At 34.1% G+C, this 143,283-nt stretch overlaps 11 protein-coding genes, 1 non-coding gene and 2 pseudogenes across 24 annotated transcripts; 6 read left to right on the forward strand and 8 right to left on the reverse strand.

Moving 5' to 3' along the window:
• Nucleotides 1–1,313: 1,313 nt before the first annotated feature.
• On the reverse strand, nt 1,314–7,968 carry UPF3 (Smg-4/UPF3 family protein). Of its 3 annotated transcripts, XM_088500655.1 has the most exons (14): nt 7,631–7,968; nt 6,917–7,023; nt 6,346–6,441; nt 6,119–6,217; nt 5,899–5,978; nt 4,720–4,818; nt 4,182–4,314; nt 3,869–3,969; nt 3,178–3,625; nt 2,953–3,039; nt 2,711–2,829; nt 2,581–2,632; nt 1,905–2,020; nt 1,314–1,804 (listed from the first exon to the last, which is right to left on the reverse strand). In XM_088500655.1, the coding sequence occupies exons 1-12, from the start codon at nt 7,774–7,776 to the stop codon at nt 2,594–2,596; spliced, it is 1,554 nt and encodes a 517-aa protein (XP_088356781.1). In that variant the 5' UTR covers nt 7,777–7,968; the 3' UTR covers nt 1,314–1,804; nt 1,905–2,020; nt 2,581–2,593. The 3 variants fall into 3 exon arrangements, with proteins under 3 accessions (XP_088356781.1, XP_088356780.1, XP_020959105.1); XM_088500654.1 differs by having other exon boundaries at nt 2,581–2,829; nt 7,631–7,940; XM_021103446.2 differs by lacking the exons at nt 1,314–1,804; nt 1,905–2,020 and adding an exon at nt 2,202–2,365 and having other exon boundaries at nt 2,468–2,632; nt 7,631–7,940.
• Nucleotides 7,969–11,925: 3,957 nt separating this feature from the next.
• LOC148543483 (uncharacterized) lies at nt 11,926–12,384 on the reverse strand. Its single transcript, XM_088497964.1, has one exon. It carries the CDS (start codon nt 12,382–12,384, stop codon nt 11,926–11,928), a length of 459 nt encoding a protein of 152 aa, XP_088354090.1.
• A 6,099-nt stretch (nt 12,385–18,483) lies between these two features.
• On the reverse strand, nt 18,484–23,402 carry LOC107645085 (putative methylesterase 12, chloroplastic). 2 transcript variants are annotated; one of them, XM_016349116.3, is made up of 5 exons: nt 22,812–23,402; nt 21,674–21,913; nt 21,437–21,580; nt 20,636–20,770; nt 18,484–19,024 (listed from the first exon to the last, which is right to left on the reverse strand). In XM_016349116.3, exons 1-5 carry the CDS (start codon nt 23,052–23,054, stop codon nt 18,752–18,754), a joined length of 1,035 nt encoding a protein of 344 aa, XP_016204602.1. In that variant the 5' UTR covers nt 23,055–23,402; the 3' UTR covers nt 18,484–18,751. The 2 variants fall into 2 exon arrangements, with proteins under 2 accessions (XP_016204602.1, XP_016204601.1); XM_016349115.3 differs by having other exon boundaries at nt 22,806–23,240.
• An 11,467-nt stretch (nt 23,403–34,869) lies between these two features.
• LOC107645083 (immune-associated nucleotide-binding protein 9) lies at nt 34,870–37,702 on the forward strand. Of its 3 annotated transcripts, none has more exons than XM_016349111.3 (6): nt 34,870–35,021; nt 35,311–35,543; nt 35,728–36,005; nt 36,444–36,608; nt 36,714–36,848; nt 37,238–37,702. In XM_016349111.3, exons 2-6 carry the CDS (start codon nt 35,312–35,314, stop codon nt 37,424–37,426), a joined length of 999 nt encoding a protein of 332 aa, XP_016204597.1. In that variant the 5' UTR covers nt 34,870–35,021; nt 35,311; the 3' UTR covers nt 37,427–37,702. The 3 variants fall into 3 exon arrangements, with proteins under 3 accessions (XP_016204597.1, XP_016204598.1, XP_020959104.1); XM_016349112.3 differs by having other exon boundaries at nt 34,888–35,036; XM_021103445.2 differs by having other exon boundaries at nt 34,888–35,026.
• Nucleotides 37,703–43,891: 6,189 nt separating this feature from the next.
• On the reverse strand, nt 43,892–71,608 carry STK (K-box region and MADS-box transcription factor family protein). 3 transcript variants are annotated; one of them, XM_021103441.2, is made up of 9 exons: nt 71,421–71,597; nt 70,188–70,377; nt 51,139–51,220; nt 47,074–47,135; nt 46,844–46,943; nt 46,397–46,438; nt 46,251–46,292; nt 44,306–44,469; nt 43,892–44,204 (listed from the first exon to the last, which is right to left on the reverse strand). In XM_021103441.2, the coding sequence occupies exons 2-9, from the start codon at nt 70,367–70,369 to the stop codon at nt 44,174–44,176; spliced, it is 705 nt and encodes a 234-aa protein (XP_020959100.1). In that variant the 5' UTR covers nt 70,370–70,377; nt 71,421–71,597; the 3' UTR covers nt 43,892–44,173. The 3 variants fall into 3 exon arrangements, with proteins under 3 accessions (XP_020959100.1, XP_016204599.1, XP_020959102.1); XM_016349113.3 differs by having other exon boundaries at nt 43,892–44,208; nt 71,421–71,586; XM_021103443.2 differs by lacking the exon at nt 46,397–46,438 and having other exon boundaries at nt 71,421–71,608.
• TRNAN-GUU (transfer RNA asparagine (anticodon GUU)) lies at nt 66,054–66,125 on the forward strand. Its single transcript has one exon. It is a non-coding gene; the product is annotated as a tRNA-Asn (tRNA).
• A 2,497-nt stretch (nt 71,609–74,105) lies between the features above and the next one.
• On the forward strand, nt 74,106–76,069 carry LOC148543484 (uncharacterized; annotated as a pseudogene).
• A 16,247-nt stretch (nt 76,070–92,316) lies between these two features.
• Nucleotides 92,317–97,424, forward strand: LOC107641595 (quillaic acid 3-O-glycosyltransferase CSL1). Its single transcript, XM_088498336.1, has 7 exons — nt 92,317–92,982; nt 93,347–93,439; nt 94,333–94,434; nt 95,020–95,232; nt 95,904–96,006; nt 96,095–96,621; nt 96,847–97,424. Exons 1-7 carry the CDS (start codon nt 92,395–92,397, stop codon nt 97,315–97,317), a joined length of 2,097 nt encoding a protein of 698 aa, XP_088354462.1. The 5' UTR covers nt 92,317–92,394; the 3' UTR covers nt 97,318–97,424.
• Nucleotides 97,425–98,676: 1,252 nt separating this feature from the next.
• On the forward strand, nt 98,677–100,297 carry LOC107641594 (GDSL esterase/lipase At1g71691-like; annotated as a pseudogene).
• Nucleotides 100,298–100,311: 14 nt separating this feature from the next.
• On the reverse strand, nt 100,312–102,730 carry LOC107645081 (GDSL-like Lipase/Acylhydrolase superfamily protein). Its single transcript, XM_016349109.3, has 5 exons — nt 102,409–102,730; nt 101,537–101,661; nt 101,159–101,407; nt 100,742–101,000; nt 100,312–100,663 (listed from the first exon to the last, which is right to left on the reverse strand). The coding sequence occupies exons 1-5, from the start codon at nt 102,671–102,673 to the stop codon at nt 100,446–100,448; spliced, it is 1,116 nt and encodes a 371-aa protein (XP_016204595.1). The 5' UTR covers nt 102,674–102,730; the 3' UTR covers nt 100,312–100,445.
• A 3,204-nt stretch (nt 102,731–105,934) lies between these two features.
• On the forward strand, nt 105,935–106,527 carry LOC107645082 (SAUR-like auxin-responsive protein family). Its single transcript, XM_016349110.3, has one exon. The coding sequence runs from the start codon at nt 106,012–106,014 to the stop codon at nt 106,405–106,407; it is 396 nt and encodes a 131-aa protein (XP_016204596.1). The 5' UTR covers nt 105,935–106,011; the 3' UTR covers nt 106,408–106,527.
• Nucleotides 106,528–107,054: 527 nt separating this feature from the next.
• LOC107645075 (splicing factor U2af large subunit A) lies at nt 107,055–112,151 on the reverse strand. 4 transcript variants are annotated; one of them, XR_015899388.1, is made up of 13 exons: nt 111,931–112,149; nt 110,891–111,219; nt 110,574–110,693; nt 110,127–110,197; nt 109,419–109,489; nt 109,281–109,328; nt 109,128–109,187; nt 108,891–108,951; nt 108,698–108,810; nt 108,139–108,591; nt 107,911–108,046; nt 107,599–107,824; nt 107,055–107,417 (listed from the first exon to the last, which is right to left on the reverse strand). XR_015899388.1 is itself a non-coding variant. In XM_016349094.3 (13 exons), exons 1-13 carry the CDS (start codon nt 112,066–112,068, stop codon nt 107,280–107,282), a joined length of 1,812 nt encoding a protein of 603 aa, XP_016204580.2. In that variant the 5' UTR covers nt 112,069–112,151; the 3' UTR covers nt 107,055–107,279. The 4 variants fall into 4 exon arrangements, 2 of the variants coding, with proteins under 2 accessions (XP_016204580.2, XP_016204581.2); XR_015899387.1 differs by having other exon boundaries at nt 109,281–109,334; XM_016349094.3 differs by having other exon boundaries at nt 107,599–107,666; nt 109,281–109,334; nt 111,931–112,151.
• A 10,751-nt stretch (nt 112,152–122,902) lies between these two features.
• On the reverse strand, nt 122,903–124,146 carry LOC107645079 (glucuronoxylan 4-O-methyltransferase 3). The gene has a single exon (XM_016349107.3). It carries the CDS (start codon nt 123,927–123,929, stop codon nt 123,024–123,026), a length of 906 nt encoding a protein of 301 aa, XP_016204593.1. The 5' UTR covers nt 123,930–124,146; the 3' UTR covers nt 122,903–123,023.
• A 1,707-nt stretch (nt 124,147–125,853) lies between these two features.
• On the reverse strand, nt 125,854–129,991 carry LOC107645078 (Thioredoxin family protein). 3 transcript variants are annotated; one of them, XM_016349106.3, is made up of 10 exons: nt 129,674–129,991; nt 129,536–129,574; nt 129,341–129,464; nt 128,994–129,055; nt 128,402–128,469; nt 128,022–128,071; nt 127,605–127,674; nt 126,956–127,079; nt 126,581–126,697; nt 125,854–126,294 (listed from the first exon to the last, which is right to left on the reverse strand). In XM_016349106.3, the coding sequence occupies exons 1-10, from the start codon at nt 129,902–129,904 to the stop codon at nt 126,196–126,198; spliced, it is 984 nt and encodes a 327-aa protein (XP_016204592.1). In that variant the 5' UTR covers nt 129,905–129,991; the 3' UTR covers nt 125,854–126,195. The 3 variants fall into 3 exon arrangements, with proteins under 3 accessions (XP_016204592.1, XP_088354463.1, XP_016204590.1); XM_088498337.1 differs by having other exon boundaries at nt 125,854–126,440; nt 126,475–126,697; nt 129,674–129,987; XM_016349104.3 differs by lacking the exon at nt 125,854–126,294 and having other exon boundaries at nt 126,395–126,697; nt 129,674–129,987.
• Nucleotides 129,992–143,283: the final 13,292 nt, after the last annotated feature.

Here is a 143,283-nt window from a genome sequence, read left to right on the forward strand (position 1 = left end):
ACCCAAAACCCCAACCCCCAAACCCCAACCCCCAACCCCAAACCCCCAAACCCCCCAAAACCACCGGACCCCCGACCCCCGACCCCCGACCCGGAACCCTGAACCCCGAACCCCTTAAAACCCCTGACCCCAGACCCCAGACCCCAGACCCCAGACCCCAGACCCCCGAGCCCCGAGCCCCGAGCCCTGAGCCCGAGACCCGAGACCCGAGACCCTAGACCCTAGACCCTAGACCCTAAAACCCTAAAACCCTAAAACCCTAAAACCCTAGACCCTAGACCCTCAAAAACCCAAAACCCCGAAACCCCTAAACCCCAAAACCCCCAAAACCCCCAAAACCCAAACCCCAAACCCCAAACCCCAAACCCCAAACCCCCCGGACCCCGGACCCCAAACCCCAAAAAAACCCTAAAAAACCCCTAAACCCTAAAAAAACCCCGATCCCCGAGCCCCAGACCCCAAACCCCAGACCCCAGACCCTAGAACCCCCAGACCCCCGACCCCAGACCCCAGACCCCAGACCCCAACCCCCAAACCCCAAACCCCAAACCCCAACCCCTAATCCCAACCCCTAAACCCTAAACCCAAGCCATAAGCCCTAAACCCTTAAACCCCTAAACCCCTAACCCCTAAACCCTAAACCCGAGCACTAAGCCCTAAACCCTAAACCCCTAAACCCCTAAACCCTAAACCCCCAACCCGGAACCCTAAACCCAAAACCCCCAACCCGAAACCCTAAACCCTAAACCCCCAACCCGGAACCCCCAACCCCCAACCCCCCGGAACCCCCCGAACCCCGACCCCCGTACCCCCGACCCCCGACCCCCGACCCCCGAACCCCCGTACCCCCGAACCCTAAACCCCCTAAACCCTAAACCATAAACCCCAAACCCTAAACCCTAAACCCTAAATAATAACAATTTACAATATTATTTTAAATAAATTTCAAAATAACATTATTTATTAAAAAATAAAATTATTTTAAATATTTTATACAATTAAAAAATATTAAAAAAACATTTAATAAAATTAATTTATATTTTAATATCAAAATAATATTATAAAATTATTGAAACTTTTTTAAAAGTATTTTATATGTATATTGCGCCTTTATATATTATAAAAAAATTAAAATTGGTATGTCCACATCTTCGCATGATATCCTTTATCTATGTCAATGACTCAATGTGCGTACTTCATAGGTAAGAAACATGGCCAATAATCCTGATTATATCATGTAAGAACAACAATAACAGTTAAACAGAAATTCAATTAACCAAAAAATGTAGGTCACCTGCCATGAATGTACTTAATTTCAGGTAACAATAATTTTAGCATTAAATAGGTGAATGTTTTGCACAAGGATACTCGCAACTTTTTTATTGCTTGATCTTTGACAGAAATTAAAATAGGAGTAAATACTAAATAGCTATCGGCGTTTGGCATTTTGAGCAACTCACAGCACTTACCATTGCAGGTCTAATTTTGAATATATCTCCACTGCTATAATAATATTAACACAAAATGGTATTCAGCTGAATGGGAACTGAACGAGACAACGCTGCATTTTTTACTTCCAAGCATACACTGTCAGACTCATGGTAAGCATACATCCCAAACAGTGACATTTCCCGACTTTCAAATACTCAACAATATAAGGAGACACGAACAGTGTAAGGTCAAGCCCACCAACATGCTTAACCATGCCACTCTGTTTCAGTAAATAACCATGTCAACGAGGTCTGTAATGTAACATTGTTTTTCCTTCATTGCGCACGCTACCTTGGGCAAAAACTGGATCTTTCTGTTAAATTTAATGATTAATTTATCTCAATACAAAGAAGTTCCATAAAGAACATTCAAGTAGTTCCATAAATAAAATTTAAGTAGTCCTTTTAACGAACCTTACAAGTCGCTAAGCCTTTGGTTGACCTGAATTAGTTGTGGATGATATACCAAATGACGGTCACAGCCCAACATAGCAGGAATGATCCCCTCAAAACTTCTAGGAATTATTACCCTGATATTGTAAATTGTTAAACCACTATATCAAATTTGCATACTTTAAGACTCTCAAAAAAGGAGAAAAAATGAGAAAGAAGGAGAAGGGGGGAAAAGAGAGAAAGGGAGAGGGGGGGGGGGGGGGGGGGGGATTTTGCACACTTTAGAAAAGAAAATGAATCAAGCACAACCAGATATACCCGGATAAGAAAAATGTCATGGTCAACCCACTTCGGGTAGTAAAATTTTAAGAGTGTCCAACACAAATTTGAAGCAACATTGGTATCGCAAGTTGCAAAAACTCATGAATGTCATAACTTATGAGCAGTGGGATATGTGCAACATTGACGTTGCATTCAACACACTGATTTAAACCAATACAATGGTTTCACAAACAAAAGATAGTGACCTTCTTCATAAACGGAGAAAGAAAAGACTAAAAAGCACAGGGTTAAAGTATGCTTACAAAATAGAAAACTTCATCAAGAACTTAAGATTTTCAATAAAACACCCCCACTGTTTCAAGACTAGAAGAGATATCAGATGATAAACATAGGTGGGAAATGAGTAATGACTTACCAGATCTGGATTTTTAGGATCCTGAAGATGATTTCTGAACCCAGACTTGTTTCTGCAGACACAATAAGCACTTTAATCGGTTAATCAAGGAAGAGGCATGAGAAAGTACATTAGCAGTTGAAATGTATACCTCGTGAGCACCATGCCCACCACCACCTTTTTTGGATGCCTTCCCATCACCTAAACTGACAGCAACATCATCCTTCCCTATATGGGAAACTCCTCGGCGAGTAAAATTCCTTTGAGGACCTAGACAATTCAAACGATCAGTTGAGGGACGTATCCGTAATCCATTATCATAAGGCAAGAAAGAAACTACGGTGTATATTATGACTCTTTCATAATTAGCCATAATCAGTAAAGAGCACCAACCATTCTCAACAGAGGTACTGCTACGTCCAACTATGGAAGCTAAAGATTCCCCATTCCTGTTTGCAGCAGTAACATTTTCTTTTACCTCTGCCAAAACCAGAGGATAAACAAATTTTATTATGCCAAATTTCAAGTAGGGTATTAATTTCAAAAGAAATATTAGATAAGATATATTGTCTATTTTGTTGGTAAACTCAATGCACAGTCAAAAGGTCAAACCTTCACCTGATTCAGGAAGAGTAGGCTGTATCAATGAGGATGGTGACTGCTCATTATCAGCATGTGAAACATCAGAACGACGAAGAGGTGTCCAAACACCACGGTCAGGTCTATCCTTGTTTCTTGTACGTTTTTCTATTTTCTCACCAACACTACCCAAACCATGTGTATCCTTTTTTACAAACTTTTCATCCAAAGATCTTTTGGAATCCCCTTCAGCATTAAGTTTGCTGCTTTCCAAAGAACGAGCAGGTCGCTTTCCATTATCTGAACTTAAGATTTGAATCTTATGTTGGGTCACAGTTGAAGGTTGACTTTGACGAGCCTCACTATTTAGAAGTATGCTCCTAATCAACCTTCCACTAGCTTCACGCCTCTGGTTCTGTTTTGCAGTAGTTGAACCAGCTGAATTTCCAGATTGTATACTTTGCTGCTTTATCACACCCTCAGTGGTCTGAAAGTGCCATAAAAATTTCTTAATAACAAATTCACAGCAATCAGCTCACCCCATGTTTGAGTAAGGGTCTAAAAGTACATATGGGTGACTTAGGACATCCGAAATCACTTCTCATAAGGGAAAAAAAAAGAGGGGGGGGGGGGTTACTGAAGTCCAGTAAAATGCATGAAAAATGGAGATCAGCATCGTATTAATACTGTAGAAAAGGAAGGGACCCTTTATGGGTAAAACAAAACCTACAATAGGAATTTCCCGTTGTTTTCCTTTCAGAAGAAGGATCTTTTTCTTTCCCGAGTCAGAAGTCACCGGGATTCCAGAAATTGGACCTTCAATGCCGTGTACTTCATTCATGGTGGGAAAAAAGTAATATTAGCTGAGATGAATGAGTATACATATTTGAGAGTGTGTGTGTGTGCGCGCGCGCGTGTGTGTATATAAGCACGTATGAATTAAAGATTCATCTTCTACTCCTCTACTTAAGCACATATGAACCAAAGGCATTCACAGGAAAAAGCTAATCAAACAAAATAGAAAGGAAGAAAAGTCAAATTACAAGTTTCAAGTTCAGATATTCCTTTTATATTCGAAGCAGCTGATTGATCCTCTCGCCGGGGGACCACAGTGAAGGCTGACTTGTCTTTGGACTCTTTTCGAGTGGCATCCTTTACATTGTCCTTTTGAACATACTGAAAATCAGAAACAATTTCAACAAGTCACAGCATCTGCTATTTTTTGGAAGAATGAAGGGAACATTGATTAGAAACAATCAATTATTAAAGAGAAAAGAAAAAAACAAAGCTAATTCAAACTTAGTCATGTAATGCCACTGGCGTACAAAGACATTTAGCAGTGACTGATTTCTTGAAGCCTCAATCCTTTATTTCTTTCTGTTTTTATAGAAGAAGGCTCAGAGTCATTCTAAAGCTCAAGGCCCGCTAAAATGTATCCTCAGAATGAAGTGAACCATTGACAGCATGTTCATCTTGTATTTATAGTATTGACAGAAAAATTAATTCTTCTATGAAAATGTCAAGGCATTCAAAATAAGCCAATTTATAGAAAATGCATTCTTTTTAATTACTAAGACTTACTTTTTTCTTTTCCAAGCCTCGTTTGGTATTGCCTGAGCCAAGCTTGCCTCGCATAGCAGCTCTAGCACTTCTGCTACCTTTTGTGGTGACTGGGAAAGCCTATCATTGATTAATAAGCCATAACATATGGAGTATTGTTAAATAACAACCATGATAAACCATCCAAACTTATGTTATCTGCAATGTAACAAATTAAATTGATATAGGACTAGAATAATTTTACTCAGCAGGTGAGGAAGACAAGCCCATTCCAGCTCAACTGTTGTCGATTTATAAGACCCAACTCACCAATCATAACTTAATCATATGTTCACCAACCAATCAGTAATAGATCATCAAAACCCATAACATTCAATGCTCTCTCAAGATTACAAAATACAAGAAGATCCATTCATCATGATAAATACAAGTGTAAACCTTCCCCGTATTTGGAAGCTTTGCATCAAGTAAGAATGCAATTAATGGCTTAATTAAAAAGGCATAAAAATGCTTTCAAATAACATTGACGCAAAGTGGGTGTCCATCTCTGCCTAAACTTAATAAATTGAAATGGTTAACATTTTTACATACTATTATTAATTAAATTTATACAAAATGTCACTCTTTTTAAGCAAAATTAAATCCTGATATCAGCAAGTGTCAATCCCACTTGCAGCCATTATCACGCATTGCTGTCTTTGAAATGTTAAAGCATATTAAGTGCGTGCACGAGCATATCTTAAACATTTGAAATATAATTGTTCAAATCTCTGGGCCCTATTTGGTTTCAGAAAATGTTTTCTGTTTTCATTTCCAGGGTTTTCTGTTTTCACAATTTTATGAAGGAAAAAAAAGTGAAAACAATAAAAACTAGTTTTATGTTTCCATTTTCTGTCTGTACTTTTTCCTTCATAAAACCCTCAAAACAAAAATAAAACACAAACCAAACAGACCCTTAGTTTGTAAAACCATCATAATTCTAATCAAAACTCAACATAGCCAGCAGAAGCCTAGTAAAAGCACATGGGCGTAAAGATACAATATAATAATTAATTCACTAAACTTCTAACAGTTGTCTGAATCAGGTTAAACAACAAGAAGATGAAATAAAACACCTTATCAATAAATCAATCAGCTGCAAATTAAATGCAACATTGAGAGTCTTAACTAATGACATAAAAGTAGACCTGGAATCATTACCTGCGCACCAATGTCAACAGAACGTTTCTGACGAACATATTCCATCAAGGGTGTGACAATAGGTCCTTCCTTGTTGGCCCCTAGAATGAAGGAGACCATTAGGCATGGTAATTTTGAAATATGTCTTCAGATAAATCTTCATGGACTTGTTTAACCTCAATCTTATGACTTATTGCCTACTGACTTTTAATCAAATAAATTTGGTGAAGCTATAACTAACCAGCTTGCTCAGCTTCTTTTCTTTCCAATTGTATTTCTGCACTGGGAAGATGTTCAGGAGGCTTTGCAATGAATTTGAGGAACTCAAGGTAGTCTGGATCTGTCCTTGTCATCAGGGGCAAAAAGACAAGGGGATTAAATGAAAAGTGCACATGTTGTAAACCCCTAACTACCTAGCATTAGAACATTTAAACAATTAGACCACAAAAAGTTAAATCACATTAATACCTTTATATATAGTCCCTTCACGACCATCTTTTTTCGTAGTTGGTCTTGGAACACGCTGAGAAGGTGCATACTCTACTATTGCTTTATGCTGCGCACCTGATTGAATACTAGACATTAAGATTTTGAATACCATTAAAACATTCAACATTAAATACAGAAAAGTAAAACAAACAGCACATAAAGTTTTATATAAATTCTTTATTTAGACTTTTTTTTTAACTTCAATATTATTGGTTTTGAGGGGTATGATTAGAATAGAAGTTCAAAATTGAAGGAAATGATAAATATGAAAATATGGGCCTCTGTTCATAAAATTTGTGAAAAATGTTGATTGATCTATAGACGAGGTGGAATTTTAAGTCCACTAAATGAATTCTGTCATGGAAACAATCAATTAAAGTTGCAACAAGCATAGGCCTTTTAGAAAGCTAAAAAATAGTACAGAAAACATCACTCATGTTTCAAGGAAAAAAAAATTATCCACCACAACAGAGCAAACAAACTCGTCTAAGTGTTCACACAAATGATTGGCATCAAAACAGTTATGGACAAAATATGCCTCGTGAATTACCTCTCTCGTTGACAAAAACATGTCCATCAAAGAACTCAGCAAACTCAAAAACATCGTCAGGACTCTTGAAGTCTATATAAGCTCGAGAATGCCTCTGGTTCTTGTGGCTGCAAATATTATTATAGCATGCAGAAATTGCAATTTCAATGTTATGTTCTGCTTTGTTTCAGTCCAACGTAAAAAGAGGAAGATGGAACTATAATTTGACCAGCAAGATTAAAAGTGTCCGAGAGCCAACAACTACAACTTGATCTAAAGCCCTAGGATTTATTAAAGTATATTCAATGAAAAAAAATGGTGCAGATGCAGCCAAGCCAACAAAACAAGGCTGGGTCAGTATAGCAATAGCATGTTGGTTCATTTCTCTTTGGCATCGCTGCTCGAGTAAGCTCAGCTCAGCTAGATCCTAGAGGCTAGACGGTGTCTAACTATATATCTCTATAATAATAATAATAATAATAATAATAATAATAATAATAATAATAATAATAATAATAATAATAATAATAACGGATGGAACCCTCCCTCCATGGAACACATGAGGTGACAAAACAAACGACTTAAAAAAAAAAAGAAAACGAAAAAGTAAAGAGCATAATAAGTAATAGCAATCAATAAATGATGTCCTATAAATTCCATTTTATTCTATGAATGAATTATTTCTTTGAAGGAAAAAAAAGGGGAGAATTAGAACTTAGAAGGAAGGGGAAGTACCTGGTGTTGCCGGGGCGGAAAGAAAACCAATTGTAGCGAGAAGCGAAGTGATTATCGATGTGATGGAGGAGATCAGATTGAGTCAGAGACGGAGGCAAATGCCTAATCACCACTTTCGTCTTTTCCCTTTCCGAACGGACCTTCATCTTCCAGTTCGATCACCAAAACCAACCTTTTTCTTCCTGTATTTCAACTTCCGTCTTTCCCCTTTCCTTCGCTTTGGCTAATCCATCTAGGCATCTAGAAACAACTCACTCGGTGGGCTCTATCGCCCTTCAATATTTGAAAGCTGAAACCCAATACACCATTCGGCCCAGTTTCCGATATTACTTTCTTTTTTAATTAATGACAATACTACGAGCTCCCAAAAAAAATATTTAATCCGATTTTTTATCTTTGATCTTTTTTTTGAGATTTGATTAGTTTTTGTGTCAAAAAAAAATAATATTAATTTTTTTTGACACAAAGACTAATTAGTCCATAAAAATAAAACTCAGAAATTGAAGTAGATTTTTTTTGTTAAGAATTTAGCTATCTTTTGAGATAATTGTCATGAGCTGTTTAGAATTTTTTTTCTTTTTCTCTTTTATCATGTACTAGCATAATTAAATGGTTTAAATTTAGTATATAATAGCGATTGAGATTTTTATTGAGCTGGTTAAATATGTTGTCTCTTAAATCTAAATATATTGTATCTGGACTATGATATAATACTTAAAATTGGAATTGTTCGATCTCTCCTACCCAAAAAAAATCTCGTGCAAGATACAGTAGCCAAAAAAAAGTTCATAATAAAATTATTTTCCAAATTCAATCTATATATCATTAGATTATTTTGTTAATAAAAATCATTAAGATTATTTAAGTACTCCTATAGCTTTTTTATCATAATTAAAGAAAAAGTTAAGTAAAAAATACCAAAGGATATTTGTTAAGAAAATTAAGGGTTTAACTGTTTACGCCTTTACGGATACATATTAGAATTTACAATCACCAATTGAAAAAAAAAATTCATAAAATATACACAAAATTTAAAATTTTAATGTATTTTTTATACATTAATAAAAAATTAAACTACCGAAATAATATTCAAAAATTTATATTTCTAACAAAAATAATTCTAAAAAGTACAACCAATAAATAAACTTTTAAAAGAATGTTATAAAAATAGTCCAAAAAGATTTATTTGTAAGTAGCAAACAAATTGTATATTCAATAAATAACTTGTATATTTTATTTGAGTTTTTATAAGAATATTTAGACAAATATTTAAAAAGATACATGCAAAAAGATTGAAATAAAATTCTATCAATGGATCTCTTTTTCGTTTTTTTATTTAATTCATTTAGCATAAAATTACTATAAAATTGTTTCATTTCACCGAGGTTGGTTTTCGTAAGATCGGTGGTGAAGACAACATTGTCTTAAGTTTTTGAAAGGCCGTTTCATATTCTGAGTTCTATGTGAAGCATTGCTGTTTCTTGAGTATGTTAAAGAAGTGTTGTGAATGATTGGATATTAATGGTAAGAATCAAGGTAACGCGGCTAGTCTTTCATTTAATTATTGTATCTTGTTTATTGTTCGATGACTTCTTATTTTTATTATTGTTTTATATTTTTCAGGGTTTGCCTTAATGCTCCTTGATGTGAGCATGAAATCGAGAAATTTGTCGCTTTTAACTCCAAAGACACATTTTTTAGGGTTAAACCTCATGTTATGTTGTCTTTATTACTTGAAGACTTCTTCTAGGTCAACTCTATGATTTCGGTCTCGTTCTGTTTTTACCACCATGTCGTCAAAGTAGACCTCGAGATTCTTTTTTATTTGTTTGTTGAAAACTTTGTCCATGAGTCATTGATAAATGACACCTGCATTCTTTAAGCCAAAAGACATAACCTTATAACAATAAAATTTACTAATTCAGTAATAAAAGCTGCTTTGTATTCGTCCTTGGGATGAATTAGGATTTAGTTATAGTCTGAATATGCGTCTAGGAAACTTAAAATATTATAACACGAGGCATTATCTACAAGTTTATCATTACATGGGAGAGGGTAAGCATCTTTTAGACATGCTTTATTTAAATTAGTAAAGTCTACACACATTCGCCATTTACCTGAGGCTTTCCTTACCATTACAACGTTGGACAGCCACGTTGTAAAACGCAGGTCTTTTATGAATCCTGCGTGCAATAGTTTCCGAGTTTCCTCCAGGCATACTGACCTTTTTTTGTCGCCCATGTTTCTTTTTCTTTGTGATATAGGTCGGATTTTTGGGTCAATTTGTAATGTATGGCATATGTAGCTCGGATCGATGTCAGGCATGTCTGCTGGAGTCTATGTGAAGAGGTCAACGTTTTTTCGGAGTATGTTGATGATGTTTTCTTTGTTTCCTGCAAGGAGAGAGCGGCTTATGTAAGTAAAATGATTGTCATTATTGTCTAATGTTATCTTTTTAAGATTGTCTATTGGTGAGGGTCTGTCTTGAAGATCTTCTCTGGGGTCAAGGTCTGCTATGTTTGAAATATTTGCCATGTTGAATGTATTTCTCGAAAGCTCGATTCTTGGAGCATTTTCTAATTTGATTTTAAGGCTTTCGTTGTAACAATGCCGAGCCTCTCTGGTGGAGAGGATTATGCCAATTCGGAATATAGACAAAACGATTCCGTTGATAGCATAGTCCGAATTGACAATCGATCCTCTCAATCAAAGTTTAGAAGGACAAATTATCACAATTAAAACCAATATAAACCGGGAGTTTGAATTCCCAGGTCGTCTCCCAAGGACCAGTGATTAATGAGTGCGCAATTTCGGTTGTGAAGATAACAAGATTTTCAATGAAGAGATAAACAATTAAAGGAATAAAAGAACATTCAAAATTGCAAGTAATGTACTAATAAAGGAATTAAAGAACTAGCTATGTAATATGAACAAATAAGATATAAAAGTGATTGATGTATGTATGTGTGTGTGTGATTCAAAGCATAAATAGAATCTTGGCTTGGGATAAGCTAAGGGTCCTTACCTTGTTGCAACCACAACTATGACAATTGTAATGGATTAATCTCACTTAGTTAACCCTTACATCGGAGAGTAGGTCAAGTGAGCATAGTTATTCTTAATCCACAAATCCTAACTCACTTGCTAATCGCCTTAGCAACAAGTTAGCGTTAGTGGAAACAAGAACAATTAACAATCCAAAAATTATTACTAAATGTTGGACATTCCAACTCTAGGAACCCATATGCTCATTTTTTCCAAGCCAAGAGGTGGAAATTTAGCCCATAATCAAAATTGACATTTCCACAAACACTTGGTGGGCATAAACATAAATCATGACAAAATTGAGAAAATGCTTGAAACTATGAGCAACAAATGATCAAAAGCAACAATAGTAACTCAACCAAGCATATAACAATCATCAATCATCAAAATCATCAACAAGAGATCAAAATTGCAAAAAGTATATGTATTAATTATATGACTTTAACTACAAGAAAGAGATCAAAATTGTAACTATAAAAAGTAGTAATTAAGAAATACTTACAATGGAGGCTAGCAAAAATCCAAGATCAAAATTGGAAATGGCACTTGAAATGTAAAACCCTAATGGTGTTGAGAGAAAACTTAAAGAAAAACTAAACTAAAGCCTCCTACTACTATCTAAAAACTACCCTAATGACATGCTATCCTTCTACTATGTTTGCCCCCTCCAATATGAGCTATGGCCATCAGAATTAGGCCTCCAATCCCTCAAAAACGTGAGTCACATGCGTTTTTAATGAAAGCATGTGCGGGCACCTGTGCGTACGCACAGACGTGTGCACACGCACACTTGGCCGAAATCTCAGGTTGTGTGTACGCACAAGAGGCTGTGCGCACGCACACTTCGCAATGCTTTGGATGATGATGCGACGCACAAGATGTTGTGCACTCACACACTTTGCTTTGCTTTGCTACCTGTGCGTACGCACAAGGTGCTGTGCGCACGCACACATCGCTTTGCTCTTCTCCTTTGTTTCTTCATGCTTCCTCCTCCTTGCATGATCCTTTTCCATTCTCACCAAGCCATTCCTATCTTATACCTCTGAAATTACTCACAAACAACATCAAGGTATCGAATGGAAGGCAAATGGCATAAAATAGGTCAAATTAGGCATAAAAGAGCATGTTTTCATAATCAAGCACAATTTAGGAGGAAAGCTCAAAAGCATGCTATTTAATGGAATAAGTGTAGGTTTGTATGATAAAATCCACTCAATTCTAACAAAAAATTATCGTAAAATATGGATTCATTACTCTCTCTGATCAGAGTGTATAATGGCTACTTGGTTGTCCTGTACCTGAAACTTAGCACAAAGGTGAACAGTAGATATGATAGCACCAAAAGAATTCAAAAAAGGTCTACCAAGAATGACATTATAAGGACTAGGGCAGTCCACCACCAAGAACTGCACGTCCTTTGTTGTTGATAGAGGGTAGTCACCCAATGTTACTTTCATCCATATGCTCCTGAGAATAGGTACTCGTTTTTCTGAGAATCCTACCAATTCTCCCGAGGAAGGTTGCATTATTTTGTCACTTAGCTTCATCTTCTGGACAGTAGAGTAGAATAGGATATCAGCACTGCTGCCCGGGTCAAGTAGGACTTTCTTAACTAGGAGGTCTCCCGCTTGGATGGAAATGACCACTGGATCGTCTAGATTGGTGGCTTTTGCTTGGTAGTCAGATTGCTCGAAGGCTATGGTGGACATGTTCGGTGGTTGGACGACTTCCGCTGTTCCTTAGATCATTAGCATTGCTCGGTAGCTTCTTTTTCTTGCCGAGCTCGTATGCCCGCCGCCTGCGAACCCTCTTGAAATACAATTAATAACCCCCTTGTTGGTGGGGGTTGGTGTTTAGCCTTCTCGGTGATGTTCGGGTTTTTCTCGGACTATATATTGGTTGAACTTTGTTGACCTTGTTGTATTCGTCCGCTTACATATTTGTCCAGATGGCTTTTTTTGGCCAATCTTTCTAAAATATCTTTCGCGATCACACATTCATCAGTGGTGTGGCCAAATTTTTAGTGGAAAGCACAATGCTTTGATTTGTCAACGTAACTTTGATCTTGATATGAACCTGCTCTACTTGAAGGTTTGATGATCTTCGCGTTTAGTATCTCTTTGATGATATCTTCCCTTCTAGTATTGAATTGTGTGTCGCATCGTACTTTGGTGTCAGCTTGAAAGATTTCTTGTGGTCTTTGTGGTTTGGTGTCTTAGGGTGCCTCTCCTCCTCCCGACGAGGTAGCTATTTGTTGGCTCTCCGAGATTCTCTGAGCTCCTTGATTTCCATCTGACCTGTGGTTTTTTCTCGAAATTCTTCCAATGTTCTCGGTTTAGTTACAGCTATTATTTCTTGGAACTTGCCAGGTCTGAGGCCGCTCTTAAAGGCATGCAGGTGGACCTCTGGGTTTAGATCGGGAATTTCCATGGTCGCATTGGCAAATTACGTCATGTAATCCTTTAAACTCTCATGCTGGCCTTGCTTAATGGTACTTAGGTAGTCTGACTCGTGTACGTATATCTTTGATGCAGCAAAGTAATCAATGAAAGATCGCGCCAATTCCTCGAAAGAAGATATAGAACCTGCAGGCAACTTAGAAAACTAAAGTAATGCAGCACCGTCTAAGAAAGTAGCAAATGCTCGACAAAATATAGGTTCAGAGGCACCATTAAAAAACATCATAGATTGAAATTTCTTAACGTGGACGCGGGGGTCGCTGAACCCTTGGTATGGCTTAAGATCGGTTGGCAGTACGAAATTCTTCGGCATTTGGAGTTTGACAATGCTTTCTGAGAAGGGGTTGTCTATGGTCAGCCTTTCTTTTGGTGGGGTGATTTCGTGGGGTTCTGCTTCCCGCGATTTCGCACTGTTCCCACTGGGGTTTCCTTCGCCATGCTTGTCGTTCTGATTTTTGGACGACCATTTGGCTATCCTCCGAACCTCAGCTTGTAGCTTGGCAATCTGAGCCATAAGGTCGACTTGTGTGGGTTGTTGGACCCCGTTATCCGCCATACACGAGGATTGGTAATCCTGCGTAAAAAAGATAAAAATAGTGTAGAGGAGATGGTGGGGTTAGATAAATCGGTCCCCACGGTGGGCGCCAAATGTTCTATTAAAGGATATTCTTCTGAGTTATAGCTCGGCGATGCGCTGCTCCATGAGCTTTTATGATTAGTGAAGAGTTATCCCCGGAACTTGGATTGCGGCGTGGAACTTCCAAGAAAGATTTCGACGCTCAAGTCAGTAATTTTCTTTAGAAGGAGAAAAATAAGAAAATACGTTATTGTGGTGAGATTGTAGCTGTTCTCCATAATAGATAGCATTCGTAGTATTTTTTCCAGTCTGTGTTGTGAGGGTAGCTCGCCTTATTATATAGATGAGTGAAGTTGGTATCTGCAACAGTTTGCAGAGGTAGTGTTCGGATTCTTAGGGAAGTTAACTATGATTTTGAATACGAGCTTTAGTGGTGCGGGATTCTCGTCTCTTTTGGTTTTAACGAGATTTCCTCGTCAGCCCGATATATGCTCGATGGGTTACTCTGAAGTCGAGGTTGTAGGTATGGTCCACTTCCAAAACAAAATTTAATGTCTACAAATTTTATTGAGAATATATATTATTGGAAAGTTTTCACCTATACCAGCCAATTTTGCTTGCACACTGCTATGTCACATACGGTCCAATAGCATGTTTACATTTTGTCTTGTAGCTATTAGTGGAATTACAAAACAATCACTAAAATGTACTAATAAAAGACAAAAAAAAATCAGACTTAATAGTGACTAACACAGAATACGACCGTGCTCTGTTTGGTTACTGTCTTCAAAATAGATGAACACAAACACAACTATATAAAAGATATGGACACAAATAGACATAAAATTTTTAACGTGTTTGAAAATAGTGTACAAAACACAACAATTTAATTTAAATGTCCATTTTATTCTTATTAGTTATCTACCATCATCTACCACCAATACTAACGCTCCCGCCACTATAGCTTTCTACCACCACCACCGCCACCTGCAATTTTTTAGCTTTGTCGCAAAATACTATCTTCAACTTTCATTTATTCATCAGCTCAGCAATTCAATTTTTTCATTAAAAGAAATTGAAACAAGTTGAAATAAATAAAAAAGAGAACGAATGTGAGACAGACAGATCTCAAGAATGGTCAACCACTATTTTGGACTTTTTTAATTTTTTGTCGCCTTTCTTAATGAAATTGATTCAAGTAATAGTAGAGACGAACAGATCTGAGCAACACCTGATGAGTGTAGACGAATAAATCTGATCGAAGATGATGAAATGGTGGTGATGGGCGCGACTATGTGAAGAGAAAAAGAGAAAAGAGGAGGAAGAAGAAAGAAGGGGCGTCAGTGGTGGCGGCTTGCGGCAGCGGTGTGGAGGGACACAACAATGGGGGGAGAAATAGAGTGATGGGTGTGGCGATGCGAAGAGAGAAAGAGAGAAGGAGATGAGAAAGAGAGGAGAGGCAATGGCTATGGCTATGGCAGTGGTGTGGAGGAGAGACACATCCATGGAAGAGGGAGGATGGAGGAAGGGACGTGGAGGTTGAAAAGATTTTGGGGTTAGAAACACAGAATAGAGAAGATAATAAGAGGAAAAAAGGGGGATTAGGGTTAGATTAATTAGGAACATAGTCGGGATAAAAATATAAAATTTTATGTCTTATAAGTTGTGATTTAATGTCTCAACTTAAAGGAGAAACACTAAAAATATGTATTTTGTGTATATTTGTGTACCATCATGTCTATAAAAAATCTGTGTCTCAACAAACAAATGATGGACATGTGACACCGTGTCCATATATTTAATGTCCAGAGACACCAACTAAACCCACCTTAGCAGAATTTAATAAATTTAGCCAAACTGAAAGTTGAAAGAGTGGAAGCTGTTGGGGCGTGCCGTACTGCCATAGGTTGAAGTGCTGGGCAAGTAATTGTTCATTAGTTGGGTCAATTTTTGTTTTCATTTTTGATGTACAAGTTATTAATCTTTGAAAAATAAAAAATGTTATTTGTTTACTAAAATTAACCACTAAAATCAATCATTATGTATTTATATATAAATACACGTATTACTTTGATAAATCAATATGTTACACAGTATTAAATTGTTGATATCTCTGCAATTAAATTAAACTACATTCTTCTAAAATTCTAAATCAAAGAAGGAAAAAAAACATTCAATAAGAAGAAAAGTAAATAAAAGTATATTATTATATTTTACATATTTAAATTTATCTATAAAAAAATACACTAAAAATAAAAACAAAATTAAGGTAGCAACGTATGTTTTGGGATTTGTTTTAATTTTTCTATTTTTAATTAAATTTAAATTTACCTAATATTTAGTATTGTTAAATTTGTATTTTAAAATTTGAAAAAAATGTATCAAATATGATATTTATTGGATATGTTTGTTTTAATTTTTTTTTTAAATTTATATAACAAAAGACTAATTAAAAGATGAGGATTTCTAGTATTATTGTATAGTTAATTATCACTTTTTCATTAAAAATTAGATTAATACTATTTTTTCATTATTGGTCTTGTTTTATATAATGCAAAACTCTGATCATATAAATTACGGACACTTTACTAAGTTAACGTGTTCACGTGTCGGACACATTTTGGACACGACACTCACTGACACTCGTCGGACACGCGTGTCTGCTATGTTCAACCGTGTCTTAATAAAAAGCAAGAATTCTTCTTCGGACACACTTGGACACACCTAAATACCATCACGTGTCAGCGTGTCCAGTCTTATTCTTAACATATATTCTTGAAAAAAATTTAGATATAGTATATATTATTATTTATTAAAATAAAAAATATTTTAAATACTTGATATAATTAAAATAAGACACTAAAAATAATTAAAAAAATTAATTTATATTTTAATATCAATAAAATATCAAAATATCATTACGATTTACCTAAAAAATACTTTATATTTTATATGTATGCAGGTCCACGTGTCTTATAAAATTTTAAAATTCGCGTGTCAGTGTATCCTGTGTCGTGTCGTATCCCGTGTCCGTGTCAATAGTAGTTTGATCTACTGCTCTTAATTATTAAGCTTCCTTTACTTGGTTGTCTTTTAGTTTGGTCCTTAAATTTACATGACTCAAAAAACCTCAGTATTATAGAATCTTCTTAAGATATTCCTTTAATTATAATCAACAAGCTCTTAATGTTAATTATCGTTGCAGCCACATCATGTTGTGTTCTCTTTCGCAATTGCAATATTCATGTGTTTGGAATAAACATTACTTTATGCAATGTGGCTAATTGAGTTAATTCAACCATCACTTATTCGTTTTTTAACGTCGCCTTTTACTTCACATATGATAATGTCATATACATGATTCTAACACTAATTAGTAACTAGAGCGGTGTTTCTATTGAGAAAGGAACATAAAGGATATTGATAGGTCAACATATAATTTAAAAATATTTTACAAGCTACTTTTAATATTTTATAAGTTTTACTCTTTACCTAATATTATTTTTTTGGTTTTATTCATTAAATTATTATCTGTTAATATAATTTTTATTCATCTTTAATCACTACAAGAGAAACAGTACTTAGCAGCGGAAAATTGTCGGCGTTTCGCCTAATATTATTTATTTCGTTAACATAGTTTCATTCATTAAATTATTATATATTAATAATATAACATTGACAAAAATAACAAGCAGAATCAACCATTATTTTTTAGTTTTATCTAACTTATATTCTAAAAGTACATTTTAAGATTACCAATTAAAAAAATTTGTATAGAAAAAATATAAAATTTAATTTTTTAATACATTTGTTGTTCGTTTATTAAAATAAAAATTTAAAAATTTTTATTAGTGTAACCTTAACATATATTTTTAAAATACAAGTTAACTAAACTCTTAATTTTTTTTTTCCTATAAAACAGAACTTACATGGTGAATTTTAATCAATTAATTACGTTAACCTCTACAGTTGCATAATTATATTTTAAATAATTCATTCTGATATTATGCCTGATCTTTAATGAAGGTGATCCTATTATTTTCTCAAATTCTCCATAACCCAAAATGCTACTTACCAAAAATAAATGGCCCAATCTTTCCATTAGCTTAGCTTGCGCTTGTAGCTGATATCTCAGCTATAAATATTGCCTACGAAGAACGACAAAAACAGCCTGAAGTGCAAACAAAGTAATTGTTAAAGGATCTATTTTGGTTCACGCTTGTATTGATAAAGAGAATTGACTACACCATTCTTTTACTTATTCTACAACATTATTTTGCCAATTCATCTGCAACTTTAAAATTTTTTAATATATATCTCAATGGCTCTGCTTCATGGCATAGCAATATGCCATTAAAGTGGTCCGACACACGTGAAAACTTTTCTATATTATTTAGTTATTTTCACCATATTCTAAATTTTTTAAGAACTTTATCTATTGTTCGTACATTTCAATATTGTTGTACCATGAATTTTGAAGTGCTATTTTAATAATTTATCCTTAAATAAAGAGACAATTTAAAGGCTTTTATTCAATTATATTATTATGTATTTTTAGAACAAATATATTAACTGAATCCTGAAAAATATTTGAAAAGGGAGGAAGAAAAATCCAGTATACCTGTCATGTGATGCTAAAATATTCCTTATTATATAATATATAATTTTTTTTACTATTTCTAAAACTTGAGCTGTACAACCCTTAGTTAATGTCATTTTAAATAATTTCACTTTTATTAACTTTATACACATTTAATAAATAAAAAAATAAATTATAGACACATTAATATTTATTGATACACTAATAGTAATAGTAATAGTAGTAATAATAATAATAAAACAAATGAAACATACCCGAAGCTTACACAAGTCACTTACAAGTCAGGAAATTAAATCATGCCCCTTCCTCTTCAAGATTTCATGATCTAGAAGTAAAAATGAAATACTCCTCCCAATTAGGCTTCTTCCACTGTACTACACATACAACTATAATCGTTAATAATGCAAAGATAGATACATCAAATCATGTTCACCATTAACCTATGGAATTTGAGCTATTTCCACCAAAATTTTGTGCAGAGATTGTGGCTTGGAGAAGAAAGGACAGTGGTCACTGCCTTTGATTTTGAAAACTCCTTCAGGTGGGTTTTCCCTCACTAGCTTCTCTTGAACATCTGGTGAAAGGGCACGATCATCCAATGTCTGAATGTAAAACCGGCGGCCTCTACCATATTTGTTGGGCGATAAAGATAGCTTCTCCATGATAGGGCCAAGAGGGCTAGGTCTCATGGAAACCATGGCTAAAGCAACATCCTGAAATTGAAAATTACCTAGTTTCAAATTGAATGGATTCAGGCTTAATTTGATAAAACCTTTTGAAGAGGTGAACATCTCATTTTGTGTTTGATAAATCAACATGTGATTGTACTTGCCGTGTTTAAAAATTCAGTGTTTTCTAAAACATATAAGGAGGTGCTTTTTAAAGTTAACGTGTACTTATCAAAATTTATCATTATACTTATATCTATCATGGTTTATTTAAATTCTAAAAATTATTTTACCAAAACATAATTTTTATTACTTGTGCTTATTGAAAGTCATTTTTAGTTTGATTTACCATTTTTAAAAGGCTATCTTTCCGAAGTCAGCTTTAATAAATTATTTTTAGAGAAAAATTGCCAAACCAGCCCTCAATAAGGAAATAATATGTACTGATGGTAACTTGAAAAAAGCTAATTCAAATTGTTACAAACCTAATTTATAGTTGAGTATTTTAATTTTTCAAATATTTATATTTTCCAAGGTCATCCTGTGCTTGAAGTTTTTCCATGTAAGCTTTGTAGAACAAGAACCTATTTTGGTAAAGTTTTGTCTTTTCAAAATGACTAAATTAGCTTATTAAAGATAGCTTTTGGTAACAACTATATTTGGAAAATCAAAATAAAAGTGACTTTCAATAAGCACAAATTACAAAAATTATATTTAAGAAAAATGCTTTTAACATTTAAAATGACTTTAATTAAAAGAAATATAATAAAAAGTAAGAATATAAAGAACGGCAAAAGGCAAATATTCTTAACCAAGATGAAATTAGGGGCAAGGGACTTCTAATAATGCATCTATTTTGATCCAACCAAATAAAGGAAAAATATAGGTAGACAATGAGAGTACTAAACAATGTGAACAATAAATATGTCGGATATTCAATTCAATAAGTATACAAATGATTATGTTCATTATTTTTAATTGGATGGTTATTCCTTTTGATTCGGTTTACTCATGCACAATTAATAATGAGTGGATGTTCAATTCATTAGGTGTGCGGATGGTTATCCTAATGTTAGGGTTTAGGGGATAATTTGAGAGTAGAGTGTTTTTTTACTTTATTGGGTCAATTCTAGAGCCTATTGTTCACATTGTTCACAAAAGTCATTGTCTACCTAGCAAAACCCCCAAATAAAACACATAATTACAAACACCACATAGTGCCACAAAATTTTAGACTTTTATTCTCCATATTTCATCCAAACCCTTCAAAGCAGTCAAAGAAAAACTGCTCCCTCCAGCACACATCAAACACATTGATCCAAAAGGAAAGTCGATGTTAATAATGCATGAGCTACATTTCAGAGCTTTGGCTTAATAAAACATAAATTGGAGGTGAAATAAAAAAAATGAACGGGTTTGCAGCATGTCAGAAGGTTGATGAATTCTTAATCCAATCAGGTATTGCTGGCCCTTACACAGAGCAATGTTTCAAGAATAAACCTCTCCAAATTAAGAAAGAATGAAAAAGAAAAAAAACAAAAACAAAAACAAAAAGGAAAAGGCAACATAAACAATTATACCAGAAGAGACCACCACTATATAGAAACCAAAGAATCTAGGAGGAAAATGTTAGAAATAGAGTTGCATCCATCATACCTTAGATGGGGACTGGTTAAAATATAACCCTTTCATCTGCTCTTTCTCAAACATAAATCCTGTGGGGGGCTTTTCTTTACCATTCCCATGTATCAAAAACTTGGATTCTTTCATAAAATGTTCAGCGGAGCCAAGCTGCAGAGTAGATAATGTGAGAAAAATTACACGTTCTTCATGGTAAAATGCAAAACAAGGTTAATCAAAACATTAAGATTTTCATAAGTTCTCTCAAAGCATCATTTTACAATAGTCATGGACAGTGACACCACTATGCGGCACATTAGAGCAATAAAACACTAGAAATTTATGTATTTAAGATGGTAAAAAGGGGGGGGAAACCATACAGTTTGCCAGAAAATTAGTTAAGACATCAAATTCTAGAATCTGAGTTATTGAAAACAAACAGTCATGACATTGTAAATTTGTGATGATAGAGTAAAATGCAACCTAATGATAAGCTAGTAAGGTATTTGAGGTTGCACTACCCAAAGACAGAAGTAAAAGGAAAGATGTAAGACCTTAGGAAAACCGTTCTATATTATCAACCCCTAAGAAGTGATCTATTCCAACCCAAGGTTCCTGAACTATTTGTGCCGCATAGTCGGCAACTTATACTCCACATAAAAAACATAATTGCCAAATGAATGGTTACGTAGTTGGAATGCTTAGTTGGGCACTACATATTATATAAAAATGTTTTAGCATGTGTTATCATTAATTAAAGGTTGATTGGAGGATCTATTCACCATAAGTGAACCCTAAAAAGTTCAACTGATCATCACAAAGAAATTAACCAGGTACCTCGTCAGCGAAAACATCAAAAGGCCTTTGGCCATCAGTCACCATCGTAGCACAAAGGAAAATAGCTTTTGAAATCTTCTCTGAATAATGTTCCAATGCATAAGAAATGCAGGCACCACCAATGCTATGACCAATAAGAATAACCTGCAAGATTTCCATTTTCATTAAATACATAGATTAACATAGGGTAATGAGATGTGTCAAAGATAACATATTTTCAATGTCACAGTTTCAAACCTTTTCATCATCCGGAAGGTTTACAAGATAATCAGTTAAAGGTTTTGAATACTCTGCCAATGTTGTGACACTGTTAGCATCAGTGAGATCAATTCCAGAACCGGTAAGATCTAAGGCAATGGGAAGCAGGCCTGATTCTTCCAGTAGGGCAACAGTCTTGTACCAACACCATGCTCCAAAACCTTCTCCATGGATTAATACAAACTTCTTTATTTTAATGTTCTCCAGAATCTCTGGAACCTGTGCAAGATATGGGAAGCAAGAGAGCAGTAGAAATTAAGGAGGAATTATTTTAATCATATGCATAAATTGAAACTCCTAAGATTTCAATTGAGGAGGAATTTTTCGTAATTTAAATTTAAATAACAAGCATAATCAACCTGCATTAACAAACATAATTAAGCACCAACACCTCAGTTGGTTTATCCAATGACAGTATTAATGGTACAACTGTTGAATGCCATCTAGTTCCAAACACAAAATCAGCCCTAATTCTCCCCTTAAACAACTATGCTAAACTTTCCTAAATGAGGCAAAATTACCTGCATTCTTCCATCAGGCTTTGGAATAATTGGAAGTCAAAATGCATTGGTAACTTATAAATGTCATGGTTTTCGTTTGAAACTCCAAACGCATGGCCAAAATCTACATGATTATAAGGTTTCAATACCCAAACCAAACATGCAGCTTCATACATATGCAACAACATGATTGCGATGCAAATTGCATAAAATAGAGTTTTGGAGACGACGGTGACAAGGCTTTGGTGGAGTCAGCACTGGGCAACTCAACCTACACAAGGCGGGCAGAGAAGTGGGGTACGTATATTGGTAAATAAATTGCATCTGCTTTTGAAAGCACGGTGAATTGGCCATGTACTTTTTCCAGATGCACCTTTAAAAAAAAAAAAAAAGAAAAAAATAAAGGAAAAAGTTGCCCTTGGATACCTTTTCTAATACTTTTCGGCTATGGCCTGTCCTGTTGAGTGAAGTTGCTCCCACCACTAACAATTAACTATTTTTCCCCCTTTCCCTCCTACCCACGAGCTCCTCAAAGATCTTAATCATGACAAGCCACTTTTTGGCAGTGAAGAACTGATTGAAAAAAGAGGTGTCGCGGTTTGGTAGCGTACCTGTACCTGTTTATTGACGGAGAAAGAATCAGAGAGATTGCGCCTTCTGGAGCTCGTGGAGCCGATTCTCCTTGACATGGAACCTTCGAACCTCTGAGACAACTGATGCTGTTGGAGTGCCATGGAGAGTGCCTGTAGATGCAGGTCTTCCTCTGCCACCAGCTTCCTCTGTGATCTGCCCATTCTCTTGCTTCTCGATCCAACATCTTTCGTCTCCTTCTTTGTCATGCAAGTAAAACGATTCCCCATCTCTTCCTTCACCTTCACAATCACTTTGAAAGTTTAAAGTTCTCAGCTCTTCCTCTTTCTTATTATTATTAATTATTATTATTATTATTATTATTATTTCCTCTTCCACTACTATTCTGTCTTTTTCTTCTTCGTGGTTGCGGGAAGGAGTTGTTGAGGCATACAAGTTGTTGGCTTTAAATGCATAAAAATTAAACAAAAAATATTAGTATTAGTAATTTAGTATATTATATTATTATGCGAATCAAACAACTCAGACTCTTGAACCCCAACCGATTTTAGAGCTATTAAATGCTTTATATCGTCTTTGAATATCAGGTTTTCAACAATACAAATATACAATAGTACTCTTCAAAAAAAAAAAAAAATAGTAGATTAGTAATGTAGTAGTACTTGATTAGTTGATTTCATAATTTCCTTGTTGCTTTCTAATTAGTAATTACTATCTCTGCTGCTTCCAATTTTAACCTAATTCAGTAATTTAACCATTTTTCCCTTTTTCTCTTTTGGAAAAGGAAATTGTTTTTACTTTTTAACTTTACCATAATACCTGCAGTCAAGCATAAGTGCACAACAAATGCCATTATTTCTTGACTTTCATTTGATACTGTGAGCATTATTAATTGCTAGCGATAATATGGTAATGATAATAAATTTGAAATTAACCTAGATACTAAGTAACAAAATAATATATTTTATAAATTATATATAATGAATGACATTGTAGAAAAATAAATTGGACACTAAATTACTCTTATATTTCTTATTTAGAATAAAATATTATTTTTGTCCTCAACGTTTTGGGTAAGTTCCAAAGTTGTCCCTAACATTTCAATTGTCCTATTTAAGTCCCTAATGTTTCAAAATTGACTCAATATTGTCCTGCCGTTAGAGATCCGTTAACAGAATTGACGGCGAGACAAAATTGAGACAATTTTGAAACGTTAAGGACTTAAATAGAACGAAAACGTTAGGAACAAAAACGATACATAAAAATAAATTTTAATTTAATTTTATCTTTCAATAATATTATCTTTTAATTACATCTAAATAAATTACACTTAATCACATTACTTTTATTTTAAATAAATTTATTTTTTTATAATTTTAAAGAATTTTGATACATTAGAGACAAAAGGTATAATTTATATTTTATTGTATATATATTTATTTTTTTCTTTTCTACAAGTTTATATACTAGTCATTCTACAAACATTTCATGATAACTAAAAGTTTTTAAGAGTAAAATTAAAAAAAATTAATTTATTTAAAATGAAAGTAATATAATTAAGTGTAATTTACTTAAATGTGATTAAAAAATAATTGAATACTTTTTTTTAAGAAAGAAGCTCAAACAATAACAAACGAACCAAGTAAACCATAAACTAAGCTATCCAACTCCAAGTAAGACTACTGTTTATCCCATTGTCATCTCCGACATTGCCATCAACAACAAAAAGGATCTACATCTAACCACTCCTGATAGTTCATGAAAGACATATGGATGACCTCAACAACCCATTTTCCTTTGTTCTGGAAAATCCTTCTATTCCTTTCTAGCCAGATGTTTCAGATAATCGCACAAAAATCCATCAACCACCTCTTGCGCTCCTCCTTGCTAGCTGATATCTCAGTCCAACTTATAAAATGTTCCTTTAGCGTTTCCGGGCATGATCATTGCCTTCCAACAAATGCTAACCAAGCACACCAAACCTGCCAAGAAAAATCACAGCCAAGGAACAAGTGGTGAACATATTCAATACTCTTGTTACAAAACACACATAGAATATCTTCCTGGTGGATGACTCCCAACCGACTCAGCCTCTCCTTCGTATTGACCCTACCAGTCAATACAAACCAGACAAACAGTTCAACTCTTGGTGGAACTAAACCTTTCCAAATTGTCCTTGTAAAGTTGTAGCTTGTTATATCCTTTGGAAGGTTGTCCTCCTGTAGTACCTGCATAAAAGATTTAGTAGAAAAGACCCCTTGTTTATCAAATTTCCATACAACTCGATCCTTACTACCGTAAGCCAGTTTGACCAGTCTTAATGCCTCATGCAATTGGTTCACTAGATCCAATTCCCATTAGAATAGCTCTCGCCTCCATTGGAAGTTTCGTATCCACTCAACCTCATCCCAAAACCCGCAATCCCCTATAAAAGATCCTCTTTGGTTTGAGACTGAGAAAATCCTCAGAAACTGGACTTTCAGAGCACCACCACGCAGCCAGACATCCTCCCAGAACCGAGTCCCTCTTCCATCACCAACCTCCATAGCCAGCCCAGTGATTATCTTCTGTCTTACTTGCTGACTCGTGAATTGTATATGGCAGATATCCTTCCAAGGGCCCCTTGCTAGGTAAAGTCTGAGAGGACAACAAGACATCTGGGTTCAGGTTATTACAAGCACAAACCACCTTCTTCCACAGCGGGCAATCCTCCTTTGAAAAGCGCTACCACCACTTAAAGAGAAGGGATGTGTTCCGTAGCATGGCATCTCCAACACCCAACCCACCGAATTTTTTGGGCGCCTGCACTACTCCCACGTTACCAATGCCATACCATTCCTACCATCCTCCTTACTCCATAAAAATCTTTTCTATAAGGAAATAAGCTTATCCGCAACAGCCTTTGGCATCCTATGTATAGTAAAAAATTGATATAATTGAATACTATGTATAATAAAAAATTGATATTATTGAAGGATAAAATTAAAATTTATTTCTATGTATCATTTTTGTCCCCAATATTTTCGTCATATTTAAGTCCCTAACGTTTCAAAATCGTCTCAATTTTGTCCCGCTGTCAACTCTATTAACAGATCCCTAACGGCAGGACAACATTAAGTCAATTTTGAAACGTTAGGGACTTAAATAGGACGATTGAAACGTTAGGGACAATTTTAGGACTTACCCCAAACGTTGAGGACAAAAAAGATACTTTACTATCTTATTTATAATAAGGTGAAAACTCAAGTAAAATGGATTTTATGTGAAGTTGATAAGTCATTAGATGATTTAACTGATTTAACTAAATTTTCATCTAATAGTTCTTAACTATTAACTTTACGTAAAATCAACTACACCTGAGTTTTCACCTTATAATAAACATATAATAAAAGGTATTTTGGAAAAATAATTTGAACATCAAACTATTTTTTTATATCTCTTTTATATAATAAATAAATAAATTAAATATATAATTAAGAATGTTTTAAAAAAATAATTTAGACATCAAACTACTCTTATATCCACCTATATATAATAGTATATGATAAAAAACATTCTAAAAAAATAATTGACGTATCAAACTATTCTCGTATTTTTTTTATATAATAAATATAATAGATAGATAAATAGATAGATAGATAAAAGATAGTTTAACATATTAACTTACACATATCTAATAATATATATTTTATAAATTAAATATGTATAATAATTATAAAATGTTAAAATAATAAATATTTAGTATTTTATTTAAAATTTAAATTTGAAAAAATTATACACTAATTTTTCGTATTCTTTTTATATAATAGAAAATCAGCTAATAAATTAATTTGCAACGTTTTGCTTAATATATACTTTTATTTTAATATGTAAATAAAATTAATTATAATATAGATATTTTATATTTTAATTAACAAATTTTGAAGTTCTAATTTTAAATCTTATAAACAATTTAGAAAAAAGGAAATAGTATATTCTTTTAGGAGATGATAATGGCACTTATTTCTAGAACAGTGTTTGGATCAGGGGGTTACTACCTGTACAGCAAATGCGCATAAGTACAGGGAGGGAATTAGATGGTAGAATGCTAGTAAAGAAAGTTGTTAATGCTGACGGTGATTGAAAAACTTTTCCGTTGGCTGAACACTAAATGAGGACATTAAAAAAAGATCAGGACAATTCCTCCAAAATTTTATAACAAATATTAAATAACTAATAATGACATAATCTCAATAATATTTTAAAAAATTAACCATAATATAATAATAAAAATAAAATTATAAATTAGTTAAAATAAATAAATAAATCACATTTTAAATATAAAATATTTATTAAATAATAATAATAATATATAAATAATATAAAAATATATAACAAATTGAATATATATAATTATAAATATAATAATAAAATAATAATATTATAACACATTGTACCATTTGGATTAGATTGAATTTGTTATAAAAACTAGATGTAAAATTTGATTCGATCTAACAATTTATAAAAAATAGAATTTAATTAAATCTAAATTAATGTAATTTTAATCTGCTTTCAATTTGAATTGAATTGAATAAACAGTTTAATTTGAATGGATTTAGATTTAAACACTCCCATTCACCATGCTTTGATTTGGGGAAGGATATAATATAATGGAACCTCACGGCAGATGGAGATTTCAGTAAATAGTTCTTACACATCTTTGGTAACAATGGTGCAGCCCATGATCATGTTTGGGATATTATTTAGGGTTGGCATGGGCCCTAACGTGTTAAATGCTTCATGTGGCTCACTATCCACCAAAGGCTTATGAATTTACAAAGAAGGAAAATATTTTTGGAACAAACCCAAAATGTCACTTCTGCAATAACACTAAAGAATCCCACAACCATGTTCTAAGGGACTACTCCAAAGCTTCAAGATTCTAAGGGAAAAACATCCTCCCAATACACCTCAACCTATTCTTTACAGCTCTCTTTGATGCATGGATTAAGTGGAATCTCACATCGGATCATGGCTAATCCAAAAAAGTACAATGACATTCTTTCTTCATGGTGTTTTATTGGTGGATTTGGGGATGGAGAAATAAGAAAATATCCTTCTTTTAGAGACCAACTGATTCCGTTCATATCATCTTGGAGTACATTCGGTCTATAGATAATGTTTCCAAAAATACTCAAAAGCTCCTTCCATCGATCAGAAGAACAAAGGAACTTATAGCGTGGCATCCTCCTTTGATGGATTGGATAAAGTTGTATACTGATAGAGCAACATTGGTAATCCTGAAAAAGCTAGTTGTGAAGGGCTCATTCAGGATCATCTAGGGAGATGGATAGCGGGTTACAAAGCTAACTTAGAGATTTGCACGACAATTATGGCTGAATTCTGAGACATGCTTCACAGCTTTAAAATGGCTTAGAATTTGGGGTTTAAATCTTGAATCAGATTCAAGAGTTGCAATACTAACAGTAGAGAGTAAAGACAAACTTGATTAACATCCTAAGAGTGTTGCTAGACATATAACTTCCTATGCTCCCATCTCAGGTATTGAGATTTGGAAATTCAATATATGTACAGATTGACTCAATGACATGACAAAGCCACAAGAATTTTTGTAGATATTCCTCGTATAGACTTTAGACTGATAATTGATGATGAATTGATGATTGTAGAAGGGTGTCGTTACTCCAAAATATTGCAGCTGCATAATTTCTTGGACCTAGGTCCTATTTCAATAAAAAAAAGTTAAGTCCTGCATAATTCCAAAGGTGAATCGAGGTTGTGGGTAACAAATCCCACAAAATAATACAAATATAAGTAAATAAAAATTTACAATACATATTTATTTGGTACTAAATTTTAACACATTTTAAAGAAAATCTTACATTTTAAGCTATTCAAGTTGTGATGTTGATGATTTAATGGATCAAAATGGAAGGGATTAAGAGAGAAAAAAAAAAGTTTTTCTCATTGTTAAAAAAAATGAAAAATTTCCTAATCCCCTTAAAAAATATCTGTTGAATTATTACACTTTATATCTTATGTATTCCTTATGTACTCCCACTAAAAAAATTACAATAAATAAGCCTACATCTACTATTGATAAAAAATTAATCTAGGTAACACCCTCTCGCAAGCTAGAATTGAATAAAGCTTGGTTTGGTAAAACTTTTTCAAGAGGTGCTTGTGCTCTTAACAAGCACTTCATTTTCGTTTGGTAAATTAAAAAGTCCAAGTGTTTGTGCGCCTTTTAAAAGTTAGGGGTGCTTTTCAAAACTGGCTTGTGCTTACCAAATTTTATTTATTTTCCCGCACATATTTTCCGCTATTATATTGTCATTGAAATGCTCATATATTTCTAACTTCTTATCCTAACCTTCATAAATTATATTCTAACACAATTTTCATATATTTTTTATTTTTCAACCTAATCTTCACAAATTTCAACAGAAATACGTCTCTATCACATATTAGGCATGAACTTCTATCTATTTATATTATTTTTTTGTGCCTTGTTTTTTTATTTTTTCAGTAGATCTATTATGTTTGTTTGTTTTTTTTTGTTCTTTGAAACATGAAGAGGTTAACTTGGTTTATGAAAATCAATCATAAAATTTTCCTTGCATGAACATTAGTCAAAATTATAATAACAATATGTATATACATATGTAAATATAGATATATAATCATAAGAGTAGTTTATTTGAGATATGTGTCCCATTTTTTGTGATCCGTAAAAGTGAGCTAATATATATAGGTAGGTACTGGACGTACCCAGTACTAACACTAGATTACATACAAATTTTATTATTGACTAATGATAACTCTATTTATATTAATAGAGATAGTAAATCAAGTAAATATTTAAACTATTAGTCTCTAAAATTTGAGTTAGAATCAAAATAAAATTTTAATTGATTCAATTAGAACTCCAAAATTTGATTCATAAATCATATGATCAGTTTATTATTTTTCGTGATTTTTTTTCAAGTAATGTTAATTAATTTATCTTGTTATTTTTTTATTTTTATAATATATCTGGTTCCTGTGTTATTATTGGCCTATGATGCACGGACACCGATACGGACACGGGACACGACACGACACGGGACACGCCGACACGCGAATTTTAAAATCTTACATGACACGGGGACACGCATACATATAAAACATAAAGTATTTTTTAGATAAATCGTAATGATATTTTAATATTTTATTGATATTAAAATACAAATTAATTTGCCAATGAGTAATAGCTCAAATGGCATAGTCTCCCCATACTCAATTAAGAGGTTGCGGGTTCGAGTTTCATATCTTTGGTAAAAAAAAAATACAAATTAATTTTTTAAATTATTTTTAATGTCTTATTTTAATTATATCAAGTATTTAGAATATTTTTTGTTTTAATAAATAATAATATATACTATATCTAAATTTATTTTAAAAATATATATTAAGCATAAGACCGAACACGCTGACACGTGATGGTATTTAGATATGTCAAAGTGTGTCCAGAGAAGAATTTTTTATTTTTTATTGAGACACGGTTTGGACACAGCAGACACGTGTGTCGTACGAGTATCGGTGAGTGTCGTGTCCGAAATGTGTCCGACACGCAGACACGGTAAGTCAGCAAAGTATCTGTACTTCATAGTTATTGGCCTACTAAAATAGAATAATATTGTATGTTTATTAGTCTTATTAATTGATAATAATACTTTATGAAGTTTATTATTGTGTAACACATAACAAGTATTTAAGTATACTTGACTTAAAAATTCATGATTCACTTTGTTTTCAATCTTTCAATTTTTGTATGAACTTATGGAATAATTTTTGTTATCATATGATAAATTTTGATGGATACAACAATAAATTTGATCACATAGGAAGAGAAAATGATGGAAAAGAAATTGCACAATGGAACAAAAATCTAATAGATATCTTTTGTGCTTTGTGTGTGAAAAGTATTGAAGCTGATAGCAAACCGGGCACATATTTTAATACCAAAGGTTGAAAACAATTGATAGTTGAATTTACAAAAACTACCAAAAAAGAATATAATAGAAAATAATTAAGAAACAAATGGGATCAGTTGAAAGTAGATTAAAAGAATTGGAAGCAATTGAAGGGGAACGAGATTGGACTTGGATGAGATTCTGCTAAAAAAACAATTGATGCAAGTGAAGAGTAGTGGGCTAAAAAATTAGCGGTTAGTATTCTTAAGCTTAGTTTGGTAAGTATAGTAGCATACATATTGACATATATAATTATTACTAAATATCAATATTTTATGTAGGTTATTCCAAAGGCTAAAAAATTTAGAAAAGAAGGAATTCATCCAGATTTTGAAGCAACATTGGATAGGATGTTTCAAAGAACAGCTGCAACAAGAGAAGATGCTTGGACTCCATCTTCTGGAATAGTTTCTTCTTCAATTGAGAAAGATACACAACCTGAAGATAGTGAGAATTCTGATATAGAGTTTGAGTCTAGTGTTATAAACATTAAAAGAAAAAGGGCTCCATTTACTAATGCTAATACTAACAAGAAAACAAAAAAGTTGGAGGTGCTCAGAAATTGTCACACCAAATTGATAGGCTTTGTGAGGCTATGGAACGTAGGAGCTCCAATAAGAATGATACTTTGGGACTTAGTATAACTCAAGCAATAGAAAAACTGAATGCTATTCCGGATATAGATCCATTTGGACAAATTTATATGTTTGCAACTCGACTCTTTTTGGATAAAGATAAAAGAGAGCTGTTCGTTGCTTTGAAGCATAAAGAAGTCAAACTTGCGTGGTTAATGAATGAAAAGAATAACCAAGAGGAGAAGGAGAACAATTTGTTTACAAAGCTTTTTTAAGATTTTTTTACATTCATTTTATAGACAATGAGTTGTGTCTGCTGTTTACATTCATTTGCTTGGATTTTTTTATTTTATTTGATCTTTTTTATAACAAATAAAAATTACAGTGCTTTTATTTCTTGATATATTATTCTACTTTTTTTAATTCTTGTGTTCTTTCTTTTAATATAATTATTATACAGCACATTGGAATATGGAAATTGATTATGATGAAGAGGAAGAAAAATTTGATCGAATTTTAACTTCCACAGTATGTTTGGTCTTACAATATTATGATAAGTATATCTATAAAAGACCATGCATGACTTCTACACAAATAGGAAACAAATGGCTTAAAGAGATATTAGAAGGGAATAATAGTCGTTGTTGCAGCATGTTTAGAATGGAAAAAGATGTTTTCAAAAGACTATACTATGATTTGGAAACAAACTATGGTTTATGTGCCTCAAGGAGAATAAGTGCTACAGAAATGTTAGCAATGTTCCAATTTGTACTAGGAGGTGGAAACTCAAATAAGTTAACTAAGGAGCGGTTTTAACATTCTGGTGAAATAATAAGTCGAAAATTTGAAGTGCTACAAGCTGTGTGCAAAATGGCCATAGACATCATACAACCAAAGGATCGTGATTTTAAAGAAGTGCCTATAAAATTAAGGAATGATGATAGACACTGGCCTTACTTTAAGGTAATTTATATATTATTTATTTTGAAAAATATTATAAATAATTACAAAAAAAATGATTATCTTTCATTGCATGTGTTGGTATTAGATTTGCTTTATAGTATTTACAAAATTGATGCTCTAATTATGTTAATCATAGGATGCAATTGGTGCTATAGATGGAACTCATGTACCAGTGATTGTGTCTACTGAAGACCAAATTCGATTTATTGGTAGAAAGGAAATTCAAACTCAAAATATTATGGCTGCATGTAATTTAGATATTGTAATTTAGACCTGTACTTTTGTGGCTTGGATTTAGCTAATTAATATTTTGATGTAGACCTCTATTTTGATGCCTATAAACATAGATTTATTTGCTATTTTGCAAGGTTGAATTGCAGTTTGGTGTTTAAGTCTCTAGCTTCATGACTTGTATTTGAGTTTATTTTTAATGACAGTTTTTAGTTATACTTACTTATTATTCATCATCTTGTTGATCAAGAGTTGATTATAATGAATTAGCTCTTTAGTTATTTTTTGCACAGGACTAGAAATAAAATTGAAACAAACATTTGTATTCAAATATTGATGAAAATGAAAACTACAACACAATATTTACCACATATTTTTCATCTACTTAGAGGAAATTACAATTACTGATGAAATATATTAATAAACAACTACATAATACATATACTTATCCCTAAGCATACATATTGCATTTATTTTCTAATGCTCTTCAACTCTTGATTAATTCCATCAATTGTTTACAACATCTTCTTCATTTCTTCTTCTACCTTTTAGTTACTTTCTTCTACAGACTTCCATTTGCTTTTTTCACTATACTCTTGAATCCTACAATCTCTTCCACCATCAACAACTTCATCAGCCCAAATGAAATAATCACATCTCAATTCAACCTTTTGCATCATGAATCCGACGATAATTTCAACTATTTCACATAACATTCACAGTATTTATCATCATAAGCAAAATCAGAACTCACATACCTTCCATAACGGACAACGAAAAAATAATCTTCTAGGATTTTACTCTGTAGTAGACTCAAGTACCACTGCGTCAAGTCTATGCAGATACTTGCTATTGTTGTAGTCGAACTTCTTCTTCCTATTTTTTGGTGTAGAAGATGAGCCACCACAACCATTGACACAAACATGAGGTATATTCTTCCTTTGTTGAGAGTGTGACATTTTGATACCTTGGCGTTTACAAACCCCCAATTACGACAGACAAGAAGAAGATCTATGGAAAAAAACGAAGACAATGAAAAAAGAATTCTTTTCATCCTCTGTTAGGGTTGGAAGTAACCGGAGAAAGAAAAGGATGAACAGTGGTTCCATTATGCTATTTTTTTATTCAACAAATTTAATAATATAATAATTTTATTTTTCATAATGTCACCCAAAATGGCCACATCATACAATAACGTGTCATTTGACCTCCACAATCGCTGGAAAAATTACTCAGGCCATAAAAGAGTAGAAATGACAACAAAATTTTATATTAATGTATACAAATGACTCATTAAAAAATTAGAAATACATTTATCCACCATGTAAAAATTGAATTTTTTTCTATAATAAAATAAAAAAATTATTATTTCCCCAAACATGATTTTTGGACTTTAATTCCCTAAGTACAATTTTTTTTTTGCATTTAAGCAAGTTCGCCTTACTCCCAGCGAACTCCACTCAAATTTTTTGAAACACGCACTTTTAATCCATATCGTCGTTTAGAAAATAGTATATTGATCTACAAACAGGAGTATATAAAAATACACGGACAACAAGCATGACTTCTTCGAGGATTTTTTTAATTATAAATTTAAAAAATAAGCCATATTTAACAATGGCAACCATTGTTATCGTCTCTAAAAATACATGGAAAAGTCAAGGGGCCAGCAACTTTTGTGTTTTCTGGCCAGCACTAAGGGAGTGATTTCCCACCATTATATATAATCTCACCCCATTAAAAACACTATTGATGGTCAATTGATGGTTACAAAACACTAAAATTGCTGCCCCCTAGCATTCCTCAAAATACATAGGTACACCGGAATAAGCCATATTTAACAAGAATTTTTTAATTATAAATTAAAAAAATAGCTATTTCCCAAAAATAATAAAGATTGTTATTACAGTATATTTTTATGTACTCTTATGTACTCTCGAAACGATGATAATGGTTACTATTATTAACTTTCTAATATGATAGATTTGAAGTGGATTATTTTTGGAAAATAGTTATTTTTTTAATTTATAATTAAAAAAATTCTTATTAAATATGACTTATTCCGGTGTACCTATGTATTTTTAAAGACGATAACAATGATTGCCATTGTTAAATATGACTTATTTTTTTAATTTATAATTAAAAAAATTCTTGAAGAAGCTATGCTTGTTTGTGTATTTAAAATCGTATTTAAAAATCCTATATAAAAAAATCGTATTTAAAAATTAAAGTCTACAAATAAAAAGAAAATAATTGTTTTTATTTTATTATTAAAAAAAATCCTATAAAAATTCGTGAGTGTTTTTGCCTATTTTTCCTTTTCTCCTCCTCACCCTAGTGAAACCAGATTATACCCTCTAGTTTTGCGTTTCGCGTTTTCTCTTTTCTCTGCCACATCCCACTAGTATAGTAAATTCTTGCTTGGCTGTTGGACTGAAAGTCTGAGACACAGGCACGGTTTGACAAAGTTCTATCGTCTACCCTTTCTTTTATATTATAAATATAAGAAGACCCTTATGGGTTTCTCTATTTTCCCTTTGAAATCGAATTGTTGAAACCCTGTTTTTGTCCTCCTTGATCGTGCATACTAAATTCGAAGGCGTTATAACTTATAACCCATATCTTGTATTTTTAGTAGCTCCGGTTTTGATTTTCTGTGCCTTTTTTTTATCATATTAATTATATAGTTTGCCTAAGATACTAAGATGATTGCATTACGATGTGACTGATCCATGTTATAGGATGGGTGGAAGCTCCATTGATGATGACTGGGAATTTAGTTCCTCCTCTAATGAGACTCGAACAATGATCCTAGTTGGACGTACTGGCAATGGCAAGAGCGCCACAGGTAATAGCATTCTTGGGAGTAAGGTTTTCAAGTCAAGGGCAAGCTCATCTGGTGTGACCAGCACTTGTGAATTGCAGAAAACTGTCTTAAGTGATGGCCAAATTGTTAATGTTATTGACACCCCTGGTAAACAAATGGATAACATGCCATTTCATAACTTCTTTGTTTGCGTTGCGTGGAGGAATGTCATAGTCATAGAAAATGTATTTGTTTTATTTTATTTTCAGTGTTTCTGGTTTTGTTTTTCACAAAATCTGTAAAAAGAAAGCATGCTTGTCATCTCCCAACCTAACTTTGTAATCTTTTGTAGGACTATTTGATTTTTCGGTTGAATCTGAGTTTGTTGGGAAGGAAATAGCCAAATGTATTGGCATGGCCAAGGATGGGATTCATGCTGTCCTTGTAGTGTTATCGGTTAGAACACGTTTTTCTCAAGAAGAACAAGCAGCGTTACATAGCTTGCAGACTTTGTTTGGAAACAAAATTGTGAACTACATGATTGTGGTCTTCACCGGTGGTGATGAACTTGAAGATAATGATGAGACCCTTGATGATTATTTGGGTCGCGAGTGTCCAGAGCCCCTAAAGGTTTGTTAATATTAATATTATCACTTTATTCTATTTTGATTTCTAGTTCTGTCGAGAGCCATGCTTAATTTTATATAAGGTCCTAAACCTTTTCCTAATTTTCTTGATTTAGTGTTCCTTTTTGTGCATCACATAGGTAACTTTAATTGGGTTGTTAATCATTTTGTTGTAACTGGGAATTTAGTTACCTTCGATGCTTTTTCAGAGACGTGGTGATTTTAAATCAGTTTTTGAAATTGTTGTGTTGGTTCATGGTTTATGCATTAAAAGTTAAGTAATTATGCTAGTATCCTCTTGAACTCCCTTGCCTATCATTGTGGTGCCTTCAATAGCAGTAGAGATAGCATTGTTGTATTTCTTCATTTCTTGAGCATCTTGGAATATATGACTGTAGGAAAAATTTAAGTATCATGTTGAGTTTCAATTCAAATTTTGTAGGAAGTTCTTGCTCTCTGTGAGAATCGCTATGTGCTTTTTGACAATAAGACTAAAGATGAAAGAAAGCAATTTGCACAAGTTCAACGTCTTCTTTCTCTTGTGAACAAGGTTATATCACAGAATTGTGGACGACCTTACATAGATGAGTTATTTGTAGAACTGAAGGTGAAAGCTTTGCAAATCAGGGCAATTATGTTTTTCTTTTGTTTTTAATTTTAAATTTAATCGAATTATGTATATGATGACAATGACCTCATTACTTGATTACAGGAGGGAGCAAGGAAGATGCGTAAAAAACAAAGGGAAGTTGATTCGTCGGAAGGATATTCAGAATTGCAGAGGCTGCAGTTTAAGGAACAAATGCGGCAAACATATGATGAGCAGCTAAAACGAATTACTGAGATGGTACATTTATGTTAATATGTTCGGATTTATGACTTCTGATATTTGTCAGTCGCTTGATTTTTATCAAATTTTCCTGAATATCAAGCTTGATGATACTCTTTCAAGTGATGGAAATAAGAAAATCAGATTTTTATGATACTTTAACATAATTGCATTGAAAATGATTTAATGTCTCTTCCATATCCTTTTGATTATTTTGCTTCTTTTTGTGTTACTTCCTTTCCTTTGGTTCCAGAGAAGTATATGTATATGTATCAGAATGCAAACTATGTCTAACTACATTAGTTTTTCAATAAATCACCGTGTCAAAATGGACAATTATTTGGAATGGGGAACTCATCTAGGTACATTGTTTAATGCTTTTTCATTAAATGATAATGCTTTTGTAGTTGGAAATAAAGCTGAAGGAAGCTACTGCTGGGCTGGAGCAACAACTGGCAGAGGAGCAAGTTGCAAGACTTAAAATGGAGGTAGCTCAAAAGAGATCGGATGAGGAAATTCGAAAACTCCGAGAACATCTTGAGAAGGCACATGAAGAACTACGTAAGCGTGAAGAGAATCGTTGTGCTATTCTTTGATATTTGATGGGGGATCATGCCCTTATTTATCCCCAAACTCTCAAGTTAATGAAGCCATATATTTATTTCCAGTGTTTTGACTTTTGAGAGTTAAAGCTTAGACTCACCTGTTCGTATATTGCCAATACTTATGGTTCATGGGTTTCTAGATTCGACAATTTGATCCGATCGCTAAACTCAATTCTCCAAAACTATGTATTGGGATAGATCTTTTTTCTATACATGTTGCATTATTAAGTGATTGAATTAAATATTTAGTTTTTAAATTGTCTCAAATGAGTGGTGCTTTGTTGGTGGTGATGAGGTTTATGGTGCGCAGAAGACTTGGTATATAAGCTGTACCTCTTAATAGGTAGAATCTCATTGTAAGTAATAAACTCACAATTAATTTGGCCCAAAGTCACTCACTCAATACATTTTCTCTTTCTGTATGACACACAAACTAATGTGCTTACAAAGCCTTTTATACTTTACAGGCAAAATATGACTAGCTAAAACTAGTAAAATAATGACAAGATATGGTATTTGGCGATGATTGCAAAAAGGTAATGAATTTTAATTCATGTTGGATTTGCTTTGTTTGTCTTTCAAACCTTGAGTTGTCATAGTGATTGTTCCAGCAACCTGGGATAATGCTTCATCCAAGTTTGACTAGTCAAAATTTCATGTAATTTCTTGTGTAAAAGGTGGTTGTTTGTTCGGTTTAAATCAAATTTATATCTAACACTCATGCATAATCTATTTTGTAGTTAAGAAAATTGGTGTATATTGTACTGGTTTTACTAGGTGCACCACAAATCTGGTCTTTTTTTGGACCTATTCACCTAAATATTATTAGATTATTGATTTGCAAAATAACTGGGGGATGAAAATGGGCTTGGTGCGGTTGACCTTCGGTTTAGACAAGAGTGGTTTGCCAATAAGCTTTAGCTCACACGGCATTCTGCCCCCTTCCCATTTTAAAGGTCTTGGGCCTAACTCTTACCAACTGCAACTGAGAAAAAAAAATAGTAAGTATGTGAGGAGTGTGTTGTACCTAGAATTAGGAGTTGTCCAATCCATTTGAGATACCTAGGATTGGGGGTTGTCCAATCCACCTGACTACAAAAAAAAAAGACAAGAGTGGTTTGCGTTTGGGTGAGGCATGTGATGTAATGGCAAAGGTGTTTGCCTCAAAGGCTCAAAGTAAGCCACACCAAGTTCCAATCCTAGCAGTGGTGGTTAGGTTAGTGTGTGTGAGTGAGTGTGTGAATGTGTTTGTATGAACAAAAAAAAGAAAAAGGCAAGAATGGTTTGCAATTTTGCATTCTGAATTTTTGGGAATGCTAATTCAGTGACGGAACCACTCATATAAAGCGTCTAAAAGGTCTTTTTTAAAAATATTTTTTAGTAATTAAAATTTAACACATATAATCAATCAAATCGTGTTATTTTTTGTTAAAATTAGGCCAGACAAATTAATTTGATCGAAAAAATAGTGAATCAAATCTTGAACTGCTTTAAATTAATATTATGTTTTATAGAAAATGACTACAATACCCTTATTATAGAAAATAACGAAAATACTTTTATTATATATATTAATTTTAAAAATTCTAAATTTTAACCCTTTATTTCTCTACCGTCATAAAATTAGAATTTAGAGTTTTCAATATATATATGTTCCGGGGGTTACCTGAAACCGGACGATTGGGCTCGAGGGAAAATCCCAAGCGTTGAAGGATGGTGGTCTCCGACTTGTTCGTGTCTAGGAGCTCCCGTCCGAGTTATACGTGTTTGTTTGGATAAGTGGGGGATGGTACCTGCAAGACACTCCGATGTCTAAGTTAGCAAGGGGTTAAGCAGGTTTAGAGTATTGGAACTTAAGTATACCTGAGGGTGTTAGTGTATTTATAGGTGATGAGTCAATAACTACCATTGAAATAGTTCCACTTCTGGTGGTGGATAACCGTCCCTTTATCTTAGGGTTGTTGGGATCTCTCTTCTAGAAGTGGGAGAGAGATTTGCGGAGGCAGTTATTTACTTAGATAAGTGTTAAGTGCATGCTTACGTCGAGTACAACCTCTTTAAGGAAGTCGGATAAGTAGTAAAGGCCAATCTGCTGGATTGGGCCTTTTGGCTTGATTTGGGCCTGGCTTTGTTATTTGGGTCAGAGTATGAACAGTGTCCCTACTCGAATCCAATCTCTTTACGGTGAGTTGTGTTCGAGTATTGATTGAACTCGGGGATATTTAGGTCGAGGTTCTCCTTTCAAGTCGGAAAACCAACGTGATTTTGATTTTGAAACCGACGTGATTTCAAATTATCAATCGTCGCGTCTTTTTAACTCTTCATATTTACACGTGGAGAGCGGTTATATTGGTAACGGCACCCCCTTTTAATGACTAGTCTGCTTTTACAATTATGTCCTTGATATCTAATAAATACCTTTCCCACCTTTCTCTTTCTTTTCTTTTCGTCTTCTCTTTGAAAACTGCTTTTCTTTGCTCTTTTGCTTCCCCTCTCACTCGAAAAAACCTTTGGCTTCCGTTCGCTACAGCATTCATCCATCTGCTACTCGAACTCTTTACTTCTTTGAAAATGTTAGTTCTTATTGGCTTGTATCCTTCTTTGCTTCAATATTTTCTGTATCTGTACAGTGTATGCTTAAGAGGGGGATTTAGGTTTTTTTACTGTTCGCCATAGAAAGCTTTTAAGATTTTTTGTTTTCTTCAAAAATTGTTTCTGTTGTGACTGTTGGTTGTTCCTTTCTTTGTTTGAAAAGAACTGTTTCGAACTAGTTTTTGATGATTTCCTTTTTCTTTGTGCAATGTAGGCATATCTCCTTACATATTTCCTATTTCTGAAAATGTCTCGAGTTCCCGAAGCCTTACTGAGATGGGTAAATTCTTCTGTTCTTTCTGAACACCTAATAGTAGACGACGTTTTTGTGACTGAACTTAGAAAACACCATAGAATTTGTAGCCTTGACACTGATGAATCCAAATATGAATTAGTGGCCCCAGAGTCTGAGGACCGAGTTTTCTGTGGGAGGATTACTGATTCTAACCCCCATTTTACCTTTATGTATGACTATCTATTTATCCGTCTAAGGGTTACCCTCCCATTCTCCGATTTTGAGATGTAGGTGTTGTTTCATTGTAGAGTAGCTCCTACCTAACTCCATCCCAATTCCTGGGATTTCCTTAAAATTTAACAGCTTGTCAGCCATGCACTCGATTTCCCAATCTCTTTAAAGACTTTTTTCTATCTTTTTCACTTAACAAAGCCTTTTAGCGCTAAGAATAAGCAACAGTGGGTTTCCTTCCGAGTTATACAAGGTCGGAAAATTTTTTCAATTTTTTATGAGTCTTTCCATGACTTCAAAAATTTGTTTTTTCAAAGTCCAAGGTGTCGAAGGCCACCATCCTTTTTTTTTCTAAATGAAAATAAGGAGCTCCGATTTCCTCTATACTGGGTTGAAACTTTCCTATAGAGAAGTACAACCTGGTAGATTTGGACGAGATAGAGGAGGTTGTTGTAGAGTTTTTCCGAGAGGTTTAGGGATGGGCTCCAAACCTGGACACTAAAAATTTTTTTCTTGGATCTCCGAGCTTCGTCAGGACTGAGCTAGGTAGTTTTTTGTTTTTAACTTTGTAGGTAATTCTGATTACTCCGACTAGTGCATTAATCATTTTTATTTTCTTTTTCAGCCAATTTTGGTAAATCCGATTTCTACTTCTTCTCTTCATCCTCTTGCTCCTACTCCCCCAGTTCTTTCCTTAGGCTGCTCTTAGCTTCATGCTGTCACTCCAGCTCTTGTTCGAGCTGTTCAAGTCAACTTTGGTGGCCATGTAGTAACCCTGCGAGGACTGCAGAATGAGGTCGTCCTTCCCCTTCGGGTTGGTGTACCTCAGAGGGGATTCTTGTCGGTCCCTGAGCGCCTGAGAGGCCTTCACCGCGCGGTCCCTCTGTTCTTGGTAGAGGTATTATTGCTTGGTCATTATTAATCGCATCTTGCTTTCGGCATCAGACTCAGATGCGATGTGTCCATCTTCACGTTGTTTGTCCGCCATTGTGCGTTGATTTTCAGGTCCTCGGCAACGGCACCAATGTTCCAGGGGTTATCTGAAACTGGACGATTGGGCTCGAGGGAAAAGCCCAAGCGTTGAAGGATGGTGGTCTCCAACTTGTTCGCGTCTGGGAGCCCCGTCTGAGTTGTACGTGTTTGTTTGGATAGGTGGGGGATGGTACCTGCAAGACACTCGAATGCCTAAGTTAGCAAGGGGTTAAGCAGGTTTAGAGTATTGGAACTTAAGTATACCTAAGGGTGTCAGTGAATTTATAAGTGATGAGCCAATAACCACCGTTGAAGTAGTTCCACTTCTGGTGGTGGATAACCGTCCATTTATTTTAGGGTTGTTGGGATCTCTCTTCTAGAAGTGGGAGAGAGATTTGCGGAGGCAGTTATTTACTTAGATAAGTGTTAAGTGCCTGCTTACGTGAGTCCGACCTCTTTAAGGAAGGTCGGACAAGTAGTAAAGGCCAATCTGCTGGATTGGGCCTTTTGGCTTAATTTAAACCTGATTTTGTTATTTTGTTATTTGGGTCAGGGTATGAACAATGTATATTTATATATATTAGGGGTATTTTAGTTATTTTTTATAATAGGAATATTATAGTTATTTTTTGGGTTAAGTACTAAAATCGTCCCTAAGGTAAGGTGCGAAAATCAAATTCGTCCCCGACCTTTTTTTGTTATTAAAATCATCCCCAACGTTCAAAAACGCTTTAAAATCGTCCTTTCCCGAATTCTTGGACCAAAATACCCTCATCATCATCATTCTCCTCTTCACCTTCCTCACTCCACCACCTCCACTGCCAGAACAGAAGCCTACGCCCAACGCAAACCCACCATCACCACCAGCAGTATCATCATGGTCATCATCACCATCATCAGAACTTTCCCCAAAATCAATCAAAATCAACCAAAAGTCCAAGATGAACAAGAACCCACCACCATTATCATCATGGTCATCATCATCATTATCATCATCATCATCAGAAGAACAACAAAACTCAAAATAGAACCCACCACACCCCCACTATCATCATCAACACCAGAACCCACCATCACCCCCACCTCAGAAAATCACAACTCAGAAAATCAGAACTCAAAAAATCAGAATAATCAAAACTCAAAACCATCAACAAACTTCAAAACTAAAATTCTTCCTCTTTTATTCTTGCTCTGCTTCTTCATCTTCTTTTAAAGAAATTCAAGCAACATGCACTTTGAACCATAATCAACAAATTCAGCAACAACAATATTCCAAATTTAAGCCAAATAAAAAAATCAAATTATAGATATTTCATAACAAATTTCACAAAAAATTCAGAAATTCTACAACAAAAATCCAGTTCACAGAAAAAGAAGCAGCAGGCGGTGAGGGCGAGGAGGAGGAACAGTGGCGGATCACAGGCGGCAGGGCGACAGAACAACGGTGCGGCGGGACGGCGGTATAGCGGTGCGGCGGTGCGGCTTCCCTTCCCTCCCCCCTCCCCCACCCCCTTCTTTCTCTCCCCAGTCTCCCCTTTCTCTCTATATCCCTTTCTTTCTTTCCTTTCTTTTTTATTTATTTTATATTTATTTTATTTTATAATTATATTTATTTTATTTTATAACTTTTTTAATGAGGGGTAGTTTGGTAATAAAAAAATAAAATTGGTAAAAAGGACGATTTTAAAGCGTTTTTGAATGTTGGGGATGATTTTAATAACAAAAAAAGGTCGAAAACAAATTTAATTTTCGCCCCTTACCTTAGGGACGATTTTAGTACTTAACCCTTATTTTAAAAAAAAAATATTAATTTAAATGAATTAAAAATTTAATTTATTAGTTTTTTTATTAAACTGATTTATCCGATCTAATTTTAATAAAAATAATACTGTTTAATCGGTTATATATATTGAATTTTAATTATTAAAATTTTGACATCTTTATTTGAATAATTTTTTTCAGTTATTAATAACTCAAACAACTGTGTGGGGTCGGAGATAAGTTCAAATTGGCTTGGTCGTTAATTTTTTTAATTGTTGAGCTTAATTTTATTTCTACTCTTTGTATAATCATCAAGTTCACAGCAAAATTTATTAACTGCTTAATAAGCGTGACATATAGAATTTGTTTAGGAATTATTAAGTTACTGAAAGAAAAAATAAATTTTTTGTTATTTTTTAGTATATTTGATAAATTTTTAATAATAAAAATAAAAATACTAAAAAAATAAATAAATAATTTTTTTAAAAATTACAATTTACATATTTTTTAAACAAAAATCTTAAAAAAATATATTTTTATATAATAAATAAAAAATAATTTATATTATTGTATCCAAATATAATTAACAAAAAAAATTATTTCATATGAGATATCTATAGTTCTACACAATAAATTATTTTTATTTTTTAAAAAAATAATAACTCTAAAAGAAAAATCTTTTCTTACCGATTCAAACTCATAATATCATCCATATCATATTTATACGGTCATCATATAATCGTCAATATATGAACGTCCATAGGAATAGTAACAGTAATATATATCAAGAAAGACAATCAAGTAGCTAAGGACGATGTAGTTGGTCACATAATTAACTAGGCCAGTAAGCATTAGTCGAACTGTATGTTTTTTTTTAGCAACCAGCAATCTCTGGATATATTAATAGTCACATAGCGAATGATACTGTTATTCATGCCCCTGGCGGATTATTCCTCAAACGAACACGATTCACCTGCACTAGCTATAGCAAAATTCACAAACAAAAAGAATAGCAACCAATTAAGAACAACAAAGTAAGGATGATAATAGGTAATGGAGCTAGGCAGGCGCATCCATACCCGAGATGAAGAATCTTCTTGTCTGATGACTGAGGGTAAGCAGTTCCGGCGGTCTGATCAATCATGCTTTGATTGAAGAAATTACGAGAAGCTAACGCCTGAATCGCATTCAGCTCAGGTCCAGAAACCATGTTTGCTTGCTGAATTCTCTCAACATCAGTTATCTGATATTACTGTACATATTATTATTGTAATCCAGGGGAAAAATTTATATCTATTGATTATTAATTAATTAGTACAAGAAAAAGAAAGAAATTAAAGAGAATGCAGCAGGGTTAATAATAACAAGAAGAGAAAAAATGTTAATAAGATTGAAATATTTTACATTAGATTAAAAAAAAAAAAAAATAGAGTGATGCATTGCAAACTGTGTGCACATATAAAGTCATAAAGAACAACACTTGTTCTGTTCTTTTTCAATTTCTAAGTAGTTGAGTCTATATATACATGTGTAAAGTTACACATCTAAAGTTAGAAAAGAAAATATCTCAAATGTAAAACTTATACATCCAAAATACCAAAATATAACTTTGAATGTGTAGTTCTCTATTTTTGAAATCGTAAGATATATTTTAGGATTCTGGATATGTTGTTTTGGATCTTTTAATTTATATGTAAATTTACATATTTTGAACGTATAAATTTTGGATTTTGATTTTTTATGAAAGAATGTTTTATAAATACAAAGAATTAAACACTAAATTAATTATTGTGTATTTGTATAAATTTATATATATTTTACATATATATTTTTCTAACAAAATAATTAATTATTCCTTAAAAAAAATTAATTATTAAAATAATTGAATTGTACACAACATTTGAAGTTGACCAAATAATACTGATATATAATTTTGATATAGCTAATCTTTTGGAAAAGTATTTATCATTATTTGAGTGAATGCTTCCTACTTCAATTTATGCCCTAGAAATTTAATTTATCAAGATTTTTATGCACTTACCTTTTCCATCATGTATGTAAGTGACAAATTCATTCATTCAAGTATAGACGATATATATAATTTGGAAAAGTATAGGTAGATAATGAAAATGCTAAACAATGTGAATAATAGATATATCGAATGTTCATTTTATTTGGTGTGTAAATGGTTATTCTAATATTAAGATTTAGGTAGATAATTTGAAAGTGTAGTGTGTTTTGATTTAATTGGTGATTGTTCATGTTATTCAAGAAAATTATTGATTACCTAACATTTCCTATATAATTTTTAGAAGTAATATTAGGTGACTAGCAAAATTTAATATTTTTTGTTAATATTTAGTTAATTCTAAATATTATTAAAGACTAAATTTTAATAGTATAAAAACAAGGCGTTGGTTTAAAATATTAATTAACATTGATAAATATTTTTATTTTTTAGGATAAAATATATTTTTTTGTTTCTAATATTTATAATTTAAAAAAATATAATTTTAATATTTAATTTTATTTAATTTTATTTTAATATTTTTAATTAATTTATTTTTGTTTCTAATATTTTTAATTAATTTATTTTTGTCTTTAATATTTTTAATTTATTTTAAAATGATCCTGATATATATTTAATTTTGTCTCTAATATTTTAGATGTATTTAATGTCCAAGAATAATTTTAATACAAATCGTAAACATTAAAGATAAAATTAAATACAATTAAATATTAAAAATATTTTTATAAAAATTCTAAAGACAAAATATATATTTTATCCAATATATTTTTTATATTACTTTCCAATCCTGAATCTCAAAAGGTTATACATATATAAACTATAATAATATATGATAGAGTTACCATTGAAAACATCTACACTATGATCATTTATCATATCCGAAATTCTGGGACTAAACCTTAAAGATTTTTATTCATCGTAATAACAAAATATGAGTCATACATATATATACTAAAAGTACTAAGAAAAGAATGAACAGTTTTGCGACTGCTTACCTTAGTCCGAAGGCAAAGATTTTCATTTTCCAATTCAATCTCCTAAGTTGAATAATGCAGGTTTATCGATCAGTTGTAAACAAATAATATAGAAGAATATAAATGCTAGTAAATAAATTAATTCAGGGAACTTAAGTGCTAATTACCCTTTTCTGAAAGTATTCAATTTCTGCCAGCAGCATCTCATGCTGTAGTAGTTAGAGAGGGAGGGGGGAAAAGGTATCAATAAAAAGAATTACATGTGAGTCTAAATCTAAGATCGATCAGAGAATTGATCCTCTGACTCTGAATTGGTCAATTTTAGATATTTATTATTAATAATTAGATAATCTTGTGTGATTTATGTTAATTAAGTGCATCTTGTTACAACCATTTTATATTTCACGTAGTAAAATAATTATCGTATTTATTTGGTGACGATACAAAATTTAAAGGAATCAAAACAGTTATTTAATAATTAATTTGTCTATCCGCTAATGAAAAAAATCTCAAGAGATCAGGTATGTGCAACTAGAAGATATAGAAAAGAACAAGTGAAACGTTTAACAACAACAACATGATATGCATTCTTCCTTTTTGGTTTAACTTGATACCTTCTTAGACCTGATTCTAGTGATTCCTCTTTCAAGTCTGTTCTCCAACTGCTTAAGTTCCTTCACGGTAAGTGTGCTCAATGCATCACCCATCAGGTGCCTAAAAAAGAAAGCATAAACACTCCACACAGCATTAATGGAATGAATTCACAAAATACGATATGTCCGTTACAATTTTTGGGCAACTAATTTGAAGCTTTAAGATAAACAGGGATAACAAAAAAATTCACCTGTTAGAATTTTGCAGCATCTGTATTTGTTGTCGCAACTTTGCAGATTCTTGTTGATAATACTGATAGTTTAGGCGCGGCAGATAGTTCAATTTGATTAAGAAGGAGTATACAGACAGACACAGAAAAAAGTTTTGAACCTATTATACTACTCTAATTTTACTATTAAAACTTAATTATCAATTTACAATTAATATTAAATATATTTAATAATAAAAAAATATTATCACATTCACCAAAGAACATCACCAAATATTGCGCGCTCAATGCATTTGTAACATTGTTTTAAAAAAAGTCAAATTTTTAATAAATTTGATTATAAAAAAATTAAATTTTTAAAAAAATTTATAATTATAAAACAAAGTAGTCCTTGTTCGAAGCATTGCATATCTTTTCTTTCTAAAAATGAATGTCGTCTTGTGTTATAGTCTTATAGAAGAACCAATTCCCTCCCCTTGTTTCGATACGGCGTGACGCATAAAAGCTACTTAACCAAATTAACGATCACGTAAGATAATTTCATTAATAGTTAACGGAGCAAACTAACAAGAGATTTATCTGTCTGAAAGAACAATCCTTAAAAACATATATGGATAAAATTTTGTTAGAGACTTAAGAATTTGACTTTTTTAAAAACAACAATTTAAAATTTCACTCACATTTATATACACTAACACATTATGTACACACTAATGTGCTTATTAATGCATAGGTAGGTTTTAGTGTGCAGCCCGTTACATATTCAAGATTGTTTTAATCAAGTTTAATTAAGTTGGTTAAATCCAACAAAAACCTCACACAATATACATGTGAATTAGACTTTTTTTTCCGTATTTTTTCTTTTTTTTTATGCATTTTTTTTATTGTCTTTTTTGGTTGCTACTGCGTCTTTTTTTTTTTTTCCTTCTTTTTTTTCTTTTTCTTTTTCATTGTTGCAGTATTTTTTTTTATTTTTATTCTTGTTAAATAGGTAAAATAAGAAGAATTATGAATAGGTAAAATAAAAAAAATATGATGAAAAAAAGAAAAAGAAGATGATGATGATAAAAAAGAAAAGAAACAGGTGATTGAGAGTTTTGAATTGTGTAGAATTTATTCAAAAAAATAATATTGAAATTTTTTAAGTATGACACGAGAAGTTTCTTAATGTTGACACCGAAATTTTTTAACTGTAATACAAGTTCTTGTTAAGAGGATGAAAAAAGAGGAAGGAGAGTTTTGAATTGTATAGAACTTATTAAAAATAATACCCAAAATTTTTAACGGTGATACAAGTTTTTGTTAAGAGGGTGAAACAAGAAAAATTATGAGAAGAAACAAGAAAAGGAAAAAAGAAAAAGGACGATGAAGAAGCAAAGAAAGTGGGAGAAAAATTTTGAATTGTGTAGAATTTATTAAAAATAGCATCAAAACTTTTTAACTGTGACACATAAAATTTTGACACCGAAATTTTTTAATCGTGATCCAAAATTTTTTTAACCAATTCTTTTTTATTATTAAACTAATTGAATGCTATGAAACTCGTATATAAGATGTCTAGCCATTTTTATGTCATTTGTAATTAATTATTGTATTTTTTTTACTCCAAAAATATTTAAATATATTGTATTAGTTGAATAAATTAAAATTTTAGATATATGATTCTTTAAAATTTTTTTGTATCATTTATAAAAAATTTTGGTGTCATTTTTAACAAATTTCTTGTGTTATTATCTTAAAATTCTTGTATTATTTTTCTTATAATTAAATTAATTGTATGATGTTAAATTAAGAAGAATAAAAAGAAGATGATGAAAATAATAATGATGATAATAAAATAGAAGGAGGAAAAAAAAGAAAAAAAAAAAGAAAATGATAAAAAAAAAAAAGAAAAAGAAAAAAAAGAGGTGATGAAAAAAGAGATGATGATGATAATAAAGATGGAAGAAAAAAAAAATTATGGATAAGAATCTAAACATAAACATGCATGCACACATAAATTTGATTTAGTTAAATTTAGTTAAAAAAAAATTGATTATCTAATATTTTTATTTAGCCGATGTGGTCAATCCACGTGTTTATACAAGATGTTCTCCCCATGTAATTAATAAAAGAAAACATTAATATGCTTATTTAATTGGTCATCATATATATTAGAGTGAATATAATGTTTAAAATTTAGCTAATATCTAATCTATAGGTTAAAATTATTAATGGAATAAAGTATTATTTGAATTCTTAATATTTGGAGTGAATTTTATTTTGGTCTCTAATATTTTAATCATTCTATTTTCATTCTAAAATATTTAAAATAACATCGATGTTATTTTATTATTAAATTTTTTACAAATAATTAACAGGATTATTGATGTACTGTTAATAATATTTTTGTTAAAGTTACATTTCATCAATCATCTTCTTTTATTTTTATCCTCTTTCAATAAGTCTAAACGTCATTCTTCTATTTTCTTTTTTCTTTCTTTTTTATATTATTAATTCTTCAAGAAGAGTGTGAAGAGGAAAAAAAACGAGAGTATGAGAATGAAATTTGGACTTGTTAAAAGACCGAAGATGAAAAAGAAGGTTGAGCAAACGTAGCTTTAATAAAAACATTATTAATATAGTACATCAATTTCCTTAAGTGTTAGTGAGAGATTTGACGGTAGAATAACATTGATGACTTGATGTCATTTTAAACGTTTTGATAAAATGATTAAAACGTCAAGGACCAAAATAAAATTTATTCAAAATATTGGAGGTCAGACCAAAATAGTATTTTACCCTTATTAATAAAAAACCTATTATAAAAGTGTATATTAAAATTAATAATTAAAAAATTATTATAAAAATATGTAAAATTTAATTTTTTATATAATTACTGTATATTTATTTAAATAAATTAATAATAATTTTAACCTATACTGAGAACACATGCTAATTTAAATCCAAAGATTTATATTTATACGAACATACACTTATTTTCATGAACTTGAAGCTAACAAATTAAATTTTATCTCTAGAGAGAAACTAAGTTTCTCCAACATGGTGCATCGATTACTATAATAACCAAAATTAAATTAGAATGTGCGAGAGAGTGAGTAAGAATTCTATAAATCTTAAAAACTCTAAATTATATAGGTATGAATTTTGTAACTTATAAAAAAAGTTTGAAAAATAATATAAAATCAGCCAAAAAAATAGTCCATAATTAATATTAAATAATATTAAAAAAAAGCCAAAATAATCTCAAATTATTTTATTTAATATTTATTAATTATTATTAGAATAATTATATAATTTTAAATATAATAAATATATAATTGTAAATATTGTGTATATAAAATTATAAATATTATGTTATATAAGATAACTTTAGATATTATCTTTCTAGAATTAACAATAATATTTTACGTTAAAACATAAAAGGATCATTGTTACTCATCATATTTCATTAATTTCAATCAATTATAATTAATTCAATATTTATTAATAATTACCTATTATATTCTCATATTTCTTCTTTTACATTTATTAACAATTTTTTTCATTTCTTTTGTATCCCTCAACGTAACTCCATAAACAACCTTTGTATTATAAATTAAAGTAACCAAAAAGAGAGATGATAATTGAGAAACTTCTATATTATATTATGTGTTTAATTGAGTAGTCCTCTCTCTCTCTCTCTCTCTCTCTCTCTCTCTCTCTCTCTCTCTCTCTCTCTCTCTCTCTCTCTCTCTCTCTCTCTCTCTCTCTCTCTATATATATATATATATATATATATATATATATATATATATATATATCTTTTGAATGTAGGAAGTATAAATATCTTTTGAATGCAAAAACTCAAAATGAATTTTTTAATTTGAATGTGATTGAGGGCAATGAATTGAACAGAAGATTACGAAATTCTTAATAGTTAAGGTTTAAAATAAGAAAGTTTTTTTTTTTTTAATTAAAAGCCAAAGTTGTGTGAATGAAATGTTAAAACACTTTATTTATTCATTAAATCCATAAATAAATCACTATTTAATTCTTTAATAATTATTTATTATTGTATAAAATTCATTGGCTAGCTAGTATTACCTGAGCGTTAATTTCGGTGGCAGTGCTGGTGCATGAATGATCCGAGCATGCCTTTTTGTATCTCTCAATAGTTGACCTTATACTAAGTAGTAGTCAAATAAATAGTAGATCATATATCAGAACCAAACGACAAGAAAAAAAGAAAAGAAAAAAATTGAAAAAAGACAACGAATCATTACAATGTAATAAATCCATCAACAAATTCAGAATCGTATAGTGGAAATTGAAAGGAAAACAAGCTCAATTGTGTGGGTGCGTGCGCATAGGATAATGAAAGTAGTGTAAACAGTTAATTAGCAGATAAAAATTTATGTAAAATTTATAATTAAAAATATTAAATTGTAATTTAATTAAACATATTAAATTATTTAATATTTTTTAATTATTAAATTTATATACAAATAATTGCATGTAAATTTTTACTCAATTAATTTATAATTTATAATTTATAGTTTAGTTGTTTAGTTTGTTGATGTTGTAACTCGTAGTTAGAAAATAGTTATGAGTTGATGAGTGTTAGGGGTCAGTAGAAATTATGATATATAATCATTAATTAGTCATCATAAATATATTTCACAGTGAAAGATTATATCTAATAATAAAAAATTATTCATTTTATTTTTTATGGTTAAGTGCTAGTTAAATTTTAATAAAATTGTTGATCCCTAGACTTTCTGTTACGAGTTATGAACATTACTAACTTGCTCTAGGAGGAACGATCTTATAGCTATTTCCACTACATAATAGCGTCTACTATATAAGGCACTTCCAATGCATTTATGCATGCATATATATGTATGTGAGGTAAAATATAATTTTTATTTTTAAAATTTAATTTTTTAAAATTATCGTTAATATTTAATTTGATTCAATTTTGTTTATAATGTTTAAAATAATTTCAATTTTATCCTTATCATTAAGTTTTTACCAATTGGTAGTTAGTCAAATTTTTTTTCAATTTTAATAGTGTGAGATTACATTCAATAACGAGAGATCACGCACTTTTTTTTATGATTTAGTGCCACCGCAAAACACAAAAATTACCGAAATATCCATTATCTCTATCACTCTAACTCTTACTCCTACTTTTTCACCGTCACTCTCATCATCACTTTGCCTCAGATTCGTCGCCCTCGTCCTCCCTCCGCACTTTACCTCTGGTTTGCCCTCCCTCCACCTTGGCTAGCACTCATCCTCCTCTCCGCCTCCGCCTCGGATTCACGGCCCCCGTCTTTCCCTCCGCCTCCGTTTCTGGTTCGCCTTCCCTTCCGTCTCGGCTTGCGTTCGTCCTCCCTTCTGCCTCTGATATTCACCTCATCCACCTTTCTTATTCTGCCTTTGGTTATGTCTCATTTCTCTTCTCCTTCTGCTCTCTATTTCTCTTGTCAAGTTTGTTTTTTTTTTAAATAAAAAAAATACTTGTTATTGTGTGTGAGAGTGGAGATTTGATAGTTGCTCCTGTGATGGGGTTGAGTTTGATAATGAGTGGAAAATGGCGTTGTAATGGCAGTGGTGACTTGAGAGAGGCTGCAGTAAAAATAATAAAATGAGAAGGTGAAGGAAAGTGTATGTAGCAGTGGTAGATGTTGTTACCATGGTATAAAGAGTTTAGGAAAGAAATAAAGAATTATTTAAAAAAGTATCATTTTTGTTATTCATATTTCTCATGTGATTACAAAGTTCTTACCAATATATAGACTAAGAGTACGCTAAGAGTACACTCATTATGGAATAATATCCTAATAAATTACATTGATTTTTTTCTAATCCTCTTTGATATTTTTCTGATTTTGTTCCCTAATTATGATATTCTAATACTTCCCCTCAAGGTGAGTAGTGGGATCACCAATACTCAGCTTGGTTAGAACTTTAGCAAGGGCTTGTCTTGAAACTGCTTTAGTAAGAATATCAGCCAACTGGTCTTCTGATCTCACAAATGGAAGCTCAATAATTTCATTCTCAATTTTTTCTTTGATAAAGTGTCGATCCACCTCAACATGTTTTGTTCTATCATGTTGTACAGGATTCTCTGAAATGCTGATTGCGGCTTTGTTGTCACATTTCAACTAGCTTGGCGATTGTGGTGGAAACCTAATCTCAGTCATCAATTGTCTTATCCACAATACTTCAGTTATGCCTTTAACGATCCCTCAAAATTCTGCCTCAGCACTTGAAAGAGCTACAACTTTCTGCTTCTTGCTTTTCCAAGTTACCAGGTTGCCTCCAACAAGTGTAAAGTAACCATCTGTTGATCTTCTATCATTTGGGTTGCCCGCCCAATCTGCGTCAGTGTATGCCTCAACCTTCAAATAGTCATTCCTTTTGAAAATGATTCCACTTCCTGGAGCTCCCTTCAAATATCGAACGATCCTCATAGCAGCTTCCATATGATCTTCTTGTGGCTTATGCATAAACTGACTTACTATTCCCACAGCATAAGCTATGTCAGGCCGAGTATATGATAAGTAAATTAGTTTTTCAACCAGTCGCTGGTACCTTTCCTTATCTGCTAGGGTGGCACCTTCTACCATCTTCAACTTGTGATTAACTTGCATGGGCGTATCTATTGGTTTGCAATCCACCATTCCTGTTTCTGCCAGAAGGTCCAAAATGTACTTTCTTTGGGAGATAAAGATTCCTTTGCTGGATCGTAGAACCTCTATTCCTAAGAAATATTTTAGTCCTCCCAAATCCTTCATTTCGAAGTCTGTAAATAAGTTCCTTCTCAATTTTGCAATTTCTTCAGCATCACTTCCCGTTATGATCATATCATCCACATAGATTATTAGGCAAGTGATTAAATCTCCCCGTTTTTTCAAAAAAAGGGTATGATCAGAGTTGCTTTGCTTGTACACATACCTTTTCATGGCAACTGTAAATCTTCCAAACCAGGCACGTGGAGATTGTTTAAGCCCATAAAGAGCCTTCTTTAATCGGCAAACTTCATGTTTTCCAAATCCCGTTGAGAAACCTGGAGGAGCTTCCATGTACACTTCTTCTTTCAACTCTCCATGCAAGAAAGCATTCTTGACGTCAAATTGATGGAGTGGCCAGTCTTCATTTGCTGCTATTGAAAACAACACCCTGATAGTATTGATCTTTGCAACCGGTGAAAAAGTATCAGTGTAGTCGATACCATAGGTCTGTGTATAACCTTTGGCCACCAACCTTGCCTTGTACCGTTCAATAATGCCATCTGCCTTGTGTTTAATGGTGAAAACCCATTTGCACCCGACTGGCTTTTTTCCTGTCGGTAGGATACACTTTTCCCAAGTTTCATTCTTCTCTAGAGCTTCCATTTCTATATTCATGGCTTTTCGCCATTCAGCTTTCACATTAGCTTCTCGGACAGTTCTTGGAATGTCTTCTGTTAAGAGTCTGGCGGAAAAAGCCTTTGCAACATCTGCCATTCCTTCTCTAGCCACTCTTATTGGGTATCTTGAGTTACAGGGAACATGTTCTGGTGAGTACCGATCAGGAGGCATCCCTCTGTTTCTTCTTGGAGGAAGAATAAAGGTATTGGGTTCTGGTTCTTTATGTTCCAGTGCTATACTGTTATTGTTAGTGGCCTCATTAAAAACAGGGAGTAAATTATCAGATTGACAATTACTTACCTCTTGTCTGACATTCTCAAAAGGACTCTCACTGGTTGTATGTACTGAGTTGTTTTCTACGTTGAGTGAAGTATGCTCGGTGGCTCCATCTACTTGCTCTGTTTGAACAGTTTCTGGGCAACAAAGGTTATTTAGCCAACTTGGTGGTTCTTTATTGTTCTCCCCCTGAATGCCATGTTGGCGGCTAAAGTAAAATTCAGATTCTAAAAAATCACAATCCATGGTCACATGAATACGACGAGTGATTGGATTGTAGCACCTATACCCCTTTTGGTGTGTAGCATACCCAACGAAAACACATTTTTCTGCACAAGGATCAAGTTTAGTTCTATTGGCTTTGGGAATATGGACAAAGACGGAACATCCAAATACTCGAGGTGGTAAGGTTAGAATAGGCGGGATTGCAGTTTGAGTAGCCAAGACTTGTAAGGGTGTTTTGTGGTGGAGAACTTGGGTAGGTAGGCGATTTAGTAAGTAGGCAGAGGTCGCTATAGCTTCAGGCCAAAAAATTTTTGGAACTTGTGCATCAAAAAGCATGGCTCGGGTCATCTCAAGTAACTTACGATTTCGCCGCTCAGCCACACCATTTTGTTGGGGTGTATTTGGGCAGGAAGTTTGATGAATAAGACCATTTTTCATAAAAAAGTCGTGCATTGACTGGTTTATAAATTCTCCACCATTATCTGAGCGAAGTACTTGGATTTTCTTGTTGAATTGAGTATGAATCATTTGGTAGAAAGCAAAGAACTTATCAGGTACTTCAGATTTATGTTTTAAAAAATATACCCAAGTCATGCGAGAGAAATCATCCACAAATAACACAAAATATTGAAAATTATTATGGGAAATAGGAGCTGGACCCCACACATCTGAGTGTATTAGAGAAAAAATAGAATTGACTCTAGTGTTAGTTGGAGGAAAAGAAACTCTGTGATTTTTTGCACGAATACAAGTTTCACATTTGAGGGGTTCAGTACTACTTGTAAAAAGACTAGGAAATAGTAACTTGAGGTACCCAAATGAAGGATGTCCGAGACGCCTGTGCCATAACCAAAGTTGCCTAGTAACCGTGAGCAAGCATGCCATGACCCTGGTGTGCTACTTCATCAACGTAGTAAAGGCCTTCTCGCTCAGTACCACGCCTAATGATCTCCTTCGTAAGAATGTCCTGTAAAAGACAAAAGGTAGAGTACATGAGTACCACACAATTTAATTCCTTTGTTACTTGGCTAACAGACAATAATTTTGATGATAGTGCAGGGACATAGAGGTAATTTTTTAATTTTAATTTTTCTGAAAAAATAATGGTGCCTCCTCCTTTAACATCAATTAATTCTCCACTAGCTGTTTCAATATGAGCTTTTGAGGGTATAGTCAAGCTATTAAACTCATGGAGGTCATGAGTCATAGTATCAGTAGCCCCACAATCGAAAATCCATTCATTTATCTTTTTAATTGGATTCTGATTTTGGGTATCCCCTTTATATTGAGTCGCGGTCTGGGCTGAGCAGGCAAGGAGTTCAGTAGTCCTTGCCCTTACCGCCGCTGCTGCCTTGCCATAGTGACTTGCTTCCTCTCTTCTGGCCTCGTCACTGCTGCTGGTGACCTCTGGGATGCTCACAGCGGTGGCTCCCTTACTCTGATTTCTTGATGACTTTGGATTATTTTTTCACCAATCTGGGTAACCCACAATATTTAAGCAGTTTTCTTTGGTGTGTTTCTTCTTTCTTCTTCCACCAATTGCTTTTTTCATCAGAGTTGCCCATAATGGATAATCATATCCGTTTAGTTTGAAACCAATTGACAAATTGTCAGAATTGGTTTGTGATGATCGCATTCCAAAATTATTGCGTAGCATATTTACAATTTGTAAAGAAATAGTTGATTTTGAGTCCCTAGAACCTAACTCTGCTCTGATACCAGGTTACCATGGTATAAAGAGTTTAGGAAAGAAATAAAGAATTATTTAGAAAAGTATCATTTTTGTTATTCATATTTCTCATATGATTACAAAGTTTTTACCAATATATAGACTAAGAGTACGCTAAGAGTACACTCGTTATGGAATAATATCCTAATAAATTACATTGATTTTTTTCTAATCCTCTTTGATATTTTTCTAATTTTGTTCCCTAATTATGATATTCTAATAGATGTGATGTGATGATTGTGGTGGTGGTAGAGAAGTGAAGAGTTGGAAGGGTTGAAATTGATTAAGATTAGATAAGAGAAACTTAAAACTAAAAAAAAATTAATTAACTATTAACCGATAAAAATTTAATGATAAGAGTAAAATTAAAACTATTTTAAATATTAAAGACAAAATTAAATTAAATTAAATATTAAAAATATTTTAAAAAATTTAAAAAATATTACGAACAAAAAATATATTTTATTCCCAATATGTGTGCCCCCATGAACTGGAGGGATGCTTTCAGGGGAAAAACAAAACGTTCTAGAGTAACTATTTTAGTTTGTATTAATTTTTTGAGTGTATGAAAAAAAAAATCAGTCTAGATATTCAGATGATTCTATTATTCTATAATAGATTCATCAGCTTGATTTGGCAAATTTCCATCCTCACAAACGTCAATTATTGCATTGTGAAGGTAATTAAATGGTAAAAGGGAACTATTTATATCATTTTAACCTAGAATGATCATCATTTCGCGTGTTTCAAACCATGGTTCAAAATAGTAAGGACAATTTACGCATCTAAATTGTTTGATCCCCAATATTACGCAAATACATTGTTTCAGTTTTTAATACGCAAATGCATTGTTTCTATATTTTATGTAAACCGCTACTGGCAGTAGCGGTTTACGTGTGAGTGAGTGTGTGTAAACCGCTGCTGGCAGCAGCGGTTTACGTGAGTGTGTGCGTGTGTGTAAACCGCTACTGCCAGTAGCGGTTTACGTGTGATGGTTTGCCTATATAAACCGTGGTTGCAGCCGCGGATTATGTGTTTAGAAGGTTTGAGGAGTTTTCTAGAGAGAGGAAATTGTAGAGAGAAGTCAGAGCAAGTTGTGAGCGGGCCCGAGGTTCCTCAGCGGCGACTTCTGGCGAGTTATCATGGCAGGCAGGAACCTGTACCGACTGAACGGCGTTGCGCATATTGTCGGTTCTATTGGTGACGAGGTTAGTTAATATTTATTTTTTTTCTAGTCTTTGCATATCTTAGTTAGAAAAACGGTAGGTTAGGTAGAGGAATTAGAATTTATAGATTAGTCGTTGTATCCTGAATTTAGGGTTCGCATGCTAGGATGTTAGTTCACTAATCTTGGTTTAGTGTTTTTAGTTTTTCTTGGTTAGTTATAGATATGCCTAGTTACCTGAAATTTAATTCCATTCAATGAATGTTATGCCCGCTAATTAATGTTGGTTTAGTTTAGGGAACGGGATAGTTGACATTAGTGAATTATTATAGTTTGTTTAGGATATTTGTATGATATGAAGTTTTAAATTTTAAATCTTTACAATATTTTAAAATTTCTGGATGTTAATAAGTAAATTATTTGTGTTGTTATTTTCCCTATCGTGAGTAGGAAATTTTTTTTAAATATTATATACGAGAATTTGCTGATGGTTTAAGGTATTCGTATTCGGTTAGATATGGAAATCTGTTTAAGGATAGGAGAATTTAATTGCACTCTGTTTTCGTTTGTTGTTCTGTGCAGCCCAATAGGTGTATATACAGTGTGAGGCGGCAACAGAATATGCCCATGCATGAAAGGATCATCCCGTATTTAGAGCGGGCTGGATTGTACCATTTGGCTAGGCTAAATAGCCAATGGTTCTGGTTGGATGAGCCACTCGTTAGTGCGTTCGTTGAGAGGTGGCGTCCTGAGACGCATACGTTCCACATGCCTTTCGGAGAATGCACAGTGACATTGCAGGATGTGGCATTTCAGCTAGGGCTTCCTGTGGATGGGGAGGCTGTGAGTGGTTGCCTTGGTGAGTTTGAGACATACATGGAGGGTGGCCGACCAGCTTGGGAGTGGTTTGAGAACCTATTTGGTGAGCGGCCCCCACCGAATAAGGTCAAGCAGATGACAGTACACTTTACATGGTTCCACGAGAGGTTTAGGGTGCTACCACCAGATGCGAGCGAGGAGACTGTCCGCATATACGCACGGGCCTACATCATGATGCTGTTATCGACTCAGTTATTTGGGGACAAGAGTGCGAACCGGGTTCATATACGATGGTTGCCATTTGTGGCAAACCTTGATGGCATGGGGAGGTATAGCTGGGGTTCGGCCGCTTTGGCGTGGCTGTACCGATGTATGTGTCGAGTAGCAAACAGAAATGTGACTAATCTTGCGGGCCCGCTCCAGTTACTTCAGAGTTGGATATTCTGGCGGTTTCCGTCTCTTAGGCCGGCCGGGTTTGAGGTTTTCTCTTTCCCGCTGGCATCAAGGTATGGGTTATGCTTTTTTAAGTTTAACAAATTTATTGGGCATATTTTAAACTTTGTGTCTCATATGACTTAAATTTAGGTGGTCTGCCTACTTACCTCCTAATGATGGAAAGGAGCAGAGGGTCATTAGGTATCGGCTTGCATTGGATCGACTGACCGCTCGTGATGTAAGTTTTATAGCAGCAAGAGTTTTAATTTTTGTTTGATCTCTATTCGTGACTAGATATATACTTGTTATCGTAGTCCTTGATGAGTTCTTAAATTTCAGATTGTGTGGGAGCCCTACTCCGCGCTTGATGTACTTGCCGTGGTCCATCCAGAGATACTTACAGACGAGCACAGTCGCATGTGGCGAGCCGTGACTGCCTTGATATACTTTGCGGTCATCGAGTGGCATCAGGTTGACAGGGTTGTTCCACAGCTGGGTGGAGTACAACATATCCCCGAGAATGCTTTGAACGTAGACTGGCTGCATGCTAAGGACGGTAGGGGTGGCGATAGGTGGTTTCCCCACTACTATCAGAAATGGCATGAGCATTGGGAGAACCGACTTGATGCCGTCATTTCCATTGAGCGAGTGGCAGATCCTGGCCCATTTGCAGATCACCTAGATTGGTGGTACCGAGAGGCTCAGCGGTTCCTTAGCCCTGGGGCTGCATTTGCCGATCCTAGAGGCACCCAGATACCTCCGGAGGCATATCAGAGAGGATCCTCCCAGGTTCCACGCAGATCACAGCTACCTGATATGCCGGACAACCGTCGTGTTGAGAGACGCCGTCGTGTTGGGACTAGGGACACCGGTCGAGAGTGGAGGTGGTTACATGATGCGATGCAGGAGGATGACGCAGGCGGAGATGCTAGAGCTGAGGTCGATCACCGTGTTCGTCGGGCTAATGCCAGACGTGGGAGAACTCCGGATGATACACAGCACGCAGGCGGAGTTAGTGGGACCGCAGCGACTGAGGCTGGAGGGGATACATTCACTAGCAGAGCTTATTCTCAGATGCCGGAGTTCACACCGACCATGACTATGGATTTAGATGATCAGCTGGTCAGTCCACGGTTTTATGCAGACTTTGCTGAGTTGATTGGGAATGATGCTGGCACGTCGAATGTGCAGTTTGGTGGCCAGTCTTACCAGCAGCAGATGCCGGATGTGCAGATGGAGACCGGAGCTTACCAGCCACATATGACGGAGATGCATTCCCAGCCACATGATTATCAGGGTCAGTATGGGGTAGATCTGAACGTGCCTGCAGGTAGTCCGTTGGATACTTGGTTCACTATGGGGGGCACCCCCCAGTCCGCGTTCGGGTTAGACCCTCCACGTGATGATGTTGGACAGGAGGCAGCCCGACCGACTCGAGTCAGACGTCCAGCTCGATGTGGGACAGGATCTCATCTCCTTGGTGACTTTCATGATGTTGCGAGGGATGATCGCGATGGTTAGCACCATGTGTTGTTGTTTTTTATTTCTCGCTATGTAGTTTATTTTCTGATTTAGGACTTTTATGTTTTTTATATTTGGATGACTGTTATTTTGGGTACTTGTTACTTTATGTTTTATGCCCGTTGGACCTTATTTTTAGTCTTGTTGGAAGGACTTTTATATTGTTCAGTTTTTACCTTATGATTATGTTGAGACAGTCTATTCTTTATCGATCTATTAGCTAAGATGGAAATTAAGCACAATATCTCTAGAAAAGTGAAACACAACTACCGATATTATCATTAACAAGATAAAACAAAAAGACTAAAAACTCATAACTGATAAACGAAATACATAAAGATAAATCTACATCCCACTACTAGATCCTCGCTGAGGGCAAACCCGTCGGGTATGACCGGGCTGCCTGCACAGACCACACCTCTTAGGTCGGCTGGTGTCGGCTTCGTCCATGTTGTTGCGGATGCGGGTGGACCGTGGTCGTCCTTCTCTAGCCCTTCTCATGCCCGGATCGGGTATAACCGTCGGCCCGTCATATGGTGGCCAAAGCCCCTCTGGAATACATGGTGAAAACGACATCTCATACACCTTAAAGACCTCAGACATGGTGTACACCTCATCAACATAAGTTGCCCAATATAGGCGTGACTGCGCACAGCATGCGAGGGCATGGCAGCAGGGGTAGTGCAGCGCCTGGAAGTATCCACAATCGCAGGTGCGATCCCTCAGAGAAACCCGATAGCTACTCAAAGAGAATTTCCCGGTGGGAGTCGTCTCAGCCACAGTATAGTCAAGCTGATGCCTATCAAACACTGTCACCGTGAAGCACCTCGATTCCTTCAGATTACGCTCAATTGCCTTAACTACTGCCTGTGAAAACCGGAGCCCGGACCCTAACTGTGCCTCTGCGGTCTGCCCACGGACAACAAACAACTCGGCCAGCCGGAGATATGTCGACTTAACCAAAGACGTCACCGGGAGGTTTCTTGTGCCCTTCAAGACAGAGTTCACACACTCAGAGATGTTGGTGGTCATGTGACCGTATCTTCTCCCACCATCCTTATGCTGTGTCCACCTCTCATAAGGCATTCTGTTTGCCCATTCGCACATAGCCGGGTTCTCCGTCCTCATTATATCAAACCAATAGTCAAATTCTGCTTCCGTCTTCGCATACGCGGCATTTACCAACCACCTCCGCGCATCCTGCCCCTTGAAAGTGAGGGCAAAATTTGCAGCAACATGCCGAATACAAAATGCCCGATAAGCATGCGGGGGTAGCCAACCACTATCGGGGCTCTCTAATGCAGCCTTGATGCCGTTGTGTCTGTCAGAGATCACGAGAATACCTTGCTGTGGAGTGACATGCCTTCTAAGGTTCGATAGAAAGTACGACCAAGAATCTGCGTTCTCTCCCTCCACGAGTGCAAACCCAACAGGCAAAATGTTTGAGTTACCATCCTGTGCGATCGCCAACAACAACGTCCCGCCATATTTGCCATACAGGTGTGTGCCGTCGATGCTTATCAGCGGTTTACAGTGGCGGAAAGCCTCAATACACGGAGGAAACGTCCAGAACATCCGATGAAAGAAAACTCTATCCTCGTCAACTTGGTCACCCACCCTAACCGGGGACGTCTTCAATAGAGCAATCGAACCTTCCATCGTGCATGTGACTCCAAGGATCCACCGAGACATATCTGCATATGACTCCTCCCAATCACCATATATTTGCGCTACTGCCTTCTGCTTCGCCAACCACACCTTCCGATAACTAGGCATGAATCCATAAGTCGCCTCCGTGGCCTCTTGCAACACCTTAATAGACACCGACGCATCAGCTCGAACCAATGGATAGATTCTCGCACAGATAACATGATAATCAAGCTGCTTGTGGTCGCTTGATATCGATGTGGCCATACACGTGTGCGGACCGTTGTACCTCCTAACCTCCCATGTGCCCTTCCTTTTCCGCATGACTATCCGAATCAACCACGTGCACCCGTTACCAAACTCCTTGCATCTCCCTTGGTATTTCAGGTTGTCGGACTCCATAACCTTGTACTCAACTCCACGCCGAATACTGTAATCCTTCACACTCAACAAGGCTTCCTCTTTACTCTGGAAGGATTGGCCAATCTGAAATTCAGACATATTTGTCCCATCATGCATCCCCTGCCCCTCGAATGTTGCATCAGCATTCTGCTGTTGGCCGATGGCTTCCAAGTTCAAAGAAGAGAGGTGGGGAGGGTACTCCTGTGTTGCAGAACCGGAACATCCATGGGCTGAACGTCCGCCTCTTGGAATATCATCATCACTGTCCCCACCAATATCGACAGGCTCCTCATCCAAATCATCGTCAAACAGTGCATTCTCAACCCGATCCGGTCCGGCATCGCATTCAAAATCAGGAACAACGGGACCAACATATGCATGAACAGCCCCAGCACGTTCGGGCTCCGGATTCGGAACTGCCACTGCTACCACAGGCATCGATGTTGAGGCACCACCGGCTGGGATCGACTGAGGATTAGGGGCCGATGCCCTTGAGCTATCCACACCATCTTCCAACTTTGCAAACAGCTCAGTTACCCTCACCTCCGGAAAACTACGCCTGCAGTGAAACAAGACATGCAAGTCTTCATCCGACCCGATCACGAAGGTCTCATATCTCACACCAGTTGAGACAACATCAATGGGAATCTTGTAAAATAATTTTTTTACCCACTTCGTCCCACACACACCGAGCTTCCGTAATATGCTTTGCTTAATCTCCGCCAACGTATTCGAAGATCGGATAAAAACACTAAGCGGTTCTCTATCTGTGAATTTTACACCATGCCTTTTGCTCTTTTGAATTTTTCCAGAGCAGTGAACCAGAGCCACAAAACTATCCTCTCCCTCCATTTGTGAATAACACTCTACTTCTTCACATTTGGTCCCTCTATGGTTTATATAGGCAGCCCCATTCAGACACACACACGTAAACCGCTACTGGCAGTAGCGGTTTACACACACGCACACACTCACGTAAACCGCTGCTGGCAGCAGCGGTTTACACACACTCACTTACACGTAAACCGCTACTGCCAGTAGCGGTTTACACACACACACACACTCACACGTAAACCGCTACTGCCAGTAGCGGTTTACATAAAATATAGAAACAATGCATTTGCGTATTAAAAACTGAAACAATGTATTTGCGTAATATTGGGGATCAAACAATTTAGATGCGTAAATTGCCCAAATAGTAATAGCGAAAAATTAAACTTCTTAGACAGTAAAATATTCTAAATAAATAATTTATTTAGAATAAAATATGGTATTAATTAATAAAAGAAATATTGCATACTTTATTAGCGTATTATATATATTTTAAAAATTCTTTTTAACTTATTTAATTACAGAAAATGCTAATTTGACTTATGAACATATATTTAGTTGCAAAATAAGATATGATCATAAATTTGTTAGAGCAATGGTGTATGAACTCTACATTTGACATCAAATAAGTTTCTTTTTTATTTTTTTTTGTTTTTGTTTATTTTCCAACTTTTTAGCTGAAGTTTTCAAGTTTTTTTTATTCAAAAAAAAAAAGAGAGAAAATAATAACAAAAGTACGATATTCAAATATAATTTTGTACAAAGAAAAATAAACTTTTTTTTTATTTGTTGACTATATAAATTTGCAAAATTTTATTTTCTTTTCAGAGATCTTGATTATTTTCGTTCAATGGAAGAAAGAATATTAATATAATTTTTGTTTTGCAACAAATTTTTAATGTAATATAATAATTGGGTGTCCTGTTTTCAACTCGGCCTATTTACCCCCTTTTTTTTTTTTTTTTTTTATGAACTCCTATCCGAATGTATTATTTATATATAGTGTAGACATAGTACTCTTAGTAAAGTCACAACTCTAGTAAAGGATACAGATGTAGGTGAATCATGAAGCAATAGATGTGTATTAAAAGAATCATAAGCAATACATGTGTATTAAAAGAATGATAATCGTAAACAAATAATAATTTAAAATTATTTTATTTAATTTAATATTTATAATTTGGTGCATATAACATTTATGTTATGTTCTTATTATATTTAGTATTATATATTTATTGATTTCTTTCTACCATATTATCTATATTATCTATTCTATAATTGTAGTGCAAAAACTTTTACTCTATAATATAATATAATATGGATCAATCTACAATATGTATCTAAATATTCAGATCGACCTTCTTATATATAGACTTATATATATCGAATTTCAATTCCATTACATCATTATATCTAATGTACATAGTAGCTCCAATTTGTCATACCTCTACCCTATCTTTTATTTCATTTCTTCGGCAATAATAAAAAAAACTAATTATTAATAAAATTGGATTTCGTTTTTTATTTTTTTAATATATATTATTCTTTTTGAATAAAAATAAGTATAAAAATAAATATAGAAATATAAAAAGAAATATATAAATAAGATATTATATAGATATCTTTCTATTAAAGATATATTCTATTAAAGATATATAAATATACTAGATATCTTCTCACTTATCAGATTCCATTGTGTCTTCCACAATGGAATCTGAAGAATTCGCCATGATATATCTGATCCATGCATAATATCATGAAAAATGGATACAAATTTTTGGCTGCTACTTAGTATCGGCAATAGGTCTATCCCAACGTGTTACATAAGGCAGATATTGTATAATTGTTCGATTTTCCGCAATTTTTTCCATCCCTCTGTGTAAATAACCCAATAATGGTTCACAATCAATAACATCCTCACCATCTAGAGTAACAATGGGGCCAAAAAGCCAAAATAAATCATTTTAGCCCTTAGAAGTTATAAAAAAAAACAGATTATCCCTTTCACGCTCATGTCACGGCGAGGTACTGTAGAAGAAAAAACCGCAAAATCCGATCCAATTTATCGTAATCGATTAGTTAACATGTTGGTTAACCGTATAAAATATTATATATATTCATAAAAAGCAATATTTTCTATTTTAATAATTCTAATATTATATTTTATTAATATATTATTTATTAATATATTAGAATATATATATTTTATATGTACAAAAATATACAATAAAGATTTTGACATAAAAAGCCTTCTCCTTTTTATCCTCATGAATCCACCAATACTATGCTTTTTTCTATGTTTATATTAGTATTATTTACTTTGTTGGTTGGAGTAATAGGAATCTCTTTTAGCCAAGAAGGAACAAATTTTGATATATTAACCAAATTGTTAATCCCTTCTATAGACCTGTTGCATCAAAATTCCGCTGTACTGCGCTCTCCAAGTGTGCTTGTTCCCCCTTCTTCCTTACCATGGCAAATCTTTGTGAAAAAATTCCGATGAGAAGAAAAATACGGGAATTGAACTCTATGAGATCAAATTTCCCGTTGTTCCTCAGTAGCTCAGTGGTAGAGCGGTCGGCTGTTAACTGACTGGTCGTAGGTTCGAATCCTACTTGGGGAGGTTTGGTTCATATTAATATAATATGAACAACAATTCAACCAATTCAATTGACTAAAGAATAAAAAAAAAGTCTGAAAAAAAGAATATATTCGCAAAAAAAAAAAATTTTTCTACATAAACACTCTTTTTTTACATTTACAGAGAATTAAATCGAAATAACTGAGAAAAAAAAAGAATTCTTTATTGCCGGGATAATGGACTACTTCTTCATATCCATCGTGCAATGCACGCAGTTATCGATAGACAGAAGAATCATGGTATGCACTTTCGTGTACTAGCTAAAGCGTTACGTTTGTCTGGTGGAGATCATATTCACGCCGGTACCGTAGTAGGTAAACTTGAAGGGGAAAGAGATATTACTTTAGGTTTTGTTGAAATAACGAGCCTCTTATTACTTGAGCAACTATAAAACTATCCCAGGCCTCTCCTACTGCTATACGGCGGTGAATTCGTTCCCGGGCCTTGTACACACCGCCCGTCACACTATGGGAGCTGGCCATGCCCGAAGTCGTTACCTTAACCGTAAGGAGGGGGATGCCGAAGGCAGGGCTAGTGACTGGAGTGAAGTCGTAACAAGGTAGCCGTACTGGAAGGTGCGGCTGGATCACCTCCTCACGAATGAGAATTTAACTAAAAGAGAGGATTCTAAAGATCTCGATGAAACTCAAATTCCAATAATTATTAACAAAAATAAAAATAAAGTAATTTTGAGTTAATTTAATTTATCTCTTAAATATTTTTCTAAGACAACAAAATTAAAAGGCCAATAACACAAATTTCATTGTAATTATTAAGACTTTATTGTGTGTAGGACTGTATTTGATTTCGACAAGATATGAAACTGAAAACAAGATATAAAAGATAAAAATATAAAAATTAATGTTTTACTATAACAAAAATTTATTTTTAGGGACAAATTTTGAGTAACAATAACATAATAACCATTATATGTCTTACTTAATTTATGTTTTTGCAACAATTATATATTTATCGATAGAGTACACTATCATGTTTGTGCCTAACATTTGGGATAAGTTTTATTTGTATCCGTAACGTTTAAATTGTCCTATTTGTATTCCTAATGTTTATAAAAGTAATTCTGCCATTAATTATATTAGATGTGTTCGATTTTAATATAATGTTGCAGGAGACGATTTTTTTTTTTACTTTTTTACCAAAAGATAGGAAACTCGAACCCGCAACCTCTTAATTGAGTATGAGGAGACTGCCATTTGCGCTATAACTCATTGGCATTTTTTGCCGTTATTATCATATGTTATAATGACAATTGTATACTTTTACGATCATTAAAATATTTTTTTTATTGAATTGACAATTGTATAATTGCTGCTAAAATTTTAGTGACAAAGCATAAAATAACTAATTCTTAATTCTCGGTAAATATATGAGCGACTATTTTAATTGCCACTAAAAATAAAATAAATGCTTGCTAAACAATTTTTCTAACCGTGTTTTTTGTATTTTGATTAATAATAAACTGAATATAAGATATAATAAATAATGAAAAGTCTAATTTACATTTATTTTTTCTTCACACAAATTTAAAAAAAATAAAATAATAAAAAATATACTTATAAAAAATTAACTGTGACAATAAAAAAATTTATGTCTTCGTTCAATATTTTTTGTATTTTTTAATTAAAGAATACAAAATATATTAATTTAATATCTCAAAATATAATATTTGTCTTTATATTTTATTGAATTTAATTTTAATATACTCACTGTGAGTGTAAATTATAAAGTAGTTATATATACATATATATAATTATATAATATCGTATAAATAAAAATAACTATCTTTTCATATTAATCACGTAATTAATCATCAAAAAATAAATATAATTATATAAAACTTTTTAATACATTAAAATTAAACTCTATTTATTTATTATATAAAACTTTTTAATACATCAATATGTATGTGTCAGTGTCTTGTTTTTACAAAGAAACGTATCCTAAATGATGTAGGATGAAGACTGACAGTTGATAACTTACCTTTCTATATGACATATAATGTTTCGGCAAAAATTTTCATATAAGAATGTGTAATTTTAAAATATATTATTAAATAATACTAATTTTCGTGGCTAATTTCTTAGTTAGTTTACTATAATTTATTGCTGTGGATAAATTTTATAATTCGAAAAAAAAAATAATTACTAAAAGGTTTGAATTTTGCGAAATCGAATATTATACTCAGAGACTTTCTAATAATTAAAATTTATATTTTGTGAATTAAAAAATAGTATAAAATAATTGATATAACATTTTTAATTTGTTTATTTTATTGCTATATAAAAATTAATATTATTCTGCATCAAAAGACAAGGTAACTATTTATTTAATTTAATTTATTTTTATTAATAAACACTACATTTTTATGTAAAATTAATTTTTAAAAATAATTTTATTAAACTACACTTCTATATTAGCCCAGGACAACAATAAAGAAGTCTTGTGGCCCACAAATTCAGCCCAACAGAATACACAAATTAAATTATAATTTAGTCTTTATCTTATCTTATAGTTATCTTTATCTTTATCTCTATCTTATCTTTATTTGCTTTTATCTTTCATAGGACAATGCTCTATATATATTTAGTTTTACCCTCATAGTTTACAACACACTTCAGTACAATTCAATCAATCAATAATCAATAAAAGTTCGCATTCTTTTCTTTTCTTATTCTTTCATAATTTTATCATGGTATCAGAGCCTTGGTATCCTCCTTGAAGAGGATACATAAGCTATCATCTTTTCGGTGAGAAATCACCCTACCTCTTTTTCAACCTCCTCTCACAATGAATAATCAATCTTCCAGTTCAAGATCCAACCAATCTTTGTTAAAGGCATCCAAGTGAAAATCCTTTTTGGTTACCCCGGTTCTTTATCAGCAATTCTGTCTGCGCCTCCTTTCTTCCGACAATTTCGTCTGCATTCTGTTTCAGCAGTCATATCTGCATTTGTTTCAGCAGTTTAATCTGCGTATGTTTTAGCAGTTTCATCTGCACTCTTATTGCGCTCCACGCGCCCTCTTTTTTTTATCGCGCTCTATGCGCCATTTGAAGTTATTGCGTCATACGTACGTATTTTTTGAAGATCGCTGCTCAAGTACAGCATCTCCTTTTATATTTTTGCCGCCGGCAGCTCAAGCTCCGCTGCGCGCATTTTTGAAGATCGCTGCTCAAGTACAGCATCTCCTTTTATATTTTTGCCGCCGGCAGCTCAAGCTCCGCTGCGCGCATTTTTGAAGATTCGCTGCTCAAGTACAGCATCTCCTTTTATATTTTTGCCGTCGGCAGCTCAAGCTCCGCCGCACGCATCTTCCTCCGCGTCACTACGTCAGAGGCGTCTTCCTCGACAATTTCATTGGAACTTATCCAAGCTGTGGATTATTGACATCTTCCATCCACCAGCTTGCGGGGGCATATTAAACTACACTTCTATATTAGCCCAGGACAACAATAAAGAAGTCTTGTGGCCCACAAATTCAGCCCAACAGAATACACAAATTAAATTATAATTTAGTCTTTATCTTATCTTATAGTTATCTTTATCTTTATCTCTATCTTATCTTTATTTGCTTTTATCTTTCATAGGACAATGCTCTATATATATTTAGTTTTACCCTCATAGTTTACAACACACTTCAGTACAATTCAATCAATCAATAATCAATAAAAGTTCGCATTCTTTTCTTTTCTTATTCTTTCATAATTTTATCAAATTTTGTTTGTAAAACTTAACCAACAAGAACAGTACTTTTGTAAACATCACATTCTTCTTAACCTTTTTAAAATATTTTACTTCTGTAATTTTTTTTGGTCTAAACTGATCTGAATAATGAATATATAATTAGCCATGTTTCGGTAGTTACAGTTATTAGTGGTCAACCTCAATTTGAAACGGCAAACTACTGCAGCAATGCAACATACATATATATATATATATATATCCTCATGCATCTTAATTGTTTATATATAAAGTTGAATTGTTTTAGAAGAAATAATAGAGATTAGAAAGAAATTAAAAATTACTTGTTGTTGGAGTATTCGTAGAGTCTGCCACGACTGGAGAAGACAATTAGGGCGACTTCTGCATCACACAGCACTGATAGCTCATATGCTTTCTTCAGAAGTCCATTTCTTCGCTTGCAGAACGTCACCTGCCTATTCGTTGTGTTCTCGATCCTTTTTATTTCGATCTTTCCCCTCCCCATTTCTTTCCCTTTTTCAAACACATTCAATTAATGAATTACAAGGCAGAAAGAATAGTAGAGAGAAAAAAAGATAAAAAAAAAAAAAGAACACATACAAGAGTCCCTATACAAATTAAAATAAACTAAGATCTACCAAATCGATAGATCTTTTTATTGTGATGATAATTATTTCGAAGGAAGGATTTATTATTATTATTATTGTTATTATTATTAAGTATAACGTATTAAAAGGTTGTATTCTGGGATGGATGTCTATTATAATAAAAAATGATTGATAAGAAAAAAAAAAGCCAAAAACAGTGAAAACTTGTTATATTTAGTATCTATTAATTGTTTCCTTAATCAGAGTAGGTAATAACAGAGGTGGATCAGAGATAATTAAATAAACACTAAAATCATTTAAGTCTCATCAAAAAATTCAAGAGCAAGATCTAAGATTATATATGTATAGATTAGATTCGGAGAATGGAACAGTAGGACATACAGATCTAATCAATTTTACCGTACTCTTTTTCTCATATCTATATCTTCTTTATGTAGTTATACATATATGTGCTCGTAAGGTCCCTACTCTTTCCTAGTCCACATTAGATTCAACATACAAGACCATTTCTTCAGGCGTCTAAACTCTCTTGAAGGCTGAAGAAAATACCAAAGACCTTTCACTTTAACGTAACATTAAAATATGTAAGGCCAAGCAAGAAATTTCTTGGACTGGCCGGAACTCAGACGGTACGAAATATGCTGGTAAAGATCTTGGGAAAGCAAGAAGCAATCAATGATATTATTTGCTCCAACAATAAAAGAGAACCCTAACTCTTTATTTCAAGGAAAATAAAAAAAGAAAACCAAAGAAGAAGAAGAAGATAAGAAGGGGAGGGAGAGGGAGAGGGAGAGAGAGAAAAAGTAACATATATAGTAATAGACTAATAGTTTATGATTCAGAATAAATTAAACAAATTAAAGATGATGATAAATTGATGCGTTTATTTTTGTGTGCGAAGAACAAAATTAAGTCCGATCCTAGGGAAAAGAAATTAAGAATACAGACCTGTCTCAGCCTTTGATGACTACTACTACAGCAGGCAACAGCTCTCGGAAAGAATACTAATCCCAAAGCTAAGTAAGAAGGACCAAACTGATGCACTCTTTCTGTAAGTTTTGTTCGTTCCATTTCAATTCCATCATTACTATTTATAGCCCTTTCTTTCTTTGTCTATCTTTGAAAGGAGTGCAAATTAAAAGAGTGCATAGAGGGGCTCTCAAGAAGGAAAAATGATACTAACCAGCTAAGCTCTCAAATGGTTTTTTTCTCAAAACAAATGCTGGACGTACAAGTTTTAGTGAAACAATGCATCTTTTCCTTGCTAAAACCACACCAAACCACAAATAGCAACTCCTGTTTTGCATTTACATTTTTTTTTTGTTGACTAATATATCCCTGTATAAAATCTATTATCCCTTTCAGTCTAAAACTTTTTCACCGTTGGAATATTAATAATAGAGCTTTAGATTAACCTAAAATTTGAACTGAAGACAAAGGGTACGATCCACGGTCACTCCAGTTCCTAGAAGAACCATACCAAAATATCTGTGAACTGAAGCAACATTTATGCGGCTTTATAGCTATATTTTCTATTTTACAAACAATATTTTTTTTTTCATGTAAATTTAAAAATTCATATAAAAATGTATTCATATAAGAATAATAATTAAAAAAATTTTGCTAACTTGTACCCTAAATTATATGTTAAGTTCGTTATAAAAGATTTTATTAAAAGTTATTGAAAATTTAAAATATTAAAAATAAAATTTTTAATTATCACAAATAAAAATGAAAAAAATGATCACTTTGTCTATTTTTTTATCTTCTTAATTTTTTAATTAAATTATTAATGGTGAATAAAAAAACTTTATTGATAGAAAGAAAATTGAATATTTTTTAATATAAAAACTAATTTTCATCAAATCGATTATTTTTTAAATAATTATATAACTTTTTTATTTTGTTATTTAATTAAATATTTATTAAACTAATAAAAAACACATTATACACATGAAATATAATATAATATAATATAATTTCTTACACCAGATTTAAGTCTCTAAACTAAAAGTAGGATCTAATAACAATTGATGAGGTAAATAACAATTGATGAGGTAAATTACAACATTATCTTACTTACCTACTTTTAATTTATGTGTATAGTATTAGCAAAAGACATATACTGTAGTTTTTTCAGTCAGAATTCGAACTCATAATAATAATGAATTTCTACTAATTGAAAACAGAATGTAAAAGAGATTATCGAATTAATAGATAATAGACAGATATATAATAAATTTTTGAAAAACATAAATAAAACCTTTAAAATATTAAAAATTAAATTAGAGTTTAGTTTAAATATTGAGGATCAAAATGTTATTTTATTTTAAAATTTATGAATATACAACATACTATGATTCTAATTTAAAACCATATATATTTTTATATTTATTTTCTATTAAATTTTTATATAAAATAAAAATGATTAATATTAGATATATATTAAAATTAACAATTAAAATTAGTCACTACATAAAATACACATTAAAATATAGAATATATATTAAAAATAAATAAAATTATATATATATTATTTATATAAAAATACATTATGACTGAATTTATTGATTAATTTTAGTGTAATAATAATAATTTTGTTACTATATATATATTATATAAGTACCGGAGCGACAGGCAAAGGGCAGCTACACGTTAGCCTTGGCCCCTTACACCGTGATATATATAATGAAACCAATCACGAAGACAATCTCCAAGATCGGGTTTCGGGGTAGGATGGGTTCCATAGGCCAGCCGTTCAGGTGGTGTTATTATCCCTAATAGGCTATGCATGATGATAATTTTTATTGATTTTGCTGCACAACTAAATTTTTTTTTAACTAACAATTACCTAATAAAGTAATTAAAGTATTCAATTTGTTTTTCTTCTTCCTTTTTTATTAGAGAAGTTGGATAAAACACATTTATAAATTAGAAGAACATAAAAAATAGATCATGGGGATGAATTATTTAAAAAGATTCTAATTAGGAAACTGTGCAGTACGTCCCTGGATGAGTAAATGGTGAAGGAAAGACGAGTCTTAGACTCTTAGGTTTGTCTGGAGAGGTGGTTTCTGGCATCAATGAGTGGTAAGAATACAAATACCTGTAAAAATATTCTAACAATATTCTAACGCTCAAATCAAGAGTCAAAGAGATAGGGGATTAGAGTTGTGTCATACCTGAGGTATGTATTTCTCTTTATGTAGTATATTTAGTGGCGATTACCTACCAACGGCAAAAGGCTGGTGGCCACCTTCCGACGATCACCAATAACTATGGCATGGCAATAGCCACGCGTTAAAAAAGTTGAAAAACAGTCTCATTACATATTCGAGTTTTTTTAACAACTAAATTGGTCTAAATTTAACAAAATTTACTTACACAATCTGTACGCAAATTCACTTCTTCTTCTTTTTTGTGTTTTTTCATTTTTCATGCGTTATTTCTACTTTTTCTTTTTATTGGTGTTATTGTTTTTTTTATTTTTATTTTTTTTCATCCTTAATTCTTTTTTATTTTTTTAAGAGAATGAAATAAAAAAATAATAATGAGAAAATGAACTAAGGAGAGGATGAGAAAGAAAAAGATAAAAAGTAGTAAAAGAAGAAGCAGCATAAAATTAGGAGGAAGATGGAGAGTTTTGAATCATGTAAAAATTATAAAAAAATAATATCAAAATTTTTTAACAATAACACAAAAATTACTTAATTTTAAAATCAAAATTTTGCTACAAAAATACAAAAATAAAATCAATAAATACACAAGTAAATTTTACAAAAGAATAAGATACAGAAATTAGAGTCTTGCAAAAGAATAAAATACATAATAAAATCAATGAATATGCAGGTGAATTTCACATATATTTTGATCATTCGATATTAGAAGGTGTGGAGGAAATAGTATCTAACGAGAATGTGGATGTGGAGGAATTGGTTATTGAGGATGGTGGAGTGGAGCATGAAGTTAATGTTAAGAGTAGTTTTAGTGAAGAAGATGGCTATAAAACTACTGAAGATAAGCCATATAAGCTCCCACCTTTAGGATATGGGATTAGTGATTCAAGTGAAAAGGAAGAGTATGATACAAGGAAGAAGGGTCAGACAGGAAAAAAAGCAATTCAAGAAAAAAAATCCCCAATACATATAATACAAGGAAGAGTGGTGTTGAGTTCTTGGCCATACAACACACTCACACACAAAAAGGTTCTATGTCAGACCTAATACTCACACTAAAAGAGCTGGTGACGAAAAAAAATGTTAAAAATAGTGGAGTTGGGCCACATGGGAGCCAGAAGGATGTTGTTGGGCCAAGTTTTGTAAGTCCAAATGCGAATGGACGAAGGTCCAATGATAATGATGGGCCTAGTATAATTCAGAGATTGGTATGGAATCAAGGGATGAGTCAGATATAGACTTTGAGTATAATTCAGAGGCTTTTTTGACTCCTGAATACTCTAGTGATAAAGGGAGAAATGGATTTGAATGGCCTCAATTTGATCTAAATGCAGACTTTAGAAATGTATAATTTCAGCTCAATATGAAGTTTAAGATATTGGACCAATTTAAAAAAGATCTTAAGGACTACACTATAGCTTATGAGAGAAGGATATTCTACATAAAAAATGATAAGAGAAGGGATAGAGCAGCATGCGTAAATGGTGGTTTCATGGCTGAAAAGGAAGTGCAAAAAGAAAAGTCCAAAACAAGACTACTAGCTAAAAAACAGGCAATGGAAGATACATTAAACAAGAGAGACAATGATGGAAGCTCTAACCAAAATGGTGAAGATTCTGCTGCTGGTGAGACTGCTTCAACCAATGAAATGGAGGTTCAAGAAAAAGAAAGTGAGGCCAATGCTGTCAAAGTGGTTGTAAGTGATGTTATTGCAAGTAGTATACTAGTAAACTTTGATGAGGCAAATACTGCTATTCAGGACAATGGTAGTCAAAAGAATGCTAATGGAAGTTCTGAGGTAATGAGTGATAATTGTCAACATGAGAAGAATGATTGTTCCTAGCTTATTTACTATACAAGGAACTCAAGATCATGTGGATATCAGATTAAAACTTTCAACCTAATGCACACTTGTGGGAGGAAATTTGAGAGAAACATGGCTGACCAAAACTGGATTGCAAACAAATTATCTAAGAGACTCCTTAGTCGGCTAAAACTAACTCGTGCAGAGGCATGTGACCATGTCAAGATTGATTACAATGTTATCATTAGTGACAAGATGCTTTACATGGGATTAAAGATAGTAAGGGAGAGGTATGTAGGCAACCAAAAAGCACAATGTGAAAAATTTAGAGAATACTTACTGGAGCTACACAGAAGCAATCCTAGATCTTTAGCCCTTCTGTCAATGGAGCCTATCCCATAGTCTCCCCCATTGTTTGACAAATTATATGTCTACTTAGATTCTTGCAAACGAGGGTTACAACTAGTTGTCGACCATTGCTAGGGCTTGATGGATGCTTTTAGAAGGGTTAGTATAGGGGGCAACTTCTGTCAGCAATAGCTCAAGATGCTAACAATCACTTTCAAGTGATTGTATATGTAGTTGTTCCCTCAGAGACTAAAGCAAGATGGAAATAGTTTCTTGAGTTGTTACAGGATGATTTGGGAAGTGCTGTATGCTGTTGAAGGATGAAATTTCTTCAGTGAACAACAAAAGGTGTGAACTATTTAATTTTTGTGCAGTTTCACTAATTGATAATTCTACATAGCAATTTATATTGTGATGTATTGTTGAAATTTAAAGCATGTTTAATTTTGTTTCAGGGACTGTTGCTTGCTTTGAAAGAGGTTATGCCAAACACACACCACAGAAACTCTGTAAGGCATATATGGAAGAACTTCACCAACAAATATAAGAGAAAACAGATGAAGAGTGTTGTTGGGCATGTGCCATGAGGATCACTTTTGATGAGTTTAAAGAGAACATGGATTGACTAAAAAAGGGTAAATGAGGATGCGTGGGCTTACCTTGCTAAGTTTGATCCCAGATGTTGGACCAAGTCCCACTTTAGCTACTGGCCTAAACTAGACAACATCATTAATAATGTGACAGAAGTGTGGAATGCGAAGATTTTACACTATAGAAGAAAGCGTATTCTAACAATGCTAGAGGAGTTAAGATGCTATATCATGAGGAAAATAGTACATCATAAGAGTGTTCTGAGCACATACACACATGTGGTAGCTCCCGTACAGCAATAGAGGATGGAAGACATCATGAAAGAATGCAAGTATTGGACTGTTTAGTGGACTGGAGACGATACCCGACATGTGTTTGAGGTTCAATATCACATGAAAAAGGTGAGGGTGTGTTTAAGAAACAGCACCTATACATATAACATGTGGCAACTCACACGTACATTTTCACTTATGCATACGTTTTACATTCATACAAATGATTTTTTAGTTATATATTCCATTTTATCAGTATGCTTTTTATTTTAGGTTGGTTGGTTAAACTTGTTATTTTAGGCATCCCTTGTGTGCATGTAATGACTACAATAGCAAAAAGGGGAGACATGCTTGTTAGAAATAAGAGACCAAGCTAGAGAAAGAATTTGTATATTATTGAGTGTGTTGTTGAAAGTACAATGTACAAGAGGTATATATAGCTGCTAATAGGATCAAAGTCATAAAAGTAAAGAATCCTACAATTAATATACAGATACGCTATATAAATACAAATGATACTAATTGATCTAATTTGATTCTAATTATTCTCTTAACATCCCCACCAAACTCAAGTGGGAGCTAAGGATACCATCTTGAATTTGGATAACAGAGTCCGAAAACGAGTCGGATGATGAGCTTTCGTGAAGACATTAGCAGTCTGATCCAGTGTGCTAACAGCGATGAGACGAACAGCACCAATAAGGATACGTTGCCGAACAAAGTGGCAATTATTCTCAATGTGTTTGGTGCGTTCATGAAAAACATCATTATGGGTAATATGAATAGCACTGCGGTTGTCACAAAAAACATTAGTTGAGGATGACTGAGGAGCACCCAAGTCTTCAAGAAGCCAACGAATCGAGATAACTTCAGCAGTGGTGTCAGCGAGAGCACGGTATTCAGCTTCTGTGCTTAATCGAGCAGTGAATGTTTGCTTCTTAGCTCGCCAAGAAATGAGAGAGTTGCCTAGAAACAAACAATAACAGTAGTGGAATGACGATCAGTGGGATCACCAGCCCAATCAGCATCTGAGTACGCCTGAAGAGATAAAGATGAATCGGTAGAAAAATGAAGTCCATAAAACAGGGTGCCTTTGACATAGCGAAGAATGCGAAGAACTGCCGCATAGTGAGTAGTACGAGGAGCCGACAAGAACTGGCTAAGAACACGAACCGGATAGGCGATGTCCGGTCGGGTGACAGTTAAGTAGACGAGTCCTCCAACTAGCTGTTGATAAAAAGTAGGATTATCCAAAACAGTGCCATCCATAGGAGTAAATTAAACATTAGACTCAAGAGGAGTAGATTTAGTGCGACTATCTATAAGTCTGGTTCGAGCAAGAAAATCTGAAGCATATTTAGCTTGAGAGAGATAGATGCCATCATCGGTGGATATGACTTCTAGACCAAGAAAGTAGCTAAGGGAACCAAGATCTTTCATCTCAAAAATACAATGAAGGGACGCCTAGAGATCAGATATACCATCAACATCATCTCTAGTAAAGATCATGTCATCGACATACAAAAGTAGAAGGACAACTCCACATTCACTTTTACGAATGAAGAGAGCATTTTAATTAGGGCTACAAGTAAAACCAATATTGCATATGGTAGTGCTGAACTTGTCAAACCATTCACGAGAAGCTTGCTTAAGTCCATAAAGTGCCTTGCGAAGGAGATAGACCTTACTAGAAGGACAAGGATATCCCGGAGGTGGTTTCATATAGACTTTATTTTTCAAATCCTCATTAAGAAATGCATTCTTCACATCCATTTGACTGAGAGACCATTTCTTAACCGCAGCAATGGCAAGGAGAGCTCGAACAGACGTAAAACGAGCAACAGGAGCAAAAGTCTCTTCATAGTCAATACCATACTCTTGTGTACAACCTTGAGCAACCAATCGTGCCTTATAACGATCAATGGAACCATTAGAGTGAGTCTTGATCTTGTATACCCATCTACTACCCACAACTTCTTGATCAGAAGGAGGATCAACTAAATCCCAAGTCTGTGTCTTTTCAAGTGCTTGAATTTCTTCCTGCATTACTTGCTGCCAATTTGGATTGGTAGAGGCTTCTCGAAATGACCGAGGTTCATGATGATGAAAAATAGTAGAAAAACAGTTATAATCAAGAAGATGAGGAGGTGGATTTCTTACCCTAAAAGAATGGGTGGCGGAAGGAGGCATGGTAGAAGGAGCAGGAGCATCGTCCCGGTTTGGAAGCATTGGGAAATGAAGAAAACGGAAGAAGAGGGGCCTCGAAGGGTGGTCTTGAGGTAGACCCTGTAGTATCATCACTAGGAAAGAGATCAATATCAGGGTTGGTAAAAAATGGTGATGGAGTAGAAGGAATGGACTCAAAAGAGGAAAAACTAGAGAACGTGTGATGCTCCCAAAAGACAACATGACGAGATATACGAATGCGTCGAGAGATAGGATCCCAACAATGATAACCCTTATATTCAGAACCATAACCAAGAAAACAACACATGCGAGCCCGAGGTTCAAGCTTATTGTGTTCATGGGGCTGAAGAAGGACAAAACAGACACAACCAAATACACGAAGAGAACTATAATCGGGAGGAGTATGATAGAGACACTCAAAGGGAGTAGTGTTACCAAGAATAAAAGAAGGGAGTCGATTGATAACATGAACAGCAGTGAGAACAGCTTCACCCCAAGCACGCTCAAGACAGGAATAAGAAATAAGCATCGCACGAACAGAATCAAGAATGTGACGGTGTTTATGCTCAGCTCTGCCATTTTGTTGAGAGGTACCAGTACAAGAAAACTCCGAAAAAGTACCCTGTTCAGCGAGAAAATTTAAAAGTTTTGAGTCACGATATTCCATAGCATTATCCCGTCTGAAGATTTTAATGACCTTTGAAAACTGAGTTCGAATCATAGTAGCAAAGTTAATATAAATCTGAGGCAGCTCATGACGATTAGTCATCAAATAAACCCAAGTAAAATATGAATAATCATCAATAAAGACTACAAAGTATCGAGACCCTCCCATAGAAGCGGTGGGAGCGGGCCCCCAAACATCATAATGAATAAGATCAAAAGGAGAGCAAGCACTAGAGGAATTATTATAAAAGGATAAGGCAGGTTGTTTTGCAGTTTGACAAGAAATACAATCAAAAGACTCATTTTGAATTGGACCTAAAACACCTGTAGACATAAGAGGACGTAATTTTTCTAAGGAGCTGTGGGCAAGACGACTGTGCCACAAGTGAAGAGTAGATGGAGAGAAAACAGCATAGAGATTTGTAGAGGGAACATGAAGGTTCTTGAGCTCAAACAAACGTCCGACTTTACAACTAGTCCCGATGATCTTTCCCGTCCGACGATCCTGCACACGACAACTAGAAATAGAAAAAGTGACATCAAAACCGAGTTCAACAAGTTGACCGACAGAGATGAGATTAAAATTCAATTTTGGAATAAAATAAGTATCAGGAAGATGAATATTGGACTGTGAAATAAACCCTTGATGTGTTGCATGCAGGAGGGAACCATTAGCGGTGTTGACAGAAGGTGCATTTGTAGTGGTAGACACTGACGAGAAAAGATGACACAAATGAGACATATGATTAAAACAACCAGAATCAAAATACTATTTAGAATTACCTGGAGGGTGGAAAGAGCAGTAAGGGTATTACCAGAAAAAGAGAAAAGTTGCTTAAGAGGAGATTCAATGTCTGATGGAGAGACAGAAGGAGTGTTGAGAGAGGTAGAAGGGGTAGAGTCAGTAGCAGCAACAGTAGTAGAAGTAGGCACATGCGGAGAGTTTTTGGGACGAGGTTGATACTTGTTTTTATCTGAACATGGTAGTCTAGTAGGACAGGCAGTAATCAAGTGACTCGAGAGCTTACAATAATGGCAAAATTGTTTCGGGCAATTGGACCCAATGTGACCTTTTTGTTTGCACTTACGACATTCAATAGAGGACAGTCGGAGAATGAATGCCCAGGACAGTTATAGTTTCGACAGATTTTGCCCTTTCTGTCGGTGGCAGCAAAGGCAGTTTCACTCTTAGAACGAGTCAAATCCAAGCGCATTTCTTTAGACATAAGATGAGAAAGAGCATCTTCAAGACTAGGCAGGGGATTCTGATGAAGAAGAGAAGCCCTGACCGGCTCATAATCATCAGTATGTGCCATAAGAAACTATATGAGACGTGTCTGGTTCCTGTAATCCTCATATGCCTTAGCATCAATGGGATCTTTAAGAACAGGCTCACAAGAGGTCAATTGATCCCAAATAATTTTCATCTGAGCAAGAAAATCAAAAACTGCTTGGCCACGTTCTTACTTAAGGCTATGAAGCTCTTTTAGCAGTTGGTACTAATGAGAGAGATCAGAAATAGTGTAACATTTGGCCAAATGATCCCATACCACTTTAGTAGTTTCAAAACGTCCAAACTGTAAATGAATGCCGGGAGTAGAAGTGTTGCAAAACCAGGTGATAATTTGATGATTTTTACTATCACAATCTTCCAATATTTCTACAAAGTCCTTCTCATCATCCTCCTTGGATTTGGAGGTCCCAGTTTGCTTAACAGGACAAACAATATCACTAGTCGCCATAACTTCCAGCCTTTAAGAAATTCTCGCATAGCTTCAACCTAATGAGCATAGTTAGATCCATTATGGATAACAGGAATAGGCTGAAAAACATTTGGTTTCTCCATAATAACAGGATCAAAGGCAAAAAAGGGTAGAAACTACAAACTCGGGGGCAAAAATGAAAAAACAAAGGGTAGAATCAGAAAGAGCTCACCAAAAAACCTTAGGAGGGTCCCACTTGTCTGCCACGTCAGCAACACGTTAGCGCCACGTCAGCAAAAGGATGACACGTGGCGGCGTCTGACTGGAGGGAAGAAACACGCTGGAGCTGAGCTGGACACGGGTCGGAGTTGCGGGTCGGACCGGGTAGCACGCAGGGCGTGTTACTAGGAGGCCTGTGGCACGACACGTTGAGGCTTGTGGAGCGTGCGATCTGTGCAAAGATCCAACGGCTGCTGAAGCTTCTGGGCAGAGAAAGAATGGGTGCGGCCAGCGATGTTTCGGCGGCACGTGTAGGCGCGTGCAGTGGTTTCAGACAGCGTGGCGGAGCTCTTTGTACTCGTGAGGATGAAACAAAGACAATGAGATGGTCTAGGATAAACAAAGAGGTTGGGAAGGCGAGCAAAATGAGGACGAAAGAGGCTGCATGGAGAAGGAAAAGAAACCCGAACTTATGAACAAAAATTCATTGAAGCGGTGACCGGCCTTCTGGCGGTGCGTGAGGGAGCGTCCGGCGGCCAGTGTGGCGGCATTGGAAAGCTTGCAATGAGGAGAAGGTGAGGGTGGTAGCGGTGACGAACCAAGGCGTTGGGAAGAAGTCGAAAACTGAGGACAAAGTACTGCCGGTGAAACAAGATAAAGGAGCTAGAAACCAATTGTTTCTGGAAAAAAAACAACCTAAGCTCTTGATACCATGTTAGAAACAAGAGACTAAACTAGAGAAAGAATTTGTATATTATTGAGTGTGTTGTCGAAAGTACAATGTACAAGGGGTATATATAGCTGCTAACAGGATCAAAGTGATAAAAGCATAGAATCTTTTAATTAATATACAGATACGCTATATAAATACAAATGATAATAATTGATCTAATTTGATTCTAATTATTCTATGAACAATGCCTAAAGGTTATGTGCATAAGTGGCAGAAGATGGATTCTTTCACTGCTGCATATGCTCACTCCATTTTTCCTATCAACAGTGAGGATTATTAGGAAAAAATCAGGAATAGTTTGCTCAATACCACCTAAGATTGAGAGACCAATAGGGAGACCAGTTAAGATAAGGAGGTCCAACCCAATAGAGGATGAACTAGATGGTACCAAGGAAAAGAAAACCTCAGGGTAACATGTGATAAATGTGGAGAGTCTGCACACAAGCTAAGACTTGCAAGTGAGCACCTAACCCAGCAACAACTTCAAAGGCCAAAAGAAAGGCAAATAATTATTATACCCAACATGAGGTGCTAGTATCTTAATTAGTCTCCTTATCTCAGGTACCTTGAATTTATAATGTGTTGTACTCTGTTATGAACTCTTTAGTATACTGCTTATATCTTAATCTTGCATGTATAGTGACATGTAATTAGCTTTCTTAGGGATCTTTCTCCTTGATTTTGATACTATTAGGGACCTATATGCCTTATAAAAATTTTATTTACGGATGTATCTAGATTATAATATTCTTTTTTACACACTAAATTATATGATTTATTACAAATAAAAAGTTTCATCCCATTGAGTTTTTGTGTAACAATAAATTGATGCATTAGGACCTACTAGCAGTCAAAACTAAAGTGTTCCAACCACAACAACAGCAAATGTACTGTCCAATGTGATGGTCTAAAAATTTTTTATAGGGTTGGTTGTATATGTTATGATTTTATATAACTTACACTCATGAATCTTGTATTTCCATTTACAGAATGTGGCTAGCTGGTTTCAAAGTAATCAGGAAGGACTAGCTCAGCAGTCTTTTAGACATCCAAAGCAAAGAATAATTAGGCCTAAACCACAGAAAAATGTAGTGGCCGGCATTATGGCAATTGCTAGCAGTGGTACAACTTCTACGATGTTTAAGTTCATTCCAATACCAGGACTGAATCTATCTAAGAAGAAATGAACCTTTCTTAAATTAGTCTGTTTTATTTTGATGCTTTTGGATTATTTTTTAAGAACATGTTTGTTATTGTGAAGGAAACAGACCTTCTTTTGGATTTAGTTTTTTTTTTTACCTTTATATTTTTGTGTGTTGAAAAATGTAGACCTTTGATAATTTTTATGGCTACTAAGCTTAGCCACTTTATTTCAATACTCTACCAAAATATTATGTTAAGTTTGTATCTGGATATATATTATTAGAAGCTGCGGTGGTTTGAATATATACTAACTATTTTTAATGATGTTCACCTCCATTTGTTACACTAAAATTTGCACAAAAAGAGATGCCTAAACAACCACAAACATACAAAACACAACAGCTAATACTAAGACATCCATGTCTCTTCACAATTGGATTCTCTTCAACCTTCTCCAACAACTGTTTCTTCAGTTGCTTCACTTTCTCTTCTAATCCATGATTGAAGTCTAGAGTAATTTCTTCTCCCCCTTTCACTACACTGTCCATCCTATAACCAAATATCTCATAAAATCAGTCGAATGCAATGATCTTGTTTTTCCTGCATTTACAATAACATAAAAATCATTACCATTTTTAATGATGTCATTGCTTCAACAATCCAAAATACTAATAATACCTTGAAGTGAATATCTAAAGAACAGGCTATTCGAGTTTTTCAGTGTGTGAGACCTGCAGATTATAGCATACGTCCTGCACTTGCACTTAGGGTGTTCTCCTTTTTTTACTCGACCCCTCGTGAAGCAAGTCATGCGACCAACACTCATCTCCTCACTAGAAGTTGCCCACCTCATCGCCGGGTTGGAGTCGACATGCTACCTCCGCTTTCCATTACCTACAACGAAGATGTGCGACGAAGGTGCAACTCACCCTTGCACAAAGAGCAAGAAGTTGAAGACGATATCCTAATTTCAACAATATTCCTTTTTTAAAACAGACTTAACTTATAATAAAGAGGGTTAGGGCCAAATTCCTAATTAATTTTCCTGAGGAAAAAATTGTCTAATAGCACAAATTTTAAATATTTGAGATATTACTCAAAAGTATATCTTAACTGTTGTGAAATAAATAAATGAGGAAGATATAATAAAATAAAAATAACAAAGTATAAATAGAAGACACTAATATTAATATTTACCAATATTATTATGATATATTGATATTGTATTAGTAGAATATAGAAAGAAAAGAGAGAAGTGCTTTTATTTATGTTGTTGCTGTGTACGAATGTACAATTACATTTTACTATTTATAGAGGTGAAATGTTTACACTTTCAAACCTCTTTAATGTAATCAGTTTTGAGAATGTGTGAGCCGCCCATAATGAATGGGCATCCACATCATAATCCTTATCACAACACTCCCCCTTAGATGACCATTCAGGATTATGCCTCGTTAAAACCTTACTAAAGAAAAATTCAATGGAAAAAAACTTTAGTGAAGGAAAAAGAGTACAATATCCTTTGTGATGGGAACTGCTTCGTTAAAAATCTTGTCAAGAAAAACCCAATAGAAAAAAACCTGACCAAGGAAAAAAGAGTACACTATCCTTTGTGATGGGGACTACCTCATTAAAAACCTTGTCAAGAAAAATCCAATAGAAAAAAACCTATTCAAGAAAAAAAGAGTACAGTCTCCCCCTCTTGTCGACATCATCTAACATCTTGAAATCGACGCATCCCAATATGATGTACCAATTTTTTAAAGGAGGATTTTAGGAGTGACTTTGTAAATAAATCTGTCAGATTATCACTTGATCGGATCTGTTGGATATCAATTATCCCTTTCCTCCCTCTTTCATACGTTCCTAAGTGGCAAGGTTTTGGTAGTAAGAAAAATTATGGAAGGAATAAGAATTATGTTCATAAGAAAGGATCTCACCAGAAGTGGGATAAAGAAAGAAACACTGGGCAAAATAAATCAACAGAAGATAAATATTTCCGTTGTGGTGGAAAGTACCATTGGTCGCGTACCTGTCGTACCCTAAGGCACCTAGTCGATCTTTATCAAGCATCTTTGAAAAAGGATGACAAAGGAAAGGAAACGAATTTCGTTTCAAATGATGCTGTTGAAAATTCCACCACTCATTATGATGTATCTGATTTCTTTGAGGATCCTGAAAAAAATATTGGTCATTTGATCAATGATGGAATAGTTTAATATGTATGTTTGTTAAGTATTCATGTAAATAAATAATATAAAAAACTTCTTGTTAAGTTTTATTGTTTATGCATCTGAATTTCAAATATGATATTTATGAATTTTAAAATGACTGAATGTGCCAAGATAATAATAATAAAATTTTTAATATACTTCTTAGAAAAATATTTTCAAACAAGAAAATGATTTTACTGCGTAAATATTTCTACTTATCTTATTATTATTTGTCTTTGAAGAGAATGACAAGGACATATAGTGAAGATGTTTGCCTTGTGGATAGTGCAAGTTCGCACACCATTCTCAAAAGTAATATATATTTTACCCATCTTGTGCCAAAAGAAGAATATGTTGATACTATTATTGGCTTAGGCAATGCGATAGAAGGCTCTGGAGGAGCTATAACTTTGTTTCCCGAAGAAATAAATTTTATAATAAATAATATACTATTGTCTACTAAGTCTCTAAGAAACTTATTGAGTTTCAAAGATATTCACTGAAATGGATATCATATTGAGACAATCAATGAAGAAAATCATGAGTACTTATGTATCACAACTCATGATTCAAATAAGAAGATTATATTAGAAAAGTTACCCACACTCTCAATCTGGGTTATATTATACCAAGATTAGTGCAATTGAATCACATGCCATTGTAAACCAGAAGTTTACTAACTCAAATGAATTCATAACTTGGAACGATCGATTGGGTCATTCGAAAACAACCATGATGCAGAGAATTATTGAAAACTCCCATGGACATTCACTAAAAAACCAGAAGATTCTTAAATCTAGTGAATTTTGTTGTGCTACATGTTCTCAAGGGAAGTTAATTTTAAGGCCATCACCAGTAAAGATTGGATTTGAGTCCCCTGAATTCTTAGAAAGGATTCAAGGCAATATATGTGGACCTATTCATCCATCATGTGGATCTTTTAGATATTTTATGGTCCTAATAGACGTATCTTTGAGATGGTCACATGTGTGCTTATTATCTTCTCGCAACCTGGCATTTGCGAGATTACTTGCTCAAATTATTCGATTAAGAGCACAGTTTCTAGAAAATCCAATCAAAGCAATTCGTCTGGATAATGCTGGTGAATTTACTTCCCAAGCTTTTGATGCTTATTGTATGGCTAATGGAATAAGTGTTGAACATTCAGTAACTCATGTTCACACACAAAATGAGTTAGCAGAATTACTAATTAAATGCCTCCAATTAATTGCTAGACCCTTACTAATGAGAACTAATCTCCCAATCTCAGTTTGGGCTATTTTACATGCCGCAGCACTTATTCGTTTGAGGCCAATGAGTTACCATCAGTTCTCTCCTATGCAATTAGCTTTTGGCCAGCAGCCAAATATTTTCCATTTAAGAATATTTGGGTGTGTGATATATGTTCCTATTGCACCACCTAATCGCACCAAAATGGGACCCCAAAAAAATTAGGGATATATGTTGGATACGATTCTCCCTCTATAGTGAGGTATCTTGAGATACAAATTGGAGATGTATTTAAAGCCAGATTTGCAGATTGTCATTTTGATGAATCAAAATTTCCAACATTAGGGGGAGAGAATAAGCTTCCTGAAAAGGAACTTAATTGGAATGCATTGTCGTTGATGCATTTAGATCCTCGATCAGGGCAATGTGAACTAGAAGTTCAAAAGATTATACATTTGCAAAGAATAGCAAATGAATTGCCTGATGCATTTTTCGATACAAAGAGGATAACCAAATCTTATATACCAGTGGAAAATGTCCCAATTCGAATTGATGTCCCAGTCGGTCAAATTGCCACCGAAGCAAATACACGCCAGAAGCGTGGCAGGCCTGTTGGTTCCAAAGACAAAAATTCTCGAAAGAGAAAAGAGGTAAATACTATTCCTGTTGAAAAAGACATAGTAAACACACCTACAGTTGTCCAAAATTCAGATATAGTTTTAACGCTAGAAGACGTTTAGGTACCTGAAAATTGTGAAAATGACGAGATCTCGATAAATTATGTTTTTACAGGAGAGAAATGGGACCAAAATAAGACAACTATCAATGAAATATTTGCATATAATATGGCATTAAATATCGTGTATGAAAGTAAGGATCTTGAGCCAAGATCAGTCGAAGAATGTCGACAAAGAAATGATTGGTCAAAATGGGAAGAAGCCATGAAGGCTGAGTTAGACTCACTTGCAAAACGTGAAGTCTTTGGACTTGTAGTCTGTACACCAGAACATGTAAAACCTGTTGGATACTGATGGGTATTTGTGAGAAAACAAAATGAGAAAAATGAAGTTGTACGCTACAAAGCTCGACTTGTGGCACAAGGTTTTTCACAAAGGCCCGGTATAGATTTTGAAGAAACGTATTCCCCTGTAGTGGATGCAATAACATTGCGTTATTTGGTCAATTTACCTGCATATCATAAACACTGCATATGCATTTAATGGATGTGGTGACAACCTACTTATACGGTTCATTAGATCGTGATATCTATATGAAAGTCCCTCAAGGGCTAAAGATATCTAAACCATTCAATAAATATTCACAGGGATTATACTCAGTTAAATTGCAAAGATCTTTATATGGTCTAAAGCAATATGGACGAATGTGGTATAATAGTCTTACTGAGTATCTGGCCAAAAACGGATTCAAGAATAATGATATCTGCCCGTGTGTTTTCATAAAGAAATCTGCATCTGGATTCATTATAATTACTGTGTACGTTGATGATTTAAATATCATTGAAACTTCTAAAGAGATTCCAACAATTATAAAAACTCTAAAAGAAGAGTTTGAGATGAAAAATCTTGGAAAGACTAAATTTTGTCTCGGCCTGCAGATCGAGCATACAAAAAATGGGATCTTTATTCATCAAAAAACATACACAGAAAAGATCTTGAAGAGATTTTATATGGATAAGTCACATTCATTAAGTACCCCAATGATCGTAAGATCTTTGGATGTGGAAAAGGATCAATTCCATCCTAAGGAAGAAAATGAAGATATCCTTGGTTCTGAAGTTCCATATCTTAGTGCCATTAGAGTACTAATGTATTTTGCTAATAATACAAGACCCGATATATCATTTGCTGTGAATTTACTAGCAAGATATAGTTCCTCTCCAACCAGAAGACATTGGAATGGAATCAAACATATATTTCGATATCTTCATGGAACGGTTGATATGGGATTGTTTTATCCCTATGGATCCAAGTCACAGCTAGTTGGATATGCAGATGCAGAATACTTGTATGATCCACACAAAGGGAGATCTCAAATAGGATACCTGTTTACATATGGTGGTACAACTATATCATGGAGGTCCACAAAACAGATGATTGCGGAAACATCCTCTAATCATGCTGAAATACTAGCGATACATGAAATTAGTCGCGAGTGATTTTAGCTCAGAATTTTGATCCAATATGTTCTGTCATCATGCGGACTGATTGATCAAAAGATAGCTCCAACTGTCCTGTTTGAAGATAATACAACATGCATTGCTCAACTTAAGAGTGGATACATCAAAGGTGATAGAATAAAACATATTTCTCCCAATTTTTTTTCACTCATGATCTTCAAAATCAAGGGATAAAATTGATGTCTAATAGATCCGCTCAAGTGACAATCTGGCAGATTTATTTACAAAGTCACTCCCAGAATCCTCTTTTAAAAGATTGGTACATCAGGTTGGAATGCGTCGATTTCGAGATATTAAATGATGTCGACATGAGGGGGAGACTGTACTCTTTTTTTTTTAAGAAAAGAGATAGAAGTGCTTTTATTTATGTTGTTGTTGTGTACGAATGTACAATTACATTTCACTATTTATAGAGGTGAAATGTTTACACTTTTAAACTTTTTTAATGTAATCAGTTTTGAGAATGTGTGAGTCGCCCATAATAAATGGACATCCACATCGTAATTCTTATCACAACACTAACTCAATTTTATTAACTTTTCTTCCACCTAGGTTGTGACACTTGAGGATCAACTTGTAATATAGGATACTCTTCTTGGGACCAATTTTGAAATATATAAATAATTAGTGGACTTTTGAAAGACAACAATAGGTATGATTTATTTCCAAATATATAAGTAGAAAGAAGGGACAAAAGTGCACCTGAAAGTTTACATGTTGGATACGATTACATTTCAATCATTTAATGAGTCACGCGTGTATATCATTTATACACTCCGGCGGACACAGTATTTTTCGTGTTTATTTTTTCGGTCCCGCTACGTTACCAACAGCATTTCTGCCAACTTCTACCAACTCTTATTTATAACTATATTTAATGGAAGTGTCTTCGTGGATGTGTCTAATAAAAATGTCTTTTTTATGACTGTGTTTAATAGAAGTGTCTTTATAGATATATTTTCTGGATATGTCTCTTTATACATGTGTTTAAAATATAATAATTAATTATTATTGGTAATAAGTTGGCAAATAATATGTTGGTATCCTATACTTTTCCTTATTTTTTTAAGGAAGAAGGGACAAAAATACACCTGAAAATTCACACACTCGACATAATTACACTTCAATCATTTAACGACGCTACACGCTGATGGCTGGAAGGATAAATGTGTCCACAACGTGTTCATTCTATTTAAGTCCCTAACGTTTCAAAATCGTCTCAATTTTGTCCCGCCATCAATTCTGTTAATAGATTCCTAACGGCAGGACAAAATTGAGTCAATTTTAAAACGTTAGGAACTTAAATAAGACGATTCAAACGTTAGGGACAACTTCGAAACTTTTCCCAAACGTTGAGGACAAAAACGATACTTTACTCATATTTAAAAATTTTGAAAAAATTAATGTAACTTTAAATTTGATAATTATTATTTTAAATAGCCATATGGTACGTATATATTAAAATTTAACTACTAATATAAAAGGCAAAATTCATGTGTAAATTGATGAATACATATCATTTTATAGTTTAAATTAGTATACTTATAGTTCTAAATGTCTAAATAATATAGTTAAATAAAACTTATTCATTCTTCTTATAAATATCTCCCCTATATAAATTTTCTGAGTCTATTACTGTTTTTTTATTCTTCTTCGTTTAAATATTTTCATAAACTTTATTCAGTGATGGAACTTGAAGAAAAATTTTGAGAAGAAAAAAACTTTTACAAAAAAATTACATAACATTTATATTAAATAAAATTTAAAAATATAAATATTTTAAAAATTTTTACAAATATAAAAATAAATAAATAATTTTATCAATAAAAAATTATAAATATAACTATTGTTGAAGTTATATTTTATTATTTTTGAATATTAGTTTTTTTTAAATTATATTTTTTATTTTTCATTATTACAGTTATAGGAAAATTAAAATATATGAACTAAAAAATATTTAAAAAAATTATTGTTAGAATAATAAATATTAAAAATTACAATAATATTGAATGTTTAAATATCTTTATCTAAAAAAAATTTAATCAAAAGAATTATAAAAAATAAAATAATATTAGATTAAATATATAAAAAAAAAATTACCAAGTCTCAAAACTTTAGCGTTCCATTTGGACAGGAAATAATTATGGAACTAAAGAAGAGATTGATTTCAATCATCGATGCAATAGACAAGAAAAAAAAATTATGTTTTTATTTATTTAATTTATACTTGAGAAGAATTTAATGTTCAAATTATTTTTTTAAAATGTCTTTTATTATATATTTTCCATCTTCTATAATATAAAAGAAATATAAGAGTAGTTTAATATCTTTTATTATGTATAATTTATAAAATAAAATATTTTTACTTATTAAGTTGATTATTTTTAAATTTAGTATTACCATATTTTTATAAAAAAAAATTTGAATTATTAACGTATGTCTAAATATCATTTCATTGTTTTGAGAATGTTTTTCAAAAATAAAATACAACGTAACGTGAATAGATTTGAACCTAGATGTTCATATATATAGTTGAGTTAAAAAACAAAAATTAATTAATCAATTGGACAAAAAATATCATATACATTACTACTAATTATTTTATAAAATATTTGAGTGCCCAATAAAACTCCGCCATGACTTTGCCTCTAACCTCTTGTATACATCAATTACTTTAAAATAATAATATATCATTTTATGTGTAAATATAAAATTTAACCGGTCACAATAATTATCATTTTAAAACATTTTTTTAATTAATTCGTTACAATAAAGCTGGTTAATTTATAAAATTATTTATAGTGGATCAACAAAATTAAAATATTTTTATTATTTAATATCAAATATTAGTTTTTTATATTGAAAAAGAATTCTGAAAATAAATCTAACTAAATATATTTTTTTGTCTTTAGAAAATAAATTTTATTTTGACAATTCAATTACATTTCCTAAAATTTAAAAATCCCTTAACAAATCATCAAAAGATAGTATTAGTTTGACAAAAACACTAAAAATACCAGAGTTGTATCTTACACAAATAAACATTGATTTTGATGTAGTTTTTTAAAAGTATACTTAAAAAACTTTTTCATTCTTAAAACCTTAGGTTGAAATAATTATTAAAATATTTCAAATAAAAAATTTAAACTAAATATATAAATTATTATATTTGACATTTTATGAAAAATAATAATTTTTTACTATTTTCTTGCTGATTCAACTCTACAAAAGATTCAATTAAAAAAAAGACTACTCACGCATAATGCTTTCCACGAGTTATTTTTAAATAACATAACGTGCTCCTCGCGGTTTGCGGAAGGAGTACTGTTTTCTAATGTAAGTTTGCTCTTTTGATCATTCGCCTTATTTGCTTATTTATATCTGAATAAGACTGTAATAGATTATTGGACTCAAAGTAAAGACTAACAAAAGAGGCATACATGGCTACCTTCACATTGCATACTGAGACTGTCCAATCATGTTTACCTCTGAGTAGACTTCACATTCTGTTTCATTTGGTGGCTGTACTACTCATCTTTTACTATCGATTTACCCGAATTTTCCAAAACAATATTACTACTCTACCATGGATTCTCATCACCGTAGCTGAACTAATTCTTGGTGTGTTGTGGTTCTTTAACCAAGCATTCCGGTGGCACCCTGTGTCAAGGTCAGTGATGACAGAGAAATTGCCTAAGGATGAGAATTTGCCTGGTCTTGACATCTTTGTGTGTACGCTCGATCCTGAAAAGGAGCCAACTGTAGAGGTGATGGAGACTGTGATCTCAGCTATTGCCATGGATTATCCCAGCAATAAACTTGCAGTGTATCTGTCCGATGACGGTGGATGTCCAGTAACTCTATATGGCATTAAGGAGGCTTGTGAATTTGCCCGGTCTTACTGGCTTCCGTTCTGCAAAAAATATGGGATTAAGTCAAGGTGCCCCAAAGTTTTCTTTTCTCCTATGGGGGAGGATGACCATCTCCTTCGTTCTCACGAGTTCATGACAGAGCACAATGACATTAAGGTAACTTATACAAGAGCTAGACCCAAGGGCAACAACTTTTACATCAGTACTCAATAGTGCTCATCAGTCAATATATTAACATAATAATGCACAATTTTTTTTTATTTTAATTTCCACCACGTAGTTAAACAAATATTTATAATTTATCTTATTGATACAAGAAAAATATTAAGTGTCAATGAAAATTCTATAACTTAGAATTTTTAAGTTGAGAAAGAGTTTATTAACCTATCCTTTTAGGATATTATATTTTTCTTTATTTGATATTTGAATTTTTTTTGGATTATTTTACGGGATAAATATAAAAAATGCAAAATTAATATATTTTTTATTTGATATCTAATACTTTTTGTTTATTTTGCAGGCTAAATATGAAAAAATGCAAAAAAAAATTGAAAAATTCAGTTCAGACTCTAAAAATTGTCAAATTGTGACGAATAGATCATCTCATATCGAGGTATGAATTAAATAATCATATTTAGGAGTACTTTAAGATAAATGATGAAAAAATAAAAAAGAGTATTCTAAATAGAAATTCTATTTTAATATAAAATATTTTAAAATAAACTCATTTAAGTTGGTATAGTATTAGTTTATTACTCTGTTCAAATAAACGATAGAAGTTTAAATTTTATTTTGTATATACAGTAACACATTAACTATTTTTTATTAACTATTTTTTGGTCGTCGAATTAGGGAGCAAAAAACAGAACAGAACGTAACAACTATATTTGGTTACTGAAGTAACCTTCTAAGCAAGAGATTAGGAGCTTAAAATTGGAAATTTTTACTTTTGAGTATAGAAAGTACTTGGTGTTCAACTATTTAACATAACTCTATCTATTTTGTTGGATTTTGCTTTTGAAATGGTAGGATCCACTAATTACAAAATTAATTATTATTATAATAAAATGTTGTTAAAATAATAAGAATCTTCTTCTCTATACATAGGATAAGAATGAAATGAAATCATTTTTTAAAATTTGTTTTTTACTGTTTTTTTTTTCCAACTTTTATTATTTTTAAATATTGAAGACTTGGAAATAATGAAGTTGCATATTGACTTTATTTCAACATAGAAAAATATGGCTAATTATGAGTTGGTACTTAAATTTTGTCTAACTTAACTTTTATAATAAATTTTGTTTTTCTTAAATGATTTATTTTTATATCTTTTAAATTAAATATTGAATTTTAACTATTTTTAATAAATAAACATAACTTTTTAGACACCGTAACATTCACAAAAAAAATATTTAGATAAATAAAAATTTATTTAATAAATTCATATATTTAAAAATTATTACAAGATCAATCTTATTAATCATGATGACATTTCTCGATTTTCAGATTATAAATGAACAGCCAGAAACACCGCTTGTTGTTTATGTGTCTCGTGAAAGGAGGCCATCTCTTCCTCATAAATTCAAAGGAGGAGCTCTCAATACATTGGTATGCATGTGCCGGTCTCAAAAGATTCGATCCATGTTTTTTATTTATTTTTTTTAAAGTATTCTATTTGAATTTAAAAAAAAATTATTTAGCTTCAATGTAATTTTATTGTGAGATCAGTTAAATAATTAATAAAATGTCCTATGTAACAGTAATATAAGAACAATATTGATAATTTAAAGAATAAATACAAATTTTAGAGGCATAAAATCAACAGTGAATGCATTAAATACATTTATTTATCATTTTCTTTACAATTTAAATGAAATATTTTCTATAAAACTAAAGAGAATAATAAATAAATGTATTGATATATCTATTGTTGATTTTGTACTTCTAGAACTTGTACTTATTCTCTAAATTATCAACTTTATTCTTGTACTACTGTCACTTAAGACATTTTATTAATTATTTAATTTCGAACTCAGAGTAAAACTACGTTAAAACTAAATAATTTTTTAATTCAAATAGAACATTTTAAACATTAAATATCAAAACAGAATTACGCCTAAACATAAAAAATCAATTTAATACTTTATCCTTATCTTTTTTGAGATTCTAATGATTGCTTGTGTGGTGCTGCAGCTCAGAGTCTCAGGTCTAATTAGCAATGGCCCTTATGTTCTTGTAGTGGATTGTGATATGTATTGCAACGATCCGTCCTCTGCCAAACAAGCTATGTGCTTCTTTCTTGATACCGAAACTTCTAAATATACTGCATTTGTCCAGTTCCCTCAAATGTTCCACAACCTTAGCAAGAAAGACATTTATGATAACCAATCCAGGACTGCTTTTAAGGTAAACCAAGCTAAGCCCATCTTTTATTATTTACTTATTTTTTTGTTATACGAAAGACCGTAACATTAACAACTTAGCCTCCGAAGATAAATAATATCAAGTTAGATATGTGGACATTTTCTTGTCGTATTCGCAGGTCGAACACATATCAGATATGTCAATAATCAACACGCGTCTTAATAAAAATAAAAAAAAATTTTCGAACACGTTTAGACATACTTAAGTACTATCATTTATCCAATCTTATTCTTAATATATATTCTTATAATATATATTTTTAAAATATATTTAAAAATAGTATCTATTAATAATTATTAAAATAATTTAAAAATTAATTTATATTTTAATATCAATAAAATATTAAAACATCATTACAAGTTTATATAAAAATATTTTATATTTTATTTATATGTCATGTCTTATTCTCTTGTTAGAATTTCAAATTCGCATGTCTGCGTGGTATCAACTATCAATACACGATAGTATCTCACAAAATATATCCCAAAATTTAAGAAGCAAGGAGGACATTTTGTTAATCGTTAGTTGTTTATATTGTCAAAGGATGTTTTTTTTTTTTTTTCAACACCATAATTTTTGGGACTAAATTGATGATTTTCTCTTTATTTTCTATCATCTCTCTGATTGTGATGAAATATGGTGAATTCTTGAAGACAATGTGGCAAGGCATGGATGGACTCAGGGGACCAGGTCTTTCTGGTAGCGGCAATTACTTGTACAGAAGTGCATTATTGTTTGGAAGTCCAAACCAAAAAGGTACATACAAATATTAATGTGGTGCAATCCAAAAATTCTTTACTATAATAAGACGGTGAAATGAGATTGTATTGATCAATAATGACAGATGAGTATCTGCTGGATGCCGAAAGCTACTTCGGAAAATCTAGCATGTACATAGAATCGCTCAAGGTCATTCGAGGGCAGCAAAATCCCAAAAAGAATGTTCCAAGAGATGCAATTTTACAAGAAGCTCAAGTGGTTGCCTCCTGTTCCTATGAGACAAACACAAAATGGGGTACAGAGGTGGGATTCTCGTACGGGATCTTGTTGGAGAGTACAATAACTGGGTATCTGCTGCACTGCAGAGGATGGAAATCGGCTTATCTGTACCCAAAAAGGCCGTGTTTCTTGGGATGTGCCCCAACTGACATAAAGGAAGGTATGCTTCAGTTGGTGAAGTGGCTCTCTGAACTTTGCTTGCTCGGAGTGTCCAAATACAGCCCTTTCACTTACGGCATTTCCAGAATGTCCATCATTCATACCTTCACTTATTGCTTCATGACCATGTCATCCATGTATGCTGTTGCATTCATCCTTTACGGCATTGTTCCTCAAGTATGCTTCTTCAAAGGAATTCCCCTATTTCCAAAGGTAAAGTGCCTACTCACTGCTAGTTTTTATTAATTTCTTTTCTCTTTTATTTTTTTTTTTTGGGTCTAGTTAAATTTAAAATTTGCCTACTTTTGGTTTTGCAGAAAGAAATCTTAAGTGGTGACATGATAAGTTAAATGGAACAATTTTTTTCCTTGATGGCCATTAAATAATCTCAATGACTTGAAGTTACATGCATGTTCTGGTTTCTTTTTTGTGGTACAGGTTACAGATCCATGGTTCGTAGTGTTTGCAACGATTCATGTATCCACCCAAATTCAACATCTGATTGAGGTCCTTTCTGGAGATGGCTCTGTGGCAATGTGGTGGGATGAACAAAGAATTTGGATTCTAAAGTCGGTTACTGGCAGCTTATTTGCACTAATAGATGGAACCAAGAAATGGTTAGGATTAAACAAGGTGAAATTTAGCTTGTCAAACAAGGCCATTGACAAAGAGAAGCTTAAGAAATATGAGCAGGGCAAGTTTGATTTCCAAGGCGCAGCACTATTCATGTCTCCATTGGTTGTGCTTCTTATAGTGAACATTGTCTGTTTCTTTGGGGGATTATGGAGACTACTCAATGTCAAAGATTTTGAGGACATGTTCGGTCAACTTTTCCTACTTAGCTATATATTAGTTCTTAGTTATCCCATTATTGAGGGGATAATAACAATGAAAAGCAAGAGTGGGTAGTAAATTTCTTTATAAGTAGGCTTATTCTATGATTATATAATAAGAATTGCACAATAAGTGTTTGTATCTTGAGAAAAAACAATTATATTCCACGTTGTTGGGGGTTAGATGAATGTCTTATTTCTTTTACATAGTCGTACACTAGTACACTACTAGTGCTTTGATGTTCTGTATTGTTGATGGAGGTTATCTGGTAGCCAAGAGTGGTGATCTAACAAGGTAATTTGTACATTCTAAAACGATACTCTGACGACGCTCAATCAAGTCACTAAGAGTGTGAGATAATATTAATATGTGCATGGATGAAGAGGAAAACTAGGAAAGGGTGAACCTCCAAGAGAGTGGGGTGTGCCTTAAAGTGGGAGCTTCCCAGATGAGGACAGAGATTAAATAACACAACTCATGAATAAATAAGAATAACAATAATAAAAATGTCAATGGTTAAGAATTAGCAAGATGCTGGGTTTATATGATATAAGTATGCAGTAAATGTCAGTATCAATAATAAAAAAGGAAAGGAAATGATTAAAAGATATCAAGTTTAGTACATTTAAAACTTTTAAAACATTTGGTTAGTGAAAGAGAAATATTAAATAACCAATATCTTTAATGAAAAATTAGAAAATTGGTTAGTGTTGGTAATGCAAGACAAATATAAAAGAAAAATGTTAGTTTTTAACATTTGTTATTTTTAAAATTTATATATATTATTGATGTCATACGGAAAATGAAAAAGAAAATAAAATTTTTTTTTTGAAAGCAAACAGCTTAACACAATAGTAGTGGAGCAACCAAGTCGGCCAAACTAAAAACAAACAAATAAAACAAAATACAAACAATAACGAAAGACATCCCCTTGTCATCTTCGGCATAGCCATCAACAACTAAAGGGATCTCCACCGCTCCACTCGTTAGCACTAATCGAAGACATGTTAATAATTTCTTCAACTCCTTTGCTTGTGTGCTGAAAGATTCGCCTATTCCTTTCCAACCAGAGGTTCCAGATTATCGCGCAGAAGCACCTTAACCGGTGGTTACGCTCAACTCACTATATATATCTTAAGAATTGTCCTAAGATATACTAAGATAGCACTCAATCCTGAAATACAAGAGAATACTGTATTTCGCTCCAGACGAGTTGCTTTCAACATTGCCAAATGCACCATGCATTTATTAATACTAGTAGGATGTACCTACCATTCTTCTAGACATTTATTCTAGTTTTGATTACATTACACTCTTTCCTAACATAATTAGAAATTAGAACCTATAGGATCTGATGCCAACTGATATTTGACTATAAATGGAAAAAGAATGTAAAAGAACAAGAAACAACACAATGGAGGTGGTGCGAGAGAAATGGTGCCAGCCATGCTCATATTTGGTGACTCTCTGATAGACAATGGCAACAACAACAATCTGCCTTCCTTTGCTAAGGCTAACTATTAGTCTATTGCCCTTATGGCATTGACTTCAACGGAGGCCCTACTGGTCGCTTCTCCAATGGTTACACCATGGAAGAGTAGATTCAGGAACTTTAACTATACATAAATAGTCATAATCAGAATTCAGAAGTCATTAAATAATCACATAAGGAATTAAAATAGTCATGTAACGCTATGTAACTTAAGATTATGTGTCAAATGGGTGCAAGTAATGTACAGTATATATGTGTGTTTGGGTGTAATACTTAATAAGACTGCCTATTCAAGGATAGCTTCATAAGCAGAAAAGAACTTGGTTGTACAGAATCGAGTGAATGAGGGTTTTATTTTTCAGAGAGGATTGCAGTAGTATTCTTTTGGTGTGTGAGTTTGCCACAAGAATCAGATTGCACACTTGATGACTGACTGTGGAATGTCGATCTTGACATAATCATTTCAACTAAAGCAGCCAGCCAATAGAGAAATTGAATTCATGATTAATTTTTCTTTGACCCTGATTTGACTTTGAACTGTATATGATGATTGAAATGCAGCGGAACTATTGGGACTTCCATTGACTCCTGCCTACTCAGAAGCCTCAGGGGATAAAGTGCTTCACGGAGTAAACTATGCCTCAGCTGCTGCCGGAATCCTTGATGCCACAGGCAGAAACTTTGTGCGTAGTAACCATCTGTCTATCATTAATTATTATATTCAATCAGCTCCAACAGTCTAAATTATGAGGATACATGAGCAGGATGACCAAATTGGAAACTTGGAGAACACGCTGAATCAAATAACTGCCAATCTTGGAGCTGATGCTATGGTTCTTTGTTGGCATGGGCAGCAATGACTACTTAAACAACCACCTTATGCCTAACTACCCAACCAGAAATCAGTACAATGCTGAGGAGTACGCTCATCTCTTAGCCCAAACATATAACACGCAGCTCACTGTACGTAACAAGTTCGTAATTCTTTTCATTTTTTATTTACTGGTGTTGCGGAGGCTTTACAATCTTGGAGCCAGAAAAATTGTTATTGCCGGACAAGGCCTAATGGGATGTATTCCGAGCATATTGGCTCAAAGTGCGAGCGGAAGATGCTCTGAAGAAGTGAACTTGCTGGTGCAACCTTTCAATTCGAATGTTAAGACCGTGTTGAGCAATCTCAACAACAATCTACCTGCTGCCAGATTTGTATTCGTTGATGTTGCCAACATATTCCAGAATATCCTTCTTCATGCTAGATCATGATAATGATATAATTGATGGCGATCAAAGGACTACGTCTTTTAAACTTTTTACTCTCTGCGTGTAGGTTTTACTGTTGTAAACAGAGGTTGCTGCGGCATAGGAAGGAACAGAGGCCAAATCACATGTCTTCCATTCCAGACAACAGAAGCAGTGAACGCTCTCATGGGGATGATAGCTTTTAATGGGAACTATGAATTCAATCCAGTAGTTGACCGTTCAGACAATCGTTGTGGTGTACTGCTATTTACTCAATTCAATCACAACCAACTGTCTTGTATGAATTTAGTAGTACTAGTCTAATCGAACAAATCAGCTGCTATGAATCAACTAAGGAAATTTATTATTATATTATCATCATCCACGTAATTAAGGAACAAGAACAACATCAGCAAATTGCAGTGACACATAAACAACGTCAAACATGCGTAAAAAGTAGAATGGCTCTCTCTTAGAGCGCTGCCAATTGTTGAATGTTAATGGGATAAGTGTATGATTGTGAGGTGTAGGTTGCCTTGGCTAGTAAGATGTTGGCGAGTTCAGTTGGGTGGAATGCATCCCAGAACAAGTACTTGTGTCGATCTTGGCATGGCTGTTGAAGAGGAAGGCAAGTAATCTGTCCATTGTTCTTTCCAACCCCACAGCACCCCTTGTCCACCACATCAAATCCTGTATGTGCTTTTCGGTGATTATTACAATGTACAAGATATGTGTCGAATTAAATATATAAAACAACTTTAGTTTTACCAAGGGACGTTCCATTTAAAGATAGATCTTGGCTGCTTTCATAAAAATCCAGATATACAAACTTTGCTCCAGGAAGCTGCCCTCCATTAATATTCTGAACCATTCTCTTAAGACCTGAGTTGAACAATTGTATGGCACTGTTGATTTTTTCGTTGCATCTGCTGTTATTCCCATGGAAACGGGCCAATTGATATGGTATGCACCCGATTTGGCCAACTGCTGTAACAATCACTTTCCTTGCACCTAGCGAATACAATTGCTGCAAAACAATAGAATGAAACGTGACATATCATATCATACCTAGTTGTAACAATCACTTTTTTATTCTTTTTGTCTTAAATATTGTGTTTGTAGACTATTTTCTTTTGAGAGAGTGTTCCATTCAATTTGAATGTCGAGCAGAAGCAAAAGTCTTACAGCTAGTTGGCGACCGTACTGTTGAAGAAGGATAGTTGCAAATGCTCTGGCAGTGTAATCAGAGCTGGTGGAATAAAAATCTGGCATGAAATAGTTATTGAGGTAATCGTTGCTTCCCATCCCTGAAAAGAACAAACACTTGCCAAGGTAGCTGTTAAGGGCATCGTTGTCTCCTCTAAAGTACCTCCTCAACTGCTGCACTGTTTCTCCAAAGTTAGAGACTTGCTCATTCATTGATGTATGAGCCCCCTGCTCATTTAGAATTGTTATGAAAATTAAAGATGAGTGGTTGTCGTTGGTTTTGAGAAATGCATAAATTGTATTCCAGAACCATACAAGGATTTCTCATATGTATCCTGTATGTATATACTTAATTACCAGATTACTTCCAGTTTCCTCCCGGATGCCTGCTGCTCCAGATGCATAATTGGCTCCTCTTAAAAGATCCAATCCCCGTGCTCTTGTGTATGGTGGAATATATGTTGGAAAACCCAGAAGTTGAGCTGCAATTACCGGATCACGTATACCAATATTGCATTTATTAGTTAACCCTTAAACGAATTTATAGTCATCAAATAGCCATTAATAATAATTTTAATAGTATGAGATTACTCACTTTTTTGTTAATTACATGTTGATCAGAATTTAATAAAATTGCTGTCCTTAGACTTTTCCTATCTTCTAGCGATTGTTCACTCTGTTATGATTTAGCCGATTACTAGTATACTAAGTAACAGAGTTTTATGAATTCAATATTATATTAAAGTTATTTATTTATTTATTCAGTGCGAGACTCATGACTCATGAGTCATGACGTACGTTTAAAAAACGAGAACATTAAATTGTTATAAATAAAAGTAAAACAAATAGTAGAAAATAACGATTGCCTTCTACTATTTGAATGCTTTATCATCTCAATCTTTTCTTGTTTACTGCTGCTCATATTATCCATTATCAATAATAATAATAATATTTGAAAGACAATAAAAAAATTAATCTAAACAATTCAAAGCTATTTTATTTAATATTTGTTAATTAATACTAGAATAATTATGTAATTTTAGAGATAATAAATATGTAATTACAGATATTATGTATATAAAATTATAAATATTATGTTATATAAGATAACTTTAGATAGTATATCCTTCAGCATTACCGACCTATTATTATCTAGATATAACAAATACACTAGTTAATAAGCATGATGCAAGATTTATAAAATAGAATGGGAAATTAAATGAATTTACCTAAAGCATCAACATAAGTTCGACCATTGGTAAAGCGGCCAGTAGGACCCTGTGGGAAGTCAATGCCATAAGGCCTGTAATTGGCTCTGGCAAGGGTTAGCATTCCATTGTTGTTTCCGTTGTCAACCAATGAGTCACCAAAGATGAAGAAGCATGGCACTTGGAGTCCTTGTTGTGGCGACCGCGGCTGAGACAAGCATATATCACTCAAACTTAGTAACCACATGCATGCGCATGTCAAAATAGTGTCCCTAAAATGCTTCATCTTAATGGACTGACTAATAATTTTGAATTGACATGGCGATATAAGGACATTATATGCACTTTTATAGAGAGAGTTACGTTGTTGTGTACATATTAAATATTTATGGCCTTCATGTGACAAGTATAGGCCTTCATGATAATTGGTTCGGCAAGCGTGAAAAAGTACCTTTTCCTTTTGGGAGGATATGTATCATGTATGTATTTATGGCTTATTCAACCACAACCGCACTTGCATTATACTATCGATCGGTGACTTTGAGGTAAAATCCCGTGACCAAAATTTATACTTGGATAAATACGGTCTTTCCTAAACCCAAATTAAATATGGCGTTAGACCTTATTAGCTACATTAGTGGAGGAGGGTATTTTAAATTTTTAATTGCTTGCACGATGGATTCTTCCTTTTCAAGTGTGGAAGGACTTTAATTTAGAGCATTTATTTTTTCCGGCTTCTCCCCGGCCATTCCTAATCCAATAATCCTTCGTACAAAAGCCAGAGTTAATCTCCATGTTTTACCCATCAGCTCCCTAGCTAATAGTGTTGGGGTTCTTCAGAAAACTTCTTTGTTATAATCAGTTAATCACTACCCAAAACAAGCAGCATCCGTGTATAGCTCTCTCCACAAAGCAACTGATTCCTTTAAGTTCTAACTCAGCGCCAAGCCAATTAATAAATCATAGAAAAGAAGGTTTTGAATCCTACGGAAATATTACAAATTCACAATTTTGTGTTAGAAAAAAAAAAAGAAATTGATAGATCTTGGTGTTAGTAAAGTATTGGTAAAGAAATGGTTGATTTCAAGAATTTCTAGTTTGAAAACTTGTTAATGAAATGTAATCATATATTCAACTTAAACGAAAGAGTAGTTTGGAAAATTGTTAGAGAGAATTTTAGTTTGATCATATAAATTATAAATTAATTATTTAAGATTTTTATTTTAGAAATATAAATGAAAGCGTTTGTTAGTAAAATAAAAATATAATGACGGAGTCTTGTCATTATAAGAGAAAGAATATTTAACTAAGAGTAATGCTATATTATTAATAAATTTTATTATTTTTTGTCAATATTTAATCAACATTCTAAATTATAAATATTATGCTAAATTTTAAAATTTAAACACTAATTTTAATGGTATAAAAATAAAGTATTTAGCTAAAAATATTAACTAATACTGATAAAAAGTATTAAACCTCTAATATTTCTCTATAATTAAAATTGTGAAGTAACATGTAATAATCATATTTTCGATTTACATTTTAACATCAAATTTGTTGCTAAATAGAAATAACAAAAAAATTAGTCTCTAAAAAACTAAATTAAGTAAAACACATTTTCTCTTAAGAGAATGAAAATTGGAAGCGCAATCGGACTAGTTATTATTCTGATTGAAATGTGAAAAATTTTAAGAGAAAAAGACGTCAGTTTGTTAACCAAGTATTTTAATGATATTTTAGTATTTAAGAGGATGTTGGATAAATAGAGAAAAAGTACATTAGTCTCTATATACAAGAATAAGGGAGGCATACAAAATTTTAAAAACTACAGAACTGGATCAAACTCATAAGTCATACTATGATGTTATGGGAGAAAGTAGTAAAACGAAAGTTGAAACATGAGATACAAGTCTTAGAAAATCAGTTTAGTCTTATGCCAGATAGATATAATTGCTAAGGAGAATGACGGACAGATATCAAAATAACAAAAAGGATCTACACATGATGTTTATTAATTTGAAAAAAGCATATGATAAGGTATTAAGAGAGATTCTATTGAAAATCTTGGAGAAAAAGAGGGTAAAGAATGAATATATCCATGCAATTAAGGATATGTACGATGGGGCTAAAATTTGTGTAAAGACTTAAAGTGGCGTGTGACAGAAGAGTTTTTTATTAGTGTAGAATTGCATCAAGTATCGTTTCTAAGCTCTTATCTTTTTATATTAGTTTTGGAGGTGTTTACTGAGCATATCAGGGAACTAATATCATAGTACGTGCTTTTTGTCGATGACATCGTTTTTACGAGAGAAACAAAAGAACATTTAAATTAGAAGTTAGAGTTGTAGAAAGGAGGACTAAAGGGGTACAATTTGAATATAAGTTGCAGTAAGATGGTATATATGGAATGTAAGTTTGATAGGCAAAAAAAAAAAATACTAATACAAAAGTAAAAAATTGGAGAAATCATTCAACCACAACTCCACAAGTAAAGCATTTCAAGTATCTTAGGTTTATGATGTAGGATAATGAAAAAATTGAGGAGGATGTAAAATATCGAATACAAACGGGTTGGTGAAAGTGGTAAAGTGCGTTTGGTTTTATATGCGACAAAAAAGTACCTTTAAAACTTTAAGAAAAATTTTATCACACTGCCACGGCTATGTTGTATGGAACAAAGTATTGGACAGCAAAAGGATAAGCATGAACATAAGTTAAGTGTGGTAGAAATTAAGATGTTGTAATGGATGAGTGGCCACAAACGTATGGGTAAAATAAGGAATGAAGATATAAGAGAAAAAGTTAAAACGATGTCTATTGTAGAAAAGGCGGTAAAATCTCGTCCCAGATGGTTTAGATATGTGGAAAGAAGATAAGTAGAATACTCAAATAATAAAAAGATGAGTAAGATACAAGGTAAAGAAATAACAAATAGTAGAAAAAGACTTAAAAAAAACCATGCATGAAGTGATAAAAAAAATCTACATATGGATAGTTTGATTACAAACATAACAAAATACAATAATGTCTTTTAATTTATGTAGCTAAACCTACTTAGTAAAATAAAACTTTGTTATTGTTATTGTTCTATTATGTCAACTTATTTAAATATTTAATAGTTCTTTACGATGACAGATAACGTTCTAAATATGCTTTTCATAAACTCAAAACTAACCAAAGGGAATAGGAATTAAGAACTACGAAACCAATTTTATTAAATTCTCAAGTTAAAACTAGAATCTTCAATTTCAAATGCTATAGCATGAATTCAAACTATCAGACCACATTTCAAATGCTGGCATGTACGGGAGCTTCAATCATTGGTTGTTGCAATTCTCTCCCGTGTGACGCACGGGCTTGAACACTAATAAAACATCAAAAGGTTACTTGTTCTTGTCACAAAAAAATTAGAATAAATGTTTGATCGAAAATTGACCCCACACTTCTAGCGGCCGAGAACAGAGACTTTGCACCCACCTCGCTAACTCTCTTTAGAAGTACCACACTTGTTATGAGTGTGTTTTAAGTCTATTTGTCTCTCTCATCTTTCGCTTCTTCCTTATCAATACTACTCTCCGTGTCTCCCATCATCCCCTCCATACTTGCCTGAATCCAAATACAATGAAGAAGATGAAGATCAATATAATGCTGAGGAAGTGCAAGAGCTTGTCAAATTGGCAGCTAGGAAGATCTTCATCATATAGCAGTTTAAGGTCCAAATCTGTGAAGGAGAATTTGTGGGCTGGAAATGAGATGCAAGAACATGAAAATTTTGAAACTATATTTGTTGGCAGCACAAGGAAACGGTACGTAATCAGCTCCAAATATCTGAATCATCCTCTTATGAATGCTCTAATCAATAAGTCAAAGCGAAACAGCGGTGAGGATTATGAAAATGTTTTGGTGGTTAACTGTGAGGTAGTTCTCTTTGATCATCTCTTGTGGATGCTAGAAAAGGCAGATCCAATGCTCACTGCTGACTCTCTGGAAGAATTGGCTGACCTCTATGTCATTTAATTAATTAAGAGTTCTCTTTATGAAATTGGAGAGGAAATATTGTCAATCCAATTTTTATAATACCACTCCCATTATATGCTTTATTTCTATTACATCTTTATCTTAAATTATCCGCTCCTTAATAATAACAATAGAATAAAAGTATGTAACAAATTTAATTAGGTGGTGTATGTGAGGGCTACGCCAAACAATCTTACGGTGGCTATGGGACCCTAGCTTATTTAACAAAACAAAGCTCTCTTTTAAAGCAAAAATGGAAGAAATAACAATCCTACGTTTATACTCGTCACAGACACCACCATACATAGTTTGCTGCTACAGAACATGATTATTTGTGTGCGCTTCACTTGACAACTCTACAGGGAACACGGGAAAGCGGCTGTTAGATAAGCGATATGTTTGTAAGACGAGTATAGACTCCAAAGAATAGAAAAGAAAAGGGAGGAAATGTAGAGAGATTGTTATCTCTATCATTTCTCTATTACCCATCCCGAATATGAGTGTTTCAATCGGATGATGTCACTTATTTTTCCGAAATGATTTAATGATCAAAAGTTATTGCAAGCCGAAACACCCTAGACCCAAATTCTTAATGTAATTAATGTTAGGCCTACTTTTAAGCAAACCAAACTAAAGCGGATAACAAATTTCAAAAAGATACAAAAGGTTTACGGATCAAGATAGAGGTTAGTTAGTGTATTAACAAATTCTCCCATCATAACACTTTCTTACTACTCCAACCTATGTAAAAACAATTCATCATCACTTTATGGAATACATGTCCACAACTCGGCTTAAAAGTTTAAAATACAAAAGAAAATCCATGCTAAGAAGAAATCTTTTAAAATACAATCCAAGCGACACTAATGCAACTAGCCTTCATAATCTCCCTGGGCAAATTTGTTCTCAGGGTAAAAGACAGCTACAACTTGATTTCCGCCAAATTTCCGTCCATTCAATCCAGCACGGGCTTTTGTAGCACCATCAACATCAACATACTCCAAAAACACCTGCAAGCAATATTAAGTTATATAGCCACAATATATATGAAATAAAACAGCACTATCAAAGCATCTTCATATTCGGAAAGCACACCAGCAATATTTCATATTTCTATTAATGATACAAAAATGAAACTGGAAAAAGAATGGGAAGATTGAATTTCTAGACGAATAGCTGAAAGGGACCAACCTTTCCAACGCCAGGGGTAGCTTCACCGTTTGGTTGTGGGCGAGGGATCACCACATTCACCAAAGTACCTACAGATTGTAAAAACAAAATAAAATCTGAGTGTACAAATTAGTTTCCAAAGCATGTAACAAAACAAAATATGCATCAACGGAAATAGAAGGTTATGGAAGGCTTCAGTCTGTAAAACTAGGCCTGATTCTTTTTTTGGAGAATGCGGAACAAATGGCTGTAAAACAAATAAATAAGACAACAAAAATCAATACATAGTAGCATAGTTTGCAGTACAAAAAGGTAAACTAAATCCCAAATTACCAAATTTGGAGCACTCCTGCCTCATGTCATCAAGAATCTCTTCGTAGTCCTCATCATCCTTGAGCTCATCAGAAGAAACTGCATGGGTTAAACACACCACCTTTGTTGCCACTAAAGCTGGTTGTAACATAAGTTTCTACACCAACCAACCACATGGAAATTACATATCTCAAGATATACAGAGACTAGGTAACAAGTATATTGTTATAAAAAACAAATATGTTATACCTGAAGAGCAATTTGCTGTTGTGCATGCATTAAAATGCTTTCTTGCTCAGGTTTAGGTTGCTGTGGGTTAGCACCTTGGTTAGCTCGTCTAACAGTAAGAGTCTTATCTCCCATTTTTATTCCATTGAGAGCAGCACAGGCAATATCTGTAACTGCAAGATCTTGGTAAACACAAAATGCATAACCCTTTGAGTTTCCTGTTTCTCTGTCTTTCACTAGATCAAAGCCCCTAAGAGGACCAAAAGTCTCTAAAAGCTCTCTTATCTGTGTTTCTGTAAAGTAATATGGAAGACCACCCACAAAAATTCGATCAGGGCCATCGAGTCCTCCAGCTGACCCGGGTGTTAGGCCAACAGCACCCAGATTCAAATTGGGATTAGGTTGGCTTGGACCTAGGGTAGCAGCTAAAGAAGGATTATAATCCGTAGGTCTCCTGACCTTAACTGGTGCCCCCTGAAGTACAAAAGCAAAATTCACTAAAATAACAACCTATTGATACCAACAAATTCTCACCAACTCAATGGAATGCGAGCTAAGTTGTAGTTGGGAAAAAGAATACCTCAAAAATAATCCCATCCAAAGCCATAGCATTGCTAGCTTCCTCAACAGACCTCATCTCCACAAAGGCAAACTTCTTGTCATGGTTAATGTAAACATTTACCACTGCATCACCTGACCATAATAAGATTGAATGAATTAGGTAACTTAAAATGTCTGCAAACTGGCTCAATCCAATGAAGATTTTACCGCACCTGGTCCGGCAGTGTTTCCTCCAATCTTAGCCATAACCTGACTGAAGAAAGTAGCAACTGACTGCAGCAAAGAAGGTAAAAGATAATAGAAGAGAGATTAAAAGCGGCCACAAACAAAATCAACAGAACAAATATATGGTCCATTTGCCACTTTATATAGTATCCAGTAAGAGTGAAACAAATTAGAACTTCCTCCTCAACACAAAACACAAGAATCAGAATAAGATAATGTAGTACCTGTTCATTCGCCGTAGGAGGTAGGCCCCCAACATACACCCGTCTAGCATGACGTGTAGCCTGTATATTTGGCAAATTAAATAAGAGACAAAATTTGATGCTACTAGAAGAATAGAAAGAAACCATCATCATAGGAAAAAGGTTTATATTTACCTGTTGTGTCATAGCCTGAACTGGCATGACGGGAAGAGCACTAAATGGCTGCATCTTGAAATGACAGAAATAAAAGGGCGAAATTAGTGAAAATATTGTGCCAGAAAACTAGAGGCGGGAATAAGGAAAGGAAGATACCTGACTAGTAGCCAACGGAAACATATTTGGAAACATCCCAGGAATAGCAGGATTTGCTCCAGTAATCTGGCCTGCAGGCAAGGTACATTACATCTCAGAAAAAAAAAAGTCATTATTTCAATCTTTTCCCATCCTATTAAGTATCAAAAGACTCCTGCTGCTCCAGTTTGCATGAGCTTAAGGATAATTTAACTTCTTTGCATGTATTATATATGAATATGAATAGGATTAAAAGAACATTATAAACAAGTTTTAGAGATAATATTTGTAAGTCACCAAAGTAGTCAATAGTTTCCAGTTGAAGATGAACAAGACCCACCAAAACCGGTGCATTGATTCCTCCGTGGACATAAAAGCTACAGTGTCGGCTCACGCCCATTGTCAGCACAGTGGGGCTAGTAGCCCAACATTGCCTTCTTAGAACACAAGACAAGACATAGAAACAAAACAAACAAACACCAAACACAAGACAAAAAAACCAAAGCATCTTTTAGTTCCAGAAGTATATCACCAAGTAAAAAGAAAGACAAAATTACACACCGTGGGAAACCACTCTTCAAAGAGCTATATACCAGAATAATAACTGAACATAGCTTACCAAGTTAACACCATGCAATTTGATATGAATTTTCCATACTAGGACAACCAAAGAAAAAACAGTTCAGACTATTAAAAGTTTATAATATATACATATAGGAGCAAATGTACCTGCAACAGCAGAAGCACCAGCTAACATTGCAGATGCAGGAGGAGCCATATCAAAACCACTAGTCCTTTTGCTGCAAGTAAATATAGTTAATTTAAATAGTACCTGTAAACAGTTTTAATTTGAGAAAATAAACTAAAAATATGAGCTCATGATTTTATCCTTGTATCGTATAGGTGCTTTCATTTCCCATTACACTTTTGAGGCACACATAGACTTGTGTAGTTGAGTTTCAGACATTGTTATTATATCTTAAAATAAGCTTTCTCAATGACCATATTCAAGGTAGGTAGAAGCTTTACTAGGATTGGAAGGCATAAAACGATAAGCTTGATATAATATAATCCTTCCCTGACATCAAGAATAGAAATTCATACAACATTACATTGCTTTCAACTGTGCACCCATCAACTGTTGTCAAATGCATCGAGAATTATTTTACAATATACCTCTTTGAGCGCGAACGCGACCGTGACCTTGATCTATGCTCAGATCTAGCCCTCGAATGAGATCCAGAACGTGAACGAGACCTGCGCCTGTGCCTATCCTCTCTATCATAATCCCTTCGTCTGTACCATCAAAAGATATAGAAACAAATTGGAAAAGAAAATGAACAAAAGACAATAAAATGAATGTGAAAATATAGGCATAGCAAATATCTTGGGAAATCAACAATAAATTCTTAGAAGATCTGCTAACCCGTGCTGACAAAGATACACAAGCTCATACTCAGATATAAGGAATAAACCTGAGATGAATTATTTACCTATCATAGTCCCGGCTTCTGTAATAATCATCATCATCTCTATCTCTTCCCCTTTCCCTTCTCTCACTGCGATCCCTATGGCGGTCTCTGTGATGGTGGTCCCGGTCCCGATCCCTTTCCTTCTCTCCATCCCGATCTCTTTCTCTATCTTTACTTCTCTCCCTATCTCTGTCCCTTTCCCTACTTCTCTCTGTGTCCCTGTCTCTGCTTATCTCCCTATCTCTATCCCTGTCCCTCCCCTTGTCTCGTTTCCTGTCCTTTTCTCTTCCCTTCTCACGCTCCTTTTCTCTGCTCCTTGAAGATTCTCTGTCATACTCCCGAGAGCCATGCTGCGAATAGAAATATAAACAACAGAAGAGTAACGAAGCACGTATTTACATACCCAATAACTAGCAATATATAAAAAAATAAGGGTAATGTCAATAGACAGATATGCCACATAGTCCGTATTGCATGTGAAGCAAGCATTAGGTATACATAATCCACAATCAGAAACACCTAATTGATAATAAAATGAAGGACTCAAAGCCAAGGCAGCCAATAATAAACACCAGATATAAACATAAACATCAAATATGGTGTACGAATTACATATTTCAACCTACTTTTTAAAATTAAAAAAAAAAAAGCAGCAGAGAGACTTTCTTCCTTAGAATTAAAAACAACAAAGAATCATCTTGGTAGCAGCTTCCTTAGAAAGACTCAATAGTCAAAAAATAAATACGCAAAGTAAAAAGCTCACAATAACCTTAACATCTCAAGCTATAATCATGCAAAGGGGAGCGGAATCAAACAGAAAATATTAACACAACATACACACATATAATTACACATATAAATATAATTTGTAATTGCTTTGCCCTGTTCCGATTCTAAAGAGGGAACAAAAAAAAAAAGAAAACCCTCTCTTAATGGCAAGACATAGAAAAGCAGAGAAAAGGTAAAAGGCATCTAAAACCCTGATAGATGTAGAGTGCAATAAAAGGACCAAACCCTAGCTAGAATGGAATCACAGAGAGAGAGAGAGAGAGAGAGGATACGTGAGATTTGGAGTCGGGGAGATCGTCGTTGGTAGGGTCGGGAGGAGGAGGAGAGGAATCAGGACGAGAATGAGAGTTGTGAAGGCGCTCTTCTTCTTCTTCACCGTTACCTTCGTATCTCTCGTCGTATTCGGCCATTTCCTTCTCACTGGTGTGTCCCTCTCTTTTAGGCTAGCTAACTGCTCTCTGCTTGGAATTTGTTTCTGGATATATTCATTTATGACGTATATAATGTATATATATATATACGGAGACCAAGCTTAACCCTCTCGGTCTGTTTTGTTTAACCCATCTTCTCAAATGGGCCTTCTAAGTTCCTAACTTTCATTATAATAGCCCAACAGAAAACCCTAATCATTATTATGTCCATTTTACATCCACAGCAGAAAAACCAATCTATTAAAATAAAAAATAATTCAATACCAAAAAAAGTAAAATAAAAAATATATTTTATTGAACATCTGTAAAATGTAAACAAAAATATTTTATCATAAAATATTTATTTTTCAATTTAAATATATTTAATAAAATTTAATATTTATTTTAATAATTTTATATAATTAAAAAAAGAATATATAACCATTTTGTCACCTAAAAATTTTTTATTTTGACAAAATGGACCTTAATATTTTATTTTAACAAAATAAACCTCCAAATATATATTCCGTTTAATAAAGTGACCCAACGTATTAATTAATAGTTAATTTATGGTTTAATTATTTTGCAGGTCTCTGAAATCTTACCGAATTTTCAATTAAGTTCCTATATTTTTTTTTTTTTAATTGAGTCTTTATACGTTAAATTTGTTTTCAATTTAGTTCCTATCGTGACAGAACCGTTTAAGATAACAGAATATTCTATTAAAAAATCGAATATTCTCTTAATTAGATTCAAATAATTAATTAACCATACTTCTTCTTTTTTTAAGGGTAAAGTACTAAATTGGTCCTCTACATTTGGGCGTAATCCTGTTTTGGTCCTTAAGGTTTAAAGTGTCCTATTTGAATCCAAAAAAGTTTTATTTAGCTTCAATGTAATCCCACCAGGAGGTCAAAATTAAATAACTAACGGAATATCCTACATGATAGCAATATAGGAACAAGATCGATAATTTGGAGACAAGTACAAGTTTCAGAGGCACAAAATCAACCGTGAATATATCAATACATTTATTTATCATTTTTCTTACAATTTAAATAAAATATTTTTTATAGAATTAAGGAGAATGATAAATAAATGTATTAATACATCCACGGTTGATTTTATAACTCTGGAGCTTGTACTTGTTCTCCAGATTATCGATCTTGTTCTTCTACTACTGTCATGTAGGACATTTCGTTAATTATTTAATTTTGACATCACGATGGGACTACATTGAAGCTAAACGAAATTTTTTTGGATTCAAATAGAGCACTTTAAACCTTAAGAATCAAAACAGGATTACGCCCAAACGTAAAGGACCAATTTAATACTTTACCCTTTTTTTAAATACCAAAACAACCCTTGATATTTTGTCCAAAGTGAGAGAACCTACCCAGCCCTAACTTGTCCTCTGAAGTTCTTGTTCGGTGGCGTTTCTCCTCCGTTCGTGGGTGTTGTCATCCATCTGCATCGTCGTCCGTGGCGGCATGAGCATCCGTCGGTTGGTGGTCCTCCATCGCTTCTGGTCTGCTCTGCGCTGTCCATCTGTCTGCTCTACTATGCTCCACGCAGTTTGTCCGTGGGTTCCGTCGCGTTCCCTCGCCGTTCCCTCTTCGTATCCTTCACTCTCTGAAGGTTGTAGTAGGCTTAGAGAAGGGGGTTGAATCTATGCCTTCCTTTTCAGTTGCAGTTATGACCCTTTTAAAACAAACTTTTAATTCTGATTCTGTTTTACTCAGCAGCAGAAATTTATGAGACAATTTATTTTTGTCTCATGAATATCAAAAAATAGAACACAGCAGAGAAGAGAAAAGCTAACACCAGCATGTATCCTGGTTCGGTTGCCTTGTGCTATGCAACCTACATCCAGTCTCCTCCACAACTATGAAAGAATTTCACTATAGTTAACAGTATTACATACACCAATTTCACAGGATTGACCCAATCCTTTCACACTCAAGTTCTAACCTAACTTGACATTGGCTATGCTAATACATAACTATTGCTCTTAGTGCTAACCCAACTAAGAAATGGATACTTTACAGGTACAAGATACAAGACATAAACATACCTAAAGAAATCTGAAACAAACTCTAGGCTTTTCTCTCAAGTGTTTCACTCAGCCTTTTTCCACTCATGGCTTTTACTTGAGCTTTCTTACAATGCCTTTTCTCACAAGAAATTACAGAAAGATATACATAGAAAAGAACATTACATTCAGTAAAACATGAAGGAGATTGACTTCATCAACAGCCTCTTCGCTATGTGGAAAACCAGATTTGCAAACCTCAGATTGAATTCTTCAGTATTGGCCGAATGCTTCTTTGAAAGAAAGCATTATCCAAGTAGAGGAACTTTCTTTTCAGAACACAACTCTCATACTCTGGTCTTCTCTCCTTGCTTTCTGAATGAACAACAAGCTTCTTTTATCTCCTTGCATGTTGCTTGGTTCTTCTTCCAAGGTCAACACCTTGAGCCTTGAGCTTCACCAACCCACAGATTCACTTTTTCTCCTTAATCCCCAGGTAGAAACTTTCCTTCTGACTTCCTCATCTTGACCGAAAGCCATAAAACAGTAACCATAGAAATCTTCTCATGGTCAACTTGATCTTAGCCCTTGAAAACCAACTTGGTCCCCAAGTCTTGTTTAAGACCGTAGATACACAGCAGAGAAGAACAGAAATCCTCTTTCCCTTGTATCCCATTTCGGATAGATCAGAGAGTTGGGAAGAAGAGATGAAGCCGAGTTGCATGTATGAGGAAATGATTTACCTATAACCTAAGCTTGATTGGTTTGGATTTTCTGATTTAGATTTCTGTGTTTCAAGCTTAATCATTCTCTCTCTTGCTTCTTTGGTGACTAGCTTGGTGAAGAAGCTCTCTCTCTCTCTCTTTCTTACTTTCCTAAAATTCTGATTTGACTTGGTCAGAGAGGAGAGGAACGTTGCACATTGAAAGAGTGAAGACTTCAATCTTACAAGAGAAGCTTTGTGAGATGGATACGGGCTTGGATTGGATTTCCATTAAGCAACCCGTTTTAATTTCTTTGGCTTTGTTTCTTTTGGGCTTCTGATTTTTGCTTTCAGCCCACCAACCTTACTGATTGCTTTTCATTCCATTTGGGCTATGGAATTTTGGCCTACAACAATAAATGATTAGTAATAAGTAAATATAAATAATCAACACTAATTATTTATTTTGCCCAAAAATAATGTTTGTCATCACTAATTAATTTAATTAATTTCTTAACTCAACACTCTCCAACTGTATTTACCTTTCTTTTTTCTTTTTGCTTTAAAATGGTATTTGTTTCCTCAACTACTCTGGACAGAGAGTCATTCGGGATGGATATTGCTGACAGAGAATGAGAGGTCAAATTGCAGCGATAAAGATAATTTGGAAGATCGTTTTATTGATGATAATCCTAATCCGGAGGTTTTCTGCCATTTTCTATTTCCAATAAAAGCACGTTCAATGTTTATCTTTCTCCTATCTTGTTTGTGTGTGTTCCAGTTTCATTTGACTTTTCTCTACTTGATCTTGTATAATTTTTTTTGGAAAAGATATTAATTATTGCAATTGTAGAGTACTTTTAATGGAATTTGAAGCATGTTTTGATGCACTCTTAAATCGAAAGACTTTAAATATAAACAAAGTCAAAACAATACCTTTTTGTCTTTCATTACCTTTACAACTTTTCCAATGTCTTTTGATATTCACAAATGTAGGTAGGTACATTGTTTATGCTTCTGATGATATCAAACCAAAAGGTAAGAAAAGCAAACATTAATGGCTTAAGAAGAAGCATCATTTGGTAGTCAGATGATGATGGTGATGGCGATAATATTATTCAAAAAGCTTTGGAAACTAACAATGTCCTTCAAGATAGCCAGACACATAGGTGATATCACTAATTCTAAATTATAGTTTGTATGCATGCTTGTTTTCTCTACTTTAATGTTTTTTAAATTTTTTAATTTATTCATAATTTTTGTTTCAATGAAACAGGGAAGTAGCTCTGTCGGACAAAAAGAAAGATGTTGGGAATGTTAAAATTTTGAAAAAGAAAAAGAAGGAAAAAAATCAAGAGTTTCTTAATGGGCATTCTATAAAACTAGATCAAAGTAAGTAAGATAAGCCAAAAATTGAGATGACTCTGGATATTTTTGCAGGGGTTTTGTTAATTGATAAATTAATGTATGAAATGGTTTTGTTGATTATAAATTTTGTTTATTGTTGATTTTGTTGTTGTGATGATGTTATTATGAAATTGGATTTCCTTTTTCTCTTTTTTATCGTCCTTAATTTGTCGGGATTGTTGGTAAGAGTCCCTTCTTCTCGAAACTAAATTATAAACGAATCGGTGACTGTTGATACTTTTTGACATGGTTTAATCCGGAATGTGTAGAGAAAATTCTGAACTGTTGCCTTATATATCTTGTCATTTGTTGACACTTGAGAAAATATGTATTATTTGTTCTAGCCTAAACATAGAAAAAATGTATGCCTTCAATATATTTGTTTTTGGGTTTTTGTCAGTTAAATTGGTTCTCTTGTTTGAGGAACTATATAGAAATTAGTTTTTTTTTTAAATAATTTTAGTTATTACTCTATCAATGGTTTTTGTTACCATATGTCATATGGAAGTTCTTTCATTATGTTCATATGATCATATATGGTTGCATGTTGTTGGTGTTGCAAGTGTGAGAAGTGCATGAAGTTAGTCCCACATCAAAGAAAGTAAGGAAAAGTGATGAGTTTATAAGATGAGAGACCCATTAACTTAAAACCTTAAGGTTTTGAGTTGGATGTGGTGTCTTCTCATCTTATGTTCTCTCACTTGATTCCTCCCCGAAATCTCTCCGATAGTCGAGAGCTCCCCACGGTTAACCCAACAAGTGGTATCAGAGCCGATGGTTAATCGGTCTGGTGGTTTTAAGGGGTATTCAAGGTGAAGTATTGAAAGTCTTCCCGACAAAGGTGGTCCAGAGACCGTATCCCACGGTGTTTTGCGGCGGTGTGATGGACGAATACTCATATGTGGAGGAGCTAAAGGGGAGTTGATGCTTGATGTGGAGGCTCACACTTGAGGGGGAGATTGTTAGTGTTGCAAGTGTGAGGAGTTTCTTCTCAGTTGATGATATTTGATCATGAATTTGTATTATTTAGTATTTATTACTCTCTATCTGATTGCTTATTTAGTTTGAACTATGTAGTGTCATCGGAAGAAGAGGAGTTTCTGGAATTAATCTACAATTATAGTCTTTGCTCCCCAAAGAACCACGAAAAAGTGAATGCTCCGTCTATGCTTGAAATCCTTAAAAGAGACAAAAAAAGAGCATGTTTGATGGCGCCGAGACAGCGCTATGGCAAGAACCAGGTTCAATTCAGATGATGAAGATGAGGAGAAGGACATCATAGAATATGGGAGGAAGAACAAATGATGAAGATGAAGATTTAAGGATTAAGGCTGACTAAATCCCCATTTTGGACTCTGATATTCACGCGATTACTTAATTTGGTCCTCGAAATTTAAAATTATCTATATTAGTCCTCCAGATTTAATTCCGGACATCAATATGGTCCCTTAACTCTTTCTGGCGATGACTAGGCAAACGGAGTGCTGAGATGGTACCCTCCCTACCACGCTGGATGATGAGTAAACGACGTCGTTTACCCTTGGTGCTCAAACAAGTCAAAAATGAAGAATAATAGAGGTAAAGAAGAAGAAGAATACTTTATTTTAGGTCTCCATTGTTTCTTCTCCCTTCATATATAAAGCAACGACATTTCTGACTTGTTTGAGTGCCAAGGGTAAACGACGTTGTTTACTCATCATCCAGCGTGACAGGAAGAGTGCTGTCTCATCATTCCGTTTGTCTAGTCATTGTCGAAAAGAGTCGAGGGATTACATTGGTGTCCGGACTTAAATCTGGAGGATAATTGTAGGTAATTTTGAATTTCGAGGACTAAAATGGATAACGTGTGAATTTTAGGGGGCCAAAATGGGGATTTAGTCGATTAAGGCTTTATAATTGCGTATGGACTAATTTGAGTGTTTTAAATAAATTTGGGACACTAATTTGAGTTAAATTCATTGTTTGTCCATGTCAGCTTGCAGCAAACTGCCAAGTTGACACTTGACTACACACATCAGCAATGTTAAAACGACTAATGAAATTTGGACTAACAAAGACTCACGTTTCTGAGAGTAAGAGATACACTTGGTCATTTCAAAAAGTGAAGGACTTAATTAAAGCAAGTTAGAAATTTCAGGGACTATTCAGGGCATTACCTCCAACATTATCACAACCACCAGCACTAACACTACTACCTTCAATGAGCGATGCCCTCTTATGTTCGGATGTTTCCCATAGTAGCCATCCTCTCCTTTCCTCTCTGTTCCTCTCCATAGTCGCCATCTCCTCTCCTCTCCTCTTTTAGCTACACGCAACAATAGCCACAAAGATAGCGTTCTCACAAAAAAAGTTCTCACCAAAAAAATTATGCTCAGAATCCACATAGCCGTCATGGCGACGATCAGAGATTCAGAAGCTAGGAGCACCAAGAGTTGTTTTTAAGAAGCTTCTGACAGAAGCGACAAAGGACATGGGTGTCAAGTGTCTTGATGTTATTCGTTGATGGCATTATGCGCATCTAAGCGTTGACGAAAGTGAAGGGCGAGGTGCTTACACTGGAAGCTAGAGAAGAGCACAAGCCAATCAAGGTAGTCCATGTGCGGTCACCATTATTGCGTGAACGGTGGTTACCAGAAGTCTCCAATAACAGTAGTGCGACTACAATGGTGAATGTGATAAGAGAAAGAAATTAGATAAAAATGGTAGAAAGCAAGAGAAGAGGTTGCAAAAAGTAAAGATGAAGAAGGAAATCAGATAAAATGAGGATGAATTTTGTGGTGTAAAAAAAAAAAATTTTTACACTTGTAAAATTGTCGTGACACACTTATAAAATAGACATGTAATGGATTGAACGATTCCAAATTTTTAAAATTGATGTTGACACTATTCCATCAATTGTCGCTCACAGTTTTGCAGACAGATTAATAATTTTTTTTTATCGAGGCAAATTCATAAGTTTATTAAAAAAATAGTGTTTTATAATAATTTATTGTGTATTGGACTTATTACATTTGGATCAATATATTTGTTTTTCATCTGATTGTGGGCTTGTAAATATAATAATGGAATTGGATACTGTATGCTACATTTAGATAGATTTTTGCTCCATGAGATGAATTTATTCTTAAAAATTATATAATTTATTTCATCTATTTTTTTATTATAAAGTTTCAGTAATAGTAATTTATTTATATATTGTTTATTTATATAATTATTAATAGATAAAAAAAACGAAAAAGAATAATTTACAAGAGGTGTAAATATAATTTAATCTCACCTTAAAATTTATAATTTCAAGTCATTTATTTATAATTAAACATATTTTTGTTCCCAATAACATATTTCTTGCAAACTCTTCTAAAATATGTATGAATATTATTGAATTGGTAAAAACTGTGATATGAGAAATCCAAGAAAACGGTCTTTATTAATGTATATTTTATATTTTTTTATATCACCACAAATAAAGAATTGTTAGAATTATTTTTGTTTTTTTTTAAATATTGCTCTATTTCAAACACCAATTATTTAGAACATGGTTCAATTGATCATAATCGAAAATAAATGAAAGCAAACAAAATTGGTGTTCAACAACATACGAATATTTTCATGATTTTAGATATTTGATTATTGATTTTTTTTTTCGGAAAGATATATGAAAAAATGGATTAATATTGATTCGATCTTATTCAATTTATCGTTATGGTTAAACTCATAAATTGTGCTAGACAAATTAAAATACTTAGCCAAGTTAATTAGTTTTCTTACTCCTATATATTTATGTGACAAAGACTGACAATTTTATTATTGTGCGTCTATTTTAAAATTTAGTATCAAAATGTCACCTTTTTTTAATTAATTATTCAGATGTCATTTCCTATATTATGATAATTAATTATAGCTAAAAAAAATAATAAATCTATTGTCTTCTTAATAAAAGAGTCATATTTAAATAATTAATTTAAAAAATAATATTTTAATAATATTTTTTTAAAATAGCACATTAGTAAAAAAACCTACAAAAGCCGAAAAAATGGTGAATTAGAATTGATGATAACTTTTTTTTGGACAATGATAATAAATTAATTTTATATTTAGGGTTAAGTACGATTTTGGTCCCTAACATAGAGGTCGAAAATTTATTTTGTCCCCAACTTTTTTTTCGTTACAAAATGGTCTCGAAGGTTTCAGTTTGTTTTAAAATTGTCATTCGGACGAAAATATCCTTCCCCTTCTTTCCCAAAATCACCCAGAAACAAAAGCAAAACCTGAAGCGGAAGAACAGCAAAAGCAGCAAAAATGAAACAACAACAACTAGACGAAGAAGAAGAAGAAGAACAATAAATCATGCATACAGTTAACCATTAACAGAAATTCAATAACTTAAGCTAATTCTATCAAACATAAGCTAATTCAACAACAACAACAATAATTCAGTAGCAACTTTTAGCAATTCAATAACCTAAGCTAATTCTATCATACCCACCTAAAATCAACTAACAGAAAATCAAAATCTAGCTAAATTAATCTAGAATCAAATCAAGGAACTAACACTAATAAAAAACAGAAATTGAAAGCAAAATGGTAACCTGAATTATGAAAATAGAAAATAGAAAAGAGGGGACAGGGGAGGCAGTAATGGAGCGTCGGCAGTCTGGGCATGACGGGAAGGGGCTGGAAGGAGGGGAACGAGCAGTGGTGGCTCTGGTTCCTTCTGCGATAGGGATTGAGGGAGGCAGAGGCGAGATGGCACGAACGAACAGTGGGGAAGAATAGCTCCACGTTGCTGTGCGGTGGTGAAGTAGGAGAGGCTCACCTGGCGATGAGCTTTGGTTCTAGGAGATCCGAGACAAGAAAGGAGAGAAGGAGGAGAGAGGGTCACGATTGCTCTGGGGTAAGCGTGAAGGGGAGAGGAGCAACGGCGGCGGCGAGGAGCAGCGACGACGGCGAGGAGCAGCGACGACGGCGAGGATCAGTGGTGGTGGCCCTTTCCCTTCCCCTTCCCTTCTCCACCTTTCCTTCCCCCTCTTCTGCGCGCGCGCGTCCGTGATTCCCTTCCCCCTTTCCTTATTCAACGTTTTGTGTTTTTTTAATTAGGAGTATTTTCGGAATAAAAATTAAAAATTTGGTAAAAATGACGATTTTAAAATAAACTGAAACCTTCGAGACTATTTTGTAGCGAAAAAAATGTTAGAAACGAAATAAACTTTCAATCCCTACATTAGGGACCAAAATTATACTTAACCCTTATATTTATTATTTTTTATAAGCCCACAACTACATGAAGCAACATATCCACCCAATGTAGTAAGCCCAACACATAATAAATTATTATAAAATACTATCATACTTATTTTTTAATGGAGCTATTAATCTACCTGCAAAAAATGAAAGTACTTATGAATTATCCGTGTCTACATCAATTCCGAAATTTTAGAATTGTTCAGTCTGCCGTCCTAAAAATATGACACGAATATTTTACAGGTGTAGAAATTTTTTTATTTCAAAACCATAACATTCACCTAAAATGAAATGTGAATATGATAGAATATCATTTGTATATTTCGTATGTCATATTAGTATATTCCGTTAGTGAATGAGGTTTTTTTTAACGATTGGAGATTTCTGTAGCGTTTTTACATATTTAGGGAGGTATTTTTGTGGTTAACAAAAGTGAGAGTCATTTTTGTCAATGTTTTGATAATTTAAAAGCGAAATTGATATAATTTACTCTTTCATGACTTTACAAATCGCTTAATTTTGTAAGAGTAAGGCTATTTGACTTATAAAATTTAATATTTTTTTATCAAAATTAAATTTTAAATTGTGAATTTTAAATAATAAATTTTAATAATACAAAAATAAAATATTGATCTAAAGTGTTAGTGAATATTGACAAAAATAATATGTAGAATAAAATTTTATTTTCTTATATAATCCTTTGCCCAGTCACCAAAAAAAATATAATCCTTTGCATATATATTTTTTTTATGACATAATCCTTTGCATATTTGATCGAAAATATTTGTACTGATGAAAAAACTTGCATGCATTTATATTTCGTGCTACCTATTGATGAGTATTGAACCAGGAGAGATTGGTATTTATGAGAAATTGGAAAACAGCAGGGGTGATGATGAGTGGATGGAGAGAACAATTTGATTCTAAAGTTTGAATTGGCCCATCAGCTAGCACCTAGGATCTCCAGCGTAGAAGCAGCATGCTCTTTAAGGAATTTGTGACGAAAAACACTTCACAACTGAATCAACAAATTTCAGGAATAAATGTAATTAGTCTTTGCTCAAATTTAATCACGACTCACAGCTTTTGTCTTTGTACCAAGCAACACATAATTTTCATTACTGTTGCGTGTTGACGTTGACAAGAGAATGGCAGCTATCTCTTCTCATTCCGTTACTAGTTTCTAAATCAAGTACGTTGTTCTTGGAACCTTGTTTTAAATATACAAGATCATCAACTACAAACGTGGCTGTTATCCCTTTAATGAATGTGGTAAAGGCAATGTTTAATATTGTTGCTGGTGTAGTGGTGTGCGCCTAGTATAGCTTCTGTACCAATTAAGTGTATTGCTAACGATGAAAAATAACTTACTCGCTTTTGTAAAAGAGAGTTTCTGAAAAACCAAAACAAGGTGATATAGTATGAAAAAAATGCAATATACGAAGGCTTCGTTTTCTCCCTTTTCTTTTATTTGTGTTGGCTATGGCTGGAGATTCCCATTGAGTAAAGAAATGATGAGAAACAGTACTGGGGAAGTTAAAAGAATAATATAATTGCAAAAGGTATGAGGACTCAGGAGGGGCAAAAGGGTCTGCCCAAACGAGCCTTATGGCTAGGGATGGTGAAGTGTCTGATCCGTCCTTGCTGCTCCCTGAGATAGCCTTGGCAGAGGAAGGCTTTGGAGAAGGTGTCCTCGACCTTCCTGTCAACGTCGTGGACAAAGACGTCGGTCTCGCCCTGCTCCTTGTTCCTGGCAATCAAGCCAGCCGTGTAGATGGCGCTCATCCTGCCAGGCGCCCCTTCGAAGTAGCCGGTGGGTGCATCCACCATGATCACATCCCACTCAATGTCGTAAACCTCGCTCGGAAAGCCTTTGTGTGCCAGCTGGCACTTGGAGAACCTGGGGTCGCTCACCTTCTTGCACTCATCCTCCTCCATTCCAATCTTGATGAGATCGTCCGCCTGGTGGACCTTGGTGTCATAGGCCACGTGGTACGACTCCAAGCCGGGAATCCTCTGCTGGATTTGGTCGATCCAGGCCTTGTCCTCCTCCAGGAACACGGTGCGCCCGCCGTAGTTGAGGGACGTCCACATGAGGCTGTCGTGGCCCAGGCCGAACACGAGGAAGTTGCAGGGTGATTTCTTCTGCAGGACTCTGGCTGACACTGAGATCTCCTGGAGGGTCTGCTGAGGGGTGATGTTCGTCGTCGCGTAGTGGATCACGGCGTTCACCAGAGATGGAGGGGCTTTGCTGCATGTCGGAGTCAATGGCGCCACTGACGGGCACGCCACTACTGTTGCGCTCTCTGCTTCTCTGCCTTGCGCTTCTTCTGTAGCAGAGCTAGCTCTTCTTGTGTTTGACTTTGATGAATTGAAGGAGGATATGGTTGACCGGAATATCAACACGAAGAGGACCAAAAATCCAAGGCACAGAAGTGATACCTTCAGAGTGCCTGTGAATTGCGTTTTGGATCTCATGCTTCAATTTATGGATACAACTATAAATTAACGAGCCAACGTGACCGGCGGCGGCCCGGCGGGGGTTGGGTTTACGATGGCCAGAGCAGGAACGTCTTTTAAGTTAAGGGTTGGTAGATGTCAGTTTAATTTAAAGATGGAATTCGGGCAATTTGTATGCAGATTAACACGCGTTGGAACTCTGAATTTGCTTCAGAGTAAAGGGAAGCAAAGGTGGTGACAAAGAGACCGAGGGTGGAAAATGATATTTATACTATGAGAAATACTATAGAATTAGTAGAATTTATTGATTTTACACAATAATAATATTTAAAAATATAGAAGAAATATATATTATTAAATTAAAAAATATTAGATTAATAGTTAAAATTATTTGATAAAAATAATAAATTTTACTAATTTTAATTTTTTTTATATTATTTTAGATTTTATTTTATATGTTTATTTTTATTGTATTTCTTTTGTTTAACAGAAAAAAATATAAATTTATTATACATAACTTAATAATTTTCGATTGTAAGATTTAAAAAAAAACATTTCACCAAAATTAGTATAAATATTATTATTGTTTGGATAAAAAAAATTAGAGTAAAGTATAATTTTTGTCCTTAAAGTTTGATAAAAGTTTTAAAAGTATCCTTAAATTTTATTTTATTTCAATTTTGTCCCGAAAATTTTCGATTTGCATCAAATATATCACTGGCGGTTAATTTTTAAAAAAATTTAAGATCAATTAAATAATAATTTTATAAGAACAACCATCAACACAAGTAAATCAAGTATAATTTTTATGCATTATTATTAAATTAGTTTTAAATTTTTTAAAAATTTAACCGTCAAAAATATATTTGATATAAATCGAAAACTTTAGAATAAAATTAAAATAAAATAAAAATATTTTAAAATTTTTTACCAAACTTTAAGAATATATACTTTACCCAAAAAAATTATATAGTAGGATAATGCACGAGATTTATAGTCATGATGACTCATATGTATTACCTACCGTGTCTTTTACTAAAGAGATCAATTATCATTAGGTGGAGGGAGCCACACCTACCGTTTGTTGTGCTGGTGTTGGTGCTAATTGAATAATAGTAACTAATGGAATCTTAAGGGATTTTTTTGTCTGACAAGTTAATATTAGTTATAATTATTATTATTATATAAAAGAAACGGGCCAGATAAAATGACAGAGATGGTTGAGATCTTGAGAAACATGATCACATTCATATCCTTATTTCAATCATACATGACCATTAAAAAAGGTTAAACAAATTTGTTCCCATGATGATTTGACGAAAAAAAAAAGAACAAAAAAAAAAAAAAACAGCTACTAACGTGCATTATGTGCTCCTAAAATATTGGCTGTAGTTGGTAGAACAACAGAGAGGTTGAATAATTGACATTTATAAACCACTTTCCCTTTTTATACATACCATAATATGATATAAAAATATCAAATGAAACAAGAATGAAAATGACACCGTGGAGGTTTGGACATTTGATTTTATTCAAAAAAAAATATTTATATGCATAAAAAAAATCTACTATCGTATTTTTTATATATAAATATACATTTTAATTTATCGTTTAATATTTATTTTATATTTAATATATATTTTATAATAATAATTAATTTTAATATACACATAATATAATTATTTATTCAAACACAAAATAGATAAAATGTTTTATAAAATTTCTTTCATATTTAACGTGCATATTTGTGATGTTTTTTGCAATAATATATGATAGTAAAAACTTTATTGTTTTTTATATTATTATTATTATACACATTTGATTAAAAACTTTAAAACTGTAAACAACAAAATAAAAAATGAAGAATGCTAAAAGAAGGCTTTAAATGAAAGAAATTATTAATTTTCTTATATTAGAAGAGTGAGAAGATCAAATAGGGCTATTTTTCATGAATGGTGAAGATTAAAACAAAAGTCATATGACATTTTGATACTAACCAATAGGGTAGCACAAATCCGAAATCAAACCTATATGTTCAACTAACTCTAAAAATGACCAGGATACATCCTCTACTCCTTAATGAAAAAAGCTACTCCATATCACTTTTTATTCTAAATAAAATCAAGACTCAAGAGATTCAGTCGACTTATAATTACTTAATTAGTCCTATTCTACTTTATACAATCCTCTCTAGCCTATAATACCCTGGACCTCTGCACAGGCTTGTTGGTGAATAGTGATTCCAATCCAAAGCACGAAATTCTTCGGCTACAGAGAGTGGAAATCATACAATAGCTGTGGAATAGGTTTCAAACAAATAAGATAGGATCATCTTATAGTCCCCAGATTGAAATCCAGTATTGTGATCAATCATGTAAGGAACCTGTAAAAGACAATTTTCATATTTGAGTAGAGAGAAATTAAAAATCTTTTGCAATCTTCCTTCTTACCATTTTGTGTTCTGTTGTCAATATATATATATATTTTCATTATTGGACATAACCACCTACTTGCTTAAGGTCGTCCACGCTAATGGTATAGCCCTATAGGGCAGCAAACCCACTGTAAAACTTCAATTTCCAATTTTGAACAAACAACCAACGTATCTGGAAGCATACGGATCTAATTTCAGTTAAACTGGTAAGCAATTTTGTTGATCTAAATCTGACCTCTTTAGATCCGGAAGCATCCAAAAGTAACTTAATCTGACGAGATCCTTCTCCAACATTTTGTAGAGTGTAAGGAAGTTCCAATTCACACAATGCCTCACGAACAATTCGTGCATACTGTAGGGTGCAATTTTACATCTGTTTAGTTTGAGAAGAAAAACAAGAATACAAAATAATAACAGGCCATAACTTCAACACAATTATGTGGATTTGTTCTGTCCATCATAGTTGAATTTAAACAAAGGAAACTACGGTCAAACAACACTAGCTCTCTTTCCATACCACAGTCTAGGCCAAGTGGAAACTAAAAAACAAGTTTGAGTGTCTGCATTTGCATTTCCTCCACAAACTAGAGATAGAAAATTATTATCTTACTGGATTATTTTCGTATGAGAAGAGCTCCAACTTCCCTGGAGGAATGTCAAGCCTGGAACGTTCCCAAAGGGTCATTCCCCTACCTGCTCGAAGTATTGTTGGCATCCATCCAGTAAAAATAGTGCTGGACAAGAGTAACTTACCGTTTATTCGGGTACAGTTAAATTAAATTGATAAAAAAAAAAATTTTAATGAAAGTATTTTTTTTTATTTTTTAGCGTGTGGTAAATTTCTAGTAATAAAAATAAAAATACTAGAAAAATAAAAATAAGATTTTTTTTTTAAAAATTCACCCAAACAATTTCTATTAAGGGAAAAAATAAAAGCCAACTTTAATTTTATCCTCATCAAAACCATGGAGCAACGACTGGTACAATTAGTCTTGTAAATGTTGACATCTCTTTAACTCTTTGTATTAAGATTTAAGACTTACAATCATTACACGGTTGCTTTGTGATTTGCCCAAGATTGGAAGACACTGTTTATGTAAGTATTCCTTAGCTGGGAAAACACTGCTCAGGGACTACCTTAACTCGTTCATGTGCATATTAAATTAAGATATTCTAGTCTACTGTAAATCGATAACAACGATGGTTTGAAATTAATAGATCTAATTAATGACATCCAAAACAAGAATTGTATCAGATACCTCTCCAGTAAACCCAATGATGGACTTCTACCTTCTCCATATCGCTCAAACAAGTATTTCACGATATCACCTACAACAAGACACGAAGAATTAAATAAAAGGGAAGAAGCCATGCAGAATCAGGTCGAGTTAAAGGCTACGTTGCATACTTGCATTTAGTAACCTAGCAAATCTATTAACACAAATCTGTATACAACACTCAATGGATTGAATTAGTTAATATGATTTACTAATACAACTAAGAAAAAAAAAAGTGAAACTTCATGCAAGAAATCTGGAGATGAAAAATAAGTTGTTAACATGGTCTCCTCAAACCAGTTAAAGGAACCGCAAATGTTGGTGATTTATGACACTGCGACTATACAGATAAGCAGCAACTACTTGGAGAAAGAAGAGAGATAGAGCTTCCTCACGTACCACTTTCATACATAGAAACACCACAATTTTGATCAATGAGGAAAGGAAACCTACAAAAGAATGTCACAGAAGCAAATTCAAAATAAATATGATATTTGAAAAGAAAAGAAGAGCATCAAACTATTACACTTGCATTAAATATGTTGTGAAATGCACGCAACAAAAGATTTTTAAAAAGAAATCAAAATGAACATCTGGAACAAGTTTTTTCTTTTTCTTTTTTTTAAAAAAAGGAAAAAGAAAAAAAGAAAGGGCATATACTTAAAAATTAATAGACATATGGTATACTCTGAAAGTTGCTTTTAGATTATCGATATTCAGCTATACTGCAATAAAATCATCAACCAATAAGAAATGATATGACACGGGGAATCACATACTGCTCTTTGCCACCAGTTCTTCTTACCACCTCTCTGTGTCTTACAGAACCCTTAGGACAAGGATAAACCTATTTGAATTGATATCACCAAAAGGGTTAATATTAGCCGAACTGATTGATAAAAGTGAACTTAAATCAATTTCGTCATGTCACAACTCTCAACTAAAAATATTTTAATTCATTGACTGTAATTAAGTTCTCATACAAAAAGGAAGTATCAAATCGTTCTGTTTTGCTCTAATCAGTTACTCTGTTTGACAAAAAAAAAATCAATAATCAATTAAATGAGTGCCGGTCATGTTTATATTCATGCAATTCCTTTTAATGAAAACAAAGTCAAGAGTTTGTTTTCATATTTCAATGTTTTCTAATTCTAGGATTTTGTGAAAGATAAATTAATAACAAAATATAAATTTTTATTATTTTCACCGATTTTACTTTTTCTTCATAAACTAATGAAAACGAATACGCAAGGCACTAAGGCAACAAGGCCCGTTAATAAACAGGGTCGTAACTGGTAAGTGTATGTGACTATGTGCATAGAAAAAAAGAAAGGAAGCTGTATGTGACCATATGATGTATCTGAAGCTAACCTCCACAGAAAGATCTAGTTCAGTCAAGGCCTCCCGTACCCTTCTACAAAAGGGGCATGCCTCTGTTGACAAACAATGTTTCAGCTTTCAAGATTTAATATTGGACAAGTACAAACTTTAATGATAAATTCACAACAATCACAAGGGTTCGGATGAGAACTGGTACAGTAAATATTAACATTGAGTGAGAGTGTGAGACCAAGAGCGGGGCTTAGCAATAATATAATGTTCTCAAAAGAAATAAATCAATATCTTGTAGAACGTTGTGCAGTATAAGTAAATGAAATTATTAGCAATAGCATGTGAGGATTGCTGGAAAACATGTAGCTAAAGTGGAAGAAGCATACCAAATTCAAAAAGCTGCAGATTAACAGGAAGATTTGAGGTGATGGGAGTGTTGAGTGAAGTGTGACGTTTGGATTTTGTTCCCCATGGAAATCTTGAGAGGGTAGCCAAGGAAGATGTTGCCACCTGCCATTCGACATATGAATTAAATTTTGGACGTGAAAATGAAATAGGGAGGAAGAAGTGGGATTGTTGACCTCGAAAGTGAAATTGCGTTGTTTAGAAGGATCTCCTCCCTGTGAATGTGTAAGAGACAGCAACAACATTACAACATGTCATTGAAGGAACAAAGCATAAGGATAAGGGTATTATCGGAGTGAGTGGAGTGAAGTTACAGAGAAAAGCTTGAGCAGAGGACATAGAAAAGCGAGAAAGCTTGTGTTTGTGGGGGGAGACGGCTCCGTGCCCGAGTTTGATTTAGCTGCAACTCTGAATCTCTGGGAAGGGGAGGGAACTTGGAGAGGTTTGAAGTCTGAGGAGAAGAGAATTGGAGTTGCTAAGCCAATGCAATTGGGAGAAGATGAAGAACGGGGAAGAAAGTTGGAGGGGGAGCACCACAACGACATGATTTGGCCACACCCTTACGTATCTGTGAATCTGTGTTGTCGTCTCGTGTGCACTTGATGGATCAAGTTCTCATTCTTATTTCAATTATTATCCAGTTGGTTTGGAATTGTGTTATCCCTAAGGGTGGCAACTAGGGTGTTCAAATCTAAACCGATCTAAATTAAATTGTTCATCCAATCCAATCCAAACCGAAAATCGATTAAAACCACACTAATTCGAATTTGATTGGATCTTATTTTTTGTAAACCGTTGGATCGGATCGGATTTTGGATCTACTTTTCACAACCGATCCAATCCAAACCGCACAATGTGTTATAATATTATTATTTTATTATTATGTTTACAATTATACTTATAACATATTCAATTTGTTATACATTTTTATATTTTTCATGTATTATTATTATTTAATAGATGTTTTATGTTCAAAATGTGATTTATTTATTTATTTTAAGTAACCTATCATTTTATTTCTATTGTTATGTTATCGTTGGTTTTTTAAGATATTGTTAAGACTTGCTATGTTATTGTTGATTATTTTAAATTTGATGTTGAGACTTGTTATATATATTTAATTTTTTTAATTTACAAAACCGCAAATCCAATCCAATCCAAACCGCTCAAAATTGGATCGGATCGGATTGGATTTTTTTAAAAAGATCATCCAATCCAAACCGCACCGCAAGTAAACATAGTGTTCGGATCGGATGAGTTTTTGACTCAAAACCGATCCAAACCGCACCGCGAACACCCCTAGTGGCAACATCCGGGAATTCTCTCAATTGTTAAAAAAATTGAGAGTGTAAAGTGTGATCTTTTATCTTTCATTGTTCTCTCTTTCATATTTATTTTTGGTCCCACTTATAAAATTAATGGTGAGAGATCACACTTTACTCTCTCAATTGTTAAAAAAAATTGAGAGGATCCATTCCCGGCAACATCCACCCTATTTGCGGCTACTCAATCCGACTCCATCCGATCGAGTAGGCTTGTCAACCTGATCCGCAACAGAGAGAATAAGGTGCGGATAAGGTTCTTGTGCGGGTTGGGTAGGATAGGGTTACTAACCCGCACCCTATATATCTATATGTTATATACTTATATAAAAATATGTTTCAAGTGGATGTTAAACGAAAGACCTTTCACTAAATGCAAAAGATCATTAACCACTAAAAAAATATCATTAATTAATAATTTAATACTTTTTCTTTTACATAAAAGTCAATTATATTTTAAATTATCATCAAGTTATATAATAATGTTGCATCTTTTTTGTAACTTGCGAGTACGGTCGAGTACCCGCGAGTTAATAATGGGTAGGGTTAGGGTTGAGACATTCTCAACCTGCAGATAGAGTATGATTGAGTTTATATAAAAATTTCAACTCGCGAGTAAAATTAGGGTTGACTCCAAACCCTACCCTATCTTATCCAGTGCCACTCTTAGTTATGCCCTTTAAACACCTAGTTATCCCCTTTAAACACTTGTTTTGACATAACTAGATAAGCATTGAAAACATTTGAATTTATAAGCCCCTTGCCCCCGCTGACTATATTTTCCTAAAAATGTTGACCACATTATGAGGAGTGCCAATAGATTAGCAGGTTTTATGATTTATAGTTATCAATTAGTCATTATTAATATTTTTAATGGTGTGAAATTATATTTAATGGTGTAAAATTATTCATTTTTTTTTACTGGTTAAATACTGACAAAATTTTAATAAAAGTACTAGCCCTTAAACTTTCTCTTTTTATATATTCAATGTCAGATACGTCCAAGTGCTACAAATCAACAAAATGTAATTATAATTAAAACGATAATGATAGGAATACAAGATATTTTATTATAATTTAATATTTATAATTTTATATATATAATATTATTTCGGTCTGGAATTGGGTTCCGAGGTATAGGTCGGCGACAGCTAGAATAGCATTGATGGCGTCTTTCTCCTATGTGCTGCATCTCGAGCTCCTTCCTCGTCCGAGCAATGTGAAAAAATTGCAAAAAAGACTTCGATGCTTAAGTCAGTTCGTGATAAAAAAAATAGCAATAGCAATGGATTTTGAGCTTTGTTTTGTGTGTGATCGTTATCTATCTTATCTTAGGTCACTCGCAACATCTTATTTATAATTGAACGAGTGCGTTTGTTGAGATCCCGAGATTTCCTGGGATATGAGTCGAGGTAGCGCGTATATTTCTTGTTCGGTGCAACTGACTTTGACTTAGCTGATTTGAGGTATAACGTCAGTTTGAGTTATTAGGCACGGATCACAGCACCCAAACTTGACTTGCTAATGTCAGAAGCAAGTTGAGCTTTTGTTTGAATATTCGACGTTATACCTGGCTTTATTGTATCCAAGCACCCAAGCTCAATATGATGCCGACTTGTTAGTAACTGCTGCTTTTTTCGTTTGGTAATTACTGTGCATTTATTGTCCTTAAGAACCAGCAAGGCACGTTTGCAATAAATGTTAGTGGGGTATTGGTTCGAGGTAATCATAACCACTATGTTCTTTGGTTATTCGAACGGTTTCCTTGATTTGATGGCCAGGGTTTATTTGCTTGTTTTTCCCTTACTGATGTTTACTTGAACACTTTTCAGTTTGTTTGTGTTGGAGACACATACTAAGTCAAGGGGGATGGCGACAAAAGGTAAGACTTTTTCATTTCTTTCCATCTCTGTATTTCTGCTAAGTTGTTAACCATGAAAAATCCAGAAGATAAAGTAGTGGAGGTAAAGGACGATCTGTATAAATGGGTGCATGCGAACATTAAATGTCGCGCTTCCCTTCTTCAAAGTGTGAAGAGTTTATGTATTTTTAATGCCGTGAACTGGGTTCGTGGTGGCTTTGGTATACGTATCGAGTTGCTTCCCTATAATGCAGAGGATAGGGTTTGTGAAAAAAGGGGATTTGGACTTATTTCTATGTATATACCTATTTGTTTACTGAATTGGGTGTGAAACTTCCTTTTTTGGATTTTGAGTGTTCAATATTAACACAGCTCAACTGTGCTCCATCACAGTTGCACCCGAATTCCTGGGCGTTTATTCGTGCTTTTGAATGTGTAATGCATTTCCTGGAGACCGCCCCTACATTGAATATTTTCTTTTCGCTTTTCCAAGAGAAATGGGTCCGTAAAGGCCTTTGGATAAATTTAAGTAGTTTTCCTGGTCACTCCATTTTTATGTTATATAAATCGTTATTTAAAAGTTTCAAAGATATGTTCGTTAAGGTCCGTTCTTGTGAGACGGAATATCCGTTCTTCTTGGATTCAGAGTTAGGAGAAACTTTTCCCTTGTATTGGTGTCCTGAACCTATGAAGATTCTGGAAGCGATAGGTAGATCTGATGAGGAAGACAAGTTGTTGGACTTTTTTATTGAGTGTTTCTCTTCTGGGAAACTTTTATGTATTGATGATGTTTTGAAATGATATATTGATAAGAGTAGGGGTGTGCATGGCCCGGTCCGGCCCGAAGACCCGGCCCGGCCCCAAACACTTTAGGGGCTAATTTGTTGTGATTTCATCGGGTCTAGGGCCGGGTATGGGTCTCAAAAGTAGACCCGGTCATTATTTCGGGTCGGGTCCGGGCCATAGCTCGGGTCACCCGAAATCGGCCCGGTGGCCCGGTCATCATACACAATTAATATTTTGTGTTATTAGTGATGGATGATAGCTATTATTATGTGAAATTTAAGTATTGTAAACCTTAATATTTTGTGTTATTAGTCATTATATATAAGACTATAAGTTAATGTTTTATGTTTAAAATGCATAAGACTTTAGACTAATGCATAATCTTGTGTTATTTGTATTGATTTAAATATTTGGTGTTATTAGGCAATATTAGTATTGATTATGGTTATACTTTAATTTTAGAGAAGAGTTAGTTCTTATTATATTTTTCTAAGTGAATTTTACATGCTAACTTACAAGAAGGTATCAAGGTAATATAATGTTAACGGCCCGGTTTTCACCCGGTATAATCGTGGCCCGAAAGTGTATAAGTTTCATCGGGTCTAGGGTCGGGTTTGGGTCTAACAAATAGGCCCGGTATATATTTCGGGCCGGGTCTGGGTCACATCAAACCCGGTTTCACCCGGCCCATGCACACCCCTAGATAAGAGTTTCTATGGTTTTGTTTTGGTTTGTCATATTTCTACTGTACTTTGTTTGTCGTAGGAGGAAGAGTTCCGAGCTTATCTTCGGTGAAAATGAGGTCATTTTTGGAGAAGAAAAAGGAGGGAAAAGAGGTCTCGGTGAGTAAGGTTGTGAAGGAGACCAATGCTGATGTCACTCAGTCTAGTGCTCATCCTCGTGGTGAAAAAACAAAAAGCCCTGCACCCGAAGGCTCGGTCGAGGTTCTATCTGGTGTTGACTTGGTTTTTAGTTCTGGGGTCAAAAGTGGGGTAAAGAAACAGATGTGTTTGCATGGGTTTATGCCTCGTAGTAGTGCTGAATCTGTTTGGAGTGATCGGTTTTCCTTTGCTGCCTTGGAAGACAGGGTCACGCAGAACTCCCAAGATGTCCCACTGCTGAGGAATGTTGGTAAAGAAACCATTGGAAAATATATGCAGTAAGTTCCACCTTTGCTTGTCTTTCTTTCCTGTTTTAGTTTACAAATTAAACTTGCATTGTTTGTAGGTTATGGCTTCCAGGTTACTCTGTGTTGGTTGCAGCACCGAGATACTGGGGGTTGAAGAAAGGAAAGAAACAGATAAGGTTAAAAAACTTGCAAAATCAATTGCTGAGAGGGATGAGGTAATCATCGACTTGACTAAAAGGATGAAGGATATGGAGAACGAAGTTGGTACTTTGCAAGACCAGATCTGATCACTTCAAGGACACCTGAAGGAAGCCGATGTGGAGAAAGGCAAGTCGGCATCTCGGATCCGAGAACTTGAAGAAGAGGGTTTGGAATTGTTTGTTGCAGGGTTTGACTGTGCTATAAGTCAAGTTGGTGTGTTTGCTCCTGATCTCAATGTCAGTCACTTTGATGTCATCAAAATGGTTGTGAATGGCCAATTGGTTGATGATGAACCTGAGGGGGAGGTCCAGGATGAGACTGCAGATGCAGTTGATAAATGAATTTCGACTTTAGTTTGTATTTTGTCTAGGTTTGACGATTAGACTTTTGTTCTATTTATCTGAACTCTTTTTGTAAAAAATGACTATGACCTTGTATGTCATTGCATCGTGTTTTGTTGCTATTTTGGTTGCATTTCTACTGTATGGTAGACAGAATATTTGTTCAGATGAAATGTATAAATTGATAAACTGAATAATGCTTGATAGATTTGAAGTGGTCGGCCTCGTTAAAACCTCCCCGAGTAAAACCCTTTTTTGCAAAAAACCTCGGTGGTAGGAAAAAGAGTACCTCCCGACCTTCAAATGGATACAAATGTTTAAGTGTGGTATAGGTAGGGGTGACAAACGGGCCTAAACCCGCCGGCCCAGCTTGCGTAACCCGCCAAAAAAGCGGGCCGGGCTGGAAAATTGGGACCGCCAAATAGCAAAAGTCCGCCTAACTTGCACCGCTTAAACTGCGGGCTTTGCGGGGCGGGCTTCCCCGTCGGGCTTATTATTATTTTTTTTGCAAGGGGGTATTTTTGCAATTTTTTGCCAAAACCCAACTTCCCCCAACCCAACTTACAAGAGAATGAAGATGAAATTAAATATTTTGAATTATGTTTATTTTACTTTGGAGACAATATTTATAATTATGTTTTGGATGAAAACCTGGTGTATAATTATGTTTATTAGATATTTATAAATACAAAGACTTTAATATTTGTGAATATAAAAATTATAATTTTTTATGCTTTTAGAAATTATAAATTTATTAAAATGATTATAAAATTATATATATTATTTAATAATTAATAGTAAAAAAAGAAGAGATTTGGTGGGCTTAGCCCGGCAGCCTGCAGTTAGGCGGGATGGGGTGGGATTTTAGAACCGCCTCACTAGGCGGGGCGGGGCGAGCTTCCCCACTTGCCACCCCTAAGTACAAGCGTAGTGACGAAATATTCCATGTACTTGGTAAGTCAACCCCCTTCCAGAGTTTGTAGGGAGTACGCTCTTCGGCCATGAACCTGTGAAATTCGGAAAGGACCTTCCCAATTTGCAGCGAGCTTGCCTTGTCCCGAGGGTTTTCGGACGTCTTCAAGTTGTCTGAGGACGAGATCTCCTTGGTGGAGTGGCTGCAATTTGACCTTCTTGTTGTACTTGCGTTGAACCATGAGCTGCATCACTTCTTGACGTATCCTTGCATCTTGTCATACTTCTTCTATTGTATCCACCTCGGCTTTTCTCATTCGGTCATTCGCCTCTCATCAAAATGATTGGTTCTGATTGATCCTTGGGCTATTTCTATCAGGATCATGGCATCGGATCCAAACACCAATTTGAAAGGCGTTTTCTTGGTCGAGCTTTGTGGGGTGGTGTTCTATCCCCAAAGTATCTCTGGTATTAACTCGGCCCACTGTCCTTTGGCTAGAGTTAACTTTTTCCTTAGTGCCTGCCAAATGATCTTATTAGCTACCTCGGCGAGCCCGTTAGTCTGTGGGTACTCGACTGATGAAAAATGATGTTTTATGTTCAAGGTTTGTAAAAAAGATGCTATTTTTTTATCAGTAAACTACCCACCGTTGTCAGTAACAATGTCCATAGGTAATCCATATCAGCATATAATAAATTTCTAAATGAAACTTTGTACCTTGTTCGATGTTATTTTGGCGAGTGGTTGAGCCTCTATCCACTTTGTAAAATAGTCAATTGCCACAAGTAGGAATTTTACCTGGCCTTGTGATATTGAAAAAGGACCGAGGATGTCCATCCCCCATTTGTGGAATGGCCATCCGATATCCGATGTGTGCAATGTCTCGGCTGGGTTGTGAATTATTGGTGCACACTTTTGGCAGTTGTTACATCGTTGGACTTTGTTCATGCAATCTTTCTTTAGTGAGGGTCAATAACATCCTGCTCTTAGTAACTTTGCTACAAGGCTTCGGCCACCTATGTGTATTCCACAAATGCCTTTGCGTGCTTCTAACATTGCTAAGGCTGCGTCTTCGTCCCCCAAGCATTTGAGTAGAGGCCGGGAAAACCCCCGTCTATAAAGGTCGTTTCCAATGATGGTGAAATAGCTTACTTTTTTCTTGAAGACCTTTGGATTATTCTCCGTTGTTGGTATTGTTCCATTTTTCAGAAAATTAACATATTGAGCTCTCTAGTCTTCTACCTGTGATAAACTTAGAACACGGTTGTTGCCTATACTAGGTCGTTCTAGGGTTATTTGTGACAATTCAGATGATGTATTTATTTTTCTTGAAGTAGCTAACTTGGATAATATATCAGCCCTATTGTTTTCATTTCTATGAACATGTGTGATTTGAAAATTTTGAAATCCCTGGATTAAATGTTGTACTTGTGTTAAATATTGTTCTAATAAAGGCTCGCGTACCTGGAAAATGCCATTTACCTGTTGAACGACGAGGAGGGAGTCACAATAGACTTTAATATGTTGAATTCCACTCTCTTTGGCTAGTCGTAGGCCAGCCAGAAGCACTTCATACTCGGATTGGTTATTGCTTACTGGGAACATGAACTTTATTGATTGCTCGGTAGAGACTCCCTCTTTGTCTTTGAGAACAATTCCTGCTCCCCTACCGTCTTTGTTAGAAGCACTATCCACATATAGCTCCCATTTTGGATAAATTTACCCTGTTGAGGTGAATCTTACAATGAAATCGGCTAGTACCTGTGATTTTAGTGATCCCCGAGCTTGGTAGTTGATATTGATTTCGGATAACTCGATGGACCATTTTGTTAATCTTCCTGCAAGATCAGGTCGTGTTAACACTTGCCGCAGCGGTTGATTGGTTCGTACTACGACCTTGTAGCTTTGAAAGTAGTGCCATAGGCGTCGTGCTGTAACCACCTGAGCATAGGCTAGTTTTTCAATGGTTGGGTATCGAGTTTCTACGTTTTGTAAAATTTTACTGATAAAGTAGACTGGGTGCTACTCCCGACCTGCTTCTGTCACAAGAACAGATGAAATTGAGTTAGCAGAAACTGAAAGGTATACATATAGTGGGTTACCATGTGTTGGTTTTCTCAATATCGGAGGTGATGATAGGATTTGCTTGAACTTGGTGAAGGCTGTCTCGCACTTATCCGACCATTCAAATTTGTTTGACTTCCGTAATGTGTTGAAGAAATGGGTTGATCTTGCTGCCATCGTTGGTAGGAATCTTAACAAGCCCACCAGTCTTCCTGTCAATTGCTGTACCTCTTTGATCATTGTTGGTGACTTCATCTGTATGACCGCATTGCGTTTGTCAGGGTTTGCTTCAAATCCTCTGTAGGTTAACATGAATCCTAGGAACTTTCCCCCTTGTACCCCGAAAGCGCATTTTTCAGGATTTAAGTGCATATTGTACTTTCTTAGTTGCTCGAATACCTCCTTGAGATCGGACAGGTGACTTTCTTCGGTCTCAGATTTGACGACCATATCGTCTACGCACACTTCCATATTCTTTCTGATCTGGTTCTAAAAAACCTTGTCCATCAAATGTTGGTAGGTAGCGCATGTGTTTTGAGGCCGAAAGGCACGACTTTGTAACAGAAATTCCCATGCTCGGTTATAATTGCCGTTTGTCCACATCTGAAGAGTGCATGAGTATCTGGTTATAGCCCGAATATGCATCCATAAAGCTTAATATTTTGTAACCAGAAGTATTTTCGACAAGCTTGTCAATGCACGACAACGGATAAGAGTCTTTTGGGAAGGCCTTGTTTAGGTCGGTGAAGTCTACACACATTCGCCATTTTTCCGAATTGTTTTTTACCATCACCCATTTGCTAACCAGGATGTGAAGTGGATTTCCCGAAAGAAACCCGCACTTAATAGCTTTTGTGTTTCTTTGATGGCTGCATCTACCTTTTCCTGTCCAAAATGTCTCTTCTGCTTTACTAGACGAGCTTTAGGATCCAAAGCGAGTTTGTGGCATATTGATGCGTGAGCATCTTCTCTATCTTTTCCTAGTGAATTTGCAGTCAAATTTTTTAGTTTAATCAAGATTTAAATATCTTTTAGCCACTATGGATGCTACTTTAAGTTGTGTGCAATTCTGTTTATTTCAAATAGCATTCGGATGGATTTGACGGAGTTTTATAGAAGAAGAGGCAGAAAGTGGATGATGCTGTCAACCCTGACCTCCCTACACTCTAACAAACATAACTTGAGCTATAGAAATCTAATCAACGTGATTCCATTCGCATTGGAAAGCTAACTTTCAGAGCTTTCCAATGATATATAATAGTATGCCCTTTTTCTTCATTCTGTACGGCCAAGGTGGTGCCTAACTTGGAATTTTCCAGGTTAGGCGCCATGATCTCAAGTTAGGCGCCACACCAAGCCATAAAATCATATTACAATTGGGAGGGGTGAAGTTAGGTGCCAGGTGTATGCCTCAACATGAAGTTAGGCACCAGGGAATCCAAGTTAAGCACCAGATTGGGACTTCACACCAAGTTAGGCGCCACAATCCACCAAGTTAGGCGCCAGGTCAGGCAAGTCGTGTCCAATCCTTGCTGCCTCCTCCAAGTTAGGCACCAAGTCCTCCAAGTTAGGTGCCACACTAATGATTCACAATGGTCCCCACGTCTCAATTGAAGATGCACGAATATCCTATTTTATTTTGATTAAAACTTTATTTTAATTACAAATAGGAAAAGATATTATTTAGTTTTAGAAAATATATTTTACATTAAAATTAAGATTAGATATAAAAGGGAAAAGAATCAGCCCTTCGGGCTCTTCTAATCTCTGATCTCATCTCTTTTCTTATACCTCATTCAGCAATTTACAGTTTTTTCAGAATCCTTATTTTCTCTCTGAACCATGCATGAGTAACTAAACCTCCACTGTTAAGGTTAGGAGTTCTGTTTATTTTATGAATTAATACTATTAATTTTTTATTTTAATTCATGTATTGATTTCAATTTCAATAATTGTTTTCGTTAATTATCTTATGAATCTGGGTGGAACGGAAGTATGACCCTTGTTCTAATTGAGTTCTTGTAAAACTTGAAAAAGCTCTTTGCTTGAACAACAGCTTGAAAATAAATTCTCCTAAATTTCTAATTATCTGGACTTAACGGGATACATGACATATAATCCTCTTATATTTGGATAATTAGGGTTTCTGTGACACATAAACTAGTTTTGAACTTAACCCTCTAATTGGAATCAAGTGATCAAGAAATTGGCAGTTGATGAAGGTTAGAGGAGACTAAAAAGGTCTAAGGAATTAGGGTTTAGTCACATATAGTTTGCCATGAATTGAATATTGCATGATTAAAATAGTTGGTAATAAGAAAAGTTAATCCGGAAAATAAATATCTCTGAAGCTTTAATTGTTTTCTCCATATATTTCACAACCCGTTTACTGCTTGCTTTCTGATTTTCTGAATTTACTGTTTAATGCAATTGAAACCCAAACACTCTTTTCTGTTTGTCTAACTAAGTAAATCACTTAAACATTATTGCTTAGTCCATCAATCCTCGTGGGATCGACCCTCATTCAGTTGTGGTACTACTTGGTACGATCCGATGCACTTGCCAGTTAGTTTGTGGGTTATAAATTGCGTACCACATATGACTTTTGGGTCTATCCCCGACATATTAGCAGGGGTTCAAGCGAACAGGTCGGCATTTTCCTGGCGTAAATTGGTGATTTGTTTCACGTACCCTGCAGATAAAGCAGAACCAATGTTAGTGTCCTGATTTTTGCTGTTAGAAATGCTTACCTCACTCAGGTCATCTATTGGAATAGGTCGTTACTCGTGATTGGTCCGAGGATAGTTCGGCTAGATCTGGTATATCGTTGGTATTGTAGACCAAATTTATCCTTGGTATCGGCGTTTGTTTTATTTTAAGGTCTGCATTGTAACATTGTCTTGCTTCCTTTCTATGTGAATATACTGTTGCTATGGTTCTATCTTGCAAGAAAAACTTGACGCACAAATGAATTGTGGAGACTATAGCTCTGAAAGTATTTAGAGATGATCTTCCTAGGATAATATTATAAGGACTAAAGTAATCGACAATTAAATACCGGATATCTAAAGTTTTTGAGTGAGGATACTCCCCTAAGGCCGTCCTCACCCAGATATAACCTATTATGGGGACTCTTTCCCCGGAAAATCCGACCAATTCACCGGAGGACGGTTGTAGCGCCTTGTCGTTTAGTTGCATCCTTTTTAATGTGGATAAGAACATGACATCGGCACTGCTTCCCAAATCCAGGAGAACTTTTCGAATCAATAAGTCTCCTGTTGTCACTGAGATTATTACTGGGTCATTGAGGTTAGGGTTTTGGATTCAAAATCTTTATTTGCAAATGTGATCTTCAGAACGGGGAAAGTAGATGTTTTTGACAGTGTCATCTTGTAATGTCAACATGGTCTGGTAGCTTCTTTTCTTGGCCGAGCTTGTGTTTCCACCACATGCAAATCCTCCTGATATGTAATTGATAATCAATTAGGTGGGTGGGATTGATTATGCTGCCATTGGTCCTTTTTGGTGTTTGTTGTCTAATGTTTTGTCATTGTCGAGATTGATGAACCTCGTTGCATCCTACTGCTGATGTATTTATCCAATAGTCCTTGCCGTGCCAGTCTCTCTAGCAAATCTTTGGCCACCATGCATTCGTCAGTGGTATGACCGAACTTCTGGTGGAACGTGCAGTGCTTGATTTTGTCCACATACTTTTGGTCTTGATAGGTACCTGCTTTGCTCGGTGGCTTTATGAGTTTGTTATGAAGGATTTCCTTGATTATATCCTCCATTTTTGTATTGAATTTGGTGTAGGAGTCGAACTTTGGGGTTAGCCTGAAAGGCTTTTTAAGCTCCTTGCTGGTCTGTGACCTTGGTTGTCTTTTTTCATCTCAGCAAGGTTGTTGCTTCTCTATTCGCCATGCTTTACGGAATTCCTCAATCTCCATTTGACCCGCAACTTTCTCTCAAAATTCTGCTAATGTTTTTGGCTTGGTGACAGCAATGGTCTCTTGGATCTTATCGGGGCGGAGGCCGCTCTTTAGTGCGTACAGGTGCACCTCAGGACTGAGGTCAGGTATCTCCATTGTTGCTTTGGCGAACCTCGTCATATAGTCTTTTAGGCTTTCATGTGGACCTTGCTTGATAGTGCTAAGGTAGTCAGACCCATGCACGTATATTTTTGAAGCCGCGAAGTATTCGATAAAAAACCTTGCCAATTCTTCGAAACAAGAGATTGAACCTGCAGGTATCTTAGAAAACCAGATTAAAGCAATACTGTCTAAAAAAATTGGAAAAGATTGACAAAGTATAGGGTTCGAGGCACCGTTAAAGAAAATCATGGATTGAATTTTCTTAATATGGATACGGGGATCTCCGAGTCCTTCATATGACTTGAGTGCGGTAGGCAACACAAAGTTCTTCGACATCTGAAATTTGACAATATCTTCCGAAAAAATTGTCTATAGTGAGTTTTTCTTTTGGCGGGGTGATCTCCTGGGAACTTGATTCCTGAGATCGTGTGACATTTGAAGTCGTGTTCTTAGGGTCCTTGGCATTAGACTTTCCGTTGTGGGTTGACTCTAGGAGCTCGAACATCATTTTAACCTCAGCGAGGAGGGTAGCATTCATGGCTACCAATTCATCATGAGTGGGAGGAAGAGTCCGAGGTACGGTGTCATCAACCATGGTCCTGCAAAAAATATTAAGATAAAGTGCAGGTGGGGTTAATTTAGAATAAACTTGGCCCCACGGTGGTGCCAAATGTTCCGGTCTGGAACTGGGTTCCGAGGTATAGGTCGGCGACAGCTGGAAGAGCACTGATGGCATCCTTCTCTTATGTGCTGCACCTCAAGTTCCTTTTTCATTCGAGCAATGTGGAGAACCCGCAAAAAAGTCTCTGATACTTAAGTCAGTTCATGATAAAAAAATAACAATAGCAATGGCTTTTTGAGTTCTGTTTTGTATGTGTTCGTTATCTATCTTAGGTCACTTGTAACATCTTATTTATGATTGAACGAGTACGTTTGTTGAGATCCCGAGATTTCCTAGAATATGAGCCGAGGTATAGCGCGGATATTTCTTGTTTGACGCAACTGACTTTGACTTAGCTGATTTGAGGTATAACGTCGGTTCGAGTTATTAGGCACGGATCAAATATAATATTATTTAATTACATTTCAACAATAATTAAAAAATATAAAATAAAATAATTTAAAATTATTTTAGATTAATTTTGTATTGTCTCTTACACGTTATTACTTTAAAAGATAGTAAACTCCTTAACATGAATTGGAACAGCTAAATATT

Source organism: Arachis ipaensis, chromosome B9 (assembly GCF_059453495.1).
Source record: "Arachis ipaensis isolate K30076 ecotype BB chromosome B9, ASM5945349v1, whole genome shotgun sequence".
NCBI lineage: Eukaryota > Viridiplantae > Streptophyta > Magnoliopsida > Fabales > Fabaceae > Arachis > Arachis ipaensis.

Excerpts from the sequence above, each read along its gene's own strand:
- UPF3 (XM_088500654.1), bottom strand. The coding sequence starts at position 7,776 with ATGAAGGTCCGTTCGGAAAGGGAAAAGACGAAAGTGGTGATTAGGCAT. Across the intron at positions 3,970-4,181 it reads AATATCTGAACTTGAAACTT|TACACGGCATTGAAGGTCCA; the intron begins GTAATTTGACTT and ends CCATGAATGAAG. Across the intron at positions 3,040-3,177 it reads GCCTACTCTTCCTGAATCAG|AGGTAAAAGAAAATGTTACT; the intron begins GTGAAGGTTTGA and ends TGGTTTTGGCAG.
- LOC148543483 (XM_088497964.1), bottom strand. The coding sequence starts at position 12,384 with ATGTCCACCATAGCCTTCGAGCAATCTGACTACCAAGCAAAAGCCACC.
- LOC107645085 (XM_016349115.3), bottom strand. The coding sequence starts at position 23,054 with ATGGGGAATCGTTTTACTTGCATGACAAAGAAGGAGACGAAAGATGTT. Across the intron at positions 20,771-21,436 it reads TTGATGTTTTCGCTGACGAG|CTTGGCTCCGCTGAACATTT; the intron begins GTACCTGGTTAA and ends TCTACTCTGCAG. Across the intron at positions 19,025-20,635 it reads TTAACCAGTCCCCATCTAAG|GATGTTGCTTTAGCCATGGT; the intron begins GTATGATGGATG and ends TTTCAATTTCAG.
- LOC107645083 (XM_016349111.3), top strand. The coding sequence starts at position 35,312 with ATGGGTGGAAGCTCCATTGATGATGACTGGGAATTTAGTTCCTCCTCT. Across the intron at positions 35,544-35,727 it reads TAATGTTATTGACACCCCTG|GACTATTTGATTTTTCGGTT; the intron begins GTAAACAAATGG and ends AATCTTTTGTAG. Across the intron at positions 36,849-37,237 it reads TAAAACGAATTACTGAGATG|TTGGAAATAAAGCTGAAGGA; the intron begins GTACATTTATGT and ends ATGCTTTTGTAG.
- STK (XM_021103441.2), bottom strand. The coding sequence starts at position 70,369 with ATGGGGAGGGGAAAGATCGAAATAAAAAGGATCGAGAACACAACGAAT. Across the intron at positions 47,136-51,138 it reads CCACCGAAATTAACGCTCAG|TATTATCAACAAGAATCTGC; the intron begins GTAATACTAGCT and ends CTAAACTATCAG. Across the intron at positions 46,944-47,073 it reads ATGCTGCAAAATTCTAACAG|GCACCTGATGGGTGATGCAT; the intron begins GTGAATTTTTTT and ends TTTCTTTTTTAG.
- LOC107641595 (XM_088498336.1), top strand. The coding sequence starts at position 92,395 with ATGGCTACCTTCACATTGCATACTGAGACTGTCCAATCATGTTTACCT. Across the intron at positions 93,440-94,332 it reads ATAGATCATCTCATATCGAG|ATTATAAATGAACAGCCAGA; the intron begins GTATGAATTAAA and ends CTCGATTTTCAG. Across the intron at positions 96,622-96,846 it reads GAATTCCCCTATTTCCAAAG|GTTACAGATCCATGGTTCGT; the intron begins GTAAAGTGCCTA and ends TTTGTGGTACAG.
- LOC107645081 (XM_016349109.3), bottom strand. The coding sequence starts at position 102,673 with ATGAAGCATTTTAGGGACACTATTTTGACATGCGCATGCATGTGGTTA. Across the intron at positions 101,662-102,408 it reads AACTTATGTTGATGCTTTAG|CTCAACTTCTGGGTTTTCCA; the intron begins GTAAATTCATTT and ends CGGTAATTGCAG. Across the intron at positions 100,664-100,741 it reads TTTAAATGGAACGTCCCTTG|GATTTGATGTGGTGGACAAG; the intron begins GTAAAACTAAAG and ends AAGCACATACAG.
- LOC107645082 (XM_016349110.3), top strand. The coding sequence starts at position 106,012 with ATGAAGAAGATGAAGATCAATATAATGCTGAGGAAGTGCAAGAGCTTG.
- LOC107645075 (XM_016349094.3), bottom strand. The coding sequence starts at position 112,068 with ATGGCCGAATACGACGAGAGATACGAAGGTAACGGTGAAGAAGAAGAA. Across the intron at positions 110,198-110,573 it reads TCGCGTTCGCGCTCAAAGAG|CAAAAGGACTAGTGGTTTTG; the intron begins GTATATTGTAAA and ends ATTTACTTGCAG. Across the intron at positions 108,592-108,697 it reads TGGATGGGATTATTTTTGAG|GGGGCACCAGTTAAGGTCAG; the intron begins GTATTCTTTTTC and ends TTTGTACTTCAG.
- LOC107645079 (XM_016349107.3), bottom strand. The coding sequence starts at position 123,929 with ATGAGATCCAAAACGCAATTCACAGGCACTCTGAAGGTATCACTTCTG.
- LOC107645078 (XM_088498337.1), bottom strand. The coding sequence starts at position 129,904 with ATGTCGTTGTGGTGCTCCCCCTCCAACTTTCTTCCCCGTTCTTCATCT. Across the intron at positions 127,675-128,021 it reads TGTTTCTATGTATGAAAGTG|GTGATATCGTGAAATACTTG; the intron begins GTACGTGAGGAA and ends GTCTTGTTGTAG. Across the intron at positions 126,441-126,474 it reads TTGGAAATTGAAGTTTTACA|CGTGGACGACCTTAAGCAAG; the intron begins GTGGGTTTGCTG and ends CTATACCATTAG.